Source organism: Syngnathus typhle, linkage group LG4, assembly GCF_033458585.1.
Source record: "Syngnathus typhle isolate RoL2023-S1 ecotype Sweden linkage group LG4, RoL_Styp_1.0, whole genome shotgun sequence".
Classification (NCBI taxonomy): Eukaryota; Metazoa; Chordata; class Actinopteri; order Syngnathiformes; family Syngnathidae; genus Syngnathus; species Syngnathus typhle.
In genome coordinates, this window is record NC_083741.1 from 15603389 (window position 1) to 15726798 (window position 123410).

General features: G+C 40.2%; 6 protein-coding genes and 1 long non-coding RNA gene across 10 annotated transcripts; 2 read left to right on the forward strand and 5 right to left on the reverse strand.

Moving 5' to 3' along the window:
- Nucleotides 1-14161: 14161 nt before the first annotated feature.
- Nucleotides 14162-17762, reverse strand: LOC133152461 (protein phosphatase 1 regulatory subunit 3E). Its single transcript, XM_061276055.1, has one exon. It carries the CDS (start codon nt 17760-17762, stop codon nt 16836-16838), a length of 927 nt encoding a protein of 308 aa, XP_061132039.1. The 3' UTR covers nt 14162-16835.
- Nucleotides 17763-18308: 546 nt separating this feature from the next.
- Nucleotides 18309-22556, forward strand: LOC133152462 (uncharacterized). Its single transcript, XR_009714133.1, has 3 exons — nt 18309-18549; nt 21631-21810; nt 21896-22556. It is a non-coding gene; the product is annotated as an uncharacterized LOC133152462 (long non-coding RNA).
- A 238-nt stretch (nt 22557-22794) lies between these two features.
- atmin (ATM interactor) lies at nt 22795-28277 on the reverse strand. Its single transcript, XM_061276052.1, has 4 exons — nt 27928-28277; nt 26393-26518; nt 26074-26273; nt 22795-25984 (listed from the first exon to the last, which is right to left on the reverse strand). The coding sequence occupies exons 1-4, from the start codon at nt 28159-28161 to the stop codon at nt 24229-24231; spliced, it is 2316 nt and encodes a 771-aa protein (XP_061132036.1). The 5' UTR covers nt 28162-28277; the 3' UTR covers nt 22795-24228.
- Nucleotides 28278-29162: 885 nt separating this feature from the next.
- On the reverse strand, nt 29163-32112 carry cenpn (centromere protein N). Of its 2 annotated transcripts, none has more exons than XM_061276053.1 (10): nt 31800-32112; nt 31126-31171; nt 30983-31042; nt 30740-30813; nt 30484-30657; nt 30302-30403; nt 30133-30187; nt 29949-30027; nt 29731-29854; nt 29163-29386 (listed from the first exon to the last, which is right to left on the reverse strand). In XM_061276053.1, the coding sequence occupies exons 1-10, from the start codon at nt 31968-31970 to the stop codon at nt 29231-29233; spliced, it is 1041 nt and encodes a 346-aa protein (XP_061132037.1). In that variant the 5' UTR covers nt 31971-32112; the 3' UTR covers nt 29163-29230. The 2 variants fall into 2 exon arrangements, with proteins under 2 accessions (XP_061132037.1, XP_061132038.1); XM_061276054.1 differs by having other exon boundaries at nt 29918-30027.
- A 281-nt stretch (nt 32113-32393) lies between these two features.
- On the forward strand, nt 32394-34216 carry cmc2 (C-x(9)-C motif containing 2). 2 transcript variants are annotated; one of them, XM_061276752.1, is made up of 5 exons: nt 32394-32780; nt 32971-33030; nt 33220-33290; nt 33367-33438; nt 33514-34216. In XM_061276752.1, the coding sequence occupies exons 1-5, from the start codon at nt 32759-32761 to the stop codon at nt 33595-33597; spliced, it is 309 nt and encodes a 102-aa protein (XP_061132736.1). In that variant the 5' UTR covers nt 32394-32758; the 3' UTR covers nt 33598-34216. The 2 variants fall into 2 exon arrangements, with proteins under 2 accessions (XP_061132736.1, XP_061132737.1); XM_061276753.1 differs by lacking the exon at nt 32971-33030 and having other exon boundaries at nt 32401-32780; nt 33182-33290.
- Nucleotides 34217-34413: 197 nt separating this feature from the next.
- LOC133152839 (chromodomain Y-like protein 2) lies at nt 34414-44586 on the reverse strand. 2 transcript variants are annotated; one of them, XM_061276750.1, is made up of 7 exons: nt 44252-44586; nt 40219-40795; nt 38725-38942; nt 37519-37691; nt 37048-37258; nt 36834-36977; nt 34414-36758 (listed from the first exon to the last, which is right to left on the reverse strand). In XM_061276750.1, exons 1-7 carry the CDS (start codon nt 44273-44275, stop codon nt 36600-36602), a joined length of 1506 nt encoding a protein of 501 aa, XP_061132734.1. In that variant the 5' UTR covers nt 44276-44586; the 3' UTR covers nt 34414-36599. The 2 variants fall into 2 exon arrangements, with proteins under 2 accessions (XP_061132734.1, XP_061132735.1); XM_061276751.1 differs by lacking the exon at nt 44252-44586 and adding an exon at nt 41970-43895.
- LOC133152792 (GPI ethanolamine phosphate transferase 2-like) lies at nt 44539-51601 on the reverse strand. Its single transcript, XM_061276693.1, has 16 exons — nt 51451-51601; nt 51176-51381; nt 50478-50684; nt 50101-50289; nt 49522-49660; nt 49170-49382; nt 48621-48838; nt 48178-48459; nt 47715-48100; nt 47365-47556; nt 46958-47267; nt 46648-46811; nt 46350-46536; nt 45239-45338; nt 45079-45132; nt 44539-44600 (listed from the first exon to the last, which is right to left on the reverse strand). The coding sequence occupies exons 1-16, from the start codon at nt 51599-51601 to the stop codon at nt 44539-44541; spliced, it is 3060 nt and encodes a 1019-aa protein (XP_061132677.1).
- Nucleotides 51602-123410: the final 71809 nt, after the last annotated feature.

The following is a 123410-nucleotide window of genomic DNA, read 5'->3' on the forward strand; positions in this document are numbered from 1 at the left end:
GGGAAGATTGACAGAAGACATAAAAGAATTGAAGGACAGACACGGTGGTCTCGTCATCAGATGAGGAAGTGGAGCAGCTGCGACACCTGTTCCTCATAGCAGATGTTTGCGGGCGAATTCTCTCTGCTGTCCAATTCTTGGTTAGTAGATGCAACGATTTGACCTAATTTGACCTCTGTGCTTTTTTTCTTCAATTTTCAGCCAACAACATACGACTTCATCGATGATCACGGGATGTGCACATGATTCCCATTAAAAAATATTTTGAACGCAATTGGTACATTCTGAACGCTGCCACATCCCAAGTGGTTGCGAATCGCCAGTTTAAAGAATACACGCGAGTATGCATCAAAGGAGCAGAGCTCTGAGATTCATCACCATCTCACACCTCAGCATGAGCAACAGCAGCAGCTAATAACCACAAAGTAATGAGGATAAAAACACTGAACATCGGGGGCAAGCGGAAAGGCCAAACGAATCAGAGGATGTTGCTGCTCATAAAGGGATGCCTGGAATAATGGGAAAGGAATGTGGAGTAACGACTCTCCTGGGACCGGTCCAGTCGAAAGCCCTGTGGCTGGGGAACAACAAACGGCGCTCCTGAAGAGCCCGGGGTGCGCGGGTGAGAGTTTTTAACAGCCTACCCACTCACTCTCACACACATATAGATCCACACTAACACCCCCCCCCCCTTCCCAAACTCCCTTCCTGTGCCGACCTACTGGAGTCGGCTGCTGTTGGCCGCCTGCCGCCTTCGGAAGAAGCACGCCCTCAGCCTCTCCCTCTTTTCCCTTCACCCCCTCTCTCTCCCTCTTTTTTGCTTCAACTGAACTTCCAGGCAAATGCTCATAAAATGACATCTTCAGAGAAGTCTTTGGAAAAAAAAACGGTCACTGCCCAGTTTTGTTGAGCCATCATCAAAAAAGAGACTTCAAGCTATACAATGCTAAACAAATCAGACTTTTGGAGTTATCAACATTTTCTTTCCTGTCTCCACATATAACTTCCCATCTAATTTCCATGTGTTTGACCGATTCAAACCAGACAGGGAAAATAAGCCCATGTCTGTCCACTTTGCACTAGCAAATAGTGCCACCGTCTAATACTGAGAGGACTCTTAAGTAGCCTTGAATTTAATGTGTACCTAATCAGGAATCACCAGGATGCCTGCATGGACTCCATGTGTACTGTAGTGATCATGAAAAAGAGGAAAAGATGCAAAGAGTGGAAGCAGGCAGGGACGCTGCCGTCGGGTCTGAACCGTCTTTACATTCAGCCCTTTGACTTGCTCCCGTTGCCAGAACCACTAAACCGCCAAGAATGCAAAAATTTCAGAGGATGCCTTCAGAGACAGTCAACCTTGGCATGCTTTTGCTAGACACATAAATAGAATGAGTTCCGTGTTTATTGCTAAATTGTGACTATTTTGTCTTATTTTTGAAGATATGCCAGATGTTCAACTGACCTGACCTTTCTAAAAATAAATGCACTTTTCTTTTTTGTGGCTGCTGTCACGCATCTTTCGATCAAAGTACAACTCACTGCCATTTTGGTCTGTCTCCTCATAATGGGTACTGCCACTTCGGATTGCTTCCGCCTGAATCTATTATTGTCATCTAGTCCCGTTTTCGTGACAGTTTATATACTGCGGCTCCGGAATTCGTTAGCTTCTTTTGTTTCGCTAGCAGGCGTGTAAGGAGAGCAGTAACATACATCTCAAGACAGAAGGTCTTCCTCTTTTCATTCAATCCTCCATGACAACCACTTTCACAATTCCCTTTCCCAAGCCATTCTTGGACAGGGCCCAGGGTTTGTTTGAGAGCAGAAGAGCCTTTTTTCTCTTTCCTGGAACACACGAATGCTTCTTTTTCTCGAGGCTCCGTACATGACAGGTTTCAATTACTGTATTGCGAAAATTATTGTTATTCATTTCACTGGATTTGCTCCGGTCAATAGTTTTGTATGGTAAGAAAAAAAAATCATGATGGGACACTGAGTTCTTTTGATGGCGTCATAGCAGAGCCAACAGTTTGACCAACATATATTTTACTCACAATTAATAGGTACAAAAGTCCATATGCAATAGTTTGCATAATTTAATGTGCCGTAACCTAAATCAAATAATTTATCACAGTTGTGTGGGCAAATACTCAGTTGAAAAATGCTTTGTGCAGTTTCCATGGCAATTTGGGGCTGAGAGACCCACTGCCAAAAAGAGTATAGAGAAAGGACAGGTACCAGTGAACAAATTGGATATAAAAAAAATTGGATAATTTCCCACAGCACCTCTGAAGATTTCTCACAGCACTTTGGTTGAGAATTAGTTAAGAGTTAGATGGATGTTATGTAAGTGTTAGACAAATGCGAGAACATAGCTGCGCCCATCATTACTGTTTTTTTTAGTTTTTTTTGCTGTGACATATTCACACATGACCTCACTGAACAGACATTGTGAAGGTGGAAATGATAAGGAAGCCGCTTTCAAATGTTTCTACTCTGGTATTCAAAACACTGTAGTCATGTAAACAAAGCAACCACGTATCCATCCATGTTGTTTTTTTTTTTTATCCCGCTTATCTTGTTCAGGGTAACAGGGAACTGAAGGCTATCTCAGCTGACTTTGGGCACGAGGCAGGGTAAACACTGATCTGGTCGCCAGTGAGTCACAGGGCATAGCCAGAAGAAAAAAAATCAGCTAAAAAAAAAAAAGGCACATGGACAATCCATTAGTCACCTGAATTCAATCTGTGAAACAAATAATCCACATCTAACCCATCTGTGCAGTTCCACGTGAGTTAGTGTATGTGCACGTGAACATTTAAGGGGGATGTCAAGTCAAAAAATGTCTTCACAATAATGTTTTTTTTCGCTCCCACTTGTCTTAACTCGGCACTGAGTAATTATTTAAGAGCATGTGCTGTACTTGGTGTATGTTCCTTCCCAAATTCATGAAGCAGGAGACCACATGAGGCCGCTCTCTGTTGAGCTTGCATTAAAGGAGGCCACTTGCAGGTCATATACAAATACATCACGTTTATGTGACGACAGCAAAAGAGAGAGAGACTGGGGCAAAGGGCGGCCATCCAATGTGAGCTTTACACAAGAATATATATGCACGCTGAGATTTTATACGTGCGCGGTTAAGCGTGGGTTTGTCATGATGCTTCACCTTGGCTTTCACACAGCTTCCCGAGGATGAAAGCGAATGAAACCCCAGACTAGTGGGGCTCCACAGCCAATTAGGATTGTTTATTTAGTCAGCCGCTGCCGCTGAGCATAACAGGAGCACACAGCCAGCCACACAAGGCCGCAGGGGCAACCTCTTCTCTTTTTCCACTCTTTCAAACTTCTTTTGGCACAACCCCCTCGCTTCCTTCGCTCCTGCCTTTGTCCCTCTTTGCCCAACTGTTGCTCGCTTCCAGGTTTATATAACAGCAGTGTCCATGATAAGCCACGGTCAAAGCGCCTCGGGTACCTTCGTGCACTATTTCTCCTCTCTCCAAATGTCTCGGTTGTCGTCAAGCCTGTCATACATTGTTGCTTATCCCTGCAGTCCATCAGCTAGTATTATCCAATCTTCTATTGTTGGACTGCTAATATGACAATTCGGTGGTTTCACTGACTCATTCCTTACCAGGAAAAGTAATTTAGCCTTTTTTGTTGTTCTTTTAAGTGTTAGGGCGGCCCATATCACAAAATCCCATTGGAAGCAATAAAGACAACAAACAGGTGGTATCTGTTATTGACATAAAACAAAGGGCTTATTTTAACAGTAGCCATGACAAGTTGCCTGTGTCCTATTTCTCTTTTTTTCTCCTCTCCAGACTCTTGGCAGCCATTCATCAACATCCCCTCCTTCATCAATCATCGTGATAGGGGTGCCGCATCTCTTATTCCCTTTCTTTCCATTTTCCTCTCTCTGTGTTCTTCTCAAATTTTCCTCTTCTCTCCAACAACCTACCCAAGATGAATTGGCTTGATAACTGATGGCTGCTGAAGGGGGCTTAAGTGATGTGTGCACACTTGGGTGTATTTACTACAGAGCGTTGGGGTTAATGAAAGCATGGTCACACAGGTGAAGGACATTTTTTTACTTTAAGTTACTTCCCTAACCTTCCAAGGCACATTGACTTTAACCAGAATTTCATTTGAAAGCAGTCAAACAAAATAAGTGAAAAACTGACCTCCCACTAACCCCATCTTGTTACCTCCGTAAGCCTATACGCCTGCATACGTACTCTAAATACAAGCCCACATGGGTGCTGGGGATTCATACTTAGGAAAGTGGAAAAAGTAAAAAGATCTTTGTGTAAATGTCTGGACAAGTCTGTATTACCAGGGCCTCTGGATAGCAGGGGAAGTACCTGGCTCAAACATAACGCTTCAGAAAGCAACAAGCCCAACTTTAAGTTCCTTATTAGGTCAAGGAGCTGACAATAATAATAATAATAATACATTTGCAGCTTTGAGACACATTTGGTCAGAGGAGAGCGCAATGCAACTGAATCGCTAAGTCACAGAAAGTGATATTTGGAAGAGTTTGAGGCACACACTTGCTCAGAACAACTCGGTGCGAGAACAAAGGTCTGTTCACGGACTCATCTGACACGAGTGCCTGTGGTTTGGGTTCAGCGGTGACTATGGTGAATGTGTATGCGTTTCAGTCGTCCAGAGACATTTAGCAGCCTTAATACGACTTTGGCAAGGCACACTAGAAGCAGCATCATACTGTACTATTGGTACTGACAGTTCCTTGGTGATTCAACATGGTGGCTTAGAGTAAAAGAAAAACAGTGTTGGTTAATTAGATGTAATGGGACTACTCGACTATGTCATCCGCTGAACAAGTTCTCTGAAATTTAAGCATTTACTCATCATTATAAGCGCATATGAGTTACACACAGCAGCTCTGTAAACGAGTCTAGTGGAAGACCAACTAAACCACAGCGAACTTTCATACTCCAGTCTAATCCAGGAATAAAACCTTTGCAGTAATAAAAATAAATATCTGATTGCATGCATTCAGTTGGAACTGCAGTTCTTGAAAATGAATTCAACAGCTTGATGAGGCCCATAGTGGCTCTTAAGAATTAGTTGTGCGGCATATGAAAAATAATTGTATTTGCAGACAGGCATATTCCAGAAGCAGATCGTTGGCATTCATTTGCATTGGATTTGCTGCTATTGAGGGAAGGAACTGGAGCAGATGTGTCAGGAGGTGAGAGCAAGATAAACACTCATGTGACCTTTTTGGAAAACATTTTTCAACCTCAAGGATGGCCATCCACTACTTGTTTTTCACCAAGACATGGGAAAGCTTCCATATGCAACTTTGGGCCAAAATAATAATGCATTACAGCTGCTGGCTGACAAAATTGACTTATTTGTCGCAATATGTTCCTTTCTTTTTTTTTTTTGGTAAATGATAAAGTGGTTGCTGGCTGTTGAGTTTACAGATCTATACAACGATGTTTGTTGTTGTGTTTTTAAGAAAGGCATCAATTTGGTTTTTGAAAGACAGGCCATCTAATGTTTCAAACTATATATTAAAAAGACATTTGAAGCATGAGAGCAGACTGTTAAAGAACACACATTTGCATATTGGGATGAGATCAGCATTAAAAATGCGACATTCAGGCGAGGAGGGAGTTTAATCCTTCACAACGCTTGACATTTGTCACAAATAGCGAACTTGGCACTGAAGTAGACGAGATCAGTTTCGATCTCAGGAGCATTTTGGGGAAGGGAAGGGGGGGGGGGATTTTTCACTCCTCATACTCACTGATATGTTGTCTTAGAAGTCTTATCTCCAACGCAGGCAAAAACATGCAAGATTCATTCTCAAGACAAGACAGTTTGCGCTGTAAACTGTGATGCCTTCCAAGATGGCATTGTATATTTCATGTCAATTTTGTTTATTCGGAGAGAAATATAGAAAATAATTCAATTGTAATAAGATTTGTATCTCAGAAAACAATTTTATTTATTAATCATGCAATGTTTTGTAGCTTTATAGTACGTCTTGTTCTTTTATGTGGTTGTGACTCACTGGCGGAGCTGGGATTTTTTTCTTGGGGCGGCAATAGGGTGGCCATCTCAAGGGGGCCTGCATTTTTTTTTTTTTGTTTTACAAACCCCTCAAATTCTTCAGAAAAAGGTGACCTGCACTATTGAAACCAATCACAAATTTAAAATCATCTGTTGCGAGACTTTCTTTTGTTACTCTCAGATATTCTCTAACAAAAGGGCCTGTGGGATCACTGACAAGAGATAGATGCGTTAAGACTTCAAATCAAATTAAAATTCAATCATGTACACCACCATGTACACTCATCATTGAGAAACTGCAGACTGGACCGTGTCTGGCATAATGTGGTCGAGGTCTGTCTCTGACTTATTGTCAGGTTGGCAGAGCGGTTGCTAGACTAGATGCTGACAGAGCAATTGTTTTCATTTCCCTTCCATTCAACATAGCCTGAGGACCAAATAGAAAAAGTGGGGGAACATAGTGAAGATGAGAGGTGAGGTGTGGATCCTCCTTGGTCGGATTGCGAGGCGTCTACACTGCTACCAGACAGACTATGTTTTTATAACAAGCACTGTCCACTGGGGAAACTTGGCAGAATACACAGTAGCAGATTCGTCTGCAGCCCCTTTTACACCTTAACAGTCATAACCACTACCTGAAGACATGTTTGTGTCTAGGCTGCAAAATGTCTCCTGAGAAGAAAAATTCATGTACACAACGGAGAGTGTTATGTCCCAAACTTTGCTAACAGAAGAGTTTTTATTAACGTCCTGGTTTCGGTGTAAATTAATTAAAGTAGCTTTGGCGTGGCGCCTCTTGTGCACTATATGCCAACACATTCTTCAGGTTGGGAGCTAAGCTGGCCTTAGTTCAACACATAGGCCCCCGTTAACAGTTAACCGTACACTCCACAAAAGCAAATCGGAGGAAAGGAGGAGAGGAAGCTTAACGAGGGGATTTAAAGAGCCGAGGAGTGAAGTTGCTTTGACTTCAGCAGGACATTTTTGCTACTTTGCTCCCATCAAGTGTACGTGATTATGAACTACATCACAATGTGGCAGCGTTTTATATTCTCTCCACGGCAGTGCTTTTCAAACACCAGGCAAGCGCCACCACCAAAATACTTGAGTCCCCAAATACTACCATTAGAATAGCATAGGCCTGTGTTCATCAAAAACGTTTTATTCCTACAAAAATATATTTTACATTATTGTGAGCCTCTGTAAAGATGCCGATTGAATATTATCACTGCACTTGAATATAGGAGAATAAAAAAACTACATGTATATATAACTATTCAAATAAAATGTGTTTCAAGTAAGTGAAATTGAAATCGCACTTACATTAATGTTTGAAAACAAACAGTCCTATTAAATACAAACATTCTAAAAAGTTAAATACAACTGATCTATACTAAACAAACCTATAACTAGTTCAGTGATGGGAAGATTGTATAACTGCATATATTGGCAATTCTACCACTGATGATGGGTCAAGCTTTTGCTCACATTGGTTATAGAAACAAACGAGTTGAGGTTTCTCTCTGAAGTGACTGACAATGTTGACAACAGTTCATCCTCAGGCTTACTTATGGCTGAACTAGAGACCAGATGGATAATTAGAGTGTTAAAAGAGAAGCCAGCCAGATGGAGGCACTGATGCCATTCCTGATGACGGGACCCATGAGACGGGGGCCAAATGGCCGTGCCTTTCTGGCAGCAGGCATATTTTGAGGCTTTTGTTCTTCTTGATCTGCAAACCTGTGGAGCTTCTGAGCAGATTGGACACATTTAGAAGGTTGTGCTTTCAGATGAAACGCCAAAGCAATGTCTCAAGAATACATAATTAGCAATAGACACCTCACCAATGTGTGCCATTTCCTCTATGGAGGTGCATGAATTTCCAATGCTGGATGACTTACTGTATCAATGTAAAACAAATTGATTGTCATAGGTTCACCCTCAGAGGCATCATTGAGATGTTCCTCTGACTGACTGGAAGCAGCAAAATCAAAACTTTAATGTTGCACTTTCAGTCAGGAGGTGGCAGCAGAGAATCAGTTGTAAACAAAGGGAGGCAGGGAGAAGGAATCAGGTGTCATGTTGCCATGCTGTTTATCTAACTCAATGAGATAGTACTTTCTCCAAACGCAATATGCTCCTAGTGCACACAAGTTCCTGCTCATTAAAAATAATTTCTCATGCACCTATATAAAGCAACAACTGTGGTGATATAGCTCAATAAATAACTGGAAATTGAGGAAAATAAGATCACACTTATGCATGAAGTGAGTGGGTTTGCAAAAAAAAGAAAAGAAAGAAAAAGAAGACCACGGCACAGCCAGTCGCACACACACACTCCATGTGACCAGCCAGTGTCGAGAGCAAAGTCTCTGAAAAACAGGAGAGTGCTTTGGGATAGAGTCCAGAGACACAGAGAGGTGTGCGAGAGTGCAGCAGCATCATTATTTCATGAGACCTGTTGTGAGATGTCTGCTCTCAGAGGCAACAGGCCTTCTGGAGACACAGCCTTGAGAGATGAAAGGAGCCAAGATATCATTACGCAGAAAGCAAGAGGGGCCAAACATCAATCTTGCAAGAAAAAAAAAAACCCTGACATGCAAACTCTCATCAGCACGCATGAGTGCTGTTGCGCCTGACTCATTTCACACTGGCCTGATGGAGCGCACAGACGTTAAACAAGCCGACAAATGTGGTCAACGGTCACGTTTTGCTGAATCATGCACGTGCAAAGCCTTGTTTCTGAACAGCAGACTGGGTTTTATTTGGAGATGAGGGTGGAGGGGGTATAATGACATCATTCCCTATGAAAATGAAGCAATGGTGCCGCTGGAGCGTCAACGGTGAAGAGGGGGGGAAAGGCACGTTGGGGTGGGGGCTAACATGGATGGATGCGCAGCATGAGACAGGAGAAGAGTGAGTATCAGGCATGCTGGGGAGAAACTGAAAAACTGAACCTTGTTGTTTCTTTGCTTTGTTTTATATCATGAATTTTGTCATCATTAAAACTGCCATCGTTAAAAACTCTGATGTGTCAAACTTACAAGACATTTTCATTTCACAAGGATCTTAAAGGATTTTTTATGATGAAATTTGAAACTACTCTCATTATTATAGGAAAACATTTCAAAATCGAATCGGAACTCGATAGGATTCCTGGTAGAGATTGTGTAACAACAATAGAGGAGCAACTGTATTTAAATCATTTAGTGGGCCTGAGGTGACTAGAGTCAGACCCACCATGCATTTAGAGCTTTCACCTTCAAGAAACTCATCACAACAGCTCAATATATTGTGACATCTAATATTTTAAAAGGCTGAGCAAAGGTTCAGTCAATATTATATCATCCTCGGGGACACACCCCTTGGCTCTGGTCTCCTTCATATATTTTCCTGTGTGCACATTGTTATTTGCTTCAACATCTTTTCTCTATGTCTGTGTAAGTCTAATGGAAATATTAGTGCTGTACAGCAGATATTTCAGGCTTTGGTACAATTCCAAATGTGAAATATCCCCCCCATTCTCCTCCTCCCATCGTCAATAAGGAGGATAATGCTCCATCAGGAAATGGTTTTAAGTAAGGAGTGGCTTCTCTTGCTTGGCCTCGAGTCAATTCCCCTTCCTGCAATTCCATTCATTATTTTAAATTTTGATTTGAGATCGTGTTGTCAGCCAGATGAGGAGCACTAACCTTAAAAAACACCAACAAGAGCAAGAAAGGAATCAAAAGACAAAGATAACAGTGCTTACAAACATCCTAACAAGCTCACATTACAGGCAAGTTATTAAAGTCGCACAGTTTGAGAGCACTGTTTTGTAGACTTTTAAAATTCTCCTATAATGGCGAGTCCTGTCAATTTGATTTCCTTTTGGAGTTCATTCCGTGCCAAATGATAAGTATAGTTATCTGCCCCTTTTCAACATTTGGTTCACACTCTGGGGACAACCATCTAAATCAAAGCAAATGTTGGTTCCACTTGAAGAGTGAATTGAGAGAAAAGGACAGACCCTCAAAAAAACTAACAAACAAGAGTTGAACTTTAGTTTAAACCCAAGGTGTAACTTAAATGTAGGTTACATACATATGGTAAGCCGCGTGTGATTTATACAAAAGGAAAAAGTAGCAGTCCTAGCATGGAACCCTGGGGTACACCCTGGGGTAGATTTTTGGAAAAACAATACCAAAAGACAATTATCAAAAGACGACACTGCTGCAAACCTTTCCAGGCATCCAAACTAAACCAAAAGTAGCATTAAACTTCAGTTTATTTAATGAGGACTGAGGACACCTTCCATAAGATCCCTTCATAATGCCATGTTTCCCCAGAACATATCTGAGTTCTCTGTGGCCTTGTAGAAGGAAAACAACAGTGCCACACTCACGTTGTTGATTCCATATCCACAAAGCCAAAATACACAACTTAGGGTCAACTCAGTCAGCACATAAGTCTTAATTCTTGTATTTGGCCCCACAAATGAATATAAGGCCAGAGATACAAAGACACCAAAGAGGTTAAAAAGAAGAGAAGCAGCGAAGCATTGAGTGCAAAACTGATGATCTCTTGCCACATGGTCATTGCGTGCAATTGTGTATGCACTCGGATATGACCTATTGCATAACACTTTTTCCACCTGTTTGTAAGTTATGAGGTTCCCCTTTTCTCTGTTTTGCCATGTAAGGCAAAGCAGCAGGATATTAAAAATAGGGTGGAGGTAGATTACATTTTTCTCAGTGATCCTCTTGCTCTGGAGTTGTTATGGTGGAAATGTGCAGAATGTGTTCAGCAATTAAGTGTTCATTGTCTTATGGGAATGTCATTTCAAGAGAGTGAAAAGTGGCTGAACAAAGAGTGAGGCATAGCTGTAAACAAAGAAAAAATAAAAACGAGAATGGGGCCAGAGTAAACGACAGGCAAAAGTAACATTTGAATTATTCCACACCATTAGAGGCCATAAGGAGAAGGTGAATAAGTCACGGAAAATATAATATAACATAAATAATTTACAGAAGGAAAGAATACGTAATGTTCCACCTTTTGTTTAATTCATAGGTTTTGTAGAGTTATAACTCATTCTGTGCTTATATGAAGCAGAATCTCGGGGGGTTTATTGTGTACGGCCGAAATGGGAAGTCAAAGCATATCAACGGCATACAAAATAAGCAACGGTGATTGTAAGTGAAGCTGCAGACTGGCTGCCGGGTAAAGGCACCTTAATTTTATTATCTCATGGTTTCTGCTAGCATTACAGAAAATTGTGGGATTGAGCTGTGGTTTGCATCTGAAAGACTGTCTAAAAATGCTTGTTTTTATTAATATTGTTGAAATGAAAACTATGAACTCTCCATAAGTGTGAATGAAAACGGACAGATGGATATTTAAAAGTATTATTGGGAAAGGTCATGAAGGCCCTCTGTAAAAAATCTTCCAAAAAAGGTCCAGGAATTTTCAAGTCACGTATCCTCAACTCATAAATTGTCTGACTTCCTGCGCATTGTGTTGGAAGAAGACAAGGACGCTAGGAGGTCATTCAATTTTGACATAAGCTTCACTTACATTTCCTCCCTCCTCGCAGAGCACAGGCGCAATGATCCTAACAATAACGTCGCCTGTTTTTTCCGTAATTGTTTTGTTAAGGAGGAATATCTATGCGAGAGTAATGTTGTTTTAGTTTCTATAGCATGTTTTGGGAAACAAAGGGAGTCTCTTGGAAAAAATAAAAAATACAAAATTGGTTGTCTTCCAAAATGTACTATTAAAATGTTTACTTAAAAACAGGAGAAACGAGTCTGACTGAGAATTTGGTTTTGTATAAAAAAAAACAAAAGCAATGAAGAGGGTTATTAAGATACATTATTTTTATAATTTTGAATGTCACCTAACAGTGCAAAGGTCAATCAACAATAAAACTATTAAGCTATCACAACGATGTTACTAAACAAGAGTAGAAATGATGAAAACGAGCATTTATTTCTTTTGTGAGTGTTACTTTTTAATTTACAGTTTACCAAACTTTACCCAGGGTGATGAGTGTGACATCATTTTACAACCTTTATGAAAAATACAGATGTCTAACCAATGAAGCCCAACGTGCCTGATGTCTCAATGAGCTAGAAAACATCAAAAAATCATCTAGCAAAAAAGAAATAAGGAAACCAAAGTAAGAAAACAAAGAGTAATTCTGTTCCAATGTTGTAAAAGATCCATTTGCAATGTAATCATTCAGGTCGAGTGATCACAGCGGGAATGAGACTGCCGCCGTTGCCGAGGCAAAGCAAAGGAAAGGAAATTCACTGGATCCCTCACGTGAATCATTTCAAGTGGAATGACAAGCTCGCGTGCACCAACTTAGGAGCCACATTAAAATTGAAGGACATATTCAAATTGAAGGCAGAAAAGATGTGCAGATGGGATGTCAAAACATCTTTTTGCTTGCAGGCATGTAACAGCAGACCCCTCGGGGAGTGAACAGTCCGGCAAACACAGAGGTGATGCAGCTGTTACCCTGCTGCAGTGTTTACCACAACATGCTCTTTCAGTATAAAACATACTAGTGCTGTGTCGTGTTTTGGTGTCTAATTCGCTACACATATTACATAAATTAATCTATCAACTTGATCAATTTCATCAACAAGACCATACATTTACTATCCACAAGGACGAATAAGGACAAAGGTCAACAACACCCTGGGAAAGTATTAGACTATTTCAATAGGACCCTTCACTAGCATAAAAATAGAAAGGGTGAAGGTCAGATAAGAGGGAGTCATGATCAGCTGTTCAGTTACAGCACAAAACAAATGCAGGATCTTCCAGTAACCTACAGAACAAAAAAAGCTTATAAAAAGAAAGACATGATTTAAAAAAAAGTTTTAGAATAATTGTAAAATTAATTTAAAAAGAAAAAAGTATTTTCCTCTTTTCATGGCAAGTCTGAATCCACTAGTATTATAATTAATTAATGTATTTTGCCTCAAAAAAGTCCCCAGACATAAATTACGTATAAAATCACTCAAGTTTTAATTCATTTCAAATCATGTATTTTACAGAACTAAAACTTGTTTTGAATTTGACAAAAACCACGAGAAATAAGGTTGTAAACCACCAGTGTTTCATATGAAATACTCAACGTTTAGTTTTAGACCATCGTTATTAGTGTTTGCACAGAAAAAAAAAAAGTGTGTGTCTTTCTTCTTCAATTTCTATTTCAGACTTTTTCCAAATATTTGCTTTACAACGCCAAAGCACGATTAGGTAAACAAAGAGCTATCGATGTTCTAATTTTGTCTAACGATTGCCCTACTTTCACATTTTCCGGTTATGAGCCATCTCGTTTGACGTTTTGCACAGCACTGTCATCATGCATAAGTGCTTTTCAGCTCTGAACTTTTCCAAAATATCACAGCAGAAGCACTAGAAAAATTTGCTAAACATTCAATCTGAAAGGGTGATAATGGGGCTACTTGGAACACTTACAAATGTTTCATTTTGAAAAAGAAGGTTAATGGGACTAGTTGCAACTTGCACAAACTTTCGCATTATTTATGTATTGATGTACAATAAATAACAATGGTGAACAATATATAAATTGTATTGTTAGATTTCTTCACCCAATTAGACTCAATATGAGAATCGTTAAGGTATAGGATTAAAACACCCATAATGAAGAAGTAGCTATTTTCTTAACTCCAATCCCTAGATGTGACTATTTGTCCTAACCCACCGTATTTACATTTGACACCATCCCCATTTTTATACATCACACTATTTCGCACATGTGACACATTTGGCAGGCTTGACTGATTGGGAGTATTGATTTGATAAACATAGACACCTCTTGTGTATGAGAAAAAAAAAAGGGGGGGGGGGCGCATCAGTCCCAGTCTGGCGTCATTTCAAGGACAAGTCTGCAGCCATGTCGGCAATGGCGAGAGCGACATCACACTGCAGTGCATGTGCGGCTTTGCCGAAGGGGACCAGCAGCTTTGAAAAATGAGGCGCTCAAATGACCAGATAGGATCACATTTGCAGCTGTGCAGTCTCTCACCACTCGTACCAAAATATCATAAGGTATGTGTTTATAAAAAAATAAAAAAATAGACTGCCAAAAGTATTTGTTTCAACAATTTTATTGAGCATTTATTTAATAAAATAGTGGTCCTATGATTAAATCAACAGAAAAATAAAGGTTTTTAGTTGTGCATGCAGACAAAGAGGATCTAACATTCAGAGGGGACAGTACAGGTTAAAGACATTGCAGATGACATTAAAATGCTTAAATAATCTCTGGCATAGTTTTCCATATTTGACTCCAAAAAGACTCTAGGCATTACTCAGTGAGAGAACACAGCAGTGAATTCTGAAGTTATTTCCGCAACAAAAACCATTTCCACATGTACATCCTGTCAACCCTCTCGTTCCCTTTCCTCTGTCAAAGTGCAATAAAGTGGCACCGAGTCAACTCACCCAGTAGCAGCTACAATCACAAGTCGCTCACACTCATTTCAATATACCGACGTGCTTTTGACGATTGTCAACGAACATGTTTCCAACCATTGCCAATCACATTTTCTTCACAAATAAGCACTTACGAGCTTCCACCTGGTAAACTTTTGAAACTAAGGCGGTGTGCACACACTTGAAACAGTGCAAACGATCTCAGTTCTGTGACGTTGTAAATTTTACATTTATCCTAATACATGTTTTGCTTTTTAATATTTTAAGATCTGATTATGTGTTTTCAAATTTTTTTTTTTTTATATTTCAACATCACGGGACAAAAACTGGACCGGTTGCATCTCTGCAACCTACTTTTAAGACACACATTACAATGAAGACATTCAATATGAGACATTGACACTTACAATACAGTACATTGTTACATAGATCAGTGAACTGATGAGAAGCATTACATAAAGAGTTAAATGAAAATCAGAATCTGACAACAGCCCTTCATCAGGGATTCAACAATAAGAACAGCTGGCAAATATGGATGGTGCCTTGTAGTAAAAATTGTCCCAGTACCGCTAACAACTGCATAAAGTTGAATTTATTTAGACTATGTTACCGCTTGTGTTGCTATACTGATGCCTCCGTTCTTAACTCTTGATATTTTCTTTTACGGATACTTAAGCAGTCTCTAAAAACTAACACCATCACCCGACATGTGCATCACATTTGAATGAGAGACAGAGCTCAGAGCAAATTAACGCTATGCATAGACAAATGTCAACTCAGACAGCCGAGCTCTTATTTTAGCAGGCCTACATTGAACCATCAAACATTTTGATTCTGAGATTGAGTGGGCGCTTTACAGGGGAAGTACTTCAAAAGCTAAGTGCTTACTGGAAAACTTTTTGTCTGTGTAGACATCAGCCGGATTGCATCATTAAATCGAGAGCTCCCTTCTGAGACTGCTGTAATGTAAACAAAGCGATGTTCAGATTGCAGCCAGAGAGGTGTTCAGATTAGTACTCGCATCAACACACAAAAAAAACAAAAACACACCAAATGTGAGCAACACCAAAACCAATACAGTGTGAGAGCAAAGTCAATTATTGACAAGAAGTTTCATTTGGAAGACAACTAACAAGTGAATAGAAAACTCATTTATAAAAGGCAGGGTTTGCCAAACTTCTTCAAAATGTTTTGGGTCACTCAAGAGTTAAAATGCATAAAGGAAATTATATTGATCAAGAAGTAGGACTATTTCTTGGAGAATTGGAAGTCATCTGTAGTAGTAATAAAAATGTTTTTTTGTCACGGGTTTGTGCATCATGTCACTGTTTTGCTAAGGCTGATATGTTTGAGTCAGCTTGGATGAAAGGGGAGCCATATTTGTAATGAGAATTGAAAAGTTTGGGACACCCTGATAAAAATGTTAGCGGTGCAGACAATATGGAAAGCACTTAAATAGCGACAGTAGACATACCGGTTCTAAACACTGATTTTCATACTTGCTTACTTCTACAGACAACATTGCAAAGGACATCACCAGTGAAAAATAGCTTTGAAACGGAAAATATTTGTTTCGAAAAATAGCAATCATTTCAATAACGTTCAAAAGATAGGAATTTTATGCTCTACTCTTGCAATCATTTCAAAAGGGAATGAGTTAATAAAAAATAACATCTCAGTGTTTTAGATACAATCTAGTCTATATAATGATCTATATTAAGATATTGGGGACCCATCCGTTGGAGTCGTACTGCAACAATGTATTCACCGGAAATATATTTACTTAGCAGAATTTAAACTGCTCTGCTTCCATGCGTTATAAAGGCATTAATGGTAACACATAATAGATGAATGAGCTACAATATATTCTAATAACTTTGGAAGATAGTGGTAGACAACCTCTTATCACACTGGCCCATTCAAGCTACACTTTCAAGGCAGTGCCATCACATTGTGAGTTTCCTGCCTATTAATAAGCCATATTATTGTTGCGGTGCAAAAAACAAATTACAGGAACAAACCGGCACCTCACCATAACAATTAATGTTGCGGCATCTCCTGCAAAAAAAGCAATGATGCCCGAAGTCGGAATCGCCCGGCACGTTTCCCTCCGTCACGTGTTTGCATGTTACATAATGTGGACGTGCCCTCCCAAAGGGCACCGAGCTGTACAGAGCCCTGACGTCAAGGCAAATCACCCTCAGCGGGCACCACAAACGCTCACGCTACATTTCATGGCATTTTCCCCCACGCATGAACACGGTTAGTGATTTTAAACGACACCCGGGGGTTCAATGTACGCACAAATTACGCACGCGTTGGAAGTGAGCTTATATAAAGTGGATCCATCCGTTTTCCCATTCCTTCGGTGGAGACATCTTAAACCGGTGACGCCGCACTTTGTAGTTATTCCCGTTGTTATTATCCCAAAAATCCTCGCCGTCGACCGTGTATTTTATGGCGAACTGCAGCGTGCCCCCGTTCTCCATGTAGGTAGGAATGACCACCTTGAAGGAGAACCGATCGGTGCCACCGTCGCTCGAGTGGGGCACATAGGATGCCAAACTGTCCATAAAGGTGATCCAGTTGTTGAGCGAGTAGCGCAAAGAGACGCTCTTCTCGAAGGCGAGGTTCAAGACGCGCACAAACCCCGACAGGGTGAAGTCGTCCGTCTCCACGCTCTCCAGCATCACTTTCACCTCCCGCACTTTCTGCTCGAAACCGGGCAGGGTGCCCGGGCAGGTGAACTGCAACTCCATGAACACAGACTGCGCGAGCGGTCGGGGGAATTTTGTAGTAGCCATGTGGTTGTTAAAGTCCGTGGATTTGGGTAACTTGGCCAAAATGCGCTCCGGCACCTCCGGCTCGTCAGAGTCGTCGAAGTGCTTCACGGAGATGAGCTCAAGACCCAAAGAGTCCGCGAAGCGCACCTTTTTCTGACTTGTTGGACTTCTGCTGCGGGAGACTTCCAACTTGGCCCTCTCGGTGGGAGTGGGAAGAGACTTGCACCTCCGGCGCAGGCTGGGACTCTGCGGGGGCTTAAGGAAGGTCTCCCGGCCCCGCGGCCTCTCGTCCACTACGGGGCTCTCGGCAGGCTCGCAGGTGCCGTTCATGATGTCAAAATCGTCCCCATCGTCGAGACGAGGGTTCGCCGCGGCCAGGCTCCCGAAGAGCCCGGCGATGCAGCTGTAGTTCCTGGGCAGGCAGGTCTTCGGCGGCAGCATGTCCACGGTATGGCGCGCACGCTCTGCTTCCATACAACGGCGCAGCCCCTGCACTGCAGAGCCGAACTCGGTGGTCGTGTGGAGACTGGCGACTGGGGAAACCAAACGGTCAGTTGTCAGTATCCCACTCGCGGATTGGCGCCGTCGCTGCGTCACTTCGACTTCTGAGTCCGGGACCAATTGACGCGGGTGTTGCTGAGCGCCGATTATTTCATCAAATCTGTCAGTTTAAACGTATAAAAAAGGGGGTGGTAAGAAAACGGCGCTTCACACTTGACAGTTGTAAATTCCTAACACTTCCACCGGGTAAAGACCGCCCTCTTGCGTGTGCTGTCTATATGACGTAAACAGTGGCGTGGTTTAAATGTGATGTCTACGTGCAGATCTGAACGTTACATCGCTGGAGATAAGATGGTCCTCAAATTGAGGCTATAACGCCATAATTCACGTGCAATTAAGTACCTTTAACGCTAGCACACTATTATCCTTAAAGCGTTCAGGCTTTCGTCCGTACTGCTCCGCTACAAAGACATTTAACATAAAGCAACTGTCAATCCGCCGTCCGTGCTCGAACAGGCTGCAGCAGGGAAACCTCCGCCCCGCCCATTTTGTTGCGTCACTGACTGCAAGGGGTGTTTCCATGGCGACCGCGTCGCTCACCGACAAGCCGTCACTTCGCCCCACAGTGGATTGAAAGGGAACTCATTCGGTCAAGAACGACAGTTTGAGGTGAATACAAATTATATTATAGTAGTGGTTATACAAGAGTGTCTGACAAGGAAACAGCAACCTGCATGCCACGGTGAACTTGCGCAGACTGGTAAGGCAACATTCCAATGGCGCTTCCCCGTGTTTCCTTTCGTACCTGTTGTCCATGAAGGAGGGGTGTGTTTGAAATAATAGGTAAACAGCAACGCTAACTTTAGCTTATAGATCTCTTTTTTTTTTATGTTGAGCGACGGTAGAAATTGGGGCAAACAGAAATTGGAGAAAGGACTTTTTCGTTTGGATTGCAGTGAATGGCCCCTGTATCACACTACTAATTCATGGGAACATGAAGCAATTCATGCAATTTAAAGTTCACTAAGACTCAAATTTGTGGACCTACCCAGCAATTGGAGTTGGATAGAATGCTGAAGGTGTTGCAGAAGAAAAGTATTCAGACATTTTGTAGGTTAATACTGTTTAAGGGTCTGTGCATGTGAAAGAAAAAACGTTTCTATTTGACTAACATGTTTCTGCAACTACTGTTTCCTTCATCAGAGGGCCACGAGGTTACGTTGACATATCTTGTTCATTTTATGCCATCAGACGAAGGCAGTAGCTGAAACATGCAAATAAAATAAAACCTCTTTTGGTCATTTCCAACCAACAGGAACCTTATTACGTCAAGTAACAACATGAACCTCGTTACACTCGGTAGGTTAAATGATTTAACTTAAATCTAAAGATGACAAAGCATCATAAAACATAATTAAGGGGGTAAGCCCATTCACGATACATTTGAAGCTATCAAAATCATGTAGATTTCTCATGTAGGGCCTAAGTGTGCCAAAGGCTCAAAAGACACATCTCTATGGTGGCAGTTAAGGTACTGGGAAAAGCTCTATAACATGAATCATTAGACAGGCAAAGTGCTCGGCCAGAAGGAAGATTGAAAGCCTCAGTAAGAACAGTCAATAAAAGGATTTGGAAGAGGGTCAGCCTCATTGAAAGTGGTAAGGCCGAACATTGTCCAGTTACAATAGTGCTTGAAATGGGAGAAACGTGGAGTCCCTGTATAACATTTGCCCCTTGACTGTATTATCTTTTTAAGAAACTGTAATTGGCCTATTTCAAGTGTTGAGCTTGCACCTGAGCTCCTTTTTCCTCACACAATCATTCTGAAATAAGTGCTATTCCATTCTGTGACATTTCACATTACACTTTGCCTGCTTTCCATTACACCCACTTACCTCCTCTTCTGCTTACAATTTTGCATGCATTCCATCATCCTCAACTTCCTTGATCTGTCTGGCCAACAGCTTTAAAACCATAAATTCTGCTTCTGCCTGGTTTCAACATTTCTCATCAGCTGTGATCACATCTGAGAACTAGGGAGATATTGTTATAATTAATATTTTAAAAAAGTACTATCAATCTTCCAACTCAAACTAAATACAAGCCAAGTAGCGTTTTATTGTTTCAGGGAACCCTGGGAAACATGTCACATTGAAATGTTTAGTTGTAACAATCCACACTCCCATTTATAAAACGTTCATATGGAATTTATTTCCTCCAATCGGAAGAAATAAGACTAAGGTTACATTTATGTGCTGCAAGAGCACATCAGGAACGTCATTATCTAAGTTCATATTATTTGTCTAAAAAGTTGTAAATTAAATCTTCATTTATCAGTATTGACAAATTATGTACTAATGACTAGAAAACAATTAAATGCTCTAATATTAGACAGTAGAAGATGCAATATAATCTGAGCATCCACCTGTTGCCCTTCATACGAACAGGCATGGCGAGCCAATCGTCTTGGTGCTCAATTCCACCGGCCCAGATTTAATATGTAAACTGGGATAAGACTATCATTATTTCAGTAATCATACTTTTTGTTTGGTAATGTGAGGATTTTCAAAAAAAAATTATTGGCACAATAAAGACTGAGAAACACTTACCTGCACAGCTACAAAATAAAATACACATTGGTAAATTAATACATCTTAGTTTGGATGCACTGCACTTACAAATTACAATTCTTTCATAAATTGTGAGCAAATGCTGATAAATTGTGCCGTTGATCTAAAATACAGAGAAAGGGAAATGGTTTGGACTGGTTGACCCACCCAAACAAGACACTTTTTATTTATTTGTTTTTTAAATAGCGTTGGAATCCAATGCTTCAATAATCATCTAAAGAAGATTTCATTCAAACTAGGGAAATTGTAAACTTGTACACTTACCAGGATGCGAATTGGTGGAATCCGCCTTCAAATACGCGAAAGGTGTGAAACGTAACATCCACGCGCGTTATTGCGGCTATCCAAACAAATGGATCTTGCAGACATTAGAGGCGAGTGTAATTTGCGGTGGGAAAACTTTCGAAAGACAATCCATTTGCAAGTGACCAAGTTACACAACTGATTCTTTGCTCACGTTTAAAAGCAAGCGTTTTTATCACGCAACCTTGTTTGCCGGTGTCACGCCTTATTTGGCTACTTGAGATCGACGAACACCCGGCGAAATTTAAGCATGACGTTTTAACGTAGCATTTAAAGCACGGCACGTCATCACGGCCATTATCACCCTCTGACGTATGTATGAATGCATCCACCGTATGACCGGCTCTTGTCAACGTGAACAGGATATGATGACTGCAATTGTATGTAAATATTCTAGGTGCATGTCTGCATGAATGGTAATTGCACAGACTCAAGATGCTTATCATCTGATGATGTTCACGTGAGCTGCAAATTAAAATTTATGTATTTGTGCATGCATTCGTTAAAGTTTTATAGAAAGTACAGAAAAACTTCTGCAATTTATTTATTGCACGCGTTTTATAATGTCTACTTTAACTGAAATGACCTTAAAGTGCATTGGGCAATTTTTATTTATTTATTTATTTATTTATTTAAGTTTATTTAATGTTTTTGACAACCACTAGATCTTGACAATGTCAACAGAAATCATACATTGAAATAAGCAAACTGTTAATTTGTTTTATATGCTTGCTGGGTGGAAGTCAATGGTAAAGAAAACAACCCCAGCTCCCACAAATGTTTTTTTTTCTTCATAAATGTTTAGTAATCATATTTTTATTTGACATATTGTTGAAAATCTGAGGTATTTAAGTAGTAAGCAACCATTTTAATTTATTTTTTTAATCACCTTTGTGTCTCACATAAAGGACCCCACAGCAATGGATGGATTAGATGAAGAAACCCCTGATCAAGATGATGCCACTGAGGAGCAGCTTTACAAAGCACAAAGGATGCACGTCGACGTCTTGCTCGAGATGAGCGAGGAAGCCTTTTTAAAAGAACTGGAGCCACACGAGTATCATTGCTACTGCGGTTGGGAAGAGGCCGTGAGTGCTTTTCAATTATTAAGTCAATTGCGACTGTAGTTCTGATGACAGTCATATCAAAACGTTACATTTTGTTTTGCGGTAGGTGCGTGGCTGGGACAGAGTTGCTCCATTTAGCTGCATTATTCTTCCGCAAAAGAAAGACAAGAAACCAAAGCTGCGTAAGGAGACAACAGACAACCCGCCCTCCTTGCACACGGAGACATTTCATGGCGACACAATAGCCATCAGTGGAGAGCATTGTAGCGAATCCCAATCAAGCCCTCGTTACTTTAAAAAATCCACATCGTCAAGTCATTCCCCAGAATGCCATGCACTGGATGGCGCAGAAGAAGACTTGTCACATCTTCTACATGAAGAGAGGGGGCATGTCAGCGGGATTCCTTTGCCCCTCCAACACTTATCCCCAAATATGTCCAAGGGCAGGCCATCCAAACCCATAAAACGCCAAACCAAAAGCAAAGTTGTTCCCATCACAAACTTCACATTTTTACCTCCAATAAAATGACGAACCAACCAGGTCAGCTCTATATGCCATGAATAGCTCAGGAACATTTATAAGAAATGTGGACTTTGAAATAAAACCAAAGATGTCAGCAAGTTTTTTTTTTTTTTTTAAACAAGGACTCACATGCCAATGTTTCTGAGCTTTTTACACCTCTAAAAAAACAGTTACAATATGATTTGGACTGTCACTTAGTAGCACCAATGTTTCCTGCCCACGGATAATAAATTATAAAGACTGATTTGGGATTGTCGCTAACAGCTAAGCCCCCGTGCTTTGTCAGTTTAATTAGAACGCAACATCAAAATGGATATGAGCTCTTGTCAGACCACCCCATCATAGCAGGTCTCTTAGTTGAGAACCATTAGGGACATCTTCAAAAGCGTTCAGAATGTCTACTGAAAAATGTCAAATTCTTATTTTAATTTGTTTTAATCTGAAGAGCACATAAGGCAATTAGTTTCAAATGAGGACAACTATTCCAATCCAGCAGTTTATTAGGAACTTCTGTTAAGCTGCAACATGTAATCAAGGCAACATGTACAATTCTATACTAAACAAAGCATATTGTGCCATGAAAATACATGCAAGGAAATGCTTTGTAGTTAAGAACAAAAGTAGTAACATGAGTCTAATTGTTCTTATGCTTATGTAGAAACGCAAACTAAGTACTCAATAAAATGTTGCAATTGAATCTGCCAAGAATCATGAACATAGGAAAATAGACCATATTGTTTATCAGCTTCCAGAACTATCAAAAAAATATTTGCAGTCGAATACATTTCAAGTGAGACAGCTTAAGCCTGAACGCAAATCACAAGGTACAGCATGCAACCATAATAAAAATATGAAACCATGCAGCTATCATGAGCTCATGTCGGTCTTCCAAATAGTTCACAGTTCCAAAAAAAAAAAAAAAACACTTACGATTAAGGCAACAAGAAGTTAAAATAATCGCTCTTTGTTTCTTACGTAGAGCTTTCAATGCTTGGCGCACCTCAGCAATTTCAGATGACACAATGGGAGGTAACTTAGTGCAACCCGGTTTATATAAAAAAAATAAAATAAACAAAATAACTGGCTTTGAATGACCAAAAACTAGTAATTCAGAATGAAATTGATCATTTTCTTAACTTTGTGCCATAAAAGCAGCTAATGTTAGTTAGCTGTGTTTGGGTGCACCCATCGAATGCTGTCAGCATACACATTGACATCAGGCAAATGAATAAGTCAAGGACTTTATCGAAGGACAAATACAGCTACAGCTGACATTTATTTTTTTCCCTTGTGAAACTGCTGTAACTTATTTTTTTTGTCTCAGCTTCAGATGGAAATCGTAACACTTGGACGGCTCTGCAGTTGTGTGCTGACCTTCACATTGGCTAAGCAGCCATCAAATGCATAAAAACAAAATTAATATTTACTGAAGACAAATTGAAGGCTCATGCACATTTTAAACACACAAAACGTGACTGCACGCTTAACTTTACAGCCCAGTATTTTCTTTTTCCCCATGCAGTTGATGCTTCTCTAAATTCAGCCATTGGTATGTAAAACTGGTGTGCTAGGTTTTAATCTGCTGACAAACACCAAAAAGGGACACTGGCCAACACTGAAATAAACATCATTTTAGACAAGACACATTATGTTACATGTATGTGCAAATAAACAGGTAAACTGTCAGGAATGGAAACATCCTGCCTACAGAGCTAATAAAGTGCACAGTCGGGAGATTGACCCGGAAACGCTCTTGCCAAGATGAGCCGAGTGGAATGATTCAAAGACATTTTCACAGACTTCTCCCACCTTCACTGGCGCACCACTGGAAGACATCCTTTGCTCATTCCAATGATAGAGGCAGACACAGGCAACGTGTTGCAAAGATCAGGCAGCGTCCATTAAGAATAATAACGTCAACTGTTTGGTTTCTCAGGCTGTTGGAAGAGAGCGCAGAGCTCCCGGCATGTCTGCGTTTCCACTGAGCTGAACTGGGAATCCATGTTCCACAGCAAGTCGGCTGACAAAAAGTCATCCATGACGGTCTGCGTTTCGTTGGTCGTGAGGAAGAGGTGTCCGAAGCTTTCCGCCTGGCTGGTTTGCGTCTCTGTGCTGTTTAAAAGCCTCGCCTGCTCGCCGTGACCGACGGGGGTTTGAACGGGGAGGCAGGGAGCCAATGAATGCAGGTCAGTCTGCGTTTCAGTGTCGGACGATTCCGTGCTCATAGAAAAGCTTGAATGGCGCAGAATGCTGCTCAGGGGTACGTGGCTTCCGGCGCTCAGTAGGAAGTTGAGGTCGGTTTGAGTCTGAGTATCAAACAGCTCCAAGTCACTGGCTTGGGTTCGACTTGGTCCCTCGCTTTCATCGAGGTCATCCATCAGGAAGAAGTCGGTCTGGGTCTGGATGTCTAAAGACTCCAAGGGCGCGTCACTGTTCAGGCCCTCCAGATGACTTTCTTCTGTCTGTGTCTGAATATGTACAGAACTGAGAAACTCTTCAAAGTCAAAGTCAATGGCGCTGTGTTGCTCCTGAACAGGACCCAGGTTGGACCCGCAGCCGGTTGCGGCAGCGGTCAACACCTGATGGCCTGACATGCTATTAGAAAGAATATGTTCCAAGTCATTTAATAAGGCCATGGTTTGGGTTTGGTTGTCCGCCACGTTGCTCGAGTTCAGCAAATCGGTCTGAACCCCGAAACACATGCCTCCCGCTACCTTTCCGGCCGCGTATAAACTGCTTCTCGAAGCTGTCAGAGATTCGTCTACCTGTAGAGCAGTCTGGGTGGAAACATTGAGCGCATCAGCGCTGAAAAGGTCAGAGCACATGATGACTTGATCCTGAGCCTTGTCATTCAATTGCGGTGTTGTGAAGGAGGTCTGCGTCCGCCTAGTTTTGCTCGGTGGCGCGGATGAGGAAGAGGACGGGCAAACGCTTTGGTTTAAGGATTGGCAGTCGGTCTGAGCGCCTATTGTGGAGGTGGGTCGAACTCTGCTGTCAAACGTTTGGGTTTGAACACTGATCGGCAGGAGGACTTGGGCACTCACACTGATGTCCGTCTGGGAGCAGGATGACACGGCGGATTCTCCCATGGAACACAAGCCAATGCCCTCCGCGACACCCAGAGGCATTTTTGAAAGGTAGGACTTGTCGGTCTGGATGTTGGTCGAGGTGCTCCTTCCTCGCTGCGTTCCCAGGACGCCAACTAGACTGTCGAGTCCAACCTGTACCCCTGTGCTGATGGGCCCCAGGCAAGAGCGAGAAGTAGGCATGCTATCCTGGAAACCCAAGCTCTTAGCATCCAGCTGTGGTACCACAGCTCCGGAGGCCTGGGGCAGAAGCTGAAGGGTGCTAACAGAGCCTTGGCTGTTGACCGCCAGGACCACCGACCTTAGAGCGCCGCTTTCTGTGGATGGAAGCAGAACGGGGAGGTGGGCCAGCTGCATTACAGGCACGCTGACCAATGCCATGTTGGGTTTGGGTAAAAGCTGCTTCTGGAGGCTCTTGTGGCCACAGGGCATCTGACTGGCAGAGTCTGGACTGTGGATGATGTCAGAAGATGACGAATCCTCGATTAGCTCACGGGTGGAAGGGATAATCACAGAGTCGTTGATCTTAATCTTTTCAGAACCCGTGGAGAGCTTCTCCATCTTCCGCTTTTTTACAGGTGGAATTCTGAAATTAGAACAAATGCATAGATCATTAATAACAGCTACTTCTCCCATTTGAAGAGCAATAGTGAGTTGGGCAGAAAGAATACATGCCTGTGCTCTGTAGGAATCTCATGTCCTGTCCTGAAGATATGTGACAAAAGTGCAGCCCGGCTGGCATACGGGCAGCCACAGGTACACTGGTAAGTCTTTCCGCAGTCCTCTGCGTGCCTTTTGAGGTCCCACTCGGTGCTGTAGCCATTGTTGCATTTGGCGCACTTGTGCTTCTTTTCTGCATGCATCTTCATAAAGTGCTGTGAAAACATTCATTATTTCAACGCAGCTGTCTACAAAGAATTCAGTTCCATTGCAAAAAAAAAAAAAAAAAAAAAGTAAACTTGGCAATCATGCTTTAAACTTTGCAAGAGCTTACTTGTTTCACCAGGGAAAATTGGGAGAAAGGTCTTCCAGGCCCCCTGGGACAGCCTTCAATGGGACAACAGTAAAGCTTTTTTGTGGCCTTCATGTCCTTTCTGACTGTGGGGTTTACAATACCATCCTGGGACGACAGAGGACACATGAGACAAGTATTTTTACTTCTCTTGCAAGGATAGTCATGCCCTCTTTAGCTTGCGGCGCGAGTGACCCGAGACTACCCAACGTCTCCAGCTCACAAGCTAACATAAGCGGGTTGTCCTGTCTTTAATGAAAGGTATAAAAATTGAATAATATAAGAATTGATCAACATTATGATACTTATTGAAGTATAAACTCTGGTGCATTGACAACTATCAAGGCTTCATAACACGTCATGCTGCGGCTAAAATGTGGTCAAGGTCACCTCCATCTGATACAAAAGTCAGCGTCATGTTAAATAAGGGTTCCGTTGTAGAGACGAGCAGATACATAGATGTTATGCAATGATCCAAAGCTGTTAGGATACAAACACAAAATTCTCTCTGTTGAACCTCATGTATAATGCGCACATAAACAGAGTAATTTGCGCATCTAAAAGTGCTTGGTCATGTCAACCAGAGAACAGTTGTTGCATCTGACAAAACTGACACTTCATTGCGGATCAGAAATAACACGACCCGTGTCCCTAATCGACATACTGATAATCTTTTTGTTTTTACCATCTTGGCAAGTACAAATTGTACCATTGTGCTCATGGGACTCTGTGATCTTTGTGGAATAAAAAAAAGATTGCACTAACACAGTTATGCCTAAAATTCAGATAGTCGCATAGCAAGCCCAGGTGTTCATCCTAAAATAATCAATTTGATAATTTAATTATTTTTCGTGTGCATTCAATACCTTTAAAAACACAATTTGCCACTTGCTGTCAACTGAAAATGGCATCATTTCAAAAGTGTTTCATCCAGAGCTGCACGTGTACTTTTCACTTCAAATATAGCCTTTAAAAACTACCTTCTAATTTTTAAAAGGCCTAATACCCATTCTCATCAAGTCAGTGCAAACCGAGTCCTTTTGCATAACAGGCAGCATGCTGAAACCACTTGGTGAAGAGACTGTGAATCACTGCCTCCTACGAATGAACCTCTGATCGTGTGGGTCGCCACATTCATTGCCTCCTCCACATTGGTTAACAATGACTGAATAAACGCACTTGGAGAGACGAAGAATGGACTCAGAAATCAGCATGAGGACGGGGCAACACACGGCCAAAAAACAAAAAACACGTGAACCAAAATCACCTCTCGATGAAAAAACCCAGCATTAAGCCATTATTCAAGCCAATTGCAGCTTGCTAAAGCATGTCGGAACTTCTTGTGGGTGACCAAACAGCAGTACGTCACCTCTGAAGCATCACTACATTTTGGCTACACGACGAAGTTCGTAAGGATGACTTGCGTTTTTTAGCAACGTTTTCAGTATTCCAAGCTAGGTTAGCCACATTGATCGGTTGAGTCTAAGACCATTTTGGTGGTTTTTAAGCCACTGTACCTTCACTCTGTGCGACTTGACAAGATGCATGTTCAATGCAGGTGTGTTCGGGAGGATCTTGCCACATCCTGCAACGGTGCACAGGATGTTCGTCCTCACTTCTTTGCTCAGCTCCAGTATGGAAGGTTTAATTATCTCCCGAGGCTGCGACACGGGCTCTTCGTGACAACTGGGGTTGTCTTTGATGGTGTTATCTCCGTTTCTCGTCGTGTGGCTCGCCGAAGGGGCAGCCATGTTTCTGTGTTGACAGTCACTCCCGTGTCAATGCAACGATCGAATGGGCCGTGACATAACGTCGCTTGATTGTTGACTGACAGTTGGCTCGACCAATAGAGGGACGAGTCCGTGACGCTCTTTATGCCCACTTCCGGTAGACGCGCCGGATTTCTGGTCTTCATAATAATGGCATAACGCGAAAAGGGTGGGGATAAAAGCACAAAATCAAGTAAAAATAAATACCTAAATATAGCTTAGACAAAGACAAAGGAAGTTTCAGAGCGAATGTTTTGTCCGGACCCTGCTAAAAAGCGATTTAGTGTACCACACCTACAATAAAAGTGTTAAGTACAGTTTATTTCAATACCTTTCTACATGTACAGATAAGTGGTTCAGAAACAATACACATAAATGAAGAATAACGCAGATAACTGGTCAGATGAAAAACAGGATTCAAAGGAGCCTAAAGAAAAAATACTATACTACATTTAAGCAAATGTTGATTACAGCCGTTTTGATCAGAAGAGCTGGAGGAGCTTTTGAATAATCTAATAAATCTCAACTACTAAAACAGTACAACAACACACTAAAATCAGTTATAGAATATGAAAGTTTGTTTTACAGTACAAATAAAATAGCTCCATTTTGATGTTTGAGTTACGTATCTTGGCCACATAAGGTAATTTGAACAACATACACAAAGTTTTATTACAGCTAAAAACAAAAGGTTAAAGTTAAAGTCCCAATGATCGTCACGACTCATCTGGGTGTGGTGAAATTTGTCCTCTGCATTTAACCCATCCCCATGTGATTTTAATCCATCCCCTCGGGGAGAGGGGAGCAGTGAGCAGCAGCGGTGCCGCGCTCGGGAATCATTTGGTGATCTACTAACTTCCCAATTCCAACCCTTAATGCTGAGTGCCAAGCAGGGAGGCAATGGGTCCCATTTTTATAGTCTTTGGTATGACCCGGCCGGGGTTTGAACCCACGACCTTCCAGTCTCAGGGCGGACACTCTACCACTAGGCACTGAGCTGCATTTTATTTAAAGAAAAAAATCACAGTAAAACTCCACAGACCATGGCATCTTAAAATTTAGGAATTATTACAAAATAAAAATAATAAAAAGTATAAAAAATGTCAGTTAACAGATTGTCCAGTGACTTTGTCTGTGACGACAAAACAATTCCTTCCTTTTCGGGGGATGGATGAAAGCAGAACTGATACAGGAGTGGAAACAATTCCTGTGAAGTATATCAATACATAATATGCATTACTGAAAATGAAACTGCACTGTAAAAATAGAAAATCCAACCAAAAGCGTTCCTAAAGATCCTTTAGTTTGTTCATGCGCGCCCTCTTGTGGATAAACTGAGATATTGATTTGATTTTATTAAATATCTTTATATGTACTAATTCAACATAAAAATGAATGTAAAAGTCTGAACTCACTGTAATGTGTTGCATTAAATTTACATGACACATTTTTTGAGTGGTATAAATGAGAAAATGGTTTCAGTCACATTCAAAGATAATCTTGTCTACACTGTCTCATGACATCTGTACGTATGGCCAACGGTGCTGTTACCTGAAGAAGCGCCGTGCCGGAATGACTCCAACAGATTTGTGCTTGAAAACTTGATGACGCACTTAAACGGTGTCTCTCGTTCTGCAATCCTCTGGTTTGTTGGGCCTTTGTACTTTGTCTCCATCTGCCCAAAAAGTCAATACATGATGATGATGATGATGATGATCACAAGCAAAATTTATGTTACCTTGTAAACTACAGATTCTAGCTGTGGTAACCTGCCACCACCAAACGCCTCACATGCCATCTGACGTCGGTTTATTTCTGTCTTAGCTTGTTCTTTCTCTATGTGGGGGTCTGTGGAACAGAAGTTGGTTGACTGAAATTAAAGTTTGTACTAAAATAAAAAAACATCGTTATTATGTGTGAAAGCCTTTGAGTGAAGATCATGATTGTACATACGTGAGGCTATTTGATTCTTTTCTACAAGAGGGCTGGGATACATTGTAGGGAACACCTACGGAACAAAACAAAGTATTATTTTTTTTACAAAAGTAAAGTACATAACTCACTTTCATTATTTAATGTCTATCAACAGCATTCAAGGGTAAAAATTGAATATGGTGCATACCTGTTCATACTGCCGCATAAGCAGGTCCCGAATTGCTGAGAGTTTTCGTCCACTGAGGTTAGCATCCTTAATAGACTGATGTCGGGTGGCTATAATCAGAGCCTGAAAAACAAAGTTGTATTTTCAGACAAATTCAAGTCAGGGTACCCATACAATGTAATTCTTTTGTTCCTTTTCAACACCTGGGACAACAGGGGCTTTTGCTTGGACGTCAGTCTAGTCACAAACACGTAAGGAGTTTGAAGATAGTGAACGACATAAGTTGGTCTCATGTTGTTTGGTCGAGAGAAGTTGTCCTCCCATGCAATGCGTATCCAAACCGCTTCATCTGTATTCTTCTTCATCTTGATAGACACCTTGAATTTCAAATGTGAAGATTACGTGACAATATTCAATGCACGAGGACTTGCAAAAATAAATCTGTGATAGTTGACTTACATTTCTTACAAGCTCACTGAGGTGACATTTGAATTGTTCCTTGAACTGCATCAACTCAACAGCTGCAGCATCAGCTGGATAGTATGGAGAGAGACATGACAAAACATGGATCAGCACCAAATCAAACTAATATGACAAAAATAATAAATAAAGTAATTTTCAAAAGAGTTTCATTTTGGGCGAGGGTGCTTGAATGATCAATCTTCAACCTAAGCAATATTGATTACCAGACCAAGATCTTACACTCAGGGTCCATGAGTTGGAACGCACACCACATCCCCTGGTTTGGATTGTCAATGACATCTGGAAGATGAATAAAACAGAACATTCAGGTTGCAGTGGTACAGAAATTAGGAGCAAAGAACGTGAATGTAAGAGTGGCTTACATATCATCTCTAACTCTGCTATATGACGAACATTGCATCCGTTTTCCTGCAACAAAATAGTGGAACGTGACCCACAAACCACACAACATACAAGTACGTATCTGCTTTATACCTCTCCCTCCATTTTCTCGCAAGGGAATAATAATGAAACCAGTCCAAACTGGTTAATTATTTTGAGTAATGAACTAATTATTCTTCTGTCAAGAAATAATCTTTCAATCGAATGAATAAAAGAATTAATGGCATACAAGTTGTGTCAGAAAGGTTCCAGGAGTGGTGACACAATTGGTATAAATGTATTTTTGTAAATAATTGGTAAATACGGGCGACAACGGTGGAACACTGGTTTGCACGTCTGCCTCACAGTTCAGAGGGTGCCGATTCGATTCCACCCTGATTCGACCCTCCCTGTGTGGAGTTTGCATGTTCTCCCGTGCATGCATGGTAGGCTGATTGAGCACTCCGAATTGCCCGTAGGTGTGAGTGCGTGTGCCTATGGTTGTTCGTATCTGTGTGCCCCGCGATTGGCTGGCAACCGGTTCAGGGTGTCCCCCGCCTACTGCCCGATGACGGCTGGGATCGACTCCAGCACGGTCGCGACCCCCGTGGAGACAAAGCAGTACAGAAAATGGATGAATGAGGGTTAGGTTAGTGCATTTTACAGAAGTGAGTACCTCACAAAGGGTGATTAGTTCGTCCGTCAATGCCCATTTTGATAGAGTGAAATCGATGTTTTGCAGCTGTACCGAGGTCAAACGGCCCCACTTCTCCAGCGTCACTTTTAGAACTTTGGTCGGTATTCGTCGAACAAGCTGACTCAACGAATGTTTCATAAGGTTCTCCATCTTTCTCCGAACCGTATTCGACTTCTTACTCTGCTAAAGAAATAAAGAGACATCCAATGTAAACACATATAGGTTCTGTCACGCTATTCCAGCAAACTAAAAGTTCCAAACAAACCGCCTTCTTGAATTAAACAAACGGACCAATCAGACAACCGCAAAATAGTCAAGGAGCTTGATCTAGCGCCCTCTGTTGAACTGGAGGTCAATTAATGAGGATGAGTTTTCCTCGAATTCAACAATGGAACTTGCACACTGTATCCTGCATACATAAACACATCTATAATTATTAATATACAAAAAACTCTTTCTGTAAATCGGTTTACAGCCGTAAAACCTGAGTGCCTGACGTATTTGGATAACGTTGATTTATATAAATTCCGAGGGTCTTTGAAGACACATTACACGTGTTGAGTGTGGCGTGTGTGATTGGTGGAGAAAGAGGAAGTCAGCGTGTGTGTGCAAGGCAAACATAAGAAATGTGCAAGCGAATTTACATTTCCAGAGCTTCGCGTTTAGCATTTGGCGTAGTTGAGCGTTTTTAATCAACTTCATTAATTCAGCAACAGATCACTTTCTTCGTTTTGCTGTCTTTTTTTGAAGACTTGATAAGGAAGTGTTCACTGATTGGTTGTTCCCGTTTGTCATTCAACCGGCCGTCCTTCAGTTACGCAAACCTGTCATGTCTTTCAGCTGTCGATTTGCTTGCGAGTTTATACAACGGTGATAAATTGGTAATATATTGATTTGTGGTAGTGCGTAGTGTCAGTCATAAAGAACAAGAAAAGGGGATGATACAACCGACACAAAGTTGTAAGTGTTTTTATGTTGCGTTTGCTAGGTTGTAGCTTACCAAACGTTTGACCGACTTGTGGAAAAGCACTCTTACTATGTCTACTGGCACTACTAGTAAAGGTTCACTAATCGAGACTCGTGTTAGACTTGAGTGTGAGTTGTCATGTATCGAAACTGATTTAATTTTTAACACTTGTCTGTGTGTAAGTGTGTATAGGATCCAGCATCTCAATGACATCACATGAGGGAGAGGGATGGGGAGGCATGAGTATCCTTCATGTCAAATTAGACAATTCTTTAATTAATTAATTTAATTATCTTTATGGCCCTGTTTGACGTACTGTAGTTATACCGTGACATTTCCTCTTAATGATCAAAGTATTCAACTGAGTAGTTTTGTTTCTGGCTTTTCTGTACAGTATTTATACAGTAGGACCTTAATTCAACATGCACCCTGACCTGTCACCCCACCTACACACAGATGAGTGTAATGAGTTCATAAAGCGCTTGAAGCAGTGCCACTATGAGGTCAGTAAGAAACTCACCCCCTTTTTTTTTCTTTTCTTGATAAACATATTTGGAAATTAAATTTCTCTGCCCACAGCATAACGTCCTGAGGTTCTTTGGGACATGTAATGATGTTGACCGTGCCATGCGTCACTGCCTTAAGAATGAGGTGAAGGTTTCAATTGTATGAAGAATGGGAAGCATTTAGGAGTGGCATACTCATTACATTGTTGTCATTTAACAGGCACTGGAAAGGCGGGAGCGCAGCAAACTGCATGCACAAGCCATGAAAAAGAGGTTGAAAGAAGGACTCAAGGAGCAGCTCTGAAAGACACTTATACTCCAGATTTGCATCCAAGTGTCCAGATGAGATGCGGGAATAAGCATGCCTTGCAGTTTTTGGGGTTTCCAAACTGTGGATGCAAAAACATGTTACGTCTACCATTAATGTGACCAATAATCAGTATAACTCCAAAGATTGAAAACTGTTTTGAAATTGAGTTGCACAAATTTTTCATCACATAAATGATGAAAACATTTTGAAATGAATTAACTTTGGTGTCTTTACAAAACCTGGCATTAAAGTATGAGTGTATATATATATATATATATATATATATATATATATATATATATATATATATATATATATATATATATATATATATATATACACAGTGTATAGGCTCATTTTTGATCGACAACAACTACCCCTGTTTGTCATCTCAAACTGCAATGCATCCTACTGAGAGCTGCTGCTAATCTTTTTCTTCTTTAGTTAAGTGAGAAGGCAATATTAGTAACACCTCTTCATAATGTGCATCTATATATTTTTGCTGATGGTTTATTTAGGCAATGAAAAGCAGTTCCACTCTCAATGTATGGATGGTGAATCACATTGATTCATGTTATTTCTTTCAAATAAAGTGTGTTCATATTCAAAGAAACTTTCTAGCATTTTTGGTGAGTGATTTGGATGACAACGGTAAGTAGAATGACAATGGGATTTGTTTCTTCACAACCAGCTTTAATCATAACTGGACTGTTCTGGTTGTGAAAGACGGTAAAAATCAAAAACATCCGAACCAACAACACAAAGGTCAGGTGCATTTCAATATGAAAAGTGAGAAAATTGAGTCACTAATCATGTATTACCTTATCTTTATTATGTGGAAGTATGCTGTTATTTTTTTTCCATTATCATTCATCTGCAATGGCCTCATAAATTATTAATTTTCTCAATAAACTTCAATAAACCATCATATATGAAATGATTTGACATGCGCCTTGACAAATTCACAAAAGATTCTTCATTTCAACGGTAAACATTACATTATTGTATGTCGCATTTGCTCTCAGTAATTATAGTCAGACCTATCCTGATGTGTAAATAATCTAGCCACTTTTCAAATGCTTTCTGTTAAATAGTTTCTCCATTTTAAAGGATTAATTAATAAAGAGTTACTTTGAGTCAGGGTGTCTCAGAATCATAACACTCCTTTTCTTGAATAAATACAAAAATAAACATCCACCAATGCTACTTACAATGCAGGTACAAAATTTACCCAGAGAAGGACAGGCCACACATTCACAGAATTTACAGTATCTCACATGCAAACAGTCTAGAAACATGTTCTAAAACTGTACTATGTACTGCATTTTCTCTAGTTATCAATTAACAAAATAGCTTCTACACATGTTTTTGGTAAAACAAAATAATCATGACGAACATTGAAATAGAACCTCTCTTTTCTCATCACGTGCTGATACGGAGATTCTTGACGACACAACATTGATCACTGACAATTAGTGGAACCACAATTTGATTCCTTGACAATCAATGAAAAAAGACTCAATAAAAATGATTGTACATACGTCATACGTTTCACACCTCCACTTAAAACTGGAAGCTAAGCGATGCGGACATGTTTCTGTGGCAGAAAGGGATGGAATCCAGTGCAAATCCTTCCATTGTTAAACTTACACGTCATGCTATGTATTCATTAAAACTCTCATTTTATTTATAGACACTACGTTTACACACGCTTTCACTAGACTTAGTGTTGTTGTTTTTTATATCTGTCCCATGGAAAGACCAAGGAACAAAAACAAAAGAGCATGTTCAAGCAGAAATCAAGTTGACTTGTTTTGTTGAGCGTGAAAATTGTATCGCAGCTAATTACAATGCATAGATTGAGAATTGTTCAAAACGGGATACAAGCATGTCGTACTCTTCAAATCTCACTCTTCAAAAATGCCACTGGCCAGGCAAAATTAGATGCCACAAAATTCAAGATGTCAGTCCAAATATTGCCTTTTTAATGCAAAATACATTGACGTTGTTTTGTGTGCTAGTGGTGAATTTCAAGTTGGGAATCATGGATATTTTGGTACCAAGTACAGTACATGTTTGTATCCATGACTGAAAAAACGTTTTTATAAATTATAAAAAAGAAAAATGGGGGAAGGGGGTGACACCAGGCTTAAAATGCAGGGTTAAAAAACAACCCAATTTGGGTTAAAATTCTTTTGAACAAAACAACCCATTTTGTGTATGAAATGCAATGTCCAACTTAATGTTCAAATCTGAGGATTTATGTGTCTTAAAATAGTTATTAAAGAAAACCATTATTTGTGTGAAACCTTTGAAAAGAGTGTGATTTGAAGAATACATTTGGCAAATATTTGTTTTAATCACCATTTGAAAAATTCTTTCACTTAACTAGTTCACTGAATAGTCACAGTGAAGTACTTCATCTACGATCTGACATGTTGTCCGGAGTCAACAGTGTCAATTCCATACAATGACCAGACTTTCCAATAATGGATTCTTTTGCTGACAAATCTCATGTTTTGTGTAGTTGCTAAAACAACAAGAACATCTTAGGTAGCCTGAGAGGAATGGACAAGTTAAGGATATATAAACAGCGTCCTCATGCCGACTTTGGTTTTCACTTTAAAACAGCAGGCAACTAAAATAAAGATCTTATTTATCCACAGCACTTAACTTTCTAAACTCTTTTTACGCTCAAGTGTGTATATTCACATTCATGTATATTATCATTACTTTTTCAAGTGCAATCGGACAATCTTTTTTCACTCCCCTAAATCTGGATTTCACACCCCTTCCTCCCCTTTATATCCATCAGGACCCTGTTCATATGAAACTGCACTTTTGGAAGTGGATGCATCATCTGAGTGGTCCGTCCGTAATGTCTTTTAAAACCCTGATCGAGTAGGATTTGTTGGAAGTAAAATCAATCCCGGGCTTTTTCTCTGCTGATGGACGGAAACAAAGGCCTACATTTAAACTGCGTCTTTAGTTTGAGGTCATTTCTCACATGCTTTGTTGTGTAGGTAGCTGAAGAGCGCCTCCAGTCCTTTGGTGGAACACCACAGCTGCTTTAGCATCTGACACTCCTTTTCATTGACTTCCTCCAGGACACGTAGGAGGATGCTCCTGACCAGGCATTTGGATTCTTCTAGAACCTTTTGGGCAATGAAAGGAGGTCTGTTAGGTTCTTTTCCAGAGCAAAGACCTTGTGGCTCTGTCTCGGTACGCACCACAGCATTGCACGACGCCATCTCCTTCACACGTAGCATCACTTCCTGATTAAATGTGGTTGGCCAGAATACCTGCGACACCAAACCTCGATTGCACGCTTCTTGTGCTGTCAGCTTTCGACCACAGAACAGCATCTCATTGGCCTGCCATTTGACCAAGAAAAAAAAAAAAGTGAGAGAAGTTTCAACGTGAACTGGATCTGCTTGGACTCACCAAAGCCACACCAAGGATTTGGGGGAAAGTGTAAGAGGAACAGCCAGAGGGGGTGAGGTGGAGGGCCGCACAAGGAGTCTGGAACCAGGCTCTCTCACTGGCCCACACCACATCACACAGGGGCAGGATGGAAGCCCCCAAGCCCAGGGCTGGCCCATTGATTGCCACCACGATGGGTTTTTTGAAGCGTATGAACGCCAACACAAAGTCCCTGCATGAGGTACAGAGTTGTAAAGTTTGAGATATTTACCTGACAACAATTTTTGATTTAGCCATTCACATTCCTGCCCTCCTCATCAATGATGATCATTTTCAAGCACTGAATGAAAGGATAACGTCATGGGTAGAAGCAGTAGGAATAAATTCTTGTTTTAATTGAAAATAAAATGAACAGGATAAAAAGACATCCTGAAACTGGCCGGAGTCAAACAAAGTGAAATACCCGCAGTTGTGGGAGTCCTTCCAACTTACCTAACGGCATCTGCAATGCGACTGCTCTCCTTCCTGCGGTCAGTGGACAGACGGCCCATCAGGTAGGATGGCTCTATCCCGCTACAGAAGATAGTCCCCACAGAGCTGAGCAATAGCAGTTTACTGTCGTCGGCAGCTGCATTACCCAGAGCCCGACACACTTCCTTCATGATCTAAAAAGCAATGCAAGGACATGTGAAATGCCAGAAAAACGAATGATATCATAACTGTCAAAGTTTCCGTAAAATCCCTGATTATTTTTAACTAGGGATGGCCAAGTACCAATACCAGGTATCGGTGACGATACTAGCCTCATTTCAAGGTATCGGTACTTTCGGTATCAGTATGGGTCAGCCCTTTTATGATCAGGAACTAAAAAATAATAAATGGCCATATTTGGATGTGTAGGTCTTTCTATATTTTATTGTTTTTATTATTGGTAATATTTGTCATTGTTTTGAGGTGAAATTTTATGCCTCAAAAGTAGGTGACTCAAACTCCTGCTCAAATAATGACCAAATGTTCCTTGCCAAGAGTGAAGCAGCAAGAAATAGTAAATGGGAAATATTATGCAACGACCTCCAGAGAACCTCCATGTTTGGGGGGAGGAAAGAAGCGAATGTTCATTTTGTTTTGAAATGGAATGAACTGCTGCTTGAATTTAAATGTTCCAGGAGGATCAATTCACAACTTTGTCAAATGAGGAGTTTTTGATAAAAGGATATTTTAAGCAGTTCGGAAAATGGGTGTGTGGATAAAGAGTTTCTAAGCCTGAGCCAAGTTTATCAGCTCCCTCTATACTTTCCAAAATTAGAGCAAACGTATTACCAGGGTTTAGTGAGTTTTATACTGCACTGTTTTTAATCAAATGGAAAATCATGGTTACCTCAAATATCAGTAATTTGTGGAGATGTACAAAAATATACAGTGAGCAATATTTTGTTTTAAAATTGTAACAAGTAATACATTGTCAAACACATAAAAGAGAAAAAAGAGAATAAGCATTGGCTCAACAGTGAGCGCATATGATAAAAAGGGAAGGAAGGTGAGTTATGGAGTGAAATACAATACAATACAATACAATATTGATCTATTTTACAAAAGTCTGCATTTAATTGTGCCTCATATTGAATGTACTAACAAGTGCCAAGTTAAATAAACATGTAGGTCCTCATTTCTTGTGTGGGAAGACATTGTCGTTTCTACCTCTGGCGTCAGAGCGTTGTTATCCGTTGTTTGGCTGGAGAGGAGAACATGCGTGAACCCGTCCTCCTTCCGGACTACGATGTCCCGAAATCGACAGTTGCTCTCGTTCTGTCGCACGTTGTACCTGAGCCGCTTGTCAAACACGTAGCACTTCTCCTCTGCCAGTTTGCGTTTTACTGAGCTATGCAAATGCATCTTGCCATTGGCCAGAGGTGAGTCTGATGGGGGGGCAAAACAGACTGACTTAGTCTAGAAAACATACAATTATATTTCAATTAAATTTGAAGAGCCAGTATAAATGCTTGCACTAAATAATTAAAATATTAAGCACAGGCAATCGGACTTGAGCATTCACACGATTGACATTGCGGAAGTGTGTGTGCACAATCCGAGACCGTCTTATTGGCCTGCACAGTCACGAGTAGCGGGCTAATGGATGGCGCTGAGAGAACTAAGTGAGGTGAGCAGAGGAGTATTTCAAGGATTAGGAGATTAGCATCAATAATAGCTGCCTGTGTGCTATCCACTAGCTTAAATTTGGAGCTGGAGATTTCTAATCGGGTGGATTTCTGATGTGATTTCAGAATTGCTCAGTGCAGATGCAGTCCTTAGATTTTACATTTCTAAAGGTATTCTTATGTCCCTGAATGGTGACATGAGGCCCGCTAAACCAACAAAATCAAAGATGTTGTTGACTGGATTGAAAAAAAGAGTCATCTATTTGGGGTACTGGGGCACGTGGACACCACACGGCAATCAATTGACACAAGGACACTATTTTACAATATTTATATTTTACATGTTCTTATTTTAATATTGTGAATATAAATGTTGTTGTAAGGTAAAGCCCTCTGCTGTGGTGAACAGCAAAGATACTTCTCATTCGAGATACCAGATAGCAAGCAGCTTTAGCTGGTGCAAATGAATGAATCGTCATTTAATGATTTGCAATCTATTTTAAGCATTTGAATTGTCAAGCGGAGATGACATTATGAAATGTATATCAATGATTAACCAAGATGGTGTGGGTTCTGGACTGTGACCACATGCAAAATTGTTATCAGCTACTGCAGCAAAGAATCATGGTAGGAACTTCATGCAGTGGATTTAATAAGTCTCCAAGTTGCCTGTTCCAATGCCAATTATGTGATGCAAAAAAAAAAAAAAAGAGGGATCTTTAAAGCCCTCTCTGATTCTCCAAACAATAGTAGAAGCACAGACTTACATTTACAAATGACATGAAATGGTAAGAAATTATTAATTTTATAGCACGTCTTAGCTGTCGTTGAGTTTATTTGTTGATTTTCTCATCCAATGAGACTACAGCTTCGGTGTTGCCATGCAAATATGAATTGACCAACATATTGACCACGCAGATACGCAAGCAGGCACACAAACTTACCACTGGCATTAACACAATGCTACCTATTGATTTTTGTTTTTTCAATGGATTAGAAAAAAAAATCCATGCTGTTGAATTTCTTAAAATCTTACCCAATTCAGTAGTTACTATTTCATCCAGACCCCCATCAGCTTTGTTGGAGGATCCTCTGTGTGACCTTGAAGTGCTCCTGTAAACGTGTGGCTCCGCATAGCCATTCAAGAGTCCGCTATGAGGTTCCCTCGCTTGGGCCACAAAGCGAGAGGCTCCGATTGGAGGAGTTTTGAATGTCATGGTTTTGCCAATTTTCACCTGCACAGGATGCTTGCCGGACCCAATGCCTCCATTTCCCGGCTTATGAACATAACCCGAGCCTCTACTCCCGCTCCCGGGAAGAGTTCCTCCTCGAACCCCGACAGCCATCTCACTGTTTTTCTTCTTCTTTTGTGCTTCAGACCGAGCTCTGGGGTTGTCCGTGGCTGCCGGGAAGCCATTGTTAGCACTTTTAGAAATTTTGTGCTGTTTGTGCTGATGTAGCTGCATGCTATTGAAGCGATCAATGAACTCCTCGCAATGCAGCAGGTGGTGCTCTGGCTCCCAAGTGTCTTCTTTACTTCCATAGCCCTTCCACCTAATCAGGTACTCCCATTTTCCCTTCTTATTCCGCCTCTTGTCTACAATATGCTCCACCTGAAAACAAGAGGCAGAAGATGACCATTTGCATCATGCATCCCTTAATTGGGTCTGATGGCTGGCGTACATCTAAACAGGTGATATTACGAATATTTCTGAAATTCTGAAATACTCAATGTATTTGTAATCATACACTTGCAATATTGACTCTCATGAGACATATTGGCAAAATCCTGTTTTGGGTTTCCTTTAAAGACCTCTGTTGCTACCAAGGGGGAGATAATGACACAAAAGCTGTCTGGAGCCATTTTGCAATAAGCACGCTTGTCCGATCTTACGTCCTTACGATCTCCTGAAATGAACGGAATACCTTGATGTTGCTCTTGTCAGCCATCCTAAACCAAAGATGCATTGTACTTGTGTTCTTCATATTGAGAAATGGCCGTAGCCTTTCGTAGCATGAGCATGACAAGCAGGAAGTTCAGCAAACACAGTCTGTGTCGGTGGGTTCTAAAATAAAAGCGGCCTGTTGACGCACAGTGTGGTTACTCGAACTCTGTGGTCTGCTATTTGTCACTCCTTGATGCTCCCAGTTCAAAGCTCCTTTAATTGCTGTTCCTGTCAAACCCCAACTGTGATCGAGATTCGTTTCAGGCAACATAATAAATCACTGGCTTCTTTGTGAGGAGAATAAATGATAAAAAGATATGTTTTTTTCTGGAATTGTCTTTCCTTTCTTTTGAGGCTCATTGTTCTCTCACCCTGTACAGATACAATAAATGTGACAGGTATTCAGAATTTAACACCAAACAGATGCAAAAATAGAAACACGCACGGACACATGCATACACACCAACATATCTTAAATTCTTGACCAAAATCAAAACCTGTTGAACTTGAACATTTGATTAATTTATAATACCATTAAATAATTTCATAAGCAATGAAACCGGACCCTTACAAAATACTGAAGATAAAAGTCATGATATCATATTATCATACATTAATTGCCAATGTTCAGTCCAATCAACAATCCCTTTAAATTGTTAGATAGGAGCGAGTGGAGATTTTTTGGGCGAAACAATATGTTTCTGCGTATTGTATTAAAGTCAACACTTGATATTTTGAATGTCACTGAGGACACAGAAGACAACTGTTTGCCTTGATTATTAAAAATAATCAATTAATTTGATAATCGATTAGTTGTCAATTATTCGATTCGGCATTACACCTCTAAAGCTAAATGCGTTGTGCATGTCTCTCTGCACCGTGCAGCTCCAAAGGTTCACGAAGCCTGTCCAGACTGCAGACGCTCTCTGCGGAGGATAGGGACCAGGCCATCCCACGAACAGTGAAAATCTGCATATAACCAAATTGCATTGGAGGGAAAAGACATGTTATTAACTCAAACAATTCTTCAGGAAATGTTGATAAATCTCGAATATGCATTTAGCCCCCAAAAAATGGTAGAAAATGGGGGTTTAAAAAAGTAAATATTAGAAAAAAAATTGTTCCTGATTTTCATTATGTATTTTAGTAAAACACATTTTACAAAAAAACAAAAACAAAAAACACTCGATTGAGCACTCCAAATTGCCCCTAGGTGTGAGTGCGAGTGTGGATGGTTGTTTGTCTCTGTGTGCCCTGCAATAGGCTGGCAACCGGTTCAGGGTGTCCCCCGCCTACTGCCTGATGACCGCTGGGATAAGCTCCAGCACGCCCCCGACCCCCGTGGGGACAAAGCGGTACAGAAAATGGATGGATGGACGGTCAGAATGATAGTACCTTTGCCTCAATTTGGGACACAAAAAACCTGCATAACCAGTACAAGTTAAACTCTGCTGTTGAAACTTGCCTTGGAGTGTCAGCTTCTATTTTTAACATATTTTAAGAATTAAGATCTTGTCTGAACATCAGTAGATATTGATCACTGGTCATGGCATGTTTTATGAAAGCCAGGGACCACTTCATTTTAAATTTAACACTATTAACTGCAACTGTTAACCATCAAGCAGCAGCAACGTTTAGTGGAAGTTCTCTAGATGTACAAGATGGATGACTGGTTCCATGTTGCATTCGATCAACTTCTAAGGAAAAGAATAAAAGGTTTGCACTCCCAAAAAATAAACTGTCATAGTTTTAACTACTGTCATGTATGGCATCATGATCATACACACTATAAGACACTTCAGATGTTTTATTTTTCCATTTTTAAGAGATGCATCTATGAAGCAACTCATCAATAACATAGTACTGTTAAAAGTACTTAACTTGTTTTTACACTTGGAAAACCAGAGTAAATCTTAAAATACGATCTTAACAGTTTGCCATGGATGATACTATTTCCATGTCAAACAAATCAACCGGCATAATGAATGGATTTCCACCACAAAGGTTTCAGTGACTATACAGCAAGTAATTATTCCATCACTGTCAAGAGGAGGTAGGCACTATCCTATGTGTGACTGATGTTCTTTTTGATATTGATAATGTTTACATCCGATATAACATTCATGCTCATACAAAAATTCAACTGCTGTTGAAAAAACAAATGTGAAACAAATGGCTATGACTCATCAATACTTGATGCATGACACTGCTGCAGCCAGATAAACGTTATCTACTTGAGCATGCAAACTGGTTCTAGAAGTTCTGACATCTGTGGTGTGTTCAACCACTGCCATTTAATAAATCATCCACAATAATCGAGCATTACGAGAAGTGCATCTTGCTTAGTCCCCCATCATGTGAAACATTATTATAGTTTTGAAGCACACATTTTTGTGTCAATTAAATTTTATGGTTGACACATCCGTCTGAGTTTGTGGAGTTTTCCCAACCCTATAAACAATGGCACATATCTCAGTCGGGTCACTCCAATCTCAATGCACCACGGTACTTTTTACATAATATAAAACACTCGCCAATAGGTAGAGGTGTTTTCTCAAGTTGTAAAAAGTCAAGTTTGAAGAGAACAAAAACAGAACAGCGATATCCTTCATTTCAGCACCCCTAGTGACAATTAAGCGCCCAATGGTACAATCATGCATTTTCCCATTAAAGTGTATGATCATCAACCGGAGGTATTTTGCTACCTCAACCCGATAAATATAAACTCATGCGGAGCTGTGTGACCACCAGCCGGCGAAGGGCCTGTGTCACTGCGGTGATGAGGAGCTCATACCCGAGGCATGTGCGCGCACCTCCGCGACCATCCCTCCCGTCAGCAGCCGTGCACAGCATGTCCGCTGTCACTTTACCAACTCGGCGACACCCCAAGCACTTCGGCCCGTTCAATACACCTCACATGCTCGCAACAACCACCAGAAAACAGCCCAAACAGTGTCATGAGCGACATAAAGTCGACTAACTGTCGAGTTTCATTTCTTAAAAGAACGCCGCTTTTTTTTTTTCTCGTCACACAGGCACAGTACGCGGCGCCTTCCCCTTTACTTCCTAATTCCAATAATCGACAAAATGACAGAAAATAGAGTGGACGTAGCTTTAACCCACCTCGTAAAGGTCTCCCGAAGCCATAGCGGGCTGCTGGCACCGTGACGCCTTATTCTTGCCTGCCCTGTGGGCTTTTTTTGGAGGCTCTTTGGAAGGGGGAATTAGCGAGCAACCTTGTTATTGCGAGCGATGGGCAGTCAGCACGCAGATCAGCAGACAGTGTCAATCGAGCCCGGCGCGTTGCGATGGATCGCTCAAGCGCTTGAAACAAACAAGCACAACAACCGACACCGAAAATGAGTTTATAATCGGCGACGATGGCCGAGGAACGTGCACCTCCTCCTCGCCTAAGCGAAGGGACAGAGAGGTGTCTTGTGACGACGCTGAGCCGTGTCGAGGTCCGCTCCACCTGTTCACAAGATCTGATTTAAGAGCACACGTTCCAAATGACGGCTCTTTACGATCAAGTGAAATCGTCATATATATTATATCATGCAAATGTCTTTGTGTGTGATCATAATATCTAATTGAATACCATTAGAACAAAACTGTTAAAGAGATAGACATTGTTTTAACTTTAACACGCAAGTTACTATGCTATTTAAATTGCACTTGTATATGGGATTGGCATGGTAGTGTTTTGGGATTGCAGTTTTTGGCATATTTATGATTTCAACTATTAATGCACGAACTTCTTAGTTTTTTTGTAGGCTATTATTTCAGGGCGTTATTTGCAGCAGTGCTTGGTTCCTACACGTTTGCCGGCCAGTAGCGTCAAGAGCTGTGACTGGTTCACCATGACTATGCGCATGCTCATACTGCCCTGAGCATCCTACAGTTCCTGGCCGGGAAGAACATTGCCCTGCTGGAAAAACCTGACAACTCACCTGACCTGACGGTGTTTAATTTCCCCCGCAGTCCTTTAGACTCCAGGGGGAATACTGCGAAGGGAAAAACTTGTGGTTCGGATTTCAAATCCGGTGACACTAGTATATACTATATTTAGTATAATTTGGGATTGTGTGTTGGCCTACTTTACATCCATACCATCCCTCTCTGGTTTTAACACTCCCCCACACTCTTCTTGCCCCTTGTCACTGAACTTCACACTTGGGCAGTGGTATTCCTCCCACATGTTCTGACTTCTCTGCAGGACACAAGATTGAATTCCTGTGGTTATGTTGCATGCATTCCTTCTCTTGGTAGTGAAAGAAATCACATCTAATATGCACACAATTCGGGTGGGTCATTCTTAGGTGTGTCCACAGACCTGTGTGCAACTTTTGCATGAGTTGCAAGACTAATCATTAAATACTGTAAATGTGAGTTTGTGTCATGGTCTCAGCTTTATTTCCTCTTTTGCTCTCATCTCTATAGATAAAAACCCAGTAAGATAATGATGTACAATGCAGCATGTATTGTGCTTATAAAAAGGCAACTGTGATTAAAGATATTTAATTTTGGAGGAAAAAATATTTTGTATGTCTCATTTCTCACAACTTCCTTCTTGCCATGCACACCAATTTAATGCAATGTGCGGCATATGGTCTGAGCAAATACAGGCTGACTCCCCCACCTCTTCAACCTCCGCAGCATTTCTGGCAGAATGCGTTGGTTTTCCAAAGACAACCTGGATATGATGAAAACTTGCACTCAACTTCTTTCCGCAAGAGTGATAATAAATAACGTTTTAAACAGAATGGGCAACGAAGCCTATCTCCATCTCAGTCTGTTTTTACTTCTCTGTTGTGCTGTTATACTTACAGCAATAAACAAAGGGTGTTTGCAAACTTGAACTTGATAAATGAACTCTCGTAGGTTATTCAGCTAGTATGTCACAAATCAGAAACACCCTGGGTTCTGCTGTTAGCCAGGGTGTTGTGAGGATCCATTAAAAGATCCATTATGATGCACCATCACTTAAAAACTTAAAAACAATAGGGAGTCGATTCCAATCTACTTCTGCTCTAGTACGAACCTGGATTTAATTTGGTGAGTCTGGCCCAACATAGTTTGATGGAGCAAAACTTGTTTTTGTCCCTTAAGAGATTTAAAAAAGAAAATCATAATTTGACTTTTTCAGAAACCAGTGCAAACCCTCTTTCTTTCCAAAAAAACTGCCCTAAGATGTGGCAGACTTGTGGCTTTACTACACAACGTTGAATATGAGACTAGCGCCGGTGATGAGAAGTAGGTGCATGGCCTCGTAGAGTAATTTTGGATAGAAGACGGACCATGTCCAGGGATGGTGGCGCATGCCAGTCGCCACAACAATATAGGCTGCAGCCGTCATCGACCTGAGCAGAGCCCAAAAGTAACAACCGTGGCCGACCGCAACCGGACTCCTGTGGAGGAGAAGATTATTGCATTGTATTGTGTTATGAACGTAAAGTAACTGAAAGCACTATGAGATACATTTTTTTTTAAATGCTACATTACACAATTTCAACACTCACCTGTTTTTCTCCGAGCTGAGGAAACAGACAAGGTGGCAAGCCCAAAGCAATGGCCCTGCATATGTATTAAGGGCTGTTAAAATGATGGCTGGAACTTCTGCATAGGTGTCAAAACCAATAGACCAGATTGAGATGTCGATAGTTGAAATGCTGTTGGAATTACCCTGCAAGATCACAGATATAAAATAAAAAAAGGCACAATATACCAAATAGGAGGAACAAGCTCTGAGTTCTTCCCAGGACAACAACCTCCACTCATGACACAGTCCCCCCACACTGATGGCCTTGAAAGAACTGTATATTTTCCTACCTGAAAGTAATAGAAGGCCTGTCCCAACCAGTAATGAATGATTGTGATTTGGACCGCATCATAGTGGAGCTTCTTCCAGATGAACTGAGCCATAAGTGTTTGGATGAGCAGACAGCAGCACAACACTAGCAAGTTGTGGGCACGAAACAGCAGTGAAAACAATAAGACCAGGCCACTGTAAATTTCCCATAGCCCCCTGTTCTTCGATTTGGCATTAGCTATATTGATTTGGGATTGTATCATGTTCTTAGTGCCCATAAAGAGGATACTCAAAACCAACACATATACAAAGCGTGCTTCCAAAATGCCCCTGAAAGAAAGAGTGACAGATGGGGGTCATTCTTAAGGGTGCATATCTAATTTATTCCACTCCTATTTACATTCTAAACCAGTGTGATAAAACTTACTTGGACTTATTCAGACCACAGTGTTGCCAGGGAAACAAGAGACTGCCGGCAGCTGCCCGATAGCAGTAGATGCTCAAAAGTCCAAGTGCAAGAGCAACCTTGGACACCAACGAGCACCGTCTTTGAACCAGGAAGTAGATGAGAACCAAACAGAAAGTGGACAGCAAGGAGAGGACCACTTTGTGTTCAGCGCTAGAAATAAAAAAAGATGCACAAATAAAAACATGAATGTTTTGTTAAAAAATGATGCATAGATAAAAACATGAATGTTTTGTTATTAGAATAATTGAGACGGTAGTGAGGTTATATCGTCGCCTTTGACTTAATTTTTCAATATTGGCCAATCCCACCTGTTAAGCCATTTGGCCAGATCAGGAAGATGAGCCCATTGCACGCCCGTCTGATTGAGAAAGCGCAGCAGTCGACAGCAGACCAAAAGAAAGAGAGGTGTGGCCAAAGCTAGCCACTTCTCAGAGTAAATCTCTTCTTTAGGGTGTTCTTCATAAGGGAGTTCATATTCGTCTTCTTCAACTGGGCCATTCTCTTTTCTGAAATACTTAGCCCACACATCCTGGAAGACTATGAAGTAGAGGGTGGTGAGCAGGAAGTACCAGATTTGATGCTCCTCCTCTATAAAGCTAACAGACCCCAAACTAAGTATGTGACTGGCTGTGCCTGCCAGTAGCAATATGTCCAACTTTGACCAATTTCTGCTACTGATCTGCTTCAACAGTGACTGTGAAAAGAAAGAAATCCATTGCTCATAAGATACTCAACCTGACTTTGACTTGATATTCATAAGGCTCAACTCACCGTGCTATTCAACTTTGGTCCCAAAGGCAATTTTCTGGTCATCAGAGAGAGCAGAAAACAAGTCGATGCTGAAATAAAGACAATAATACCAAACACGAAACTCCAGGAGACACTGCAAAAATAGCAGGAGACATCAGCAGATGTGCATATCAGCACATGCGTGGATGCAAGGAGCAGGCAAAGGAGGTAAAACGGTAACGAGAACAGGGCTGAGGTGACGAGGTCCACAGCTATTGAGCCACTCATGGCTTCAGGAATGGCCAATATCAAGGCCAACAGGGGCTTGGAAAAAACAGAGTGAAATTCACTTTACTGCCACAGAAGTGTTATAATCATCAAAATTGTAAATGTTTTTTTTTTTTCACATTCTTGAAACAGCTAAAATCAACTACAAATTGCTTGTGCATGGAATGAATGTTTGAAAAAATGTCCTTGGTCCTCACCTGAAGTACCAAAACCAATCCAAAAATCATGGAGTACAGGTCATCCTTGTTCAGCTGTATTCTGAGGGCTGAGCTCATGGTGGACAGGGCCTCCAAATATTGTTTCATGACCTTCTTGCCCATGTAGGCTAAAGCTTCTGATGTGTTTCTCTCCAGGTAGAGTTTCATCCATCTGCCATGTGCTTTCTCTGCCAGATGATATCCTTCAAGTTTTGTATCTGGATTAGAAAAAAGGCAGTACATATATATTTTTTAAATTGTTTATGAATTTGGCATATCAAGAGGAAAAACTGAATTATTGGCTTTAAGATGAAATTCACGCTGTTGGCTAAAATTGTATGCAAACAGAATTAGTTCAAAAGTCTGGTTCATCAAAGTCCATTTGATATTTGTCCAACTCAGAGGTACAGATCATATAACAAAAACGTTCTATTCTGAAGGCACTCTCGATTCTGTGCTCACAATTAAGATATAAATAATGAAAAAAAACTACTTATCAACAATATCACCCAAGTTCTAGTTAAATATTAAATGAAATGTCTAATTTACCTTTCCTATAGTCTGGAAACTTTTCTTTGAACAGGCAGCTTAGCTGATGACCATTGAGCTGTAGATAACGCAGCTGGTCTCGGAGTGAGGCTCCTTCAAAAACACCTGGAATGACACAACCTACGCTGCTTTGAGAGATGGGTAGGCCCAGCGACAAGGCCAAGGTGGGAGTCAGGTCAACCTGGTCAATTTCATCAGGCTTCTTCATCGCCACTAAAAAAAACAAGCAAAAGTGGACAAACATTCAAATAATAGATCTCGTTAGATTTTTTGGGGAAATAAAACACCTGCACATGATCCAGCAATAGGACCTATTAGTGCTTTAAATGAAAACCAAGACCAATTTGTTTACCTTTCCTCTTAAAGACAGGGCTTATGAGCAACAGGGGCGTATTGATTTCACCTTCCGAGGATCCTCCGTGGCTACCGGTGTTTGACATTCCATGGTCCCCACACAGAACTAACAGATAGGGAAAAGATTTTCCTGCCTCCTAAAATGATGAAAAATTCTAAATTTCATGGATTTATCAAATTACCAAGTGAAAACACAAAGTCTGGTTCTTCACCTGAAAACATCTTTGAAGCTGTTAAGTGTTGCCTCATTGATATGTATGAGGCAACGCTTACGACGTCAATCGAATGCATTGCATTGTTGGGCATATCATATATCATATCACATCATATATCGTATGATATCGTGTCTTATTGGTACTATTCTACCATTAAATAAGTAATGGGAAAATGTGTGAATCAGTCAGTCTTCCCTTCCATTTTTCTGACAACAGAATTGTGGATGGTGTCTTTGGTCATTTTTATCAATTCATCCAAAAGAGCACTTGAGAACGCCGAATGCTTTATGAAAAGGGCGGAGCATGCCACGGAATTTTGTTTGTCACTGATTACATTCTTTATCAAAATTGATCCCATTTACCTTTGAATTGAGGGCACTGTGGATCTTCTTCAGAACATCATCCATCTCCGACAGTTTGGTTTGAAGGAAAGAGCTGTGAGGTCCGAAGCTATGACCAATGTGGTCAATGCCAAGGTAGTGGAGGATCAGAATATCCCAGTCATCTCTCTTAAGCGTGCTATCCAAATGGCGGGTGACATTGTTGTCAACCTGCATGTTCCAAGAAGAAAATACAACAAACCAACAAACAAGACCAGAAATTGAAAAACAACAAAAAACAAAAGCTCATCCCAGCAGACTTTGGGCACCAGGCGAGGGACACCCTGAACTGGTCGCTAGCCAGTCACAGGGTACACATAGACAAATAACCATTTGCATATTTTTAGAGACAAACTTACCTCTCTGAAGTCAGACACAGGGCCAGCTATACCATCATACTCCATGAATTGATTGGGAAAGAGGTGCAACCATGTGGAATCTCCATAAAAGAATATTTTTTTCCCTGCTGTGTTGGCTTGCCAAATAAGATTGTCATCAAGTACGGCTGGGGAATTTAGATTCATCAGCACATCGATGTAAACCGGGATATTGCCAGTGGTGAGAGCCTGGGGAGCGATATGTTTGTTTTTTTTAGTCATTTTCTTTAAATAGCAGTGTTTACAGACGTTGCACCACAAAACTAAATGGGACTCATCATTAGGGTGAGGTGGGAGGGTATCAATCAATCAATCAATCAATCAATCAATCAATCAATCAATCAATCAATCAATCAATCAATCAATCAATCAATCAATCAATCAATCAATCAATCAAACAATCAATCAATCAATCAATCAATCAAACAATCAATCAATCAACCAACCAACCAATCGATCGATCGATCAATCAAAAAAGGTAAAAGAACATGATATCTCCTGTTTTCTGTGGTTGACAGTCCAGCGTCAGTCAGAAGTGGAAAATTGGAGATTGCCTTTCACCCAAATATTAATACAACATTTTGTGTATCCACATTCTATAAAATGCATTTCGGTTTTGCACCAATAGAAAGATGCCGGTCCCAGGTTGACGGCAGTTGAGAACCCCTGCTATTACTTGCCTTGAGCCTGGGCGCGGTGACAGTTGGAGTTCTAGCTTTAGCCACAAAGCTAAGTGTTGAGCCTCTCTCCATCAGGTGTGTGGTGTATGGCATGTTCAATTGACCACTGGCTCCGAACACAAAGTCCGCCCGCATGGCATCGATTAACATAATGATCACCTTTTTGAACAATGGCTTCGGGATGTAAGATGAATTGAGACAGCCCCCTGTATTGCACGTGACACATTTCATGAGTTTCGGCAGCTTTTCGATGGGAGCAATCCGGGTAAACTTACCTGGCAGTGGCTCTGCGGGTAGGTCTGTGAGGTTGCTCTTGAATGGTGAAGAGTTGACATGTTCTGGGAAAAAACCCCTCAGGAAGAGGACAGCTCCCAAAACTTGAAAAATTAAAATCCATGAGGCAAACACAGACGACCTGACTTCCATTTTGTCTGTTTTGGTGCGCTTCAATGCAATTTACGGTTATTTTGCCTCTATGCGGTTTGATCCTGTGGGTTTTGTGATTAAATTCTTCTACACAGATAAGAAAGGTTGTGTCTCGTTATAGCAAATATCCAAATTGTTTGTTGACCATATAAATAGTCAAGGTCCCATCTGATGTGGAGAAATGAAGATCCCAAAGCAAGTAGAATTAATGGGCTCACAACAGCTAATAGTCCTCACTGATTCCAAACTTACACAGCACTGAGCAATGGATAGAGGGACGGACCCCTGTAAGAATGACCCAACTACCTGAGGTTCTTCACGGGAAATATTCATTCAAGAGCTGCTATCGGCCACAGCTCACACCCAACCACCACACACATGGACTGCCTCACATAAGTCAGGCTTTAAGCTTATATCCTTCTTGGTCTGTCACATGGAATATTTCTTTAGTTGTGTAATTTTTAAAGACATGACAGTCACATTCATAGGAAACGACACACACAAAGAGTATCGTTTACCTTGATTCTCTTTAGCTATTTACAAAGAACGATCACTACAAAGCACGACGAGAAGTGTGTGGGGTCATCATTGCCAAAATATAATATTTAAATAAAATATAACATTGATACAAAAAGACTACAATATATTCTGCCTGGCAAAATAATGTTTGATGTGATTTCCGGCTATAAATTACATACAGTTGTGATAAAACACTCAAAATCTGTTTGAGATATTAGAATGCAAACAAATATACATTTCTATTTTAATCATCAAAAACTGTTTGTACTATTTTATCAAATATTTATCAAATATTCTAAATAGACATAACCAATATAGTATATAAAAATTAGGCTAGCCAGTTTGGGGGATGTGACCAATCAACAAACTGTCTTGATGTGATTCCGAGCTAAAAGATACAAAGTCAATACTTCGTTGTATACCTATTGTATAATGTCAATGAAGTCATTCTATACAATCCCCCCCTGACAAAATAAATGCAGTACAATTCCTTGATGATATTCAAAAGGCAAAAAGAGAAAGATTGCTGATGAGAACAGAGGCGTCAAGAAAGAATGGACTGAACTCTTTGCTTTCATTGCCAATGCTGAAGCATTGCCTGCATGTTTGAATATCAATGATAAGTTGTGAAATCACCAGATGAATTGGGAGCGACATTTTCAGCGAAAGCATGTTAAATTTGCTGCCGATCACTCAGTTGCAACTGAGAGGAAAGGTGCAATCGCAGTGCTGGTGGAGACATTTGAGGACCGAAAAACAGTTTCAAGAAGTGGATCGCATCTCCAAACTCTACTATTGCTGCAAGTTTTGTTGCAGATCGGGAGATAATAAAGCGCGGAAAACCATTCACTGATGGCGAGTTCATGAAGGATTCATTCATTAAAATATCAGAGTGCCTATTTTCGGACTTCAAAAACAAAACCGGGACCATTCTGAAAATTAAAGACATGCCTCTCCGCACAAACAATGTCAGCAATCAGCAGATCAATTGCCTGTGATGGATGAGTCGTGTGACGTGACAGACATCGAACAGACAGCTCTGCTTTGCAGGTACGTGAACCCTAATGGGCTGCAAGAAGAAATGATGAAATTGATACAACTATTTTTTTTTCTTCAAATCATTTTAATAGTAGGCATACAACTTATGTATTGACAGTCTATGTTGCATTATATAAGGCTTTTAGATTTTTGTGGCTCTAGACAGGTATGTTTTTTGGGGCCAATATGGCTCTGAACAATTTGGGTTGCCGAACCCTGGCCTATACTGAATGTGCCATGCAGGCATTTTTTTTTCTGTCCAGTTGAGTCGCCATTCTGTCCACAAATTCTTCACGGTGTCTTTTCTCATGATAGAGGAATTTACAGTTAGTTTCACTAGATGGCAATATTGTCTTATGAAATGCTGGAGTCACAGCTGCCCTGCCCTGCTGGTTTCAGTTCAAAGTTCAGTCCAGTATTGACAAAATAAAATGGGGACAACTGTTGTCTTATCATTATTACTTGACATGCACAATACACGTACACCAACAAGGAGATGTCTAGCAGAGACTTGTTCAATGGAAATCCAAAATCTTCATGTTGTTTAGCCTCATCCAGGGTGCAGTGGCCATAACCATATAGAAAATAAATGATTGCATGGCCCCCCCGACAGATCCACATTTTAATTTGGTTGCGACTCAGTCAGTCATCAAGACTAGAGAAACACTACAAATAGCAAGCGACAAGTGCATCGGTCAGTTCCTGTCCAGTAGAGGGCATACAAGTACTGTAAATATTATGAAAATCCCCCAAACCTCAAAAACACTACACACTACATTTTGAGAGCAAATTAATAGAGCTTTCTATGCTGATCACTTCCCATTTAGTTGAATTCAAATTGTTATCGTTATTAATCAGTATTCTGTTACATTGACAGTCTCATTACAGCAACTTTGTCTTTGAAAATGTGACCCGAATAGCCATAACTGGTTATTGTCCACTAAAAGAAAAGAAAAAAAGGAAAGAGTAACTCGCCATATTGAGCTCATTTTAAAGGTGCAAGTAAGTCCAAATGAATAATTCAGCTATAATTAGTGTGTCAACAGTGACTTCCTCCAGTGCAGTGATCCTCTGACATTGAGGAGGCCTGTGGTGAGACCGACACCTCCATCATGTTAAAATTGCTCTTTGGAAGCAACACACATACTTGCTGAATTGTTCAAGTCACTTGAGATTATTTTAGTGTTCAAAGTCAGTTGATTTATTTTTTTAATTCTGGAAATCTTAACCAGTCATAGTGGATGGACTTGCTTAAAAACACATTGAATTAAAATATTTTTGCTACACATACAATGTATTCTCATGAGTATTCAAAACTGCCATTCTTCCACCACAGTGACATTATGTGTAGTGTGTTCTAGATGTGTGGACAAAGTGTAAACTGTATTGATACAGTATAACTCCCAGCAGTATTGGCGGTTGGGACAAAGACACACAATAAAGTCACGTAGCAGGAAATTTGGTCGACCGGTGTATCCAGTGAGTCACTTGGTTGACAGATGACGAGTCTTGTGGGTGTGGACAGAAATGTGAAATAAAACAGAGTATGAGAACAAGAAGAGGGGTTGGGGATTAGAGGTGACCTGACACCCCCCCCAGAGGAGAAGCCGGCCTGTCGCATTTCCTGATTACAACCAATAAGTCTCAATTTCACACAACAACACCAACTACTCATTTGGGGCAGTGTCTGTATGAGAGAGCTTGCAGGAGAGATTGAGTCGGTAGCCTTTGCGTCCCACTGGGTTTGTAAGAACTCTCTAGCCTTTACAGTTTACATCCTTTGCTCAAATTGTATCTACTGTAAATATAACAGCGCATTTTGGGAGAAAAATACAACTCTAAAGTTGGAAATAACTGAGTTGTTAAACTTGATGTTCACTTGAGAAGTCATTATGTCACAACAAGATTACTCTCGATTGTTAGGTATCCATTTAAAATGCATCTGCAGATTGACTTTTACGCTGCAATATTAAAGGAGTTGACTTGTTTCTAATATTTGACGATGTCACATGTTGCTTTCCAGTTGGAATTTTTTTTTAATTGGGTGTCAATGTTGGTTACATTCTATATTATGCTCCATGTTGGATACATGTATGGACAGACTTTTCTGGGTACCCCCCCCCCCCCAAACACACACACATATATATGTATTTTTGACTGATACTATAATGGGACACATGCTATTATTTAATTAGCCACTTTATTTCAGCTATGATGAAGATTTGGTTTATGCTTAGTCCTCTTTTTGACAACCTGTAAAACCTCATTTTAACTCATCTCTGGGAGATATTTAACTGCTCCCTCCACCCAATCCCCCGACAAGCCGACTTCCCAAGTTTTATGTAGATAAGAGTGAACGCTTTCCCGTCCCACAATTGGCGGGTGCCCAATATGCGGGAGTTTATCTGGCACACTTGTCCCTCCCTCCATATTTCACTTCTGGTTGGGCTCTCTCTTACTGATAGCTTTATCACTGCGGAGGGGTCAGATGCTGACACCAGCATAAGGGCCGCTTAAATCGCTCTAAACAACATCTATCATGGACACTATAAAATAAACTTCACAGCATGCACAATACAGCGGCCTCGTGCAAAGAAGTGCTCGTCTATCATAAGGCTACTTGACTTCAGGAAGCCTATTTTTTGATATCTACTGTATTGAGGAGTGGAAAGAACTGTTTCTATGGGTAATTTCTGCAGAGTGTTGAGAACTCTACCACAAAATTGAGACGGTATTCTTCTTCGGAGTTGACTGATTCTTATGGCTTATATCCTACTGATTGGTCAGGAAAACTCGTTTAAATTATCCATCCATTTTCTGTACCGCTTAGTCCCCACGGGGTGCTGGAGCCTATCCCAGCGTCATCGGGCAGTAGGCGGGGGATACCCTGAACCGGTTGCCAGCCAATCGCAGAGCACACAGAGACAAACAACCATTCGCACTCGCACTCACACCTAGGGACAATTTGGAGTGCTCAATCGGCCTACCAAGCATGTTTTTGGGATGTGGGAGGAAACCGGAGTGCCCGGAGAAAACTAACGGAGGTGGAATCGAACCCGCACCACCGAGCCGCCCCCGTATAAATTATCCAAAACAAAAAAGCAGGTATTGTTAGAACAGCAAAACAAAACTACATTATTTGACTCTGAGTAGAGCACTGACTTCGCTTTAGAGGACTGATCACCAACAAATTCTACAGATTCCCAGATATCAAATCTCCTGCACATGCTGGGATTTTTATAATTAAGATGAATGTATGAGTGACAAAGAACTCTCTTGGATCCTCACCAAAATTTAATGTTCTTTCCTTGGCTCATGCACCGCACCCCTGTACAGAGTTTTGTGGAGATCAATTAAGTAACTTTTGTTCAATCCTGCCAACAACAAACAATGAAAACATACACTCCTTGCTTGAGGCTATTTTTATATTTTAAGTATGATGATATGTACACAATAAACAAACACACGTTTGTTTGTGACATTTGCTGTTGCTGACGTTATCAAGTTTCAGTTATTGAGTGAATGACTGGTTGACACACATTGTAAGTGTTTCCAAGTGATTAAAGTCTGTAGAGGAACTGGGAGAGGCAAAAGAAGAAGAGTGGTGGTGTTAGATGGAATAAATGATCCGGAAAAGAGTAATTATTGTCCAAATCCATCCCTTAATTTCTTTAAAAGCCAATTGAGAAGTCAGAGCAGCTCAATGCGCATCCACTAAACTTAACACTCTACCATGCCATACAATTTAATTATTGGGACATGATTCATTCACTGAGTGGTCACTCATTGGATGGGGCCATTTATTGGCCTCGCCTATTCTACGCAGCTTAAGAATCCGCCTTGGTCAGTAATCACTGGACTGTACAAATGTAATTTAGATGCTTGATTGAGGAAGCGCCTGCTAATTAAGAGTTTTTGTAATGTAGTGCGTGATCATTTTGCCTGGCTATTCATCAGAAACGATGTGATGATTAGTACGATAAAAAAGAAAAATGGAAGAGCTGCTTATGTAAGAAAACATGTTCTTATCTATAAATTAAAATGACATTATTTTACAAATGTATGTCTTGATTAAAATAATTATTTACCCATACCACTACCATAAATATTATACTTCTTTGACAGTGTCAATCAAAATTCACCAAACTAATACACAACATTGAGAGATGATCCCTTAAGGATACTGTAAGTGTCTATCCATTTATTTTTGTTAGTGTCAAAGAGGAAAAATAAACCCAAATCACAGAAAGAAGACTTTGTCAAGAGGAGTGAGCGAGAGTTTCTCTCACCACCACAACTCTGGTTCTATTTACAGCTTTTAACAGAAATCTGATTAACAGAGGCATTTTAAGCAGATCTGGAGGAGGAGGAGGAAGAGTGAGGAATGGTGGGGAGGAAGGACCGCTTTCATTAAATCAGCAATCGATGCCAGTGCTCCTCTGAGAGCGGCGTGCACGAATAAAGGAATAAAACAAAATGGAATAAAGGAGCCATTTCATGTTTATCTACACTGCTCGAGGGTTAAGTGCACTGTCGATGGAACATCACTTTACACAGTGGAAATTTTCCTGCCGAATTCCCCGATCATGTCTGCCCAAGTAGTTTTTTAATACACATGTGACAAGCGTAGAATGACAAGTCCATTTTTTTTCCCCATTACTCAAATCAGGGGATGATTTTAAGGATCAGAAGCCTCATGATTATCTAACTGCAATAAAGACATCATCCTGTAGATCAGCCATGTAAAACAAGTGTAAATTATGCAACACATTCTCAGATATAAACCTGAGGCGCTGTGGCCGGAGGGGCCGTGGAGGGGGCCATCATTTCCCCCCAACAGATCGAGCCAATCAAGCCTGCATTATAGCCCCATTAGATAAGGCTATTGCCCCGAATGATTCGCCAACCACCAACATGGTCTCGCATCATCGCTGTGCAAAAGCAATAAACATAATTAATTTCAGAATTAGGGCTCAATATATGAGGCATCCAAAATAAATACCGATGGTAGAGCTGCGTTTGCAAGGTACATGTATTTTTAGGGGCAATATTGCGAGCAAGGTGGTCATAAAAGGTTACCGAGGGGTTGTGGATTCAGCCGAGTAGCACAATTGACAGATGCACCAGAGGACTGTGAAGTTCTGCCTAGTAATTCACCTGCTTCAGCACTTTTGCTGTGAAGGGGAGGAGGACTAGTGGTGATGATAACGCTGCTGATTAAACAATACACAAGTGGCTACAAAATTACCAAATCTCAGAGGCTGAATGGAGGCTCTACTGTACATTGTAATGTGACTGTTTTGTCTTTTGCTTGGAATGTCCCATTACGCTGTAACTTGTCCCCATGTTCTCTTTTTAAAGTAGCAGTAAGGGATTTTTTTTTTTTTTTTTTTTTTGCTCCAGGCTCCTCCTAGAGTTGGGAAGTTTAATTTTAATTGGTGGATTGTTCAAGCATGCAACTCTGAGCCGAGCATTACTGGCAAGTTTGTCAATGCTACGTTACGTTTCTGGTTAAAGCCTGTGTGCCTTCACCAAGATTTACACGCTGAAAATTTTAAATAACTTATTTTATATTTGATGTCAGACAGTGAAAAAGACAGGATGCACACGCCAGTATCAATCTGTCTTATTGTGCATATTTACTGTACAGTTTTAAAAACCAGACTCATCACACTTGCATGCTTGTGACGAAAGCCATAATAACAGATTCCCCCCCAGGGAGACATCGGATGAAAATGATCTCACAATTTATATGTATGTTTTAGGAAATTTGCCACAGGGGACTGGAATAGGAAGCACTCTTTCACTCCTGACAGGGATTTTAGCAGTTGGCTCTTCAAATGACAACGGAGGAAAGAACAACCACAGTAGTGAGAAGCAGATGAAACAGGGGCAGCAGTTTCATAACCTTGAATGATATGGTCTTGGTTTTCATGGGATTGAGCACCTTCATCTTCATTTTGTCTAAAGAGCCCCATTTCATTTCGTTTTTTTCATCTTGTGAAAATATATTATGAAATCTCTCCTTTGGTAGGGATTTATATCCTTTTTTAGAAATTGCTATGTAATATTTGGTATCCCAGCAACCCTAATGTAAAGTACAAACACGGTGAATGTTTTTTTTTGCTATATTATGACATATATTAAAATTGACTAACGTGAAAGCCTATACAACTGTAACATTTGCCAAATTAAGCCTTTCCCTCATTAAATGTGTATCTGAGTTTATGTTTTCATTTATGACCATAATCCCCCAAACACTGGCCAATTTACCCACCAACTCCCCTTGTTGAATATTTTCAAAGAATGCAAATTAACCACTTAGTAACCGCATCAATTGCCTACTCGACCTCTTATCAACCCCTTTATTTTGTTTGCAAAACACTCGTTAGAGTCCTGTGAAAAAAAAAAAAATCAAGGCGGGCATTCTTAGGTGGGGTGCGTGTTATGGTTCACTGTGGAACCAATTAGTACTCAATGCCCATCCTCCTCTGGGACCAGTAAAGAGAGCAGGAGGCCGAGGCTTAATACAATAACCAGACACCATTTATACGCCTGTGTTAGTATAACATTAATCAGGGATCATGGTCAACCCTGCTCAAACTCATCATAAAGATAAAATATAACCATTTTAGTGTACAGAGTATGACAAACATCTCAGACTCACAGGTTTTTGGTTTCTGGATTTAGATTCACTCTAAGCACCCTTGCTCCTTGTAACAAAAGAATGATGATGTGTGCAAAATGTCCTTGCCACACAATATGCACTATATGTTTTTTTTGTATATGGTATGAACATAATCCACAAGTGTTCCAGATATTTAATGTGACTTGTGGTTTAATCTTTTCATCTAGTGACCTTAATGCCCTCTCAACATCCTCCAACTCAGGCTAGCTAGCGCTCGTTTAGGATTACAATTTTCTAAACCTTCACTGTTTACTTATATTTGTCTTTGAATATTCTTAGACACATATCCGACGCAAAACAAAATGCCAACGCAGGCACTATTTCATAGTTGTTCCAAACTGATTTGGCTTAGGAAGTGTCTTTTCCCCGCTTTATGTTCCTGGCTTGTTAAAAAAAATAAAAAAAATAAACAGTTGACCCACTACCGCACATTTCTTTTCCTACAACTTCGTTAGCTGCACCTAAACATTTCAAGTCACTCGCCATTCATGATATCCCTTTTTTCTTTTCCACTTCCATTCATGATATCCCTTTTTTCTTTTCCGCTTCCGCTTCAAATGCACCACGTTTTCAAAGAAGACGCCATATGTGTATTTTCCGCACTTTGGAATATGTCATTTATTTATTTCGCTGGTAATCACTCACACACCCTGGTGACAAAGTACTGACTGAGGAGATGTTTAAAAACGTATGGATGATTAATTACCTGCAGCTACTGGAGGAAAATAACGAACACATAGACAACCAAAATGAGTGTTACCTCTTTGCCGTAGGAATAATTGAAATTTGATTAAAAGGGAAACTGAAGATTTTCTTGCTTTGTCAGCAGTTACATCTCAGAGTGAAATGCAAAAATATCCTGCCCCTCGTTGAAATTGCAAAGTGTCCATCAGAGCTTGTAAAGAAGGCTGTTTCGCCAGGGTCATTTGCCAAAGGACATGGAGGAAAGTCATTACTGCTGTTCCCTTTACCTGTAACCTCCAATAAATGCATATTACGCCAAGTGAGGGCCAGTCAATCAATTGCCACTGCACAATTACAATCTATCAACAAGACTGTCAAGTAGAGCAGATCCCCAGGCTGGAGTTGGTAATGATGAGTTCAAACACCTGAAACAGGTCTTTCAAGTCCTCTTTTACTTTTTGTGCCCGTGTGTGCACGTGTATGTGTAAGAGTGAACTTGAGGGATCGAAGAGGGGGGGGGACTCAAGTGAGTGGGAAACATTCCGGTAGAGAGGTGAATATAAATACAAAAGGGAAGCAGTGTGGCCAGCGCTTTTCCTCACCTCAAGCACATTAGCATTAAAAACAGTACTTCTAGAATAACATTATTACAATTATTTTCTTCTTCTGTAATTTTGCAGTAGAAAAAATATACCCTTAAAAAAGCCACAATATCACAGTAACCCATTTTGAATGCCCAAAACATGGCTGAGTCATTTTGATGTGTATCACATTCATTTGTTGCAAAGATATCTTGTCGCTGAAATGCAACAAAAAGAAGTGTCAGTAATGGTGAATCAAAAATACGTTCTGGGCCATTCTTTGAAATCACTGCCATTTGCATCCTTAGGAAATAACATGTCTAAAGTCACAATATTATGAAATGTAATTTATTTATTTATTCTTTTCAGTTAGGAAACAGAAAAAACAAAAAACCCCAGAGATATTCTATTTGATTAGACAACTCCCATTCCCATCTACAACAACGTAGCTGAATAAAATATGTGGCTGAGATGGTTTGCACTGATATATGCCCAGCCTTTTTTGGACCAGGAGGATGTAAAGCTCTTAAGGCTGACTTTTTGTACAGAGTGTTTCCCGTCATAACGTTGTCGTGAATATGGACGTACAGGATATGCGTCTGTAGGGTGGGGAAGGATTTTTTCCTCCTTTGGAATAACAGCAGCCCACCTAACATTGGCAAGTCTTCAAGAAAACTCCAGTCCATTTGTAAATCTTTACTTCCTGTCCCAAACCCACGAGAACATATCAGACGGCCCCGCTATGCACCCAGACTTTGAAACCTGGCCCTGTAAATTCCCTAGTTAGTTTTTGCAATGACCCAAACTACGCAGGATAGCGATGCAAAACAAATAAATGTCTGGCTCGGGCCATGGGTGGAGGCTTCAGGAAATGGTTTACTTTGGGGTCTGAGTGCTTCCAGGTTGTCTTTGCCTGTGATGGATCAGTGAGCGTTGGAATGTGCAAATGGTGATGTGAAGTGTGGTCTGATTTCTGATGGATTAATGGGCCAGACCACCACATTCACATGGCTTCAATCATGGCAGCTCCACACAATCTACAGTATATCAGTTCATCTAACCCCACCCATACTTTAAAGGTCGGAGGTTCACCATAACATGGTTGATGTTATCCACCTTTTCAATTTACACTTTTTGGTAGAATCTCAAAGGTAGTATCTTTTCTAGAGGGAGCGATGACACATAGTAGACACGTAAATATAAACAATATAATGCTGTTCTTGTCCTTCTCAACCAAGGATGCCAGATTATTTTATTTATGTTTTATGAAATTATTCTGTATCTTGTGATATGGAACACAATGCAGAAAATCAAAGCATATACTGACTGAAGAGCGAAGGAGCGGCTGTATATAAAAACAAACGTCCTACTGACACTGAATTTTATTTTTGCTAAACATACTCAATCAAACAAGATCACCATTCCATAACATTTCGGCCTTCTGGTAAGATGGCGAAACGTACTTGGTGGTAAAATTATTTTTAGTTTGGCTTTTTTAGTTTTTAGGTAGGCCAGATCTGTCCCCCTCTGCCTTATGTTTGACACTATGCACAATACTGAATTAAAAATATGTTTTTTCCTTTTCTTTGGAAAATTGTTTTCTAAATTGTGTTTTAAGGGTTGTTTATTTTTCTTCAGTTATCTGTGCTGCACTTTGTATGGTCTCTTAGCATAAAATGATATTTAAGCTTGAATGAATGCAATTAATTTACAAAAGGGAATTACATTACTTTTGATTGGGGATAAATTGAAACAGACCAAATGCCTTGTGCAAATTTCCAATTTGAAAACCAGCCTGGATCTATTATACATGACATAAATTTGTAAACTGCCTGAGGTACGCACTATATGTGAATGTCTCTGGATGCATTTATATGAGTTTGTTTGCTTTTTTGCATGTGTAATATTATGGGTGTATTTTTTTAATACTTCATGAGGATGTGAATTAGCATACATATTTATTGTTGTCGATCGTGAGCCATGATCTGCCGTAAAATTCGAGAGAGAGAGAGAGAGAGAGAGAGAGAGAGAGAGAGAGAGAGAGAGAGAGAGAGAGAGAGAGAGAGAGAGAGAGAGAGAGAGAGAGAGAGAGAGAGAGAGAGAGAGAGAGAGAGAGAGAGAGAGAAAAAACATCCAGTTTACAAGTTAATCCACATTTTATTATGACTGCTCAGCCGGTGAGGGGTAGATTAAAAACAACATGGTTTGAGCAGGTTCATGAATCAATTATTTTAAAGGAGAGATTAGTTTGCCTCTGAGATTAATTGTGGACTATCTTATGATGATTCAAACACATGTAGGATGAGGCTGGGGGTGTAGGGAGGGGCACATTGCGTCCCGGTCGCTCACATATCATGTATTTTTTTTGATGAAAACAATATCATACATGTAGACAGCAGTAATCTGGTCCACGGTTTATTGCTGTCACTTTATGTCCTTGCATGCAAAAAATGCAATCAGTGTATGAACAAATCTATTCCTTCAATCATTAATCCCTCCTGCACTGAGCAAACTCACTGTTGGAATCAAACAGTCTGGATGTTTGTTTACACTTGTTTTAAAGGTAATCCTAGAACCTTAGCATTTAAAACTTGGTGAGCTCTGAACAAGTGTTTGTTTGCAACATATCGATCTAATATGTGTACTGCTGACATAAATGCCATGTCATTGTGTGACAACAAAGTTGTGCCAATTTCCTGCCATCAGTTGGTTGGACCTTCTGTTACAGTTTTAATACAACTATTTTCTGGCCTTTTGTTGATGAAAAGACGACAATGAATGCGATGAACCAGGGCTCAATGTTACAATGAACTGTGGCCAAAAACAAAAAACATTTCTAATCCAACCCAGTGGAATCAAATCGTAGAGATGGGCGATACCTAAAAAAATCGATTTGATTCAATAATAATGCTTGCCAATTCCAATACCAATACTTTGTGTGATTTTCTTTTACCCAAATAAATCACATGATAATCACCGACCTTTTGCAACATATGTTGTGTTCATAACATATCAATTGTACCAAATTTCACTACTTTTTTAATGAAGAGTATAGTATAGTATTGTATAGTATAGAGTTCTTAAGGACCCTCACAAATGTAAAATGTATTCTGGCAAACTATCTTACTGTTGTAATGACCATATATTTCAAGTGCTAGTTTAAAAATATTCACCAACTGCATTTGGGGTAACACTGAAGCTTTGTTTTAATTTCAAAAACCCTGTTTGGATTTTTCCCACTGAGGTACCTGAGTTCTCTTTAGGATGCTGTTTGCTCTTCCAACAATGACTGCAGCACTGGTACAATTAGAGCTCATATTTTAATTGTTATGACAGCCGTTTAAGGAGATGAGCCAACTTAATCTTCCAAAGCAAGCTAAGCCACCGGACCTGCCTTTTTGAAAATACAAGGCAACTTAACTCGAGAAACTATAGTAGTAAGGTCCGGTCAGCTTTGCTTGAAGTCACAGTAACCCACACACATTGAAACATGCACATATCCATCGGGCTCTCTTCCAAACCCACCCAAAATAAACCTGCTTTAACACCTCTCTGGGGGACTTGTCGGTTGGCAGCGTACGGACCACACACAGACACGCACACACAAATACTCACGGACTCACACCTACACGCTCCAACAAACACAAGCATCCAAACACGCAGGCCCACTCTAATTTAATATCTATAACGACATAACCTTGAAGGATAAAATGCAGGACTTATTTAAATGCTAATTTATTTGTTAACATAACATCAAGATTCTGTGTGGGACAGGTTACGGAACTAGGCTGTCACTTGATATGTATATTTTATTCTGCTTTGCTATTTTTTATTGGTACTTTGATTATGATAATATAAAACACTAAATAAAACATTAATATAGACAGGAAGAACTTGAGCAACATCTCTTATGCATTCAGGTGCTTATTACCAGGCAGGAAATAAGAATGACGGAACAGTCGTAGCTGTGAGACTGATAGGCCAAATCATATTTATTTGTTTTCGACCTCATACAGTCACAGCACAGACTTCTGACTTCATTAATATCATTGTTTTAATTTCTTCTGAGAATTTCTGTCAGCTTGATGATAAATGGAATAACGTAATCTGAGAAATGCGACTTAAAGTCATGTGTGCGTGTGTGTGTCAGATATTGTTTTCAGTCGTTATGTCTAGCTATAAAATAGTAGGTATGGAACAAACCTAATGAAAAAACACAGGTTGTAGTTTTTTTTTTTTCTAAATTGACATCTACTTTATTGTCTCAAAATGAAGCCGATGTATCATGGTCTCTGGTGATTTACAAGCCTTTTAATCTCTGATGGCACAAATGATCAATTCTTGTATTGTCTTGTGTGTTTGCTATTAAGTTTTAGCTCAGCCCTCAGCCTTTTTCATCATTTGTCTTAACCTAAAAAGCTCAAGGGACATACAGCCATTCAGTGTGTGCCATGTAACCAGCTATGAGCTTTTCCTTCAAGACTGACAAGATATTCTCATTCTCAACAGGCAGAAAGACTCCGATGTGGTTTATCGATCCGTGGAGTAAAAAAGGTGTCTCTCCATTATAAAGTGCTTACAACTGTGAACTGCTGTTTGCTCTCTATAATGTAAAAAAAAAAGTGGCTCTCCATTATAAAGTGCATGCAACTGTGAACGACTGTTTGCTCTCTATAATGTAGTCTTCTATGTAACAAAACACTGGCAACTTTGCCATATCCAAAGCCAGTGAGTTTGGCCCTCATCGTGCCCACAGTAATTACTCTTTTAAAAAGATGGTTTGTACTGTCGTAGATAATTTGAATGGGTCCAAATATCCAGGAAGCTGATATGGGTCATTTCAGAACACTTTCTGTCTTTTCCATGAAATTGTAAATAATCCATGCACAAAATACACAACCATGCATATGTAGCCTGCTTGTAAATGATAGTTTCTTGAAAAAAAATGTAAATTTAAGTTGAAGTAAAATAGATTATTTAACTTGATGTTAAGTACCAAATAGCTCTAGAGCAACCCCTAAATGAGTGGTAGAGAGAGTGTTAGTGGTTGTGCCTGGCAGGGCATTGCTCCTCATTACCGATGCCTGCCTTCGGAAATCGGATAGCTTTTATTTGGCAGAGGTTCCCCCGCGGGCACAGAGCTGGCACGCCAATATGGGCAAGTGTTCTGGCAACCATGAAGCAGCATGATTATTATATCACTTACCCCAGATCATCAAAGAGACATAAATTCTGAGGAGTCCATCCAGTCATGGAAACACTGAGGCTGTCACTGGAGGGTCCATCCAAAAACAGAGTGGGCCTGTATTACTTGGCCTGAGGTAGTCATTTTGCGTTATTTGAATGTTTAAGTGGGCAAATGTGTGTTTATGCATGTGTGAATGTTAGTGTAAATTAAGATTCTGACGCATGATTATTTTTATGTGCATGTGTGTGGTCCAACTGCTACGTGCTCACACTCACTCTTGCGTGTTTGTATGATTTTCAGTACCACACGCTGTAATGCTCTCGTACCCCAAACATGTTTTACGCTGGTTTCCTTTCAGAATGAATGGGCCTTTTTCCCGGGATGTGAAAGCCTTTGCGAGTGGTGTGGACCAACCTCCTCTTGAGGTAAGCCATGCGTCAATGTCGCCTGCGATACGCTCAACCATATGTCGGCTCTCGGGTCTCTTAAACTGAAGACTTTGCCTCGTCACGGTGGCAGAACATTTTCATCATTGCACATTAGGAGACTCCCTGTGCATCATAGCATACAACGGGAGTAAAGGGTGGGGCAGTGGGGTCCACACAAGCTGTTGCCATTTATCATGGCTGAAGTGTTAAGTTGGGTGGTAGGATGAAGGGTCTTGACTTAAAAGAACAGTGATGTATTGAAGTCATTTTGTCCTCTGGCTCCAGCTTTGTTTATGGTGTGAATACCGAGGCAAGTTACACTAGCATTGGTATTTAATGCCGGGCATGACTAAATTTATTTCCGGTTTTTTTTCCGGCAACTTAATTTTCAGGAGTAGTTCCACCATCTAATTTTGAGTCACATTTTTCATTTCATTTTAATGTGCACTCCTACTTGATTGGAGTGGAACAGAACCTGCACGTCAAACTTTTTCAAATGTAAGACAGGCATGCTCAAGGTTCAAGATGTCTGCACTCTACTGAATCCTATTTTAGTCGCCATTGTGCCTTTTCCGGAATTATGTTTTATAAACATTTTATTGGTTAAACAGTCAGGGTGTAACACCATCTGCTATTTTGACATGTAACAGTGATAGCCCACAAACTCAGGTTTTATGTGGATCGAGATTTTCGTATACCACCATCGGCTCAATGTAGATTTGTTTTTAACCTCAAAAGATTTTCCAGTTTAGTATGTATGCTGATGTAATCTAATATTTGAGTGGCTGGCAAAGATCAAGGCAGGGATTGAGGGGATGACAGTTTATCGGGGTGACATTGTTGACTTTGTGTGCACAGTCACACCCAGCGGTACAGTGGGAATACCTTGGCAGCTGCACATGTTCATGCATGAATGCATTGAGCATGGGAGCACACACGTGTTTCCAATGGAGCAGACAGGCAGTACCATAATGGTAAGTGGCAGGAATGGGGTTAGGTTCCCCAAAGATCCTGCTGTGCCGTGGTGTGTGATGGGTTTAGAAGTAGGTCCGAGAATGTGTACGGGACTATTTACACATGGCTAAGCCAGTGCGAGAGTGTGTTGAGATTTGGTTGTTTTCACAGCGATGTGGATGGAAGGAGCTGGACCCACCCGAAGTTGCGAACAGAGGACCGATTGTGAAGTAGACACAGAGGACTAGATGGCCTGGGGTCTGCTCCGTTGAGTATTTGCCTTTGAGCCACAGCGTGACAGGTGGCAGAGAGACTCCTGTCATGTTGGAGACTTTTGCGCTTCAATGCAAGCCACTCAAAAAAAGATAATACATTTAAAGAGCCTGTTAAGTGATTTCTGAGATATCTTAATGATTTCAAAATAATGTTATACTATAAAAGTTCCCATCAGCAGTTTTTCTAGAGCAGCTGTGATGTCTTTAGCTAGTTAGTTATACCTACACCTGAAAATGGTGTTGGCCATTGCTCAGGCAGTAGAGTGGGTCGTTGAGAAACCGGAGGGTCAGCGGTTCAAAGCCAGCTCTGGCCGAGCCATGTGTCGTCGTGTCTTTGCGCAAGACACTTCACACACCTTGCCTAGCTCTTGGCTAATTCTGGTGCATCTACAGAAATGTTCATTGATGTACATTGTCCCTGTCAAACAAACAAACAAACAAAAAAAGTATACTTCCTTCATATCGTTGACTGTTTTGGTTGCTTTTGATCGCCTCATTGTCAGTCATGAGTGCACGCACTTGGAAAAACTCAGGCTAGCCAGTATAAGTCAGACTTGGCTTTGGACTTGGGTAGAATTTTTAGAGTGCCTCGTGCAATGTAAAAAAAAGCCCCACGTGACAGTAGGATATATTGCAGCCACCGGGAACTTTACGCTAATAGGTTTTCGTGACTCAAACATTTAGTTTGTCAACAAAATACAATTCACCTTTTCACCTTGTAGTATTATGACTGATGCCGCTTGAGAGTGGAGAAAAATACTTTTTTTCCTCCTACAATATAAAACTCCATTTGTAGTGAAAAGATTGTGCTTTGTTGAAGAAAACCGGAGCAACGTCAAATTGTATATTGCTTTTGGCACAAGGAATATCATCTTTACCGACATAGCCTCACTATAAATTATAACTAAATGAAACATGAAACCGTACAGTATAGCTAAAGTGAAACAATCACATCTGTCCCTTCTCACCGCTCATGTTCCGAGTGCAATTTCCCAGTTCTAAATCCAGAAGTGCTACCAGGGGACACATTGGATAGGCGATGAGGTTAAAGCTTCATTCTGTCCCTGAGCTGACGAAAGAAGGAAAAGCAACAAATTTGAGAGTGACCTGCGCCGGTGTGCGGATCCAGGCAAGCCCCAAAGTCCCAGAGGTGTCAGAACCAACTGCACTCACTTCTGTCAAACCCTCAAAGTGTTATTGAGCTTGTGGGCCTGCGAGGCCCACCTGGAAATATTGTTGAATGTTAAATGCAAGATGCAATATCGCTGCATTGAGCCAAAAACCATATCCCTGATTGTACAAGGTCAAATATGCAAATGACAAATGGATGTGAATACATTGGGCAAATTGAAAAATTAAACAAGCGTTCCCATTTCTTGCATTGGGGAATAAGGTTTGGTTAAATTGTTTATACAACTTTGACCTCATACAGCTTGTAGGGAGACTTCACCAGTACAAGAGGGTCTTTATTTAATCTTGCCATAATTTTGTTAATAAAATTATTTTCGTAAAAAGTTAATAATTTTTTATTTGTTTGATTCTTTGTTATTAATTGTGTCTCGAAGCAAGTTAAAGGGCATATTAATGGTGGAACAGATTTTGGCATGATTTTTAATTATGTCATGTTTTTTATTTCAATCACAAAAAAAGGCATTTGTACCAGGGTTGTGTAGACTTTATACTGGATATAGCAACTTCTCCAGGCAGCGTTATTCTGCACAGAAGTTCTGAGTAATTACTATATCTGTAGTATCTTATACAGCTCTAGTTCATTTGTGAAATCAAATCCATCATTGCTTTATTTTCTAAACTTGATCAACAATTTGCTGCAGCGACGCTAAAGACAAATGAACCAAAGCATTTAGGAAGCCATACTGTTCAGTACAGAGTTAAAGAGAAAGTGTTACTGACAGCAGGACATTACACACCAATTCCCCTGGTCTCCCCCCCATGCATTCATAAATATCCCCCTGCCTGCTTCCCCTAATTACCTAGCATGAGCGTGGCTCTTTCCACTTCCCTCTCACACATAATAGAAACTGCTTTTTAATATCCAGGCATCATAAAATGTCATGCTGACTTAACAGACATGAGGAGCAGAAGGAGCAATAACAGAATGGGAGGTGGGGCAGGTGGAAGGAGGGGCTGAGGGTGTGTGTCGTGAATAAGGAGGGATGGGTAGGCAATGTTTAGACTCGAGTTTTTGTTAGTCCTTCTGTTTTGTCTGATAGTCGCCCATTTCTTTCCACGCACCTTCACTTTAGAGATACAAACAGATGGATGTGAGCAGCAATGGTTTCTCCGGGGCATTTTAGTAGTTGCGGTAAAACATGTTGCAGACTAATTGCAAGAACCCTTATGGAATCTAATAGTATATCTTTGCCAAATGTTAGCCGTTGAGGCACTTATCAAAATATAACGGAATTAAAAAAAAAAGGTTTTCCCAAATTATGTTATATTTAAAAAGGGCCTTATAGTGCATTTTCACTTAAAAGTTATAGAAATAAGAAATAAAAACTTTGATTACTCTACAAATTCTGGCTGTAGATGACCCCAATATGTGGATGAAATTGGGTGTCTTTCGATTGTTTAGGATTATAATTACATCATAAAGTGTCATATTCCAATAGTAGGGTCAGCAGCGCATTTGGCATCCATGACCAACTAAAGCTCTTTGCGCAAAGGCCTACCTGTAGCCTTTATTCATTTGTGACAGTCTTCCCTCAAACATTTGTCATGACCGCAAAACACTGGGCACATTTGTTGACTTTATCGTCATGTTAGCAGCGGTTATTAGCTTGTCATCAGTCACCAGCACCATTCGTCAACCTGAAGCCATCAGAGCTCAATAGGAGCCAAAAAGAGACAAATGATCACAGCGTGTCTAGTTGAGGCTTGACACACATACAGAGCAAAAACCCATTTTGCTGCAAATCCAGATTAAATCGTGAACCTTTGCACATACTGATTTAATGATTGAGTCTTGTCCCCTGTAATCCATTTTACATCATTTGTCATCCATTAATGTAGAAACAGACATGCTAATAAATGGACTGACTTACTAACAAATGCTATGCTCTGGCATTTTGTCGCATTTATTTACTCTTATCATCATTTGATTCATGATGCAAACTTCCTCCATTCTGATGAAAAGAAAAATAGTGCACTCCTGTCATTTCACCTTTTACTCCAAGCACGATGTGATTTGTATGCTTGAGTTTGACTTGTAGTGTGTGTTGATTGTCATCTAGCACCAGGAGTTAACAGGCTTTTAGATCCCTATCTGCAAAGCACATGCTGCTAATGACAGAAACAGCTGTTTCCACAATGTGGTTTGCTCGTAGGTGAACCTTTGTCTGCACTCTATTCTAAATTTCATATTTTCCACGTTTTTGTTAGCCAACAGTCTCCAACCTGCCTCCATAGAAATGGATTACCGTTTCACTGGCCAATCTTTTGATGGATATGTTGTATTTATTCACAACGGGACATCATGCAGTGTGAATATGACATATTTTGGGGCATTACGTATTCATGGCCTGGGATGGGCTGCATCCGGGAAGTTAGAATTAATGTGTCACAGTGGGAGGCGTTAGTGGCCGACAGGTTTCTAGAAGGACGTTGTGTTTTTGATTTATAGTCCATATCACAGAGAAGATCATTTCACCCAAATTGAAAGGATGTTTTTTTCCCTCTAGGTCCAATTAAGCCTGCTACCAAAATAGCATACGTGGATCACAACAAAATAATCTTACACATTTGTTTTCAGAACAAATCATTAAAAAGAATAAAGGTCTAAGTGACATGCGTTTCAAAAACGTTTTTGCACAAAGATTAACATAAGAAAAGAACTATTTTCAAAATTATATCGATTAGAATAGAAAATGAGACAAATAAACATGATCTGGAAGGTGGATCCAAATGCAGAGCAGAAGTACTGCATTACAAAAAAGACATTTATTCAAAATAAAAAGAAGGGACCTGAAATTATTAAAACGCTATAATAGCAAAAAAGTCCCCCTCCAAAAAGCAAACTTCAAAGCTACTCAAGCAATTAACTCAAACTTGCAGGAAACATAACATAACATCGTTAACATGCCTAACAAAAACACATGACAGCAATAATCAACCGCCAAAGACTGAAAGAAACCAGGAACTTAAATATAAGCAAACTGACGAGAGAAGACACACCTGGGCAAGACACGAAGGCCTTGATGGAGCTGATTGGTAGAAACAAGTAAGAAAGCTTATGAGAACAGGTCGAAACCTCATGATGTACGTCTTGTAGAATAACGACATGAAAAGGGGACTCATGTACCAATGTTCCTCCTATAGAGGACTTACAATGAAGCAGGTGAAGCTGAGTCTTTAATAGCCTTTGTTTGCAAGATTCAAGATGTCTAGTGGGAATTCTCTTGGCTGGATTTTTGCTTGTTTTTAAGAGACGGCAAAGAATAGAATATAAATTGCTGGCTTCAGTGTGAGCCAAGGTCCTGTGTAATAACTCCCCTTAATCTCACGCCGTTTGTGGCTCGGACCTGCTTCCAGGTGCATGACTGGATTTTCCTGCCGGGTAGGTGGTCCCGGCAAGGCATGGGACCGTTTATCACAACGCAGAAGTTGATTCGTGGGAATCGCCTCAAAGGTAATGTGCGTGTGCCCTTGTTGGAGTACTTTAATTTCTAATTCAAAATGACAAAATTACAGTTGATATTTTTTTCTTGCTCTTGTTTACTTACACCTCTGAAAGGATTCTTTCACTCCTTGCGCTGGCTTTTACAAATATAATGGCCACCCCGTCATTAGTGGGTGTAAAAGTATCAAGACCCCTAAATGAGCCTTGAAAGAAGCCAGGGAGATTTTATTTTCCATCCAACATGAAGTGAGACCAGTTCTTACAGTAACTAAAGGACCCAAGAAGACAATGACCTGCACGAATAAGATTACAGTTAAAATATGACGAGCTTCTCAATATATGAGCCGAGAACATCTTTTTCCCTCGTATTTGTTTGTGAAGTATTTGCGCCTTGAGTATGAAAAAAGTTCACAATTCGTTCATTAATTGCATCATGTTTGATACCTAATGGATGATCCAGATGAAAACCAAAGATGGTGGTCATTTGTTTTCAAGACAGTTTGTTTGGCCTAGCCCAAAACTTGGAATGTTCTTCAGACTAAGGGAATAAACTCCCTCAAGTTTCATTCCATAGCCCAGCACTCAGACATGAGCCAAGAGAGATTAGCGCTGATCCACAGTTAAGGAAACATCACAGACCTTCACAGGTTTCCCTTTCTTGTGAGTCGGTCTCTACCCCCATGACTCAGTTCTAACAGGTATTTTGACTGGCGGTGATGTTATTAGAAGAATTCATATTGTTTATTGTGTGACAGGATTAGATATGGGGGTAGAAGAAGAAAAGTTGGAGATCCTGAATAGAGTCTCTGTGCCCCCTGTTAGTTTAAAGAAGATTTGTTATTGTATAATGTTGTACAATCATATCTATTTCCATTCCGTGCCCTCGCTATGTTTGAGCTGCTAACAAGACATTGGTTTGACAGTAAATCAACTCTTGCGCAGACGCTGCTTGTGTGATGTCGATTTGGGGGCTTAGGGATGGTTTGCTTTGAGGATTTTGGGAAAGGTCACACTATATGCAGCTGCCTGTTGGAGGTAACATGTTAAACTATGCTGTGATACAATCGGGGTAGTCAAAAGATTAGGTCCAGCATTGACAAAGTGTCCTTTGAGACCATAGAACTACTAAGGTTTTATTTACATTGTTTCTGTTGTAATTTAAGCTTTTGCCTGTCATGGGATCATATGAATTGAGTAGTAAACAGAATGGAAACTACGAACAATATCACATTACATATTAATATTACAGCCAGATTTCATAATAATTGTAATAATAATAATTGTGAACTTTGAATTTTTTCGATCTTCAACTAGGAAAAGCCATAAAGTCAAAATTTTGATAAAGTGAACTATTTTTTTGTATATATTTTTTAAAATGTTATTTTATTCTTTTTTTTTCACATTTTATCATCTCCATTACATTTTTTCATTGAAAATTTCCCACTTTTGGGTTTCCGCTCTCAGTCCTCCTCTGACTCCTCTCAATTTTAACAGTCAATTTCCGCTAATTTCGTCTTACTAAACTGTCCAATGCAACTTGTAGGGAATACATTTTGTGATGGATAAGTATAGAATTAAAAGTATCTTCATGCTACAGAGTGCATTTTGCGGTGAAATCCAAGTTAAAGAAATTTTTTAAATTAGCCATATTTTAATACATCGTGCTATCTTTTAAATGCAAAGGAGCTTGTTATTTCTTGGAAATGTTTAAGTTCACAGTCTCGGAAAAATGCCAAAGCCCTGGCATCGCATCTTAAAGCCCACATATTTTTTTTTTTCTTTAGGCTTCATGGTGTGTGAAATGCATTCTTGGAAAATGTCCAATTTGCGCAGGCAAAGGGCAGGGTTTTCATTCACTTCCAGCACTTTCCCTCAAAAGTCAGCCTGAAATGTAATGTGAAAGCCAGATGCCGTTGGTTTGACTTACACTCAAATGCAGATCGACTTCGGTCCAAAAGGTTTGCTTATTGCTCAAGTCAAACACAATCAGAGTGACTTTCAACTAAATCCAAGCTGGACTGTAATGAAGTGTTGAGTTGGGCATAGAGGGTGTGATAATTATCTCCACTTATGTGGCTCACTGGCTTGTTGGAGGCTGTCAGACATCGTCAAGTGGCCTTTTTTCTCGCTTTGCCTGGCATTTTCCTTCTCTTTAGAGATACGTATACAATATAATTGAATTGATTCTTTATGCTATAGACATGTACAACATTTGGTGGAATGCATACAAATAATAATTAGCAAACAAGCATGACGCGATTTTCTACCCCAATGTCATTGTGGTAACAAATATTTCCAAACTTCCACTGGGGCAAAAAGTGTTTCTGCACTCACGTCTCTTCACCTTGAGCGCAGTGCTCGCTGATTAGCGGCCATGGATCCCACCTGAAGCACTAATTGATTGTTTTTGCATGAGAAAGTGGCTTTTGCCTTCTCACATAGGTCAGTCAGTCAATCAATCAATCGGGTTTATAGGCCTCTCCCCTCATAACTTGATTTCACAGTAGTTACCGTGCTTGAATAAATGTTGCATATTTACAGTTGGGGAGATTTTTGTTGTTGTTCATGTACCTGCCTTGAAATGTGAATTCAATGTCACAATGTCAAGAATATGCTAGATTAAGAGAAAAAGCGTAAAATCCTTTATAGTTATTATCCGAATTTTCTTGACCCTTCACCACCTATTTATTGATCAACAGCAAATTGTAATTTTTATTTTAGTGTTTAAGTGAGTTGCTTGGTGCACTTTATGATGCAATTTTTGCAAAACAGGCAATTTTATCTTCAAATACAGTAAAAAAAAAAAAAGTGATATGGAGAAAAAAAAAATCCCATCATGACTTGAGACACAAACTCACAAATGTACTGGTTAAACCAAGTCCCTTATGGTAGTTGAAAGTTTAATCATTAATCACAGATGTGTTAAGAGTGAACACGACTGTCCAGAGGAACGGTCAAGTTGTATTTCTCAGAGGCCGGAGAGCAGCACAGCAAGTCCAGACCTGATGAGGCTGATTAATTGGGTGCACTTACAAAGGATCAGCAAGTCCGGCTCTCTTCATATGTTGCTCAACCATATGGAAGCTTCCTGTGATTAATTAATTATACAAGTAAAATGTATCAGATTACGTAACTGATGTCTTTCAAGTCACAGGAATGCTTCATCGCAAGTTCATGTTTTTTAATGCTTCAGACAAATGCTAATAAATTGGACAGACTTTTTTTTTATCGGTTAAGCAAATATGCTAAACATTCATTTACAAGTGGAGCGTTTAAGCTACTTTGCAAAATAATCAAGGCCAATTCCATCAAAGTTGCTTCAACAATAAAGAAGTCCTTGACAGAAAGTTAACACCTTTATCTTTCCTTGTGAAAATTAAATTCGGCCTCATTAGCTTTAGTATTTATCATACTTGTATTTTACATGACTCGGTCCAAAAGTGTGTTTCCTTGCAAAAGGTGCTGCAAATTGCCCCAGGTCTTATTTGCCTCTGTGGGCAAATGTGTTAGTGTTGTGGTCAGCACTCCTCGAGCTCTTTGAATTGCAAATCCTCTCAGTAACTCAAAAGTAATGCAGCTGGGAAGAACGCCTCCTGTCATTTTTCTGCATTTAGGCGCACGGGGCACCATTGTGGAGGAAGTGCAGTTATTGTTTCTGTCTCTGGTGTAACTCTTCCTTATTGTGGGAATGACTGGGGCCTGCACTCTCAACCTCCACATCGCTAATGTGCCAGAAGGCTCCCTCAGCTGTAATATTGCCCTTCTGAAGGCATTAAGACGTTGTGCAGCAAAAACGCTCACCCTGATTAAAGCCAAAGGAGCACTGGAACACACGCGCGCTGCACCGACAAAGAAACTTGGCGACAATGGAACTAACTTTGAGGAGATTATACAGTGGAAGCTCTGTAGTCGGGTTTCAAATTGTCGTTTTTTTTTTCCGTTTTTTAATAAATGTTATCTTTTGTGGTTGACCCACAAAAAAGGCAAATAAAAAGTTGCTTGTGTAATTACTTATCCCTCGTTTTAAGCAGTTGCTTCTTTTGTCGCTTCATTGATTTGCTTCCATTTGGTAGTCGGGTTGTTGGCAAGTGAGAGACAGGAATGTTTCTATAAATGCGTAACTGATGGACTTTAGAACAATGTATCCTCGATGTTTTTTGAAATAATTTTCTCCAAACAAAGCAAATAGGAGTATTCCTCAAACAGGAAAAATGTAGAGTATGCACAATAAAATTTTCCATGAAACATCTTTTTAGCTCAAGCTTTTTGTGTCCCTTGAACTGTATATGGATGTGTCAGCAGTAAATGGATATTTTTTTACGGTGTGAAAAAAAATATGAATGTGTGCTTGTGTGGATGTAAAAAAAAAATAGCCTTAAAAATAGACAAATATTTCAGAAACTCCAAACTTCCATTTTTGAGCTAGTATATCTCAATTAGTGATCCTGCTGATTATGTGCTTGGCAGACTAGTAGAAGGAGAAAACCACTGAAGGGCCAATGCAATGCCCCTTTTTTCTTTGCCAGCATAATTAATTCACTGTGTCTTCCCTTCTCATTGCCTGCAGCCCATTATGACTTTAACATTGCGGCGCTCCATGAATTTGTAATATATATTGTTATTTCGTTCCCTTTCAAAAGTCATAAGCACCTTGTTGGTTTGTTTTCCCACTTTTCAAATAAAAGATAAGACAAGGGCGTGTATTCATATAGATGATATTATTCGGAACAGGATATGACTCCAAAGAAGGGGAGTCTTTGCATTTTGAACGCAGCCTAATCCGTTTATAATTACACAGCGAGGAAGTGAAATAGTGGTTGGACTGTTTGAACGTGTAATCCCCCTTCATGTGCATAAACATGCGCACATTTCATCAACGGCCCGCACTAAGACGTCTGGATAATTACCTGGGGCAAGGAGTGTTCTGATAGACCTAGACCCCGGCCAACGACACCCCCCCACGCAGTAGCGTCTGTGTAAATAATGCATACCAAGTTGAAATCACTGAGGACGCAGGCGATGTGAAATTGCCTTCAAAGCCTGGCGTAAAATTAGGCAGCTCAGCCATGTAGACGGGAAATGAAACAATGTTTCTATTGTGGGGAGGGGGGGAAAGACTATCGGTGAATGACAACCTCAATGAAAAGTGTCTGATTTGATTGCTTTTTTTTAAAATCCCCTGCCCACTTAGCTGGTTCTATCCAATGCAAAGTTGACTCTCAGCAACATCGTTTCGGGTTATGATCTCGGGTAGAAGCTCAATTCTGATTCGCAATTATTTCTATTATGTTTGAAAGTAACAACGTACAACATTTTGAGGTTTGGCACAAGGAGCTCCATTCACACTGTGCATATGGCTGTTTTTATGGCAGTCCAGAAGTTCTTTAAAGACAGAATTAATTATATCTTTACTCCTGTGATAGACTATGGCACATTCTGTCTTGCATCACCACTGAAGGAACACAACTCCATCATATATCAGCTTCACACACAATTTCTTTGTCATCAGTGAGGTGCCATTAATGTTTTTTTTCTTAAATAAAATCATCTTTTCCCTCCAGGTGTAGCCCAAATGTGACACATTTTGAACGACAATTTGTTTTAATGTTACAGAAGTGCTTCACTTTTAGTTTAATTAATGACGTATCTTCATTATTGAGATCACCACAGAAACAATAGATGCAGAAACCCTACAGTTCTGCTCTTGTTTTTATCTTCTAATTTTCAAAATCCAAGATCAAATCCCTTGGGGCATTGGAGTAGAATATTTGTGTCATTTGACTTTCTGTTTGCGAACAATTGAAGAGAAAATAGTCTTGTAGATGAGGTTCATTAAGACTAATGAGGTGCACGTTACTTCAGATTGATGGCAGGCACGATGAGAACTGATGTCATTGGGGATATTTGCCACACGTCCAATTCTTCTTCATGTAATCAACACGCAAATGACCACCGTAACAGAGCAGAAAAGTCGCAGTCTTAACCCACATGTAATAAGCTCCATAAAGTCTCCCATAAATCACTCTAATTGAAAGTATTCCTCCCTGGCCTCTCCTTACAGACACCTCACTGCCGTGGACGGCTCAAAAAATGCCTGATGCAACATTTGAACTCCACGTGAACCTCGCGTTAAACCATCAATGGCCAAGTCAAAGCTAAATGACACAAAATAAACAATTTTGAGCACAAGCAGCAAAAACTCTTATTGGTTAGTCTCGGGGACATGTACAGGAGATGCAAAGAGTGTAAAGCGGATTTTGACAAAGTATGTCCAATTTGTGTGCTTATTACATCCCCAAGATTGTCTACGTTATAAGGCAGAATGTCTTGTAAATAATTTGGACTTTAATAAAGGAAAATGGAATTCCTAAAAATAATCGGGGACATTTATTGTGAAAAAAGGATTAGTCAGCCAACAGATCATTTGCATACTTGCTCAGTGGACATTGCAAAGGTGCCGTGACAGCCATAATATTAAAAAGAAAAAAAGAAGAAAACATGGCTGATCTGGCTCACTTCTCCATTCATCAAGACGTCTGAGTGAGCCTTCTGGGCTGTTTCAGCCGAGGAAAGTCTATTTGTCACCCGCTCAATGCTGCCGAGAGCTACGCCACACTACCTGTGTCCTTTAGACTGAACAAACCTGGAGGATTGATGCATTTCTTTGGGAAACAAAACCCAGGAAAAATGGGATGAGAAACAATAAGTTTGCCTGCCTTCTGTCTAATAAAATGAATATGTTACAACAAAAGTTGCCCCACGGTACCAGTGTTCGGCCATATTGAGTATTTCAGTAAATACGACAAAGAGTGATTTTTTTCACCTCCAAACTCAAATTACAATATTGACACGTTCTCTCGAACAACAGACAATATTATCAGATGTCCAATGTGAGCTGTATAAAGAGTTTAATAATGAGAGGCCAAGGGTCTGCCCTCATGATGATCACGTCGGGATGAAGGGTCAAAGTGGAGCTGAGCTGCAGCTGCAAAATGAACGCATCAAACTGGTGTCGAGAGGCTAATTGAGTCTTTCATAAACCTGCACTCACGCCAATTAAAACACAACCTTGATTAAGATTTGTTGTGTCTCTTTTAACGACGCAGACATTTTTTTCTTTTCTCCTTAACTTTATGCTCCTTCATTAACATCCATACAGGGAAGACTACATAAATCATAAGCAGTAACTTAACGCCCGTGTTAATTAACTCTCATTAAGTACCTAATATGCTCTTTCCAACTATAATTTAGATGTTTTGTGTCTTTAAGCTACATTACATATTAGTTCACCTCTTCTCATCTATAGAGGCTCTGTAGCCTCAGAAGCGGGCTGCTATTACAGTATGTGTGTTTATGCTCGATGGTGTTTGACCAGAAACTCGAGCCGTCTGTCATACATAGCTTGTTCGCTTGAAGCATGTTTGCTCAGCTGGAAGTAATGTTTGCCCACAGGACGGCCGGCGAAGAGTGGCTCTCATCTGCATATGTCTTTGACAGCCACTTTGAAGGGACTGTTTTGACACAACTGTGTGCGACATTTTAATGGAGGATGAAGGGAGCAATTTCTATACAAACACCAGAGCTGGAGAAGAAAGACTTAACTTCACACTTTCTTCCCCACAGTATTCTGCCTTGTCCCTTCACACGTTTAGCCTTTGAGAAATGAACGAGGGGATAAAACACATTTTGATGGAGTATAAGATGCAAAGAAAGAAAACGTAATGAGACTAAAAATTACTGATAAATTATGTGGAATATTGGAGTAATGCAGCAAAAAACTGCATTGTTTTTTCATTTTTTATTGAACCAACAGAAAAAACAGTCACATGACCCCACCAAAACAAAAAAACATACATCATTTTTTACCATCAATTCAGCCACTATAATCTCATTTAGGACTTTCATCCCAACACAATTCGAGTTGTCTGCATGACTCTTCATCAATAAATCGCCACTCCAAGATTCAGGATTAGTAATTGCAGTAAATTCAGATACTCTGGCAGGGAGTGCATCTGACCAAATATGATGAGAGAACTTCTAATGAACTCCTATGGACAATCTGGTCATTGTCACATTCCCCAGCTGAAGTTGTTAAATGAATAGACGAACTTGCGGGTAAAGCTTGTGGTTGCGCTAATGATACATGTTGGTTTCTCTGACGTCACACGGCCACACGTTTAGAATTCCATCTGTTTCTGCTCTTGCCGCCACTTCCTGGTGTTTTTTTGCTGGCTAGTCGACACTGTGAGGAGATCCAGAGGCTGCTGGCTCAGTCTGGTCCCTGTTACGGATCCAACAGGAACACCTTGAAGGTTCTAGTCCAAAGTTATCCAACAGATTCTAAATACTGGATAGAACCACCTGACTCATGTTTTGAACTTGTGTTTGTCTGCGTTCTGAGAGTATAAGTTCAACATATTTTCAAATTCGGGAGCACCTAAAGTTTGTTGAGCATCAGGAAACGTGATCTTGAAGATTCTGAATTACACTTCAGTTGGCTTGTCAACAAATCAGCAGCAGTTTAGTGCAGTTTATGTGCTGCCGGTTTAGTCAACCAACACTCAAAGAGAAACATTTCTTCTGGTTGCATGATGGATCAGCTGGGACCAAAATTGATTTTGGATAATGCCTTGAATGTATCCAGTTCTTTATAACTGTGACCTCTTGCAGGACAGATATGATACAAACAAGTTGATCCTCTAACCTGGAAGACTTTTACGAACCGCTCATCAAAAGCTCTGCTTTAGGTCAAAAAAGGTAACCTGCTGGTAATTTGATTAATTCTCTAGAGCCTTGTAAAGTATGATGGATTATTTGGATTTAATGAGCAAGGAACAATTTTGGTACGCTTTGATGATTTAGCAGTAATGAACTGACCGTAGACCCTCTAAAGTCGAATGCTTCTAAAGTGTAGTTGAGCCGGACCGAAAATGCTCTGGGAAAAAATACCACTGCATGTGTTGCCATTGCCACGTGTGATGTCAACCACCACATAACGAAGACTGTGATGACCATAAATGTAAATAAATAAATAAATCAGTGTCTAAGAACAGTCAACATTAATGATTGTCAAAACTGCGACTAAATGCTCAAAATTACATAAACAGCAACAGAGTCCTGACCCTTCTGTTTTAACCCCTGAGTATCCTTGCTCCAAGCCTCCTTCGCCAATGAATGCCCTCTCTAGCTGCCCTCCCCTGGGGCCAAAGGGCGTCTTGTGATGTGCCCCCCCCCTCTCTCTTGGCAAGGTTGTACTTCTTCATTAGGCCCTCTGGAGGCTGCCAGCGTCCCGCAGGACGTCAGAGTACATTAATTCTCATCAGGACATGGCTCCTCTCAGGTGTGAATGGCAGTCAGCAGCTGGCGACGAGGCTCTCTCGATCCCACCTGAAACTCATTTTTCACCGCGTACATGTGCACGCATAATGTGCGCATAGAGGTATCGGAATATGCTAAACAAAATGCCAGACATACAAGCAACTGTGAGTTTTCCAGTGGCAGGTTTAGGCTGAAATTGGTGTTTTATGAAGATCTCAATTTAGCTAGTGACCCGCGATAATTACAAAAGCAGCCATATATCTTAAAGTCTTTAGGGGGACTGAATGCTGGCTTCATTTTCCGTGCGAGTAAATCTAATAGATGATTTTGAAGTCTTTGGGGTTGCCTCAAAAGCTCCCCGCAAAATGCCTGAAGCGCTACTGTAGGAACAGATCACATCATCTCTTCCCTCTGTTTGCCCTTTCATTGTATGATGTATCCTCATGTGTTTTACCAGGATATTTTCTCAAGTAATTACATAAAGTAATTTCTCCCATTGTGGCTGTTATGGCTCCCAGCAGATGTGTATACAAATTACTCATATTTGCTCTGTGGTCAAAGTTGTGAGGTGTCCCGCTAGACTTTTGGTTAACGGAGATCTGCCTATTAAAGCCATTTGTTAAGTCTTTCCTGCTGGAGAAGAGACAATCCAGTAAGGACACAAAGAGAGCCAGGTTAGGCCTCAGAAGGAGTTTGTTGCCAAAGGCTGCGTGTTTGATTTTGACACAACGGTCAAAACTCATAAACACTCAGTTTCAACCCGATGGAAACTGTTGGTTTCTTATGACAGGGGTGCACATTAGAAGACATGATGGGCCAAATCCAAAGAACTCTGTGGTCTACCCAGAATTATTATTCCTTCATAATATTTGTTAACCAGTAATTATTTTGTCATCACAAGGTCAACATTTTCCAAGGTCTGTGATTGTTTCGAAGAATTGCAGCAGTTATCTTTGGTGAACTCGGCGTCACTGGATGTTTTCTGCCATTCTTTCACATCCAAATCATTTCCTCTGGTCTTTTAGCACCACTGCTCAAGTAAGTCTCTAATTAGGTAATGGGTGGGTAAGAACTGGCTTTTAAAGATTTATGCCATTAAGGCCAAAGGACTTGGAAGTCAACGTAAAACCAAGACCCTAGCTTAAAATCAATTGTACAAACACAATTGTAGCTCATCGGCAAAATATTCTGACTCTTAGTTACCAGGTCCTGATGCAAATGTCAAATTAGAACCTCTGAACCTGGATGTGAAAACTATCATTTTAGGACAGGTATTTAATTTTACAACATGAGCTATACAATTGCTTTCATCATTCCTGGCTGTTAGTGAACCTGCAATGCCCCGATGCATAACGATTAGGCAAAGCGTGTGAGCTTCGACTCATGAAAAAGAAAATCAAAGTTCAACATCAGTATGCCTTCGCTGTAAATAGTTTGGTGTGTGGGGCACTTGGCGTCTCATAGTTTTTTGTTTGTTTTGTTTTTATAAAAGATCTTGAATGATTTACATGACTCTTACGCTTGATAATTGTAGTGTCAGCAAAGTTTTTGAAGTTGAGTGAGCCTCTTCTTCCGGTCTTACCCTTTTCTTTTGCTTTCCGGGGACCAAGTGTTTTGCCAGAGAACTCTGCGTTATAGATTCAAGGCAATGTTTGTGTTGGCTTTGGGCCGACCACATTTTCTATCTGCCTTACAAAATGGTTGCTGCAAAGTAGCCTAATGCAATCGCAATTATTAACCTGCTTCTAATAGTTTCCTCTTCCTTTCCATCACTTTATATAAAAGCACTTCTTTCCTTCAAAATCTAAATTAGTTTCATGTTTAATTCACTTCAAAAACTGTAGTGAGCCCCTGCTCGACCTATAAAACAATAGATTGCAAGAGTGAGCATTTGAAGGTGATGGATGACCAGAAGACAATATTCTCTTTAATGACAAGGGGTGCAGTTAGGTCGTTTACAAATGAGGAGCCAACTGATCTCTGTGACATCTACGCCTGCGATGATTGAGCATTTTAATGATGACCTTATTTGGAAAGGGGAAAGGACAATTTTGTCTATAGGAAATGCAAAAAGCAGCGTTCAAAGGATCAGTCTGAATCCTGGATGATTTTAACAATGACTATATTTAGTCATGTCTTTGCTTTGCTCCAAAAAAACACATGTTTTTATTGTGATCCTTGTTTTATTAAAAATAGATAAGTGGCATAGGATTGGTTCTACACAAACCGTTACTCTCACATATAACTGCCTGACCTTTTTTTTTTTTTCTTCAACCCCAGCCAACATTTTAACTAGGCATCATGAGTAGAGTGCGATTGATTTTGGCAGTAAGACGGAATAAAGATTAATTGGATCAGAATGGAAAGGACTTCATTGAGGGATTGAACATGCTGTAACTCTTGAGCTGCAGGCGCTTTTGCTCAGAATGTACTTACTGTTTCTCTAACGTATGGCGCAAAAGACGAGGCTTGACAATTTGGGCTGTACAAAAGTAAGCACAGATCTCCGATTGTACCTTTGGCGATTCTTGTCGTCAGGTATGGTTGTATTCAGATAAATAGCTTCATGCAAACTAATATGATTTTCATTTTTCCTGTCAGCCTGGACCAGCCTGGTCTTCGCTCACTTCGCTATCAATCTTTTGACACAGTGTAGACAATGTTTATTTTTATCGTGAAGTAATTAATTTTGTTCGTACACATGAGCAAAAAATAAATTATTTCTTGCTTCAACTTGAGAGACTAATACAATTACCGTGTATGAATGCAGTCAATAGATAACTGTACAAACAATGTGTAGTTTGCCTTCAGAAAATTTCTGTGAACATCATCAGGGAGGTTGTTGTCATCTGTTTGCCAAGTGCACAATGAGTGTGTGGTTAGAGCGTTCCTACCAAAGGATACGGTCAAACGTTTGTCGGGAGACAACAGTCGACGTGTGGCGTGTTTGATGTGAACTCAAGCATAATGTGCTAAGTAAACATCTCAGTGCAATGCTAATGCTCTCAACCAGTCCTTCTGGCACTGCCACAGATTCCTTTGAGTATTTGTGTCTTCCACGGGCCTTGTTTGTAGTGCAGGAATGAACAAAACTTGAGCATTCTTTCAATTTGTTTCATTTGAGGTATATGGATAAGCATTTGGATCAAAATACATTAACCCAAATATCTTTTTTGTGGAGTTTCAATTGGGATTTGTTTTGTACTCACGTTGACCTTACCGACATGAAATAACCTTCAGTAATATTGGGCTCCAGCTGACATTCTCCCACATACTTAGTTTCCCTCCTCCCACCATCTTTTGCTCTACTCTCACCATATTTTCTACTGACCCTGGTGCAGGTTTGGGGTTCTGTTTGCCCAGCTGCACTGCTCATTTAAACGAAAGTCCCGTTAGACTTTTTGGAAAACACGGAATTAAAACAAGGACTAAATTCTGCATAGTGTGAGTAAAAGGAAAAGGTGTACTGGATGGGTACTGATTGGAAGCAGAGACAAAAAGGTCCAAAATGTCTCAATTCCTCTCCATTTGCGCAAATCTCCCTGTACCTTATTTTTAGGATGAAAAATGTGTACCCTCATAGAAAGGACTAAAGTTCACCACAAACCTTGCTTTTTGTTTTGTGGTGCACTTTAGACAAGCCGAATTCTCGGGTTGTGTCCCAGATGGTACCTGCAGCTGGTGATTCACTTTGGGAGGACTGGACACGAGATTCCTTTTGTGCAGGCGTCGACTCCATCATTTCTGGTAGTGAGTCTGAGTTGTGTCAAAATTAGGCGCTTGGATGTTACGAATGAAGATCAGCGTCTACTCTCACAGGGGGCCAAAACTGCTGGCTTTGTATACGCACGGAATCTCAAGAGGTTGTGCTTCTTCCTAAATATGCATGGCTAATTAAGCAATATGCATCACTACATTTAAAATTCGGTTAAAAAAACAAAAAACATTGTTTTCCTCCCCAAGACACTTGCAATGTAGAATGGTTGTTGATAAATAATACTGTCTGCTTTCACACCCAACTTCAGTTTGTTGTCTTGGTTATGTATTTGATATTATTTCCTTAGAGTCTCTTTAATAAAGTGCATGCATTTCTTTAAACCTTCTTTATGGCTGGGTATTAAAAGCACAGAGCTGTGTTCTAATCCAGCTGGGGTATTGCCCCAGACGCTCAGTGTCTTTATAGAGCGGTGACATTAGCTTGTTTATTGGTTGCAGGGGCGTAAAGATGCTATTGTTTTAATTGCTTGTACATGCTCTTGGGATCCATGGAGATTGCCGAGACTGCAGATGCCAGCATATTGGAAATGGGATTACAAAATAAAACTAAAGACAAAGCCAAAATATACATTAGCTATATTTGATTGGCCCCTTTGTGTTGAAAGCGATTGTCGCCGTCACGCTATCAAATTACCCCAAAGTGTGTGGTCTCTGGCGGTTTTGTGAAAGTGTGCAGACTTTGGACACTGCGATGTCCCAAGTGTGTTTTGATTCCCACGTCTCGCAGGAATAAAACGCAACACCCTGATACCGTTCACGAGCCAATAACCCGTGACACCAACACCGCAGTCTACTTTATAATCTGGAAAACAATGGTTCCAACCATTTAGTTGTTAAGAAGTTAGTTGAGTTCGCTTCCTATATAGAGTACCTCAAGATTTTGCTTTTCCGTCAGATAAAAAAAAAAAATCTCAGAACGGCGACTGATATCTATAGTAGTTTTCCAAATCTAATTCTAATACTGATTAAAAATACAGATTAGAATTAATACAATAAAATAATAAATGTTTCTCCTGCTCTCCTTGTGTCCACTCCACTTCCCCCCCCCTTTTTTTTGTTGCATATTCGCATGCTGAACTTTTAACCAAGGTTCTCTAGTGTAACGTTAGCCTGAAAATGGGGCATGGGGAGCTGTTGGCTTTAACAAGTTCCTGAGAGCTTTGGTTCTCAGCTCGGATGCCGGTGGAGTCATTTCACAGCCTTACTGTGGGACTGTTTAGCGCATGGCAACTCTTACAACAAGAGGCAGCATGAATGATTCCTCTGAGCTTGGCTAGCGGGAATCCCAAATCAGCTTTTCACCAGGGGACTGGCTTTAATGAAGTGGCAAGCAGGATCTTGACAGAATTGTGTTGACTGCTCAACAGTAGAACACTCCCTTTTTCTTCCCAGTTGCAGACAAATAAATTTGTTTGGGACACATGGTCATAGTACCTTTCCTGGAAGCAAGCACAATGAGCTGGGGTCCCACACCTTCCTCAGCTTTCTCCAGAGCAAATGAGCTGCCAGGGCAAACTAATAGAGTCCTAATTGGTGATTAGGGGAGAGGGAAAGGTGAGGGAGTCGGCACAAGCTGACTGCTGTTAGCAGGACAGCAGCAGCGACGCTTGCAAAGTTCTGCCAAGTCCGTTGGCCCACTCAATTAACACAAGCTTATGTGTTTATCCGTGACTGGGACTATGACAGGGTCAAAATGTAATCATGTGAGTTAGGCTTCATTCAAATTCAGAAATGTGTGCTGTGGATACTGAAGGTGAACTAAAACCTCTCACTGTCCAGAAACTGAAAACCTCACCACTGTTTGGCTATAGCCACTTGTGAGTTTCCTTAATTGGCAGGTAAGTGATCTAAAAGCACCTGCAGGGTTTTTACTCTCTAGATATGGATTTGCCAGCTCCTGACTTAACTTTACCACCATCAAGGGACAATAAGTCTTCCAAATTAGTAAGTCTTCCAAACACCTAACAGAGATGTTAGTTGATTAAGAAAATTGTCAAGTGTTTAAAATGAGACTTCAAAAATCGCACTATTAATTCTCTCTGCTGGGGCTCTTTGCCTGTGTAATATTGCTAACATTCTTGTTTTTAGTGGGTGTGTGCATGTTAAGCAATCTGCTAGTAGTCGTGGCCTTTTAATTCCTCAGTCAAGGCAGTCTGCGGGTCAGTGATTTTTATTAACTTGTATGTTAGACAACTACTGTGGACGTGCAGCATTGTGGCATCTAATGCTTCGAGGTCATTCGAAAGGCTTTTTAGTTTACGCATACATTTTGCTGACACAGCAACTTCCCTTTTACACCTCTGTCTTCAAACGACCCTTCTTGGCGCATCTGTGATGGATTCATCCCAAATAAACTTGGGAGCAACATTGAGGGGGGCTTAAATGTCTACTTGATGAGGTGTGGGACAAAGTTAAGGGTCCCCACCCAGAGCCTTGAGGTGAAGCCAAGACACTTAAAGCTTGGGTGGAGACATGCAGGTATGAGATCATGCAGACAGCATGTGCGTGTGTGTTTGCGTACGTGCGTGCGCGTGCATGCGTGCCAGCCAAAGCCAGAAATCCTTTTTGCTAATATTGACATGGGTGTCCCCGTTCAATCTTGTTACAAGGATTATTGTCTATTGAGATCCCATTTCATTAGGCTAAAACACACACCTCAGGGTGCACACTGGGACTCCACGAGGGGCTCCCAGCCTTTTAGCTTTTTTTGCCAGGCTGATGGGGGACTCCTGTAAGTGGTTTTACGGAGGATCACTCTGCTGTGCAGAATTTTGCAGGGAATACTTGCTATACATCTAATGCGTGGATATAATTTAAGAAGTGTAAGAAGATACTATGTGCCTAATGAGCAGAAATTCGACCCTGCTTTGGGAACCCCCCATCCAAAAAAAAAAAAAATCCCCAAATGTATAACAGCAATATCCTACAGCCACCCTCTCCATGCCCTCACTCCAGATTAAATATTGATTCCTTATATGAAAAGCACATTACACAGACAGAGACTGCAACACAAAAAAAGGGCCAGTGAACCTTTGCATTAATCCTTTAATTTAATTCCCACTGCCAGTCACTGGAAGTTCTCTTTCTAATTAAATCCACTGCTGTTTTGTTTGTGATGTGCATGCATGGGTTCGGGTCCTGTCGCAGATAAAGTGCCATTGATCCCTATTAAAGCTCACCTCTGGCCGCATTGTGGACTAACAGGGAGAATTAAATGCCTTCATAGTGAATATATTTATAGGTCGCCAGGCACCACTGTGAGAACTAAAGTAGATATTTACAGTAAACGTACTAATACAGTAATATGGAGTGTTATATTTTCTTTTACTATGTTTTTTTAAAGCAAGAAAATTAATTAGTCAAACATTATTTATAATGCACTTTCCATACAAAACTCAAAGTGCTTTTTTAGAGTTAGAATCAAGGCACAAACACATACACACAGGTTAGAAATAACAACATAATTACTGATGGTGTTTGCCATCCAGAGGAACCAAGTTAGGAACATGACTTAAAGTAGTAAAATAACACTTAAAAAAGGTTGAACAAAATTCATTTAAAACATCACAGACCTAAAATTATATAATCATCAGCATAACATTAACAATAAAACAATGAAAATAAAATGAAAATTTAAATAAATGATATATAAATATGTTAAAAAAAATGTTTTGAATACATGGGGAGCCAATGCATTGATTTTTAAAATTGCGCTTTTGGTTTTTGTAAGGACATTTCATATGCTCTCTGAATTCTCTAATAAATATAAACCTGAAATATTGTTTTTGAGAAGACTAGTAAGTAGAATATTGCAACAATCGCAGTAATTGGTCATAAAAGCATGCAAGTAGTTGGACTCTTTAAGATCTTTAAGTGAATGAAGCTTCCTTTTGTTGTGTTTTTAATGAGTGTAATAAAAGTGAGCTCAGAGTCTAAACTCGCACCCAGGCTTTTCACTTGTGAGAAAAGATTTAAAGGCAGCCCTTATAATTCAGTTAAAACTTTCTGTCTCTCTGTGTCTCAGGATCGATGACTTAAATGTCTTTGCCTTAAAGTCTAAAAAAAGGCCAGTATGTGACTAAGTGGTTGTCTTCTTGAGGTCTCGCCCTCGATATGTGGCACGGACATAACTCGGTGGAAACATGTATTTAATTATGTTTGTGTGTTGTAGGCTACAATATACAACATTCTTTCCCCCCAAAATATCATAAAATTATATATGGTGTTCTTGAGTGATTTAAATAGTGTATGCATTGCATTTTTAGCATACTTCATTCATCATTGTGTGTCTAAAGTGCTTTACAATATTGCTGAGCAATCAGTGGTGTTAATACACTGATGGCAGCTCTCGTGAAAGGTGCCAAGCAGCTCATCAGAAGCAATTAGGGATTCAGCGTCTTGCATGACAATTAATCAAATATGAAAATGATTCTGATGCTGTGGCCTCATGAGATAAATCATTACTGTATATGGATTACATGCACATAGACCAAAAAATTTGCTGTACTCAGTTGTCAAGACCAGGCGCTCCTATGACCATGCCCTCTTTTATCTTCAGTATCTGGCCAAAGTAAAGTGCAAACAAAACGTTGTCATCACCAAAATTCTGATCAGCGGCACATCATCCCACCAGCTCCACCTGGCACCAAGCGGCAGCAGCAGTTGGCTGATGGGGAAGGAGAAGGAATGCATCCTTAATGGAGGCAAATAGTGGAAACATGTTCCATCAGAAGTGATTACTAGCAATTAAGCTGTTTTCACAGCTGGCTGCCTTGCTTTAATATGGATGCTCACATACGAAGCGCTGGCAGAAACAATGAGACAAAAGAGCCACAGAACACTGATTATATTGACTGATATTACTTACAGACTAACAAAACAATTACTGGAATGCTGTGAAATCGGAATTTACAATCATGATATTGTTGTAATCTTTGTTTCATCTTTTCATTGTCGTAAAATTGGCTGCTCGGATCAAGCAGCTGACATTTGTCAGTGCAGCAAGATGCTCAGCCCATGCTCGCCCTATATGTGGTGATCTGTGATCAGCCTAGCTAACTTGAGTTTACGTGCAGTTTCACTTTTGTGCTCCAGCAAGTCACTTTCAAGTCTCGCTCCATATCAAAGCTCATGCACCTCTTGCACACTGAATTCAAATGGAACAAATGCTTCCATTGGTCTGCAAAGTGTTCACACCCACAGCGGCGCAAAATGCCCGTTTCTAACTTCGACTACTATCCTGTTCTTGTATTTGAAATAGCATTAAAATCCTCAATTGACTCCTGTGTCTGGTGTGGCGTTAGGCCTTCTTGTCTTTTTCCAACAGATGCCTGATTGTGTTTCGCGCTTCCCTGTGTGGCCTCGAGCCTCTCACCAGCATCAAAGCACACCCAGGCATCCGGGAAGCCACTGCTGTTTGCGCGCTAATGTTTTTCTTTCATACAAAAGCACTTAGCAGGTCGTAATCCTTCAGTAGGAGAGGGAGAAAATACCCACAATCCCTCTTGCTGACATCGCTTTGTAATTCTGTTCCTGTGGCCAATAGAGAGAATCAGAATGCATCTGGTGGCAGGTCATAGATGGACCTTTAATTATCTGTCATATCACCACCAGTGTAACATACGTACAGTAGAATCTCGGAGGTCAACTCGTGTTTGCCAGACCGCCATTTGTTGTGACTATAAAAAATGTGAAAATAATAAAAATAGAGATGTACTATATGTGATATAATATACGGTATATGATTTGCTACCCCCTTGTCATAATGGTAATGAAAACCATGCTCATGCAGACACGCCCCGCAATAGAGGGGGCTGCGTCAAATCAGTGTGAGACCTCTCTACCAGTAAAAAATTTACAGTTAGTTAAGTCAGTCAGTTAATGTATATGTATATGATGTGCCAGTGCTCTTACCACTTATTACCATCTGTCCTTCCAGGCTGTGTTTTCCTCTCGCTGTATGCGCACATTCAGACGCTTGATTAATCGCTTTAGGGGGGTTGAGATTCCGAATGACAGAAAGCCTGTCATCTCCATACAGGCTGTATGTTTTTCCCCCTTTTCATTGTGGATGGTTTTATTCACAAATGACTGACCAGGCATGAGTTCTTCCAAATACAGCGGTGAGAGAACCTGACCCCCCCCCCCTCTCCAGATTTTCTCCTCCCCTCGACAACAGAGTCTTATTTTCCTCTCCAAGATCAAACACACTTTAGCTCTGGATGTGTTTTAATCAAAGAGAGAGCTCTGATTGAGATCCAAAAGGGGGATGGGATCATGTTATTGCTCGGTGCAGGTATGCTGTATATCATAATGGATGCATAGCACAGCTTCCCTCTTAAGACTTTAAAGTGCAATTGGAAGATACCTACAATTTTCCTCATGGCATTTGAAAATGAAGCAGAACTAAATTATTCATGAATATGACACAAGCGGGCTTCTCTCCCTTATTTTAACATTATTCTGCTGGACTTAAGATAGTGGAGAAAACATTTGGACTGTTTTGTATTTAATGTTGCTGTTGCATTTCACTGACTTATCTCCTTGATTCTGTGGGCAAAGGTTTTTATGGCCCACTGCACGTTGACAGAGAGCTTGCAATCCAAGATGATGTAAGCATACTAACATATATTGATTAAAATAACTAAATGCAATTCCAAAACTTTTAGGGAAACAAAATTAAATGCTGAAAGTGGGATCGAGTGGACAAATATAATTTGGTATCATTCCCTGCTGACTTTCCGCTATGAAGGAAATGTTGTGTAATCGGAAAATCCAGTATGGTCTTGAGAGAATTTGATATAAATGAAAAGTTAAGAGTGGACTGTTTTCTAGCCACATGGGTGTCAAGTCAGTGGAGAACTTTTCACCCCAAAATAGGGGTGGTTATATTACAGCAACACAAATGAGTGCAAAAAAAAATATGTCAAATCATATCATTGCTGATTTGTGAAATTATTGTAAGGTTATTGAGACAAAAAAATAATTTGTTCTTTATGCACTATTCACCCATGCCTCCTTGCAGTTTTGGAATGCCATTTTTCTGCCACTAACCCAGCAGTTAAGTCAGCAGTGGGCTTCTTTCTCTCTTCTGATTGGTGTGATGAATCATTTAGTAACGTGGCCTTCTTACAAAATATATGTTTTTAAGTATACCTTTTGCATGACTTATTTTCGTTGTGGGTTCTGAGACTATGTATGACCGAATGACATTTTAATTTTGGGACTTTTTAAATTTATTTCTGTTGCATATTATTTCTGTTCAATGAAAAGCACGTACACTACAGTACACTTAAAAAAAAAGCTACCATAGTTTAACAATGCATTTTCTTTATGACCATGAAATTTTCCTCAACCCTTCAATACTAATCATAAAGTCATAAATGAAAATTCGCAAACGAAGACATGATTTCTATAACCTGTAAATGACAAATAAAAAGCAACGTTTTCCCAATTGTTCTGTTTTAATGTAATTAAAACAAACACATACATTATTTTGTTGTTCACTTTGAAACATACTATACAGAAAGTTTGTATTCACGTTATTCAGTGCACCTTCTCAGAAAATAGATATGCAAACACTGCAAAATGCAACCACAATAATATCTCTCAAATTAGCATTCTCTTACAGTGTCAATTAATACTGAACATTTAATTTGTCCATCCTAATTTCATCTGGCTTGATTGACAAAAACAAAAAAAATCTCCCTTCTATTCCTGTTCAGACAGCCCTCCAAGGCCTTCCTACTGTATGCAATGCACACACTGCATACCATTCAAATGCATTCACAAGAAGATGCCAACCTCTGTAAATCAAGCACAATTTAAAACGCCTTCACGTCTTGTTATCCGTCCATTTCCTCTCTTGGTGGCGTGCGTATGATTTAGCATCATAGTGTGTACATTGTGGGCTCTTTTTCCTCGTCCTGAAACAGCAGCTGAGGGGTGTAAGCTGTCATATTAAACCTCTGTGCTCACTCACTTAGCTCGCCACTCTCTCCGGGGCGCCCCTGTTTGTCTACACCACCGTTCCGGTTCAGTAGAGAGAGCAACAGGGAGACGAGAGACTCCATGTGCCTTCCTGTCAAGAGCTCCTTCACTGAGCCTGTAAACAGACACACGCAGGCCTACACCACACGTACGTACAATGTTCTTAACACAGATAAGCCGACTGTGAGTCTGCTGACTCCAAAGGCTGGAGGCGTCCTGGCTCCACTTGCACTCACCTACTGTGGTTTCATTCATTATTGTTCTAATTAAAGCCTGTAAAGCCTTAATAAGGCCCCCCTGATTATGGCGGCGACCACTGTTATAGTTGAATAACATTTGTAAATTAATACTACGCCATTCTGTGGTAGTTAGTGGGTTAATAAGGTTAGTCTTTGAGGTTTGAGGTGATTGCACTTCAATGGGTTTTCCGCTGAGTGTGCTGGAAGGAAGCGGCTGTGTGCTGGCTGCACAGAAGAGGCCTTTGTTAGAGGAAAAGGAGCGCTGGCCAACCAATAGAGGGCATTGTTGTGTAACTGCAGGTACACGAGGCTTTGCCTTTGTTTGGGCAGGTAGTCATGGTTGCTGTGTTTTTGCTTCTTTTGACCTCTGCTCAGACTGATGGTTTTGCAATATGTTCAGATTTGTGCATTAAGCCATCAAAGAAAGCCGTCATATTAATTCCATCTGTTTCTAGAGATAACGGTGATGTTCGACTCACTTTAGGCAGAAATTGTCAGTGTTTACAATTTAGTAGAAACACGTATATTTGTGTAAAATGTTCAATTAGCAACTGGTTCAACTTAGAATATTCTGACTCCAAAATGTTCATAACTAAACAGTTACAATTATTATTATGATTATTATGATTATAATAAAATGGCACAATTGACTGCACTTATATAGCGTTTTATCTACACTGCATGAAAGCGCTTTACAATGCCTCACATTCACTCCTTCACACACACATTCATATTATAATTATTATTGATATTATTATTTTATTGTTGTTATTAAAATAATTTATTTCAAAGGAACTGTCAATTTCCCTTTTGAAATTTATTTTTTTGCATAAAGGAACACCACCATTGGTCAAAGGGACAAAACTAATCCACGTTCATTTTAACACAATAGATGAGAGTTCAATGAAATGGGTGACAATTTATTGATTTGGAGAAATGGACAAAAGAAAGGATTTAAATCTCGACCGGGTGCCATTAACTGTGAATCTCAGGATAGACGGTCATGGATCACGAATGGCAGAAAATCCATCTGTAAATGTATCCATCTGTGCCTTTTTTTTAGTTTACCTAACAAAACAAAATAAACAGTTGAAACTTGGGCCATACCTTTTTGACGATCTGCCTTTCAGTGGCGAACAAGAACTATCAATAAAGTTTATTGTGTGAGCCTAAGTGGCAATACATATGGATTTCCTCTCTTTCGGCAAGAGGAATGTTGGACTATTGGCTGGAGGCCTAATTGTATGTTTCCATTATATCAAACATGAATATTTGAGTGTAGATTGATTTTAAATCCATCATGTAATTTATCAAAAAGCCTCCAAAACTTGTGGAAAAATTACTCAAATGTGATGAAACATAGGGTTTGTGTTGCATCATACCCCATACAGTCCATCATATACTGTATTAGCATAATCATTTAAACGGGCTGATACAACCAGGGCGGCAAGTTTCAGGCGAGGTTGACAAGCATTGCATACGATATATGGCAGCAGGAGCAGTGAGGTCATTCATTCATTGGGTACACACGTTTTATCCTGGCCCTGAGTTCAGCATGCACTTGATATGTGATCGGGGGGGGGGGGGGGGGGGCGTTTATTGATTACTGTGGGGACCTAAGATGGAGTACGGTGGTGTGTGGACAGATTGTTCCAGGGTCCTGCACACTTAAGCCCTCGTCTTATCCATACTGAGACTCATACAGTAGTCACTATTTGACATGCTGATAACAACGGCCGCTAGAAAAGTGAAAAATCGAGCATCAACGTACAAAAGATAAATACACCACATTATTATGTTGCGCTACAATTAGCCGCAACTGTGTTTTAAAGGGAGACTTTGACTGACAAAGCAACTATGTTGGACAGAGCAATATACGCTATCTTCAGTTACAGAGGAAACTTAATGGGTTTATCTTGTCTTCTTTTATGTTTAATTGTTTTTTTCTTTTGTACAGACAACGGGGTTCTTTTCACCCAGTTGTGTGCCTTCTGTCATCTAGAGGACCATTTTATTGTTTTTCCTGTTACTTGATGGAGTTGGTATTAACATTTTTTTTGTACCAAAATAATTGATATGGATAATTTCCCATGGCACACTTGATGATCCCTCAGTATGCCACGGTACACTGGTTGAGAATCACTGCTCTAATATATGAAATGAAAGCAGTTTTATCAATGATAAAAAAAATGGAAATAGAAATCCAATAAAACATATTAAAAGATGTTTTGAAAAAAAGTTTAACAACAAAACAACACAAAACCGAAAGCAGATGGAATATATGTACAAGTAGCACTTGGTACGTGAGAGGAATCGTCTCAGACGTGCAAGACACATGGAAACAAGCAATGCAATGCAGCTCCCTTCTGCAACTGCCTTTAAATAGGCGCTGATGTGGACTTGCTGACAGGTGTGTTGCCAGGCACCGCCCAGCCATGCTCACAAGTGACCTGGAATAGAGAACAAACATTTGAGGATTGGGCATACAGGATTAGATGAGACACTGCATAAAATCCTGATGGGAAATGTATACATTGTGGGGAAAGTGAGACTGTTCAGCATGTAATGATGGAGTGTTTTAAGTATGGGGAGGAGAGGAAACATTTGAAGGCAGGAGTGGAACAAGCACAGGTAGCATTTAAAATGGAAAGTATTCTGAAGGTAGTGATAGGAAAAGTTCAGTGTCAGTTATTTGAGTTCCTGAGGAAAACCGCGCTGATGGAAAGGATGTTTTTTTTCTTTTTTTTTTTTTAATTGTTATTAGTATTGTTAGTCTTTGACTGCTGGATCTCTCGTCGTAACCTTCAACCGAGTGGATTGTGATAATGCCCTGCCAACAAACAGGACAGATGAACAGAAGAACAAAGATTTCTGACCACACACATGACAGGAACTACAGCAGTCTCAAAAACCAACAAGGAAAACAAGGTACGTTCCAATTAACAAAATTCAAGATTCAAAGTAGCAAATCAAAAATGAAAAAAAAAACATCCCCAGTAAAAGTAAACGAGATATGACTCGAGAAACGGTGACGGCAGCAACTCCGGAAGAAACAATGAACCGACAGTGACAGAAAAGAAAAAATACGGAACTAAATACACAAACTGACAAGGTAGAGCTGGAAAACACATGAGTTTCTGGAGAGGCCTGATTGGAACCGGCTGACCAGAACAGGTGGAAATTCCAAAAACGTAATGTGCAGGTGGTCGAAATAGATGGATGAATGAACGATGTGCCCAAAGTGACATTTTTATCACTGGCACCCCAAATCTGCTACCAGCACCCCTGCATTCAACATGCACTATACAGGTCACCGTAAAAAAGGACAATCCATCCAAACTGGTGCGAGGGTGTCCGGAGGGGCTGCAATGTGAGCTTGGCTGCGGTCTGTGTTCTCAGGTGATGGATAGACTCGGGGAGTAGGTGCTGGTGTGGGCAAGCTTTGACCTTGAACGTGGAAGAGTAAGCGTTAGCTCAGGTATCTCACACGATACCAATACACAGCGGTTCATTACGGAAGAGCCCCCTTATGCAAAGTGCCGAGCTCAACACCGGTGGGCTGGCAAGAGCTTGTCTGGCTGAGTCCTGCTGACCGAACAATAAGACAACAGACCCCTCCTCCTTTTAAAAACAATGCCTAGTCAGGGTTACTTCAGCTGCACGGTTACACAGAAGCGTACACATTCCATTTCTTTCAAAATATTTTCAGTTTTTTCGTAGTTGGTTCAGTAAATTCTATAGCAATATGCCTATTTACAGTGATTTTTCTGTTTGGATATCTGCAAGTTTTCAGTACACACCGTACTTAAATGTTGACATACATAACTTGTATGCCAATGCCAGAGGTGAGCATTCTGTCCCAATGACGGAACGGTCTGTCCGTCCGTCCATCCATCCATCCATCCGCAACGAGTACCGATTTTGTGGCTGAAGGACAATTGACGAGGAAGTTAAAAAAAGCACTGACTGTGGATGGACGGAAGTGGTTTTCCATCCATCCATGTAATCTTCCCGATCCAGGTCTTGTCTCGACTCCAAAGTTGTGGTCCGATTTTGACGATTTTTTATTGTACTTTGTGCTCAGTGTAACGTACAGTTAAAAGAAAACAGCATTGCCTTATATATGTATATAATGTTTTGGGACAGTGTGGCAATACACATGTGCAAAGAGACAACGACCCGATTAGAAGGAGCCATATTGTGGATGTTGCCTGGTAGACAGGCCTATCTGCTCCAGGGTAACCTTTTATCAGCTCCATTGGCATATCCTGAGCAGGATGACATAATCAATAATCAGAACTGTTAATCAATGGTATTCTAAATTAGCATTGACTGGGCCCGCAAGGTTAGCCAGTTTTATCGGTTTACATTAAGGAAAGCAACGCACTCGACAAAGGCCTGTGACTGGGATGTGCTGCTTTCACCCCTACACATCAGTCTTCATAACACACAGGAATACGGTCAACACATATTCTTTTACCATCTTTACCTTCACGCATTCATGGTTGTATTCATTAGTCTTCAGAAGTCTTTCTTTACCCGTATCTTTTCTACATGATTGTCACGCACAGACTCATTTGAATACAATGAAGCGCCAGTTGTATCTCATTATCGACATGGTCAGGTAGACAGAGGTCATTGATGGGTGTCACCTTTCACAAAATGTCCGTCCGCGTCTCTGGGGGACTCTTGTTGGATTCTCGGAGAGTGCGGCATTACGCTAGTAGCGTGCAACCCACCGAGGGAGGGTGCGGGCCCACATCTCCTTAATTACCAGCGAGTGGAACACTGTCACAGCTGTCTGCAGGGTAGCTTTGGATGACCCTTGAGAATACACAGTTTAGCATCCCGTCCATAAAAACAGCATAATCTCAACAAACTATGCATTCCTACTCCTACTGTCTATAGGTGCCATCTTCATGCCTCATATATTATGTGTACTCTGTGATTTCACAGTTTTTGGTAATCTCACATGCTTCAAGCGACACAATAAATAATACATGATGCCTGTCATAGTGTTTATTGCAATATGGCAAAAATGAGTAGAACATAAGCCTTTTAGTCTTCCTCTGTCGCAGCAAAGCTCAGTTGCAGTATGACAATATGACAACATGGAGGCTGCAGTCAAACCTCCCCCCTCGCAGTAAGTTACAGACATGCTTTCACTTGGCCATCACAGCTTACACCGGCCACCTGGCTTGTCATATTCTATTTCCTGCCATACACCGAGTGATGGGGCTCAATGAGACTGGACTGGACCACGGCGAAAATGAATTGTTCCTTAATGCTAACTCAAAGCAAATCAGAAGATGTTCAAAATGAACTACGATTGTGTTAAATTATTTGAACCCACTGATAAACAAAGAAAAAAATGATTTGTTTAAATGGGCTATTAGTATAATTAGTTATGTATTATTCATCCTGAATTACTTCACCTAAGTGCAATAGATGGGTGGTGAGTGAGCATCAGTGATACTTGTCTGATCTCCGAAGAGCTTTGTATCAGCGCGCCATCTTTGTCGATTTTTCCGCTCAGCCCATGTCTTCGCCTGCCGCCTGTCGAGCGCGAGCTCCCACTCCCTTTGTCCCTCGTGAAAGCCCTTGTCACCTCTGGCCCTCCTCCTCTCCTCCCCGTCTGTGAGGCTATTACAAGAAGCGCTCCTCCCTCCCCGCCTTGCCCGTGTATTGCCATTAGAAGACATGCATCCTGGGAGCTGCTGCTCACTCCTCTGTGTTTTGATTAATATTTTAGCAGCCTCGGGGAGGAAATGGGTCTTCCTCTGAGCTAATCCGTTATGCGGTGGATGCTCGGACCAGAGGAAAGGAAAGATGATAGACGAGGAAGGTCGAGCTTTGCTGTTTTTATTTTCCACGTCAGAAAGTTGTTGTGACAATCGATACGAACCAACGCAGCTGCTGCTTGAATCAAACACAAGATTTATTGCGTATAAGAACTATTGTGCATACTCAAGTAACCGTTTTTACTTTTCCCATGTATGTATGACGCTATTTTTGGCGGTGCATTTTATATAAATTTGTATTGAATTCCTTTTTTTTTTATATATACATTCACTTTCATTGATTGCCACACTCTTATTTATATTTGTTTACAAAGGAGTTTGACTCAAGAGCTGCCTTTTGCTTTTATTGTCCAAAGCAATGAGGGGTGCTTTTATCACCATTTGCCTGCTGGTCAAAGGTGAGCATGGAGACAAATGAGCCAACTGTACAACAATGACCCAAGTGTTCCGAGCCTGGAATCATCCCAGAAGTCTTTTAGTTGGTAACTCAAGGAGACAAAGTGCATGGGAGGATTTCAGAGATACATGCTTGGAACATCTAGGATATTATTTTTTTCACTTAGGATCAGATAGATTCAGATTTTGTATTTAGTTAGGCTGTCTTTGTGAGATATGAAACGGGATTTGGTTATTGGAAACTATGAGAGAAATCTAAAAAGTAGAATCAAAAAGCAATATTATTTTTTACAACACTGTATATCTTCTGAATTTTACCTTCCGGTTTCTTCTGTAATTCTGAACTATTCCGGCAGTATTGTTTGGGAATTTACCCCAGCGGTGTTGAAGAGGATGGAGGTCAAACGTTAACAATTATTCAGTGTGTTCGGAACACCAGGACACGATGAGTAAGTGAGATTGGCACATTAGGAACATACAAATGAAGGCTTGTCTTTATGGTTTGAGGGCCTGTTTTCAACTCTGCAAGTCTTTTTGGCACAGTGTCCTTGGGACGGGTGCTTTTCTATCTATGGCAGGCCTTGACTTGCTAAAGATGGCGGTGTTTCATTTGGTTAAAGGCAGCTGGGATCATGTGTTTGATGTGTGCACGGATGGTGCTTCCTTAAAATGTCCTTTGCTTTTTACTCCATGTTTATATGACTTTATGTGCTTTATGGGACATCTTGAAAGGTGCTAGTGCACATTTGGAGGATATACTTGCCCCTAGGTGTCTTCTTGGTATTGTGAATATATTTTCCACAAATGGCGTCTGTAATGTTTGTTGAGGGAACGATACTGCCTGCACAATAAGACAATTAGAAATGGTCTAACTAGGTAGCAAAACAAACAAACAAACAAACAAACAAACAATAACATTTTATTGTATTTGACCTTGCTATTTAAGGCAAACAGTTCAGGGCTGTTTTAAGAGTGCAGTTGCTTTTATTTAATTTTAGTTTGGTTTTGTCTGCCGAAAGAGTCCACTGACAGTCACTGCAGCAAATATGAGAATTATCGAGCCTCGTGTCTCTTGGTCTTGTAATGTTTCTTCATTAAAAGTGACAGTGAAGCCCTAGGCAGGGGAAGTGTTGGAGCTCTACAGACCTGTCACCACCTTCTCCACAAACCATAATTTAATGCCCGTACCATAATTGAAATAATTCTCTCACTTACTGACAAGGCTGCCAAATGGTGAACCCGAAAAGTGCAGACATAGGAAATAATGTCGCCCCTCGTGGCATTTCCCGCGAAAAATTCATCTTATATTAAAATGCATTAAATGCATAAATTGTCCATCTAATGGTTAGTGGGAGGTTCATTCAATGTTTCAGTATAAGTGAGTTTCATGCTTAAAACAAGACTGTAATAAATGACAATAAATCTGGAGAGCCATCCATATTTTCATAGCGCTAAATGTCTGCTTAGTTTATCCCTTTCTGTTCACTGGCCGTTTGCAGGAAGGTAATTGGCGGGTCTTTCCACGATTGATGGAAATCTTAGCCACACCTAGAAATAAGAATTGCTTTGATTTTTACCTGCTCAAAAACTTGACTTTAACTTCATTAGCCTTAACAATAACAGGCCAAGTTGGCTTCACTAAAATGTCACAGTCAGCACAAAATCAAGCACATTCATTACGCTGACCTCAAGATTTCCACTGAGAGAAGACATGATGGAATGGCGTCAAATTAATCAAAATGTGTGGAAAAAAAAGACAAATTGAAAGACGCTACGGTTGTTTGAAATTGAGTTAATGTATAGTCAACATAGACTATTCCCAAGATCCCTTGCAACAACTGAAACTAATTGACTCAAAAGAATATACTGTACTTATAAGGAGTAGTCACGCTAAAATTCAGGTTGCTTTCAATGTGTCAAAGCCAAGTGATATAAACCAAGAGCACCAGGTTTCAGATTGTGATTTCATTTAAATTTGATATAAACCAAGAGCACCGGACTTCAGATTGTGATTTCACAGAACCAGAGTCTTTCGCTCATTTCCCCCCTATTTGAAATAAATATATGCGGTCGTGTCCTCACAAGCCCTTCACTGATAATACCTCAACTGTTCGAGTCAGACGTTAATGCCCATGGCACTGACGCTGTTGTATCCATTTTTAAGAAATGTTTTTGTGTCAGACACAATTAAGAGATGGAAATTTCAAAGCTTTGAAGAATAGAGGATATCCTGGCTCAGTTTCCTCAGCAGTGTCTTATTTTTGGCTGGTCATCTCATCAACAGCGGAGCTGCTCGTACCACTGTTTGCTTGGTCAACATTAATATTCAAATGTTAGTCACCATTGGATTGTTCTTTTATTATCGTCATAATTATAGATGCATTTTCATTTTCTTTCTTCTCATTATATGTAATTGTCTATGTTAACGCAATCATTCCACTTTTGGCAAATCCCTTACCTATAATTAAAAAAAGTCACGTTAAGGTGTTTGTAGGGCATGAGAAAATGTTTTTGTAGCAAGCTTCTGTTTGGTTTAGGCCGAACAACATTGGAACGGCATTCACATTAAGTTTTGAAACAGCTGCACATGGATACAAAAACAGCTACACTTCATCACTGCCATCAATAAGAAGAGATGTATGATTGATTAATAAAGCTTTTGTCAATACCAGGATACAAAAACAACCCCCTGCACATGCCACCAAATCCACTTTTAAAATAGCCCAGGCACTTGTAGCCATCCTTCCGTGAGCATGATTTATATAGGCAGTCGATGAAAAACACTGGCCTGCGCATGGCTACATAATGGAATCGTGAGCTAAGTTGGAGTGCACAAGGGCCCCTTACTCAAGGAGCATTTACTTACTCTAAGTGTACAGATTAGCATAAGAAAAGCAGTTCCATAACATGCGCACACCTCTCTAATTGAGCTATTGTTCATGTAAGCGGTGTGATTTTCTTGCTCGGATGAGTGTGTGCGTGCGTGCGTGTGTGTGCTTGTGAGTTTGTGCGAGTGCATATGAAAGGGAACTTATTCCTTCAAATTGATCCCTGCAAGTCAACAGGAAAGGACATAGGGGGCGTTGGCAAACAGACGCTAACTCAGCCAATAATGAACAGGGTGCTTTTAATGTGAAATCCATGGCCTCTCAATCGGGGCCATTGATCAAAAGTGCCTCCTGTCCGTTTGATTTCTTGCTTGCCTCGTGTACTTTCAAGCGGCCGTTGATGTCGAATCGCGCTCCTTTTGGTGATGTCGGTATGGAGCAAGGACAAGGGAGGCTCCCTGGGGTGCGTCTGAAACAATTGTGACTGCAACAGGCAAGAATGAGTTTTAGTCACCCTGGTACAAGCTCCCCACTGTGCCTTGACTTTGACTGGACGTCTCTCAAAGCTTTTAACAGGCAGATGTAATAGCTCTGTGGTTTCGGAGAAGCCGCGAATGAAGCATCAAGCTGGCGTCTCTCGTGACTTCAGATGTGGTCTAAGTTGTACTTAATGCGCTGACATGGTAATCCATCTGAAAGTGTGATGCTTTATGCTGATTTAGACAGGAAATCAGAAACCTCGTGAGTAATTAACCCAAATATCTCCTTCTGTTGTCCCCGACCCATTAAGCAAAGGTGATCTTATGTTGGTTCCCTTTTGGAGAATACAGATTTTGTTGTCATTATTGCTGTTATTGGAGAGCAGTTTGTGGAAACCCACCAGCAATTCACATCCACTCATCTAAAAAAATGTTCATAATTACCTCTGATAATAGCTGAGATGATCCTCTTTAATGTCATTTCAAATTCATCTTATAAAAGTACCTCTAAAAATAAAGGGCTTACAGAATATTTGCATCTCCTGCCAAGATCTCAAGTGGGATTCAAAATAACTACTCAACGTTTCAGTATGGCACTAATATTAGTTGCTCAATGCCAGTCATAAAAGATATATGACTGGGAGTACTGTTACATTGACATGGTGTTGCTGCACCGTTTGCTTTCAACCCATTGCTAAAAGGGTTAAAGCACAGCAATATATTTGCTAATTTGTGTCAGGGTAAGTTATGGCTGTTTTGAATGTACAGGTACAAAAGGAAAATATAAATAAATAAATTCAAACACAATTCTGTCCATGTCTCTTTGATTTTCTAATTCCACATTCGGAAATAATGAAATGTGAATTACGTTTTCATTTCAGGTATTTTCACCTGTGCAGTCACTGAAATTCTAACTTTAATACGAGTGTATAAATATTAACGCTGTACAAAAAAAAATCACGAAATAAAAACTAAATCATCTAATGCGATCACATCTCTTTTCAGTCGAGGAAATCATTGGTACCAGGGACATTTTTCTTTCTTCCTCAGCAATTGTGCTCATCAAACAAGCAATTATATCATCTCATTTAGCGATAACAAGTGCCAACAAGGATTTAAGAGTTGTTCTGAAATTCCATCCGCTGCTCAAAGACACAGAAATACATTTATGATGTTCAAACAATGTCAGTGTTCCTTTTTTAAGTTAAAATAGAATGATGAGAGAGGCGTTAGCATCACTGCTTTTCTCTGATTTAGCTGCCCTGTTTGTGTTCAATGACACGGATCCACACACACAAACAAAAAAAAAAAAGAAAATTAATTAATATGCCGTATCTAATATACACAGATTATGGAAACACACAGTCCCAGGCTGTCCTCTGCGGTAATATTTTAAAGCCGTCATTCCCACCACAGACGTGTTCTCCCGAGACCACCGAGAGCAGCTTCCGGAGGCTTGTCTCTCCCTGAAACACAAGATGCCCATTACATCTTTTCATTTTTCAACTCCTCCTCCCCCATTTGCTTTGCTCACTCTCCCTCCATTTTTCTTCCATCGTTTCTGAGGCTTTATCCATTTCATGTTTGGCAAAACTCCCCAGACGAGCCAACACGAGGAAACATGATGCTGCAAATCTTTGATATCTTAAACAGAGGGCATAGTGCCAGCGCTCTTGCCAGATAGGAAACCGGTTATCCAGGAGAGGAACATCATCCTGAATCAAACAAAATGAATAAATAATCGAGGTTGCAGACACACTTTTGTACTTGCGGTGCATGTCTGCCGAGGATTGCTTTACCAGCCCAAGTGATTAGTCTGTTGGCAGAACTGTTTGGTTTCAATCATTCACAGTCTGAAACGGCAGAGCAATCCAGTCATCTGCCTTTCACCGTGCTTAAACAACAGGGAATTTGAAAAAGGCCTCTGCTTACTTTAAATTTACAGCAACATGCGTGCTCATGTTATTTTTGCCATTTGTTCAAGTTGTGTTCAAATGTGTTTTTGCCACTGTAATTTCCAACCAACAGATTCAAATTTAACATTTAACTCCACAAACAATTGAAGAAAAATGTCTTTTGCTCAATAACAAATGGCTACTTACTTTCCTGACATAGCATGGAGTCAGAGATAATATTTTAAATGCAATTTCAATTTCCATAAGGTTACATTCCTCATGTTTATAAGTCAGCCACCTCGATCCTGTTTATAAAATAGCTGGTATTAAACGGGAGATTAAATTTTAGCTGGCTGAATATAATACAAACGCAAAATTATGCCTCTATTTTCAGGCCAAGCTGTGCATTGTCATTTATTTATGAGGTATTTTCGCCCTAGCCTCAGTTTCCTTTGCAAACCTGACGGTGAATATGGAAATTGTGTTTGCCTGTCTGCGCGCGGACATTCATGCATGTCTACGTATATGTGCTTCTTTGTGTGGGCATCTTTTAATGTTTGTCTTTTATAGTGCATTCACTACAAACTTGTGCCACTCCTACATGAATGCTGGTGGCTTCAACATACCTTTTTAGAGGCCCCAAATTTACATCCATCCTTCCAAAGCACTAAATCACTTGTCTTTACCACATTCTCTTCCCGTATCCTTGCACAGGCAGACTTTTATTGCCACTTTTACAGTTAGTCGCCATTATCCTTAAATGGGTGGGTCCATGGCTCAGGTTATTCCCTCAGAAGCACTTTATTTTTGAAGAAATACACTGGAAATAGTTTCTGTAGTGTCTGGGATTTTCTTAATGATGATTTTCTTAATGTTCATACAATACATCACACGCTAGTTCTACTAAACTCCAATGGACATAAAAAGTCTACACAGCTTTGTTACATTCAGTTTTGTGTTAAATGGGTGTCACGATTAAAGTGCTTTTGATGAACACCAAATACATTTCTGAGGCTCAAGTAGACACTTCCTAATATGTTTTGCTCCCTTGAAGAGGCCTGTTGGTTTGTGTTGTGAATCTAAGCCATGCATTTTTGGAGGCAGTCAGGCCCTCTGCCACAAGACAACACTGCAGCAAGAAAGAACCAAAAACTCAACCAGACCCAAATATGACCACAACTGAAAAGACCAAAATCCAATAAATATCAAAACACATCTACCAGAAAACCCATTGAGGTCATAGGTCACTGAGGTTGGACCTGAGAGGCATTTGAAGGGATTAATGGCAGTCCTCTCAAGAACAAACTTCTTATACATCCATCTCATCCAAGAAACGGTTCGATAAACTTTGCTTTGTGTACTGGAAAATGGCAAAGAGCCTTCCTCAAACTATTGCCACAAAGTTAGACACATAATTGAGTGGTCTCTCCTGCCTAACCCCTGATTGATTCATTAATTGATTAAAAGTTGTGTCCTAAGACTTTTGCCCATATAGAGTTACTTATGCTATAGTGCATACTAGCTACCGTAATGTAAAGCTTTCAACTTTTTCCGTCTTAGCCACTGGCACCCACTTAAAGTATGTGAGCTGGCTCTGTGTTGTGTCCTGATAACATGGGTCAGAGATGGAGAATCCATCCGGCACCTTTTGCAGGATATGAAAATAAAATCCTTGTCCGGTCAGTTGCTGTGCTCGCTTCCTATAGATAACCGAGCATGAATAAAGCATAAGGGCTGCAGTCCACCCGACACCGGGACTAAATCACCCTTATTTACAACCACTTGAAGGCTTTAGTTGGCACGCAGAAAGCAGAAATATCTCATTAAGAAGCTTTTAGATCTTCTAGAGAATTGCTGGCTTATTGGAAAAGATGTTTTTATGTCCACTAAAGGTTTCAGGGGGGTTCAGGAAGTTACTGCAAACTTTAGAGTAGTAATGTAAGCTCCCTGATTTTACTTTTATCTTTCACCCTGAACAATGTATTAGTAGACGACACATTCTCACCCTTTTGTATTGTCTTGAGAGCGTCTTAAGGAACAGAAGCCTATAATTGGACTATATTTACTGTTTTCTTTCTGCTACCGGAGTAAAACAAAAATTGTGTTATGCTTGTTGTCGAATGTGTGTTTCGTAACTGAAACATATACGATAACAAATCTATTTTTTTTTTCTTTTTCCTCAATCATCGTCCCCTGTAACAAACCGTAAAATGTTTCCCATCTTCAGGTGTGTCTCTCATTCTAGCTGTAAAATCCTACATTTCCGCTGGGCCAGATCGCTTTAAACCACAATGCCAGTCCTCAGTAACTTTAGAGCCCCTATAGACTCCTTTCAATAGACCCCCAGCCCTCACTTTGATCCTTGTTCAGCAATGAGCACAGTCTGGTGACTCTGTAAGCGTCAGTATTAAAGTACCTCTAATGCTGCTGATGTATTCACTTCATGATGTCCTTGTTAAAGTGGGATATTTCTTGAAATTCTTTATTTTTCTCCCAACTGTCAAATGAGATTTATCTATAATGAATGGTTTACCATACAGAAATTTAAAAGGTCCATAAGCAGTCTTGGTTCAGCTCTGATAAACACAACTGGCGTCATCTTGATACAACAGGCAGCAGTCATGTTTGGCTTGGTGACTGGAGAGTTTTGTGATCTGGACCCACGGGCGAATATGTCTTGGAGTAAAATGACTTAATCAGAACTATTTAATGGAGGGATTCATGTTTCTTTTTTTAATGAAAGAAAGCTGCTATTGAAAAAAGTACATAACTCTGTTCTGCCGCTCTGTTCTCATTTGCACGCCTCCACAGTGATAGGTAATGGAGACGGAGCACCTTAGTTCAGTATTGAACCTTCTTTACAGTTTGGGGCTGCTACAGTTCTTGCTTGTGTTTGGCAATGTAGAACGGAACTGAAACAAATTAGAGTTACAGTCAGAGTACACAATGAATGGATTTGTTAATGAATGCTGTGCTAAGTGCAGTGTGAAAAGACTTTAAGAGCACTAAACAAGTACTAGCTGTTCATTTGGACTTATTCTCAGGTCTATCACATTTGAAAAAATCAGCACGTGTCTACACCTTCTTACTTAACTTTCACCAAGCCCAGATTCTTCTTTCAATGGCCTCATATTCCTGCGTCTGCTCATTACTCTTACAAGTAGGTCTAGGCAAATATGAACATGACTTTTACAATAACTCCAATTCATTTTCCCTCCCATACAAGTGTTGGGGTGATTTTGAAATGACCTTTATTTGGTAGGTAATTTGTACAAACTCGCGATTGTGATCTCTCCTGGCACAAAGTGCTGCTTCAGCAAGGTTCCCTCCTGTTCCTCAGCATGGTCCTCTCTTCCCTCCCAAGGTGTCCTCTGGCTGTGCGAGCCTCTTTGAAGGCCCCCCCGCTTCCTTCTATAATGGAATCACTCTGCACTCTTTCTGGTTGCAATACGAAGGGGCGATATTTCCCCACTGATAAAGATCCCTCTTCCTCTCATTTCATGCGTCTTCCGCTGGATACAAAGCTGCGCAAGATTAGATGCGTCACTCCTCCCTCAATTCCACTTTACACAAAAGTTCCTATAAGCTTCGACCAGAAAAGAAAGAGAGAATTAATTTAATTGCTATTCAAGTGCCGCTGAATAAGATGGTAGAACTGTACATATTAGGATGAACATTGTTTCTTTTCTTTTTTTTTTTTACCTTGTGACTACAAAAGGAAACGTTACCCTAAAATCAGAGTGAAGAAGATTGGCTTGAGGTCATCTCCAATATCTGTTAAATTCAGTGCAGCTGACAGATGTGTCAGAGATTCTCTCCTTGCTGTCTAAATGAAGCCAGGAGGAGGTTAGTTATGATAATGAACCCCCTGTGAGTGTATGCCAACGTGCACACTGAGGGGAACACATTTCCTCTCACTTCTAGTCTAATGAAGAGGTTATAAAAGACACCAGAGGTAGAAGTATGCACACCTCCACGTCAAGCAGAACGTTTTTGCGAATGCTCAAATGCTACAGAATATAACAAATACTTTTAAGGTTTTTACTAGGAGTGTACATTACATCTTATGTGCTACCTTGTGTGTTTTTGTATTTGAAATATGTTTTGTCGAGGTGGAATTGCTCATGAAACAAAGTCAAAATTTGACTTGTGCTATGCTATCATGATTACAACTAATTTGGCTGACATGTTACACGAATCCAAAGTTGATCACACCATGAATTCTTCCATATGTTAAATTGTACTACCAAGGAATATAATGACCTAAAATTATAAGAGAATGCCAGAGAGCCCAATTGCGGCTCATTTTTAGCCCCGCCCCCAAATGTTTGGACAGCTTTTATGGTGGACAAAAAGCAGCAAAAGTCAGTGCTAATTTTTTCTCAGTTTTGTTACATTCCGGCATCTTATGCTACCTTATTTATATTTATGTATTTAGAACAAAACTACTGAAATAACTATGAGCTATAATATTTCAACTTTATTTTCATAGCTGTTGTTGTTAAGACTTGTCTTTTCAGTGAGGCCCGAATATTTCCCCATAAGTAAAACCTCTTGACCAGAAATGAAGAAACATATTTGTCAGTGTAATAAAAGTATGCTGCAGTATATTTTTTTGACTTGGTATCTCTTCTAGAGCATTAATCACAGTCTAAACATAAATGTGTAATTTTAATTTTAACATGCAGTTGAATGAATTTCTAACGGGACGTAGATGTGCCTGCAGCCTGTTTTATCATTTCACAACATTGTCAACTTCAAGAGCTTTGAACTGGTGACCCTTTGGTTTGACTTCCATTATGTGATGGCCGATAAACACTTTTTTGGTACAGAAAAGACCTTTGTGGTTGTTCTGAAACCAACTGTCATGTTTTTACGGAAATGTCAAGTTAGTAGCTTATTGATTGACATGTTGTGTCATTTGTGTGTGGGCTCTCCTCTGTTGTTCCTTTGGCCTTTCCTGTTTCTGAAGCAGCGTAAAAGGGGGACTTCCTTCCAGATGTGTAGGCGGTCTTTTCATATGTCAACTGGTACTGTGATCAAAGATTAAAATTCCGGACAGTGAACCTGCGTGTCCATGCCCTTGTCAACTTTCTGGTAACTATAACATGTTGCACATTTTAATGACTGTTGGGTGTCCTTCTGACAGAATAAGTGCTTGTGACTTCATGTTTTTTTTGTAAAAAAAAAGAAAATCTTTTGTGTCATATTACTACTTTCCACTTGTATGTTAGGGTTCAATGTTGTGAATGTTATATTTATGATGAGTAAACAGAGGTAATGTACCAATAGAAAATATGTATTTGAATATAATGAAATAAACGTATGTATCTTGTATACGTTTCTCATTAGAATGACTTGATATGCACACTATATACATCTTTTGAAATCATACACCCCTTTTTTAGATTGGAATTTTCCTTCTGTATTTTATCTATTTAATGATTTGAAATTAATTTTTTGTAAAAGCAGAAGACTCGCAAAGTAAGAATTTCATTGTTCAGCGCTATCGTGTCTTTACTGTGCCACGTGAAAAATAAGCATCTCGAATTTTGAAGATGTCAGTTAAGATGCGTTGATTGAAATAATATTCTTTTATATGCAACTTAGAAATAATGTCATTTACTTGCTACAGAAATCCCACAAGTAAATTTAGTAGACCACCACTTCTCCAAATAATCTCTGTGATGCTGGAAATTTGTTCAAGCATATGAAAAATGAGCCAACCACTCCGATTTTTGAGGAATCGGCACTAAAAAGTAAGCTTGCAAACAATAGCTGCCATAGTAGCAGTTTTTTTCCAGCGCTAGACGAAGTCTTATTAAAAGATCAAAAAGTAACACCGAAGGCTTTTCCTCCTAGAAGAGATGTTTCCACTCTTTCTAACCTACTTCAACATCAGTGCCCGTTCATCCAATCGGCTTCCAAATGCCCATTTCTGATTTCACTTTCCTGATCCCAGAAGCAAAGCAAGTGGCATGCCAGGTTGAGGAGGCATCACTTCAAACACAAAAAGATGCTTGCAAAAACATTTACATGGCAATGAATAATTTCAGCGAGGGTCAGACACCGCTTTACCTCGTACTACCCCGCTGACCGCAGACCGATCGATAACATCTACAAGGTGTCGAGTTGTGCTTTGATAGGAGAGACTTTATAATTATTTATTTATTTATTCTTTTTGCTTTGTTGCCAGTATTTGTGAATCATCAGCTAGTTTTTTCTTTGCGGGGCTGGGTGCAGAGATCCGGCATCATGTTTCCATGTGTAGTAGTAAGAACACTTGCCATTGTTGCTGCATTTTAGTCCAAACTTAAAGAAGAGGAATTATTTAGAGTTATATTTTCCGAAAGTCTCTTAAGGACCACTGACCAGGACACAGTTTTAAATGTTTGATCAGTTGTTGGGCATGAATATTACTTGACCTAAAATGTAAGATAACAAAAACAAAAAGTCATTTTCTAATACTTTTACAAAGATATGTTCAAAATGTAACCCGGTTATATGAATACATTATTTTATGTAACCCAGATAATTAAGCCAGCGATATCTTCTGTAGTACAGATAAGGAAGGCAAAACCGGGACATTCTATACGGAGTACAAAAGTATTCTCGACAAAATGCAGCACCAAACAAACAAACAAAGCAACAGGAAATTTCTGGTCTGCCTTTTGTTTGTTTGTTGTATTTTCAGTTTGCACGCAGATTAAACATTGTAAATGAATGTGGTAATTAACGCAGGCGTTGTAGGAGTGTGTGTAGGTGCTGCTTTATCTACTTGTTTTCCTCAGATGAAAGGAGCATCATTTTTTATAAAACAAAAAGTGGGATTTTATACAATGCATCATATTCACTTGTTTACAATAAGATCCCAGGGGCACGCACCCCCCCCCTCCCTCCTTCTTTTTCAACTAGAGTAAACTTAAAATAGTACACAAGCTTAGAGCGAGCACCATCTATAGGCAAACTGTATCAGGAATGTGTTCACCATCACTGGCTCCAGTTTTTTTTTTTATGAAATCAAATTGAACTTTATTTACATCATCATCCTCCTGCTATGTTTGATTTTGTGTTTCATTAAGAAAGGAAAAACAGTGTAACATTAGTCCTGTTCATTCTCTTGTTGGAACATAAACACTGAAAGCAGAAATGTTATTTTAATTACCACTTCTGTGTATGTGCCTACACTAATGAGATTCTTTGCCTTTCCTGTTGTGCAGTCAAAGTCTGTTAAAATGATCAATATCAATGAATGAAAGCGTCACGTTGCTCAATATAAATGATGTTTCTTTTGGAGCTGCACTTTACACCAAAGCATGAATTGCTAAAGCAGAGTGCCGTCGCCGCTGCTGCTTCTTCTGAAGTCGGGAGCTCAAACCCACGACCACATTCTCAGTTTTAATCTGCAGAGATACTTTGGCAGCACTTTACGGAAAGTGTTTGTAGCTAATTCATTTCCCCTTTAATATGGGAAAAGCATTAGCGCTCTTACTTAAGAATACTCTCCATTTATAGAATTTTGGTGACTTTATTATTTGTGTTTACCCAGGTATGTAACTGAGTGAATAAATTCTTTGAATTAAACGTCATTTAAATAACACATTTTTGTCACATTTGTAATAGCGACAGTACAGCACTTGCAGAAGCTCGGCGCTTTCCAGAATCTGAACCAAAAACTATAAACCTAAACATGTAAGCAGGCATGACAAAGTTAAGGAGTTTCTACAAAGGAGCACGGCTTAAGCTGCAATTTTGACAACTTAAAAAGAAATGAGCATTCATTTTTTCCCCCCTCTATCTAATCTTTTTGTATTTATAGTGTGTGACACGTGGTTAAATAAATGGCCCGTGCAAAATCACTGGCGTACAATACTGTTTGCACATTGTAACTATAATGAGTGTAAAAAAAGGCACTAAACACTGCTCACATAGATAAAAAGGCATGCCGCATGTGTGCAGAACCGGAACATGCTGAAGGTCAACTGCAAAAGGTTCAACACAATGCCACTTGCTCTCTGCTCCAGTGTGTCTTTACAAGTCGAGCAAATTTCCACATACACCTCTTGCCATCATCTTACCATAGTTAGTTATTGCCTTTTTTTCTATTTTCCAAAGCATCTTAATGGTCCATGCACAGCTACACTTGCACGCTCACGTACACACACGTACGTGACCCCCCCCCCACACACACACATACTCAGACGCTTGTCTCTATCTTAATTGAAGACAGCAGCATGGGGTAGGCCAATTACATCACCGCCCCAATTAAAATAAAAACAACGGGACTCTCTCAATCTGTCCTCCAGGGGAGAGAAAATGAGAGGAGGAAAGTGAAACCAACGGCAACAACAAATCCCAATCTGGTATGATTGTCACACTGTTCATTCGGTTCAAATAAATAAATAAATAAAGATGCTCTGCAATTAACTCCAAACTATTCTGATGTGACTCAACGAGTTCGAACACGGTATCCCGTGATAATCCCCATGAAAGAGTGATTCTTATTGCAATTTGGAGCTTTGTCAAGATTGAAACGGCTCTTGATTTTGCTCCTGTTGAGTGATACACACCTGTTCATCACATATTTCAGGATGAGGTTCACACATGTGTGTGTGTGTGTGGGGGGGGGGCTTCTACAGCTCAAGAGATGACGAACGAGGACAGACTTCTGTCTGACACGGAAACTGATTGTGATTGATATCTTTACTGACCAGCATTCACTTATACTCTTAGCTGTCAGCCTTTATTGACATTGTTGTAAGTCAAATGTCACTTTCTCCTGAGTGATTGCGAGTATGACGTGACTACATTATGCATTAACGCGCCGCATACTGATGTAGGGATAGAGGGGCACTGACTCCAGATTATTATAATATCCAAGGGTGATGTTTTTTTTTTTATTAGCTAGGGTGACAACAAGCACATATAACCAAACAGTGAATCTGTTCTAAAGAAATTCAACATAGTCACCACCACATTCTAAGTTCAATTTTATAATATTCATATTTTAATATTTTATAGGCTTCAAGGTTTACATAATTCTGCAAGTTAATGTCACATTTGACCAATACCTAATTGGGCGACAAAAATGATAATCTAAAAGTGAATAAACTAGATACGGTCATGTAATGTTATCTTTTAATTGGTTTAATGCTTAAAAATGAATCGAAATGCATGTTTCGCCAATATCGTAAATCAAAGAGGTTTAGTTTTCATTATTTGGGATTGTCTGTTCATAAATCCATTAGCATTGTGGTGCAAGTCGTATTTTTTAATGAAATATCTTATATTGATCAAGTAATAAAATATATTTGATGTGTATCTGGATGAAATATTTTTCCACTTGTGTCTATTAGGATCCTACATCATAGCCATTCACGTTGTTATTGATTTAGCAGGTGACAAATGTTTAAGTCTTGGCACAGATGTACACTTTGAGTGCACTTGTTCATTAGTGGTTTGTGCTTCTCCTTATAAGGTCGGGCAATTATTAAGTGGGACGATGAATTTGTGTGCTTTGGTTTGTCATCTAAATATTAGGCTTCTTCATAGCATTCACAATGGCCACATAGAATTTATTCATTCACACTCACATTGTGCGTCGCGCACAGTGAGAGTATTTGTAGCACAATATTCATTAAAACGTTCGTCCAATTCCAAAATTGTACAGCCAGTTTTGAAGACTTCATCGCCTCAATTGTGAGCTTGTCGAAAATGACAAGGGAAGGACTGCCAGAGTGGAGGTTGGTGGCAAGCGTGAGCCTCTGGTTGATAAAATGCTTTTCTAAGATTAACAGGTATTCTATTCTTTAGAGCCACTATGGAATGAAACTACAGAAGGCCCCTCAGCGTTTAGTCTGATTGAGCACAAAAAGCACCCCTTGATGTAGCTCGCTATGATTCGTCACCTCGAGAATCTGCCGAAGGCGTACGTGTGAGATCATCAGAATGGGCAAATGTCTGCTCGTAAATTGTGAACTGCCAACCAAATGCTTTGACTTGAGCAGTTAATAGTGGCACCTATACGACAAATGTCCTCACAAATAGTTTTTAGGTGGAATGGATGCAACTGCTCACCAGCATGATGTTTTAAAATCTTCTGAAATCGGTGTGAGTTGTTTTAGATGCAATTGCCTCTTTCATCTTACTACAGTATTACAGGAGAAAACTCCAAAGTGACCCTGATTTTTTCTTGATTTTGATTGTTTTAGTTTTAATTTGTTCCCCCATAGAACACAACGTGACAAGTGGCGGCCATTTTGGTAGAATAAAAAAACAAAACATGCAATGAGTACTTCAAATGTACGGAAAATTCTCCATAACAGATAAATTCAACTGATGACCAAAATACATCCCCACTGCGCTTCTCCTCCCCTCACAAATTATGCTCAATTTTTACTACTTGAGTTATTAAAATAAATTGTAAAAACATGCAAAGCTAATGCTTTTGACACTGATCCAACATCACTGCATGATGGTTAGAGTTTCAAATTTCTTTGACTTTTGAGTCATATTTTTCCAGGAAATTGTGGTTTTGGGCCGTTCAACATTGAAAGTTAAGCTCTACTATACTGCATTTGAAGTGTCTCATTTGAATGCACTTTGTAGTTCATTCAAGCCTAACCATGGAAAGTGGAGAATGTTTCTCCCAAACGATCTCATGGTGAAAGAATGTCATGGTAGGGTGTCCGGACCTTTGGACAATAGGAGGTGACATGGCAGGATGATCCAGGACGCGTGTGCAGGGTGCTGTGGCTGTGTGCACAAAAAGCCACTGAGCCTCTCCTAGATCCTGCACTGCCCCAGGGGATGATTTGATGTCACGTGCACACACCTCGCAACAAAGATTCTGCTTCATCAGCAGTTTGCGTTGTGTCCAGGCCTGCTCCTCAACCCACATAGGACTAGAAAACTCTCTGTGGACTTTTGCTGGCCAACAGGTGGGGCCCTGAGTCAAGATGGCCGCATTTCACTTGAACAGTTTGATTATGTTTTAAACCTTCCATGACTCATGAATGTATTTTTCTTCAATCAGGCTGCTTGGTTTGAGTAGTTTAAAATCACCTTTAAAAATAAATTGGGATAATGAATCAAGTTTTAAGATAAGAGAATGAGCACTCTGGTTGCCCACAATTGAGATGGATTTTTAGTACCCCATTAAATAAATTGCTCCCTTTCTGGAAAAAAAACAAAACAAAAAAAAAACGTTCTAGTCCAATCCCCCTCAAAATCCTAATTGCTCCAAGATGTTTGGCTTGAAGACACAAGCGCCATTCAACAGTAGTGTAAAACATTGTGACAGGAGCCCCAGTAAAAAGTGTTGACAGGCAGCCACCTGCCTATAGATGAGAGGAATCTTAAGGAGTGAGCTCTGCTTGGTGATGCTGGAGGTCCAGTATAGATGAAACATTATAGACACCAGGGGACACTGTCTCACCAGCTGCTGAGGTCACCAGGAGAATTTGTAGACCACACAGTATTAGGCTTTTGCCTGCTAAAGTCTGTGAGATGTTTAAACAGTTTAATTTCTGAGTTAATTTAAAGCAGGAAGACATTTTCAGAAAGATATTTTATGATATGAATTAGCTTTTTATGATGGCTACTGTGTGAAAAGAGCATGGCCTTTTGATTAACACCATACATGTTTATGTATTTACAATGGAACCTCTGGATGGCCAATGTGGGCTTAAAATAAAATCTTTTGTAACTTTTTTTGTTCATGATAGTGACATAGGACAAAACAAGTTTAGCTGTAACACGGTAAATGGGCAACTCATCTTTGGCCTTATCATGCTTGACTGTGATTGCCTTCCACCAGCCACATAGCATAATTGCCTATTTCATATTTCAAAAACAAGAAAAAACATTTTTGGAACATTTTTTTTTACAATTTTTAAAACGTATTTGTATTGGAAATATAAACCAAAATATCGACTAATTAAACAAAATGAAAAAGACCCAATAAAAACTACCAAAGTGAGTTCAAGATATTGACTTTTGTCTTGTTTTCCCAAACTATTGAAATATGACTTAGACAATTATGTTTGTTTTATAACGTCTTAAAAAACATTCTTTGCACAGACTCAGAAAACATAAGCATATTTTGTGACGCATCACTTCAGTCACTGCCAAAAAGTCATCAATTTTTATATTAAATTCTTTAATATTTGGTCGTGAATTAGTTTCCGTTTTACATGTATGACACTGGAATGAATGCGGAAAAGTGTTTAAAGCAGAACAACTTGGATGTCAACTAGCAACATGGAGCTGATCATTCCACTGTAGACCCCGAACCTATCAGATATTCTCTCCTTTGTTTGATGCGGAAGAAAATGTGTCTCTAACGTCATCACTCTTGCAGTAACGGTGTGGAATTGTCTCGCACAGCCAAGCTCGGATTGCAAATGTATGCGCGACTCACTCCTTGCTCATTGCCTGGATGTTGGCAAGCTTGTGGCAGTGTTATTAGATAAGGAGACAGACTCTCTGGCCCCTCTTTAACATCATTCTCAGCGGGAGAAAATGAAATGATTTTACTCCCGCCCTCTCCTCCCGTCATGAGTGGAAATGGAACAAGACAAAGGAAATGATGCACCGACAAGTTTAGCAGCAGATCTGCGGCCTCCGATTCAAGATGAAGCTTCATGAGGTTTTGTTTTGCGGAATCTTACCAGTCATTCACACACTTATCAAATCTTCTTTGTAGTCACTAAGCATCATTGTCTAAAGTTCTGTGATCTCAAAGAATGTTGCTCTAAATTTGACTGCATGTCATGTTTTCTGTAAACACAAAAAAAACACAGATTACGAAAGTGTGTTAACCTACTTACCGGTAACGGAAGGCAGTGTTGCTTTTCCGCTTTGATCTCTCTCTTTAATAGAAATGTTTTTTTCTTTCCTCAATTTCAGTATACATGCAACAAAATGAAATTAAACCTGATTCTCAATCAGTGTTTTCAGCTGTAATATTGCCGACTCCTTTTTAATTAATTGGAACGGCAGCTGTAGGCAGGCCTTCTGCTAATACAAAGCCTCAACAAACAGGCTTCCTTCTGACCCAGCTAGCCCTGGGACTAATTATCATCTTATGGAAATGTGGCTATTTCTGCAACTTCCATATCCCTAATTATTTCTGTTATTCCAATATCAGCCTGGCTTTGATGTCCCAAATCCTGTATTTAAATAGTGTAAGATTCCTATTCTTTGTGCCCTGTGAGGATTGTGCATGGAAAATACATGGAAGAAGAGTGGTTATTACCAAAGGCTCCAGGGTTGGACACACCGGGTCGTCTGCCTCTTCCCCTATTTTTTTTTTTTTACTTTGTTAATTCCTCTTTCTTATTTTGATTTTACCTGCAGGACCAAATCGTACAAAATTCACATACCTTTTGACAGGCAACCCTCAAAATGAGCTTTCTGTACACAAAGAATTTTCCATAAAAAAAAAACTGACATCCATTTGACTGATTGCATAACTGTTTGGGCCATTGAGGGCGGAACACTTTCTAACAAAGGCATCCATTGTCGGGGTATAAAGAGAAGAGTTTCATCAGTTAGAAGGGTTAAATGGCACTACACCATATGGTCCGGCACCATCTTGGCCACTTGGAAACTGATGTTCAGCCATCTGAGAGAATCTCATCTCACTCACACAAGTCACACTGTGATTCGATTTAGCTGCAGTGCAGCTTAGGAAGAGTCTCGAGAGGAAATGAAGTACACATGTAGAATTATGACTGTGGTTGCTTCTCAGCATTATCCCTTCGCCGGCACATGAACTTCATCCTAAAAGATGACTCTGTGTAAAACCATCATCATGTATTTTCATATAGATGAGCTATGGCTACTTGCGCTTCCAGCCATGCCTTTATTAATGGGGGGCTGTCAGGACAGGGGCTGCTCTGCATTTTCGCATATTAAACAGGCACAGGGTTGGGTGGGGTGGGGTGGGGGTGTTGCTTGGTTTATTACCGTTTGATATAAATCAGCTTAAAGCATCTCTCCACCTCCTGCTCCACCTCTTTTTCTTCTTCTTCCACGTCTCCTCATTTCTGGGCTTCTCATCAAGAATATTATAGCTTGACTTCAACATGAGAATATCTTTGTTCTTAACACTAGAATAACCTCTTTGTCACAAAATAGGGCCCCTCTGGAATCAAACTTTTTCTAAGCTGTCTTGTTGATATGGCCTTGAAATGAAATCTCAGGCAGGTCTTTTTAGGTTTCATTCCCAGCATTTACTTGTACAGATTTTCATTTGTTTCTTCTTGGAAAAATATCACCCCTTGTGTTAAAACAATTTATAATTTTTTGGAGTCAAGCGTTCTCAATACTCCTTTTGCCACATATAAATGGGCAACGTGTCATTGGCAGCGCTCACCGTTCACTGGTCCTGCTCATGGTTCTGGTGAATGAAAAAGTGGAGAAAAGATGGGTGGATGGAAATAAACGTATATTTTTTTCAAAACAAAATCTTCAACTATTGTAAATACTAATGAAATTACCATGAGTCCAGGCTGTACCAAATTATCTATAGCCTGAGTCTCTGTGCTTAAAGATTTCATACTTAAGAAGAAGGGCTTTTTGCAATCCCAAAAAATCCAAACTAAATGTTTTCTCTTCTCGGTCAGCACTGTTAACCAACGGCTAAAGTCTACTCTAAGTGTTGTAGTTTTCCTCACTTAAAATTACTCTGTTTCGACTGGGGTAGAGAAAGCAGCTAATTAATTTCTTCCAATAGAGAGATTAATGTGTGGGAACAGTCTACTTAATTACCCATATTGCGGCCATGCTAGCTTTCAAAACAGCCATTCTTCAAAAACGTCTAAGAACAGCAACTCTGCTGCAGCTAAAGTACACAGATCTTGCATGGCTGCTGTGGTAAATGGAGCATTGTGCTGGCACCTGTCCCTAGGCAGGGCCTGGGCGTGCTCACTCAGGCATGGCTGTGACACTAAACACTTTATATCCTGGCACCCCTCCAGACAACCAAATTATAATCGCCACTTAAAAGACAGAGAAAACAAGAGGAGTGGAGCAGAATATTCCTCCTGAGAGAGGAGTACAGGGCACGGCATGATGTGGCTCTAATCATATCTTTAGCCTGATAATGATCCTGACATGTTTTGTTACGGCTTGCCATACTGATGCCTCCTTTTCCTACTCGTTTCACTTTTTGGCGGCCTTTTATTTTTCCTTTCACCTAGTTTGATATCCTGATGTTATGTCTCATAGCGTGCCATTTGAAACTTATTAACACAGTGCCTGTACAATGAAAGCCAAATGATATTACATCTCTTTCAACACTGAGCCATCCAGAGATGACTACTTGGCTTTCTAAAAAAAAACATTGTTGTCTATTGAAGTAAAAATACCTAGGATAGGAAAGGTTAGGAATCGCTGGTGATGAGCAAACCTGACATGCTGGATAAGCACAAAAATGCTTACCAAACACGCTCCCAAAAAACACAACAATGGTCCATAAATCATTGGCTGTGTCCTCTCCAACCCTCTTTTCCTCTCGCCCCTCCCTCTAGGGGATTTTCTTCTGTACTCCAGGAACAAGTACAGCTCCCAGTTTTTGGGAGAACTTCCCAGAGGTCCTATTAATTACCCACCTTCCTGTTGAGTGCCTCCGCTGACCTTGTTTAGGTAGGCACGTTGGAAAGCGGTGCAGTCTTCAGTATGACTACGATTTGTTCCCCCCCCCCCCCCAGTCTTCCTCTCTCCCAAGCGCCGAAGTTGCCTTATGTCATTCTGAATTATAATTTGTATTTGTAGGAGCTCCATATATTGCGGCTCCTATTGTCATGACTATTTAACAATCGCAGTGGTTTCTATTTTCTCTATTTCTATTTTTCATGTTCAAAATCAAAAAGTGGTTTAAGTACATGTTCTGTGTCTGTGTAAATTATTTTAGCTGTAATATAATGATCATATTGGTCACTATAACTGTGATACGACATTTTCATTTGTTTCATAGCTCATTGCTGGGTAGAAGTCCCCAAAATGAGGCAACGTAGGGCCCTCCTGGAATAAAAACATCAGTAAATTTGGTAGGCATATGTACAATAACAAAAAAGTCTTAAATCCCCATGCCTAAAAAGACACAGGAAGTCTGCTGGTTTGGTTCAAAGGGTCCATTTTATGGTCATTTCCTGGGGTCTTTCAAAAATGAACTTGCAGGAAATTTGTTCACTTCCAAACACTTCCCCCGAAGGCATCTTCCTGCAGTGCTTCATCTCATTAAATGGACTTTCACATTGTGCTAGTTAACATTGTTTCTCCAAATGGGGGTTTGAGCTTTTCCTTGCCTGGATTTGATGGCTGTTAAATTTAGGGATGTCAATAATATTTGCTTGTGGAGCCTTTGAGTACTTGGACAGTTTTTCTGCTTAAAATATGAGTCTACGACCTGATGAGTTCTTGTGACAGAAATTTTTGTTTCATTCCATCATGTGGCAAAAATTATTTCTATTTCAATTTGTCGCAAAAAAAGATTAATTGCACCAACAAGGCCTTCTTATCACTCAACATGTGTGGGAAAACTTCAGAGTGCCCTCAAGTGTGATCTTCACTTTTTAGGTTAACTGTGTGCGCTACCAGCTGCCAAGGGGTAAAATTAACAATTTTTTTTCTGCACCATTTTTCATTTAACTCCATTAATCATAAGAGCATTATCTGGCATGAGAAAATGCACTTGCTGATAAGGGATGCATGACCCCAATATGAGATTTCCGGCTATTGTAGAGCTCGACTAATTGATCCATGTCTGTTTCTGAGACTTGCTGCGGGTGTCAATGAATTTTTCGTTGTCTCACACATTGTGTTAATTTTTCATTAATTCTCGCTTAAAAATGCATGTATGAATAGTTCTATAGCTCTGGTTGCCATATAATTTCTGGATGATTCTGAGCAATCTTTTAAAAACACACACTCTCTTATGATCATAAAGTTTCCATAGGGGCAAACATTTTTTTTTTATCTACTATTAATTGAGGAATTGTTTTCATTGGCAGTGACGGTGTGATGATTTACTCCTGTTGTGCTTTGCGCTGACAGCAAGCGGACTTGATGTTCTCTCCTGGTGATAAAGTTGTCAAAGGCAAATGGCAGGAGAAGTGTTTACTCTTCAGATGTAGCTATAGTTTACAAAAGTGAAATGGAGGCAATTCAATTAATCTTTTGTGGATTAAAATGACCTGGGTGACTGCGAATCTATACACACATATTCCATCCATTTTCAACATCGCTTATGCCTGTTGAGGTCGAGGGGGGTGCTGAATTTTATCCCATCTGACATTGGGGGAAAGGCAGACTACACCCCAGCACACACATATTATAATCTTGAAATCATGTCAGAGTGCTTCTGTAACGTAACACCAGCAGTTTTTTTCCCCCTTCCATAATATTGTCACTTGAGGAAACTAGCTGTGTGCTAAAGTCTAGCATATTTGATTATACAACTGATTTCTGTACTGACCAGCCTGTGGTCTATCCCCAGCCTTGGATACAGAGCAGCCAATTTGATGTGGTTTGTGGTCAACAAACAGCCTTTGACCTCACAGAATGGGTGGCAAATCCATTGTATGAGTTTTGGGGCCAAGGGTGGGAACGTCAGTTGGCCAGTTCTGATTGAGTTACAGCTAGATCACCTCCTTGCTGCTTGTTTTGTTGAATTATTTAATAGGTGTCCAAAGAGAACTGATCACAGATTTTCTTTTGGGGGGGGGGGGGCTAAGATGGAGAGCTTGTTTTATTTTAATATAAACGTACATTGGACTCCCCAAGTCTTTGGACTGATATCATATGAAAGCCTAAAGCAAGTTTAATTGATTGCATTTCATCATTTGACCTTAGCTTAACAGGTTTTCCTAAGTAACCCAGGCAACATTCTCGATAATCTTTTTCTCAGTAGTCATTATCCACTGTAAAAATTCCAAAACGTTTTCACAGTATTCCCATCACGCTATGTCTGATGTCACACTGTAATCTGTGCATTAAGAGAACTTTTTCAGTAAGTCACTACTATTCTGAAATGGTGTTGGGTGACCTACAATGAGAGGCGCTTTTCAGCACTTGCTCAATTTCTTGCAT

Excerpts from the sequence above, each read along its gene's own strand:
- LOC133152792 (XM_061276693.1), bottom strand. The coding sequence starts at position 51,601 with ATGGAAGTCAGGTCGTCTGTGTTTGCCTCATGGATTTTAATTTTTCAA. Across the intron at positions 48,460-48,620 it reads GATTGGTTTTGGTACTTCAG|CCCCTGTTGGCCTTGATATT; the intron begins GTGAGGACCAAG and ends GTTTTTTCCAAG. Across the intron at positions 47,268-47,364 it reads TGTGGTCTGAATAAGTCCAA|GGGCATTTTGGAAGCACGCT; the intron begins GTAAGTTTTATC and ends TCTTTCTTTCAG.
- cmc2 (XM_061276752.1), top strand. The coding sequence starts at position 32,759 with ATGATACAACCGACACAAAGTT. Across the intron at positions 33,291-33,366 it reads TGAAGCAGTGCCACTATGAG|CATAACGTCCTGAGGTTCTT; the intron begins GTCAGTAAGAAA and ends CTCTGCCCACAG. Across the intron at positions 33,439-33,513 it reads GTCACTGCCTTAAGAATGAG|GCACTGGAAAGGCGGGAGCG; the intron begins GTGAAGGTTTCA and ends GTCATTTAACAG.
- LOC133152839 (XM_061276750.1), bottom strand. The coding sequence starts at position 44,275 with ATGGCTTCGGGAGACCTTTACGAG. Across the intron at positions 40,796-44,251 it reads CTTCGGGAGACCTTTACGAG|GTGGAGCATATTGTAGACAA; the intron begins GTGGGTTAAAGC and ends TCTTGTTTTCAG. Across the intron at positions 37,692-38,724 it reads ACAACGCTCTGACGCCAGAG|ATCATGAAGGAAGTGTGTCG; the intron begins GTAGAAACGACA and ends ATTGCTTTTTAG.
- cenpn (XM_061276053.1), bottom strand. The coding sequence starts at position 31,970 with ATGGAGAACCTTATGAAACATTCGTTGAGTCAGCTTGTTCGACGAATA. Across the intron at positions 30,404-30,483 it reads AAAAGCCCCTGTTGTCCCAG|GCTCTGATTATAGCCACCCG; the intron begins GTGTTGAAAAGG and ends TTTGTTTTTCAG. Across the intron at positions 29,387-29,730 it reads CCGGCACGGCGCTTCTTCAG|GAATTGTTTCCACTCCTGTA; the intron begins GTAACAGCACCG and ends TATACTTCACAG.
- atmin (XM_061276052.1), bottom strand. The coding sequence starts at position 28,161 with ATGGCTGCCCCTTCGGCGAGCCACACGACGAGAAACGGAGATAACACC. Across the intron at positions 26,519-27,927 it reads TCAAGTCGCACAGAGTGAAG|GATGGTATTGTAAACCCCAC; the intron begins GTACAGTGGCTT and ends CTGTCGTCCCAG. Across the intron at positions 25,985-26,073 it reads GAGATTCCTACAGAGCACAG|AATTCCACCTGTAAAAAAGC; the intron begins GCATGTATTCTT and ends TTCTAATTTCAG.
- LOC133152461 (XM_061276055.1), bottom strand. The coding sequence starts at position 17,762 with ATGGAAGCAGAGCGTGCGCGCCATACCGTGGACATGCTGCCGCCGAAG.